This window comes from Euleptes europaea, chromosome 4, assembly GCF_029931775.1.
Source record: "Euleptes europaea isolate rEulEur1 chromosome 4, rEulEur1.hap1, whole genome shotgun sequence".
Classification (NCBI taxonomy): Eukaryota; Metazoa; Chordata; class Lepidosauria; order Squamata; family Sphaerodactylidae; genus Euleptes; species Euleptes europaea.
In genome coordinates this window covers 94,785,160-94,911,901 of record NC_079315.1, presented here as the reverse complement: position 1 = coordinate 94,911,901, position 126,742 = coordinate 94,785,160, and the positions used below count along the sequence as shown (strand labels likewise).

General features: G+C 42.5%; 2 protein-coding genes across 2 annotated transcripts; both read left to right on the top strand.

The window, feature by feature from the left end:
- The first annotated feature begins 13,856 nt into the window (after positions 1–13,856).
- IPO11 (importin 11) lies at positions 13,857–118,855 on the top strand. The gene is made up of 29 exons (XM_056848663.1): positions 13,857–13,994; positions 18,590–18,690; positions 20,524–20,596; positions 21,276–21,479; positions 27,176–27,308; positions 32,397–32,455; positions 34,074–34,122; positions 36,904–36,974; positions 39,796–39,988; positions 40,084–40,236; positions 40,493–40,536; positions 42,931–43,021; positions 46,784–46,831; positions 47,519–47,624; positions 48,731–48,857; positions 58,156–58,189; positions 58,323–58,363; positions 59,377–59,493; positions 60,858–60,971; positions 63,801–63,916; positions 65,513–65,589; positions 73,377–73,456; positions 75,152–75,232; positions 80,710–80,805; positions 87,171–87,284; positions 89,230–89,351; positions 101,758–101,853; positions 104,815–104,899; positions 118,689–118,855. Exons 1-29 carry the CDS (start codon positions 13,857–13,859, stop codon positions 118,851–118,853), a joined length of 2,928 nt encoding a protein of 975 aa, XP_056704641.1. The 3' UTR covers positions 118,854–118,855.
- On the top strand, positions 91,599–93,993 carry LRRC70 (leucine rich repeat containing 70). The gene is made up of 2 exons (XM_056848662.1): positions 91,599–91,645; positions 92,108–93,993. Exon 2 carries the CDS (start codon positions 92,119–92,121, stop codon positions 93,991–93,993), a length of 1,875 nt encoding a protein of 624 aa, XP_056704640.1. The 5' UTR covers positions 91,599–91,645; positions 92,108–92,118.
- Positions 118,856–126,742: the final 7,887 nt, after the last annotated feature.

The window sequence follows — 126,742 nt, the reverse complement described above, 5'->3', positions numbered from 1 at the left end:
TTTTTTTCTTGATATAATATAGTGACAATATGTGAAGCAATATCTCATATAACAGTAACATCAATAATAATAAAAAAATTCTATTAATATTGCTAATATCACAATAATATGACTTCCCCCCTCGCCCACTAATAATAAACTATCATCTTTCGCTAGCGGAACTAATCCCAGGCCTTTTGAATCTGTATTGTGAAAACGCCATGCTTTGCGCTGAACCACAGCAGTTACATTTTAGACCTTTAAAGTGCTGAAAGCCCTGACCTGGATGGCCCAGGCCAGCCTGATCTTGCCAGATCTCAGAAGCTAAGCAGGGTCAGTCTGGTTAGTATTTGGATGGGAGACCACCAAGGAATACCAGGGTTGCTGTGCAGAGGAAGGCACTGGCAAACCACCTCTGTTAGTCTCTTGCCATGAAAACCCCAAAAAGGGGTCGCCATAAGACGGCTGTGACTTGACGGCACTTAACCCACACAAAGTGCTGAAAGGCGACCACGTGGTACCTCCCACCTAGCCAATGCTCCTTGTGCATTGGGTGGAGAGGCTGATGCCTTCTGTCTGGCAGTAATCCTAATGTTAAAAACATTTACCTCCGAGTAAGCTCCCACTGTAAAGGCTAGGTATAAGACCAGCTAAAGATGCCAAGCAACCTCGAGTTCTCCAGAACTCCTGGTCGTCTTTATGTTAGCAACGTTAGAGATAGTGTTAAGTGGTGCAGTAGGTATCTAATTACAAATGTAAGAATATGCGTGTGAGCTATGCCTTACATATGCTAGACTTTCTTGTTTCTTTCTATCACATAAAGTAGACTTAAAAGGCAAGCTGAAAGTCAGCTTAGCTGTTAGTAATATAATGGTACTTTGTGTGGTGTGTTACGTGCCATCCAGTCGCTTCCGACTCATGGTGACCCTATGAATCAATGTCCTCCAAAACGTCCTGTCATTAAACAGCCTTGCTCAGGTCTTGCAAAATGAGGATCTTTGCTTTCTTGATTGAGTCAATCCACCTCATGTTGGAATATAATGGTTTGGCTCCATACAAAGCATGTCCAGTGCTGGTAGATTGCTTTTTCTCTTTCAGAGAGGTAGCTGTGTTAGTGTACAGCAGCAAAAGGAATTTAGTGATACTTTGGAGACTAACAGGATTTATGTCAATGCAGGCTTTTGTGAGCCACAGCTTACCCTTCATCAGATGCATGGCATCTGGATTCTTGTTTTGTCTTCTTCACATTTTCCTTCATATACAGTGTTTCTCATCTTGACCAAAAATTCCCAGACTTGTAGTATGATTTTATGCACAAAAGAAAAACAAAAGTGCAACATTTCCCACGCATCCCCTCACAACAAGACAGTACCTTTCCTTTGCGCATATATTTTGGAGTGAGAAATAAGGATCTCGAAACTGGCAAAACTCGGCTGTTCCCGGGAAACAAAATAAGGGAACTTTGCTTCTTCTCTATTCCTCTTGATGTAGGAGCGCCAGTTCCATTGAAGTGCTTGGTGTCAGAAGTAGAAGCAAGCAGTCTCACCTGGAGGCTAGGAGGGGAGCATGTGGAGGCAGAATGAGGCTTTTAGGGAAAGAGAAAATAAAAAGCCAGCGGTATCTTAAAGACTAACATTTATTTCAATAGATCATGATGGGTAGCCGTGTTAAGTCTGTCACTAGCAGTAGTAGAAAAGAGCAAGAGTCTAGTATAGGGTTGCCAGCTCCAGGTTGGGAAATACCTGGAGATTTTTGGGGAGGGGTTTGGGGAGGGTTTTCAATGCCATAGAATCCAATTGCCAAAGCTGCCATTTTTCTCCAGGGGAACTGATCTCTATTGGCTGGAGATCAGTTGTAATAGCAGAAGATCTCCAGCTAGTACCTGGAGTTATTAGAAAGTACGACATGAGAACAAGCCACTGAGCTGTCCATGTTGTTCCTGAGGAAGATTATTAATATCGAAACAGGTGGAATTACCGGATCCCTGTCAAGAAAATATTCTGGATATCACAGGAACCACGGCATAATATTTGCAATACGAAAGATACAAAGCTTCTTTCCATGCTAAATGCAGAAGTTCAACAGCCACAAGCTCAATGTCTCCTTAAAAACAAAGCGACTAAAAACAAGACAATTCAGTTGAAACTAGTGCACTTTACATCAGTTATAACAAATATCTTTTTTGTATTGTCATTCTATGCATTATTGTTATATTTATACAACTGCTATTTTGTTTCAAATCGTTGTCAGCTAAGAGATGCTGTATGGTGAATGAAACTGACACGTTTGCAAAGCAATTGTTTTCTACTGCTGTTTTTTTTTTATTTCCCAGTACCTGGAGGTTGGCAAGCCTAGCCCAGTAGCACCTTAAAGACTAACAACATTTCTGGCATGGTATGAGCTTTCGGGAGCCACGCTTCAGAAAGTTTATCCCCTGCCATTTATTTCAAAGTGAGCGTTCCTGAGTCTTCGTGCCACGAATGAAATGTATGCTTCGACAAATCCAATCAGCGGTTAAAATCCCTTTTTTTAAATATAATTTTTATTAATTTTAACCAAAAAAGAAAACATAACAAATTATAAATCACATAAACTAATAACTAAAAAAACAAAAATACAAAGAATACAAAAAATACAAAAATTACACAAAGAGCACTTAAACTACAGTTTTTCATCTTCTACTATAATATTGTAAGATAAACAGTGCCCATATACCCACCACCCACCTTAAATGTGTATCCCACCACCACTGGACTTCCGGAGAAGTGTTCTGACAGTATTTAAAATTTCCTTATACTATTTCTATATAAACTACATACTTTATCTATAATTCATTAACTATACTTGTAAAATTCATTTTTGCCAGTTCATCCCAAAATGCGATGGCCCTTAACCAAGTTTTTTTAAACTCTTGCATATCTTTACCATGTAAAGAATCTGTAAGTTTGGTTAAAATCCCTTGAACCCAGTGGGCCTTGCAGAGACTCGTATTTCACTGAAGGCATTCTCCACCTCCCGTTTCTTCAGCCTACGCTTGAGACTGCCAAAAAAACAAATCAGTGGGTTATAGATCAAATCAAGCCTGAACTGACCCTAGAAGCTAAAATGACTAAACTGAGGCTGTCGTATTTTGGTCACGTCATGAGAAAACAAGAATCACTGGAGAAGACAATAAGGATAGGAAAAGTGGAGGGCAGCAGGAAAAGAGGAAGGCCCAACAAGAGGTGGATTGACTCAATAAAGGAAGCCACAGCCTTCAGTTTGCAAGATCTGAGCAAGGCTGTCAAAGATAGGACATTTTGGAGGACTTTCATTCATAGGGTCGCCATAAGTCGGAAGCGACTTGACGGCACTTAACACACACACACGTCTACATCTGAGTGTGCACACATATATAATACGGGGAACAGAGTGGTAATCTGTATAATAGCAACATTTAGTAAGCAGAGTTTAAGCATCTTCTCTGCAGAAAATCAACCTTTAGAAGCCTTCTCAAAAATCAGTTTCTGATTACGCTTGAGATGGCCGGAGGAGGAAAGCAGGCCGCCTTCCCCGTCCCCGTTGCCAAGGCGACCAGAAACATCCCGCTGTATCGCGGCCGGGTAGGCTAGGAGGGCGAGAAAGGCGAGTCGCGCTGACGTCACTCGGCCGCGCCGCCCCGCCGGGGAGTGCTCGGTCCCGACTAGTGGCGCGAGCTTCGGAAGAAGCGCGACTCGCGTGCGCGAGGGCCGAGGGCCGCGCGGGGAAAGGCTCCCACCCCCCTCAACAGTGAGTGCCAGGGAGAGCGAGCGGACCCGGGCAAAGAGCGGGGGGATGCCCGAGGGAGGCGGCGGCGGCGGCGGCCACAGCCGAGAGGGCCGCTCCTAGAACAGGCGAGGAGCCCGGAACACTCCAAGCTGGGAATAAGCTGTAGGTCCCTTCGCCTCCCGGCGGGCTGGGATGCGATTACTTTGGGGGGGGGGGGCGGTCACCAAGGTTCAACGACCGCCTGAAGGTCTGGGTCTGTGGGGAGGGGCCGTGGCTCAGTGGTGGAGCATCTGCTTGGCATGCAGGAGGTCCCAGGTTCAATCCCGCCTTCTCCAGTTAAAGGGACTAGGCATTGTAGCAGCAAACCGGGGTCGGGGGAGGAGGGGGAGAGAAAGAGACCTGAGATTGTTATCAAGAAAAAACAGTTTTATTCCAGCTGGTCACCTGAGATTGTTATCAAGAAAAAAGTTTTATTCCAGCTGGTCACTGGGGCGTGCACTTTTAACCAAAATCGATGCCTTGAGAAGAGGCCTGAGACCGTTATCAAGAAAAAAAAAACAGTTTTATTCCAGCTGGTCACCCAGTGGCTTTAGCAAGCAAAATTAACTGGGCCCCGATTATACTGGGGCGCACACTTTTAACCAAAATCGATTCCTTGAGAGGACGTGTCCACCTTCCACGCCTATCAGGTTGTTTAACATTGTCGGGAGCCCCTAAAGCTCTGGCAGTTTATTCCAGTTTTTGATATCATACATCGTTCGCCATGACTTTCCCTGACATTTCACCTAGTAGCATACGCACAGAGCTAGCTAGCTTGTACCCAGGCAGACTTCTCCCCCTGCTGTCTTAATACATTTCAATACATCTACTGAAAGGAAAAGAGGTTATTACACACTATTAAATCAGACTGCTTAAGTGGATCTTCCATATCCAGGGGAAATCTATCTTGCTGTCTCAGCATGTAGGTGATGTGAAAGACCCCTGCCTGAGACCCTGGAAAACCATATCTCTGCCACTGCCAGTCTGAGTAGACAATACTGACTTCGATGGACCAGGGGTCCGATTCAGTACAGGGCAGCTTCATGTGTGCGGTTTATGAAGTGTGGCTGGTGGGACTGGAGGGGTTTGTGTGACTTGGAGCTGGGCTGGATGTGAGGGGTGGCGTGGCTGTGTCAGGCACAGTCTTGTGGCTTATCCACCTGCCAGCTCTTAAGAGAGAGCCCGCCCCCCCCAACCCTGGTTTCTTTCCTTCATCACATACACAGAGGTCTTCCATTAGTTGCCTCTGGTTCCTGTGTGTTTCTAAACAACTGAATGTGTGGATTTAAGCACTAAATGTTAAAAATAACAGCGCCACAAGCATTCATGTGGGATGTTCTTCTCTAGTGTTTCCACATGGCATGAGGGAAAAGTAGTAATGGAGCCAGCTTTTTCTTGTCGTTTGTGTATAGTCACACTGACCTACTCTCTCCCACTTGCAGTTTTGTCTATCCCTGCCAACAACCACAACAAACAAATCACATGTTCTTGAAACACTGCAGTTCTTATGCATCTCCTATGACAAACCACACCATCCTAAGCCTTATCTGTTTTCTCCTCATCTGTATCCTGACAGATGTTCCATGTACAATCCTGCAAAGACCTTCTCACTCTAGATCTTTTGTTCTACATTCCTCTTTCCCAGCTACTGTTCTCAAAACAGGGACAAAGCCAGCGTGGTATAATGGTTAAGAGCGGTAGACTCTGATCTGGAGAACTGGGTTTGATTCTCAACGCCTCCACATGAGTGGCAGAGGCTAATCTGGTGAACTGGATTCCCCACTCCTTCACATGAAGCCAGCTGGGTGACCTTGGGCTAGTCACACTCTCTCAGCCCCACCTACCTCACAGGATGTCTGTTGTGGGGAGGGGAAGGGAAGGTGATTATAAGCCAGTTTGATTCTTCCTTAAGTGGTAGAGAAAGTCGGCATATAAAAACCTACTCTCCTCCTCTTCCTCCTCCTCTGTTCTTTGCAATTCATACTGCATTCTTCCTCCTGATAAATTGAAAGGCCCAGAGGCTGGATTTGAGCCATTTACTGCCACACAGAAGATACTGTTAGTACAGCAAAGGAGTCAGATATATCTTCTATGTATGAATATTCCAATAAATTATGCTTAAAGCATTTTGAGATGTTCCTGTTTAGAGATTTGGGCTGCATGTGAGCTACGTTACCCAAGCACATGAGATGATGCATCTCCCTTTCATTCAATCTAAAGAAGCATGTAGGAGGAGCAGGATTGCCACTTGCTATGTGGTGCCTGCACTGCTACCCATTAGTTCCTAAATTTGTATCAGGACCATGTGGTGTGGGAAGAGCAAAACTCCCTCTGTGCCATTTTCCTGATCTGAAACAGCCTGCAGAGCTGCTGTTTGCCCTGTTGGGGAAACTTTCTCCAACAAGGCAAATAGTGGCTATCCTGTGGCCATTTGAGGTTGGGAAGCCAGTACGAGGGGAAGGCTTTAGCACCCTCTCCTCATACACCTTTGGTCTTTATCAGACCCTCATATGCCTGAGAGCCCTGACCTGCATGGCCCAGGCTAGCCAAATCTTGGAAGCTAAGCAAGGTTAGCCCTGGTTGAAGACTGCCAAGAAAGTCCAGGGTTGCTATGGAATGGCAAACCATCTCTGAATGCCTTTTGCCTTGAAAACTTTACGGGGTCGCCATAAGTCAGCTGAGGCTTGATGGCATTTTATACACATATGCCTGAGAATTAAATTTTAGCGCAGTCATCTCCCCATGCCACATTAGGGCTTTCTTAAAAATCGGCAATTGTTTATTGTTACAATGTTATAACAATCTATCAGGTTCTCTGAATTTCTAGCTGTCTTTTTTTTTAAGTAATTCTTTAGCCCAGGAGTGTCAAACTAATTTGTTCCAAGGCCCAGATATGACATAAATGTCACTTGGTCGGGTCGGGCCGGGCCATGCCTCGCCAGCCCAAATCAAGGCTGGAGGGGGTGGCTCCTTTGCAGGCCGGGCTCTCAAGGGGCCAGATCCAGCCCACGGGCCTTATGTTTGACACCACTGCTCTAGCCTTTTCATGGCAGAGATATGGTTTTCCGGGTTTGATTCCCCACTCCTCCACATGAGCGGTGAATGCTAATCTGGTGAACTGGATTTGTTTCCCCACTCCTACACATGAAGACAGCTGCAAACCTTGGGCTAGTCACACCTTCTCAGCTCCGCCTACCTCACAGGGCATCTGTTGTGGGGAAGGTGATTGTAAGCTGGTTTAAGTCTCCCTTAAGTGGTAGAGAAAGTCATCATATAAAAACCAACTGTTCTTATGAAAGGGGCTGGAGACTCTCAGCTTTCATTTTTTAAAAAAAGTAAACGTAGAGAGCTGGGTAGATCATTGAAATATTATAATTATACCCCACTGATGATTAAAAACAAAACAGAACTGGAAAAGCTCCTGGTGGCAGGGGGAGTGGTTGCTGCCGGGGGGGGGGGACTGGGACGGGAAATGTGGGTAAGCTTACAGAGCTCCCCCCCTTGACACTGTACTGTGTCTGCAGCATTGGCAGCAGGAGGGACACCACAAAAGCCCATTCCCATGTGGAGAACACCGCTGTAACATTTCATTAGCTCTGACAATGGAAAAATTGCATGTACTGTGGTTGGTCTCCTTTTCCACATCCAGCTGTATCTCTTTGCCCACACTAGCATATATGTGAGTGGGACTAGTTATGCCAGGCCTAGCACATGGCAGCTGTGGAGAATAGTAACTGTCTGTTGCTGCAGCAGAGAGATTATTTGGGTTTGTTTGTTTTGTGCTGAATAGTGTTGTTAGGGATAAGGCAATAGTATTGTATTACAACCTTATATGAACGTGCAGTATTGGGTTTTCCTCCTTTGACTTCAGTTGAGCATGGTTGTGCAGTTCAAAGGCCTCTTCCTCTTGACTAGGGATATTCCCCATTCAGCTTCTTGAAGATTTTCATTCCCTGACACAATTAAGTTCAGTTCAAAATTTATGTTGTTAGGAAACTTTCCTATAGTAATGATTTCTATTGTAATTGTTCCAGTGCTATATTTTTCTTTCTTTATAAGCAAAAAAAAAAATGTCTTCGCTTTTGAACCGATCAGTTCCTTATTAAACCTCTTAGGGCCTTATAACTCTGGATATTTTATTTCTTTGTACGTGCATGCAAGTCATGTTAAATTTGTTTAGACTTGAAGAAGTATGAAGGGGTGATCAGAGCACTGCAGTTGAAAACTGCAGGCACTCTGGTATGTGCATGGAGTTCTCGACTAGGGTAGACATTTTTATTCATATTCACAGCATTTTAGGAAGAATAGCATATGTGCACTTCCCTTTGGAGTACAGACATGATATTCTCCCCAGCACTGCAAAGAATATTGAGCCCTTGCATCAGAAGGAGCTTGGGGATATGCTTTGGAGGAGTTTCTGTGTAGATAAATTGTCTGTTGATTGAGACACCTTTGCTTGAAAAGAGGGGTCTGATTCTCCTAGTACCGGTAAGTAGGATTTATTTATTTTTTGGTTAAAACTTTGTTTTCCATTTTCTACAACTTGATACTCCATGTCTTTTCAACTTCAGTGAGATCAGTTACCCTGTGGTCTTTTATGAGCCCCTTCATACTTTTTTTAGGAGCCCCGTGGTGCAGAGTGGTAAGCTGCAGTACTGCAGTCAAAAGCACTGCTCACAACCTGAGTTCGATCCCGACGGAAGTTGGTTTCAGGTAGCTGGCTCAAGGTTGACTCAGCCTTCCATCCTTCCGATGTAAAATGAGTACCCAGCTTGCTGGGTGTATAGTGTAGATGACTGGGGAAGGCAATGGCAAACCACCCCATAAACAAAGTCTGCCTAGTAAACGTCAGGATGTGATGTCACCCCATGGGTCAGCAATGACCCCGAACTTGCACAGGGGATTACCTTTACCTTTTCCCATACTTTTTAAAATCAGTTGCAATGTATATGCTGCTGGGTGTGTGTGTCATTTTTACCTCCAACTGCATTGAAGGGGAAACTGTGAAATTAGCACATAAGGTGAAATTAACACAATTATATTTTCTTACGTTTTTCTTTGCCGTTTTTCTGTTTCTTTACTGCTAAAGGAAAATACTTAATAATGGCTGGTTTAATGCAAGCCCCAAAGATTTTTTTAAATTTCAGTAGCTGACTTTGTGGTGCATCTCCATGTACTTTACATAAAAGTAAATTTGTTGTTTGGGCAAGTGTTTAAAGGTATAGATGCAAAATGATCCTGTAGCCTGGTTATGTTGGTACTTTTGCATTTTCAAATATGGTGTAACATTCCATGAAGTTCAGTATAGTGAGTTTTATTAATTATTAATACAAAATAAACCTGGATCCTGTTCTACCTATGAGTAATCCAGCAATTCAATTTAAAGCATTTATTTCATAAAGAATAGTGTTTGTCCATGCAGTAATAATTCCCAGTTAACTGTAAAAAAAACTTAAGCAATTTTAAATTATAAATTTTTATCTAAATTTATTATTAGCCTCTTTAAACAAAATTGGAAAAGGGGAGACTGCATTTTAAAACAAACAAAAACTTAATGTAGTAGAATATTTCACTTTCTCAAACAGGGCTATTGTCAACTGTCTTTCAGGATGTGAAATATAGGCCTTTAGAAGAAGAGTTGGTTTTTATATGCTGACTTTCTCTACCACTTAAGGAAGAATCAATCCGGCTTATAATCACCTTCCTTTCCCCTCCCCACAACAGACCCTGTGAGGTAGGTGGGGCTGAGAGAGCTGTAAGAGAGCTGTGACTAGCCCAAGGTCACCAAGGTTCATGTGTAGAAGTGGGGAAACAAACCCAGTTCACCAGATTAGAGTCCACCACTCATGTGGAGGAGTGGGGAATCAGATTAGAGTCCACCACTCCAAACCACCACTCTTAACCACTATGCCACGCTGCCCCTTATTTCCTCAGAGCAACAAAAAAGCCCCCAAATCAAATGGTGCCTCTCCATTAGAATTACAAAGTCCAGCTGTTTTCCTTGTATCTTTCTGACACCAAACAAGATTCACAGATCCCTTTTAGGCTGAGAGTAAAGGAATTACTTGATAGTTATTGTGTGAACAGTTATGGAGATAAATGTAAGATCATGCTCAAGGTGTAAAGTCAGATAAAGCCAAATTGGGTAGTTTTGTGTGTGGGTCAGTTCCCATAGGCACATTTTTTGCTTCCAGTCCTAACCATCATTCAGAATCATCTAAAGAGAGTAAAAATAGATAATAAAATATAAATTTATATGATGAATAAAACCAGATTATTTTATTAATGTTTTAATTGATTTAGAAGCTGAATGTTTACAGAAAGAAACCTCTAGATGTTTGGGAGAACTTGTAAGATTTTTTTTCTGTTATTGAAATGTTTTCCTATTATGTACATTGCAAGGTTGATAGGGCAGTTTTGTTTACTGCCTAATGTTATTTTTCATTATACTAAAATTACTTTCTTTAAATTGACAAAGTTGTATTTCAGCAATCATGCTAATGAAACATTGGGCTTCTGTTGTATCTATTTTCTTTACTTAATCAGATACAGTCATTATAATTCACACTTAAAAGGGAAAGAGTTTTTAGAACAAATTTATGTTTTGTGGAAAATAGCTAATTAGAACTCTCTGTTCTGCCGAACTACTTCTTGTACGCTGGAACAGATGCCTAATGAATACAAATACGCCTGGAAAATTCTGTCCATGTCTAATGGTAAAGTTGCACAGTCCAGGTTTTAAACATTTATAAAATTTGCGAAGAAATTGTGTATGTAAAAGGAATCTATTCCTTAAAAAAACACCAGGATAGGAAAACAAATACAAATATGATGTATATAAAATTCCTTACATTAGCTATGTTGCTTGTGGTTGAAATAGCAGCCATTCATTAATGTTTGGCTCCGTGTATCATGCCTTGTAAAGGTAAAGGTCCCCTGGGCAAGCACTGGGTCTTTCCTGACCCATGGGGGGACATCACATCCCGACGTTTACAAGGCAGACTTTGTTTATGGGGTGGTTTGCCAGTGCCTTCCCCAGTCATCTTCCCTTTACCCTCAGCAAGCTGGGTACTCATTTTACCAACCTCGGAAGGATGGAAGGCTGAGTCAACCTTGAGCCGGCTACCTGAAACCGACTTCCGTGGGGATCGAACGCAGGTCGTGAGCAGAGCTTGGACTGCAGTACTGCAGCTTACCACTCTGCGCTGCCAGGCCTTAGAGAAGGGACAATGCACCATCTCCTGTAACACAATGTTGCAGGAGATGGTGCATTCTTAAAAGGCTGGTTGTATGAAAAGCTCTAGCAGTGTGTTGTTGTCACGTAATTTTATTCTTTAAATTCTTATTGTATTTTAAACTCTTGTGTGCTGTAGATCCTTGTTGTTAGCCACCTGGAGAGTTTCTGATGAGACATGGGAAGGAGGAGGTGAAGATGAGAGTTTTAGAGCTACCAGTCTTGGAGGTCCAGATGTTCAAGCAGCAAGTAAATCCAGATGGGGAAGGAGCTATAGATATTGCGTGCCAAAAGACCTCTACAGCTGCACAAACACAAGTTGTTTGGAGCCAGCTGAAACCGTACTTTGGGGAAGAATTCTGTCACCACTTATAGGGCAAGCAACAGAGACACAAAATATTTATTTACTTTATGTGCATGGGAAAAGGGGGAGGACTAGAGGTAGGGGCTTGGTTTCTCTCCTAACTGCACCGAAGGGAGAGAAGATTGTCTCGAGTCCTTGGAATAGTTCCAAATAAGGTAAAAGAGGGAAGGGTTTCAGGCAGGGAGCCAGTGTTTCCTAGGGCAGATTGAGCCTGAGCAAAGTAAAGGGTTTGGTTGGCAATTCTGGACAACTTATCAAAAGACGAGAAACAAAACTAATGAATCTAACCCAAATACAGGCCTAGATTCGATGACGAGGTAATGGAAAAAGATAATTTCAAAAGGGTCTACTAGTGGCTGAAGGCATACCGATTATAAAAGAGCTTGATTAATGACCTGAATGCCATAGATGAGAAGCAAGACAGTTTTTCTGGCAACTTCCTATTCCATTCTAGGTAGCTTGATTGAATCAGCTGTGGTTCTGCTTCCTCTGCCAGTGCTTCGCCTTTTGTGCTGTGCCGGTCGGAGGTTTGTTTGTTCTAATGCATGTCTCAGCACTAAAATGGAAGCATCATGAACAGCATGGTGTAGTGGTTAAGAGCTGTGGTTTGGAGTGGTGGACTCTGATCTGGAGAACCGGGTTTGATTCCCCACTCTTCCACATGAGCGGCCGAGGCTAATCTGTTTCCCCACTCCTACATAAGAAACCAGCTGGGTGACCTTGGGCTAGTCACAGCCCCACCTACCTCACAGGGAGTCTGTTGTGGAGAGGGGAAGGGAAGGTGATTGTAAGCCAGTTCAATTCTTCCTTAAGTGGTAGAGAAATTCGGCATATAAAAACCAACTCTTCTTCTTCTTCATAATGGGGTCTGTTGGGTAACAGACCTGTAATGTAAGAGCTGTTCCCTCTTTTTGCCTTTGCTTGTGGACATCATACGTTACAGGGTAAAATTGGACTTCTAGTGGTTTTATTTTGCACCCCTTTGTACTATAAAGTGTGAAGCAGCCCTCACTTTGCGTATATTTTCATTATTGTGGTCTCAAAATATTTAAATGGTATAGAGTTGTGCTTTTAAACCATCACAACCAGTTAGTATTAACAATAGGATGTTTTGGGGGGAAATTGATTCATAGGGCTGCCATGAGTCGGAACCGACTTGGTGTCACTTAACACACACACACACTCACCAGTGTGTTTTTACCCACATGTACCAGTTTTAGTTATTTTTGCACTAATGATTGGAAGGAAGCAGAGCCTACTCTTTTTCAAAACTTTTTTGCCTGATTTGCCAGGAAGTGATTTTAATTGCTATAGTGACTGGACGCATAGCTGTTTGTCTAATATTTATAAATAGGTAGATTTCATTTTGGCTATTCAAAACAGGGCTATCAATTCCTGCTTGGGAAATTCCTGGAGATTTAGGCGTGGCGCCTGGGCAGGGTAGAGTTTGAGGCAGGGAGGGAGCTATATGGGGATGCGATGCCGTAGATCAGGGGTGTCGAACTCGTTTGTTAAGAGGACCGGATATGACATAAATGTTACTTGGTCAGGCTGGGCCATGCCTCTCCAGCCCATATCGGAAGTAGGTGGTGGTGGTTGCCTCATCTGGCGAGCCAGCAGCAGGCTTGCCAGCCTAGATCCAGGGTGGGGGTGGCTGCCTCGCCTGGCGAGACAGCAGCAGACTACCCAGCCCAGATCAGGATTGGGGGAGGAGGCTCCCTTGGCTGGCGATCCCGCAGCAGGATCGCCAGCCCAGATCGAGAGTGGGGTGGTGGTGGCTGCCTCAGCTGGTGAGCCTGCATTTGGCTTGCAAGCCCAGATGTGGACTGGAGGGGGTGGCTGCCTCAACTGACTAGCCCACAGTGGGCTTGCGAGCCCAGATCGAGGGAGGGGGTTTTGGCTGTCAAAGCTGGCTCACGGGCCCGATATGAGCTCTCAAGGGGCCGGATCCAGCCCCCGGGCCTTATGTTTGACACCCTACCGTAGGTGTCTATTTCTGTAATCTAGACATCAGTTGTAATTCTGGGAGAACTGCAGGCCCAGCCTTGCGGTTGGTAACCCTAGTCAAAAAACACATTCTTGCTATAACGTTATGGTTATTTTGGTATTGATGTCTCCTGTGCACTTGTCAGTGACAGCTGGGGGGCGATATACAGAGTGGCTTGTATTTTTTGTATGATGTCAGTTCTGGCAGCAGGATCCTCTGTCTAGTGAAGTTTAGTTTTTGGAGACTTCTTGCACGACCTTTTGTTCATCAGTCTTTCTGAACCACTTTTTCATATTGGTCAAACAGAGGCAACAATAACTGTTGTTTATTACAACGAGTAAGGTATTTTCCCCTTGCTGTGTTCTGCAGTAGAAATCACCTTAAAGTCTGAAGTTCAGTAAATGGTGAAGTTGCCAAATAACAAGCAATAGTGTCTTGTAGGCTAGCTACATAATGTATATTTTTACGCTAATACTTTTCTCTGCAAATATCTTTGTCAGATTTTCATGGATCTCAACAGTGCCAGTAGCATTGTACTTCAGGTCTTGACTCAAGCCACCAGTCAAGATACTGCTGTGCTGAAACCAGCTGAGGAACAACTGAAGCAGTGGGAGACACAACCAGGTTTCTATTCAGTATTGTTGGTAAGCTACTCCCATTGAATGCGATTGTTTCCCCCCCCAGTCTTTTCAGTATTTTTCATATCCACAATCTTGCTAGAATGAACAACAATGTACTTATTGCTTAGCTCTCTGAATGTATGTTCTAAAAAGATTATCTTCACTGATGTTGAAAATATGATTTTGTGATCCGTTGTAGCAATTTTCAACAATGCTTGAGCAGACCTTATTATTATTGCTAAAATATAGAACTGATAATAAATCATCGTTTCTTGAGAAGATGCATTATTAGAGAGGAACATGTTTTCTATTGCTGTGGTTCTCTTATTCATAGTGATTTAGCAGTGTAAATGTTATGTTTGCTTGCATTTTATTTTTGTGACCAGTAGATTTGGAAGTGTGTGTTAACTGCCTCATTAAATGCCTTATTCCTGTAATAGGGCAAATTCCCTTCCAACCTCAACAAAAGCAGCTTTCTCTAAAGGAATAAATGATGTATTTTGCCAAACTGGCTTTCAGTCTTAGGTCCCTGGAATCACTAGAGATTGGTGGTATGGGTGTGACTTGTCTTACCTAGAACTGAGACTGAATCCTTAATTGTGTAGGATTTTAGGAAGGATACCCTCCTTTTTTTGGACCCCACTAACTGATGTTGAGTTGCAGCCTCTGTTTTGAGCTAGATAACACTAATGCCTGTCAGTGTGGAATGGGTAGGGTGTGAGTGAGAAAAGCTTCCTCCGTTCTTGAAAGGTCTGAGAATACTGTTGGGATTAACAGGGTGGGTTGGTGCTTGCCCATCCTCTTTTCCACCCTATGGCACCATTTCCCTTCCTTGTCTGCATAGACTGGTTCTTATCCGATTAAGCTCTTACATAGGCTTTGAGTCTGTGAAGGGTGGGGATGTGACCAAGAGGTAGTGGTGTTTATAGCTATGTCAGATACTTCTGCCTCATTAATTCACTGATGGGGATTTCAAAATTGCTAATGTTTAGTCTGAAACTAGTATATACTGTACTTTGAACTGTATTTTAAATTGTATAGTCCACTGCCCTTTGAAACTCAGAACATGCTTGTTTCATCATAGTGGCCAGCAGTGAGCAAGTCAGTACAGACACGGGTGGAATGCACTTTATGAGTTCTGTCTTTTCACACTTGAAACAGGCTCTGTACCAGTTCAGAAGTACCGACGCAGTGTGCTGCATCATCTTCCCTGCGTGTTTGAATGGTTACTTTATGTTTCAAACGTCCTGCAGAAGGCTAGCAGATCAGGGGATGTGCTTTTCTTTTTCTTTTTTATCCTTACTGTAGTAATTTAAAGGAAGGAAATGAATTTTAATTGGAACTAAATAACAAAGTTCTTAGGAATTGGAAATGTTTTTCTAGCCATTCCAATTAAGAAGAATGGCCCCAAGGGCCGTTTATGCTAATTCTTTTAATTGAATGAGAATCTGACATGGACCACAATTTATCATGAGAAGGAGTTTCAGTAGATGTTTTATTGATGTGGCTAGACTGATGACTGATTTATTCTTATATAAAGGATAAAAATTAGAACTATACATGCCATCGCCTGTATAGCATATAAGAATACTAATGCCAAAACCTTTGCTGTTCTTAACTGTGTTAACTTTCTGTAGGCAGGTTGATGGAATGGGTGACGGTGATTTCACCAGGCTTGCTTCTTCTAATTGCTGAGCGTTGTGAGAACTAAAAGATGTAAAGGGAGGGGAGAAAGAACTATCTCAGAGATAGTGTAAATCAGATATAATATGGTTTATGATTTCTTACATAGAAGCAGACCTTTGATTTTGCAGTTTTTGAAAAGAAGGTATTTTCTTTTGACAGATCACCCTAGGACAATGCTCAAATACCTTTGCCTCAGTCTTACCAAGCACTGCCGCTTGTGCATCGCTCTGTATTTGTTTAATAGAGCTTATTCGTTTATTTGTATAATGCAGTGGTTCTCAACCTTTTTCGAGTCGCGACCCCCTTTTACAATTGCCAAGTAACCTGCGACCCTCGTCACATTTGCATAAATTTGCATAAATGACATTTTCAATAGGATAAAGAAAACACATTTGTTTTTTTGGCAGTCCAGGGTATCCATATATATAATTACTTTAAATTTTAAAGTTTAAAACAAACAAGCAAACGGTACTACCACCTGTTGTGCAGTGGCTGTGACTGTGTGGCGCGGCAACCTTTCCTGGCACGGAGGAAAGAGTGCCTCTGAGAATGCACTGCGTTCCTTGTCCTCCCCTCTCTCCCCAAAAACTCTTCCAAGCAGGACGGGGCTCTCGCGAGGAAACCCCCTCTCTTGTGACTGGGACACTGCTTGTGCACAGAACTGCAGTTATCCCTCAAAGTGGAGCTCCATTTAATCACCTCACGAGAGCGAAGGGCCAGGAAAGAGCCGAGGGCCACTTATCCCGCTCGGACTTTTCGTGCCTTTTTCTCCCCTCCGCCAGTCACCGCTCCTTCTGCGCCTCACCGAACCTGCGCGCTCGAGGGGGAAATCCCGAACTGTGCATGCACCTCGACTCTCTCCCCCTTGGCCTTGCCAGAGCGGAACTGATGACTCAGGGCAGAAAAGCGAAGCCACACTACAGACATGTGCTCTTGGATTCCAGGCTGAAGCTCCCGCCCCACCCGAGCGCGGCTAAAAGTAAAAACGTGGCTGTAGCGGCCTCAAGGGGGACCGCCCTCTTCTCCTCCAAGACCTGAACTGGCCGAGCCAGAGGAGCTTCCTCGGCCTCCCACACATCCTGCCGCATCATCAGCCCGGCACAGGTGCGACCGCGCCCAGGGCTGGCCTGCCCACCTCTCAGCTGGGCAGCGGGGCTACAGCTGGTGTGCGGCGGCACGCCGCACCGTCTCTGCAGCCCAGGCTCCTTCTGGCTGTAGGTCGGCCAGTTCCTCACCTCTCTGCTTGGGGTCTTCCCTGCCCTCGCGGACGGATCAGGGTTACAGGGCATCTGGGTTAGTCCTGGACAGCCCGGGATGGGGGCTGTCCCAGGACAGTGGCGGTGACCCCCCAGAAAACACTTTGCGATCCCCTTGGGGGTCCCGACCCCCAGGTTGAGAACCACTGGTATAATGCCTTGTTTCACTGCTTTCAATATGCAGGCCATTTACATTTTGTCTTTTACTTAGAAGGTATGCTTGTTTCTGACTACTCATCATGAAATTGCTCATGTTTGTCCTGCGTCTGCCATGTTTGGTAGAAATTTATTTGTGGCTTATTGTTATACACGCTATAGGGAGAGCCACAATCAGATCTACTGGCATATTTTTAAATGCTTAAAAGTTGACCAGAGGGGGGAATTGGATCAGAGCCATGGTGCCTGAGTGGAGTTAACCCTTTCCCCTGCCACACTGTTTCCCCAGTAGAAACGTGTGCATGAACACGCATGCATGCCCCATCACAAGTTGCTGTTAACTACACTAGGGGAAAAGTCATGCATGGTTTATCCAGATAACCTAGCTTTAGAACAGATATATTTGTAGTTATTGTATTATGTTTTTATCTTACCTCTCTGGAACTCAGGATGCTGCATGGTTTCCCCACTCCCTTTTTATCCTTGCAACGGTCCTATGATGTGGAAAGCACCAATGTGGGGGAGGGAAGAAAAAAAGTTATTTCAGGCCAACACCAACTCCAGGTCTTCTTGGACAGCTCATCTGTTCTAGACCCTATTCTGTCTGACTTGAGGCTGGGCTATGGGACAGAGACAGGTCTGCTAGCTTTAGTTGATGACCTCTGTCTGAGTGTTGCTCTTATTGGACTTATCTGCACCTTCAATACAGTAGATCATACCCTCTTGTTGAGATACTTGGAGGCAGAAGTAGGTATCGGGATGTGCACTGAACTGGTTCAAATCATTTTTCACAGATCAGACTCAAAGGGTTGCTATTGGGGACCAGTTATTAGCAGCGTGGGACCTAACCTGTGGTGTTCCACATGGTGCAGTTCTATCCCCCATGCTTTTCAATCTCTAGGTAAAGCCCTTAGGACCAATCATTCATAGCTTTAGGGTTGGTTGCAGACATGATGATGGGCGAAAGATAGATTCCAGGATGCCCCAAAGGCTCCTGGGATGAAGAAGCAAAAAAGTGGAGTCTCCCCCATTGAAAATATAGAAGTTAGTAGTTCATCAGAATATTCTCCAACACTTTCCAGAATACACCGATCTCTGTAAGGCTGAGGACAACAGAAAAATAAGGTACTTTTTATATTCACTGTGGTGAATATTGGTGGGCCTACATGACCAGTGGAGCAGCAGCTTTCCCCACAACTGTCCCACCCCTGCATCTTTGTGAGCCCCCCCCCCCCCGAAACTCGGGATATATTCCAGCAGATAAAAAATCCTGTACATACAGTCTTTTTGGTTGTCAAGGGACGATGAATAGGAGTGTGGTGGAGTTTCTTATGACACAAAAGACACAACAGCTGCATATATTGTTTTTCTTAAAGCTGGATTAGTGTACATTAAACCCAACTAGAATTATATAGATTTTTATCTTCCGTGTGCCAGTTTTCACTGTTAACACATGATATAAAGAAGTGCTGTGATATATATACATATAGAAGTGTTTTGAATTCTATACTTTCCTTACAGAATATTTTCACAAATCACACCTTGGATGTGAATGTGCGGTGGTTAGCTGTGCTTTACTTCAAAAATGGAATTGACCGGTACTGGAGGCGAGTGGCACCACAGTAAGGAAGGAATTTCCTGTCTGTCTGTCTGTGTCTGTCTCTCTCCCTCCCTCCCTCCCTCCCTCCCTCTCTCCCTCCCTCCCTCCCTCTCTCCCTCTCTCTCTCTCTCTCTCTCTCTCTCTCTCTCTCTCCCTCTCTCTCTCTCTCTCTCTCTCTCTCTCCCTCTCTCTCTCTCTCTCTCTCTCCCTCTCTCTCTCTCTCTCTCTCTCTCTCTCTCCCCCTCTCTCTCTCTCTCTCTCTCTCTCTCCCTCTCTCTCTCTCTCTCTCTTTTTTGCAGTAGAGTGTTTTACAGGCTTGTGGCTATCTGCAAAATATTAAATTCCTGACAAGTGGTGGAGAAAAAGTGTAGCATTCAGTGCTACAGAGAAATTTCTAAATCACGAACAGTTTCCTGAAAGTGTGATTGTGGGGGAGGAAAACCATCCAGTAGGTGTCAGTATTGCACAACAGGAACAGCTTCCAAAGGCCTTTTTCATTTGCTATATTCTTCCTTTCTAAAGTGTTTTTAAAATCAGTGTACTCTGATTGTACCTTTAATATGTGTTCATCTTTTTTTTCAATTCTTCATCATGTTATGCATATTCTCAGGTAGCAAAATGTTCCAAATGCCTAACAAGGGCCCATGTCCCTGTAGTTCTTCAACAAATATACTTACACATTTTGGAGGGGTTTTTTGTTTTTGTTTTTGCTAATACTAATTTTTAAGATTACCTTGACTAATACTTAAATTGATAAATTTGGCACCTTCCAGAGAGCATGAGGGGAGGGCCAAATTGAGTAGAACTTCCTCTTTTTCTAATATCACCTGTTTGCTTGCTTCCACATTGCTAGCTTTTAAAACTCCCATACAGGGTTAACCGGACACAGCTGTTGCCTGGGAGAGAAGCATATAGGGTCATGCTCTGACCTGTACCCCTTGAAAAAATCAGCTTTTTATCAGCTTCGCTGCTCTTATGGTTTACTGTAAAACTTCTCTGCCAGCTTTTCTTTGCTGTCATAAATGTGTAATGCAAGCCAAACCTCAGGCATTCTTTCATTAGTGCGTAGCCTCCATGCATGTCACACACCTTTTTCTGGCGTTTCAGTCTGTACTTAATTTCCAACGTTTGTGCTGTTAACCTTACTTCTGAGTCGAGTTTGACATTTGCTCTTGTATTGGCATTTTGCTTGGCAGCAAAATTGTTGAGTCTTCATGTAGTAGCTAAATAAAGCAGGAATGCTTTTTATTGGTCATGTTTCCAGCCTGCCATTTTCCCAGATAACTTAGGGTTGTATACATGGTGCTTACCCCAGTTTATCATCCCATGAACCAATGAAACTGGGTAGGCTGAGAGAAAATAACTGGTCCAAAGTCACACAGTCCACTTTCTTGCTGAATGGAGATTTGAGCTCAGGTACTGTTAGGCCAAGTTCAGTATAATCCATTATATCAAACTGGTGTCATAACTTGGTGTAATGGGTTTCAGTCATTTCCTGAAATGGCTGAGTTCACAAAATGGTGGTAATAAGTACAAGTTAAAAAACATTCAGTGATTTTTTTTATTGCCCTACCATTGTTGGTCTGACATTTTGGCTCCAATCCTAAGAACACTTTCCTGAGAGTAAGCCCCAGTGATTAAAATGGGAGTTATTTCTGAGTAGACCTGCATAGCGGTGCTCCTGTGGTATGTCTTCATTTCACTGTTTTGCCCTGTTGTTGAATGTTTCCAGGAATTAGTCTTGCCAAGCTCAGAAAACTGTCAGTAAATTTGCTTTTAGGAAATGAAAAGTTCATACTCATGCATATTTCTAATGATCACCTTTATTCATTAATATATGTCTGTGTTTAACCAGCGCTCTTTCTGATGAGGAGAAATCTACATTGCGTGCAGGGCTTATTGCAAACTTCAATGAACCAATAAATCAGGTTAGTAATGATATAAAAGGTTAGTAGTCCTCTTCCAGAACGTACTTTTACATTTCCTTAAATTCAGAATGGAATGGATTTGATTTTTTTGGGGAAAAACATTATATATTTGGAGAAATATTTTATGTTTGCTCACATGAGCAAAATATCAATGATGATCGTTCACTTGTACCAAAAGTAACTGCATATCTGGAGATTCTTAAAGTAAATTCCTTTTCACTTTTCTTTTCTTAAATTTTTAATAGAATTTCTTGCAAGGGAAACCCTTAGAAATTCACTAGGAAAACCCAGCCTACTTTATCAAATTTATGACAATATCTGAGAAGATGGTTGTTACAAGGTGCATACATAGGAGGATAAACTGATAGCACTACCATTTTTAAGCAGAGTTACAACATTCTAAACCCATTGACTTGAGTGAATTTAGGAGGGTGCAATTGTTTATGATTACAGTGTAAATTCCAGGGGAAGTTCTTTGCTCTTACTGCATGATTTTTAAAATAAATTCACCTGCTCTATAAAACTTTGTTGAGATGTTAGTTGATATTTCAACAGACAAGTAAGGCTGTTAAAACTGAAATCAGTGGTTTAATAATCCTTAGCTTTGTTTTAGATTATGGGCACGACCATATACGCCTGCTGTCTTAACTCTGGGTGTTTCCTGTGGTTGTCTTTATAGATTGCTACACAGATTTCGGTCCTGATAGCAAAAGTTGCTCGGCTGGATTGCCCTCGGCAGTGGCCAGAACTCATCCCCACCCTCGTAGAATCTGTTAAAATTCAGGATGATCTTCGCCAGCACAGAGCTTTGCTTACCTTCTATCACGTCACAAAGACTTTGGCATCAAAACGGCTTGCTGCAGATAGGAAACTTTTCTACGATGTAAGTATCGCTTGCAGTAGAACACCATTTAAGTCGATTTAATTTCTTGCGTCAAGCATGCAGTTTTGGTATTTCTGGTCTCCACAGTTTAGAGCAGATAGTTAACAACAGCACCGGAAACATGGAATCTCAGTGATGTTTTTTTTATATAATTTTTTAAATTATTTTTATAACAAAACAAACATAAAACACAACAAAAAAGAAAAAATACAAATCGATACCTTCAATATACATATTATAACTACATTATATGATAAAAAAATGCCCTGACCTGGATGGCCCAGGCTAGCCTGATCTCCTCAGATCTCAGAAGCTAAGCAGGGTCAGCCCTGGTTAGTATTTGGATGGGAGACCACCAAGGAATACCAGGGCTGCTGTGCAGAGGAAGGCACTGGCAAACCACCTCTGTTAGTCTCTTGCCATGAAAACCCCAAAAAGGGGTCGCCATAAGTCGGCTGCGACTTGACGGCACTTTACACACACACACATATGATAAAATACAAATTATCAAGGTATCAAAACAAACAACCACCCACCTTATTAAGTGTCCCATCACCAGTGTAAGAGACTTCCGGAGAAGTGTCTAAGCAGTTTAAAGTTAAACATATAATCAACAATTCAATTGTTCTATTGTATCTATAACTCGTTCACTATATTAGTAAAATTCATTTTTGCCATTTTTTTCCCAATATGCAAAGGCCTTTGACCAAGTAGTTTTAAATTCTTCCAGATCCTTCCCATGAAGGGAATCAGTTAGTTTAGTGATGTTTCTTTTTGACAGAATTTTTTTTAGCCGTTCCTTTGAAAATGCTTGGTGGACAAAATGTTTGGCGATGCACTCCTTTGCAACACAAACAACCCATTCCTGAGCCTAAAGGACGAAAGTCCTTTGGAGGCCAGGAAAGGGGTTCCCCCGGCGTTCATGTCCCCTGTGCCCCATTTAAAATTTAAAAACCTGGCAAAAGGCTTTTTAAAGCCTTTCAGTGGCCGGAAACGGGTTTGGAGGTGCTGCGGCGGCACCTCAGCCACACCGTCCCCAGCCTCCAAAAGGTAAGGAATGGGCTGTAAATCAGTAAACAGTGATTGTGACCAAATACTGTTGTAATGTTTCCTGATCTCTTAACCATGAGAAAAGTCTGAACGTGCACCATAGCCTTGCATATATATCCCCTTCCCATTCCCAGAAAATTCTCCCATCCCTTTCCCATTCAGTATTATACATAATGTAGCATTATGTCTGCAAGGAGATTGATGCTAACCATGGTTAGCTTTAAACCACTGTTTAAAACCAGCTTCAGAACCTTGTTCCAGACTTTAGTTTAAAGGGAACTATGATTAACTTTAAAGTCTCCTGTTAGCACCATTGTTAATGCTGAACACAGCATGGGAGAGAAATCTCTTGAGCGCTCCGAAATTCTACCCATGGCAAGATAAATATTGTAGGAAGATACATTTCTCTTTCAGTGTCAGGCCAGATGCGCTTAGATTTTATTTATTTCGTGTAGTGGAACTCACTTTTTATTTGACGTTTTCTGGGTTGAGAATGGTAAATTATAGTTTGTGCTTTCCCTACATACTAGGTTCCAAAGAATTCTCTATTCCCCGTTTGGAATTTTGGTTTGTAGGATAAGAGCAAAACAGAGCTTGCATTTCAGATGCCATAAACCTGAAAATAATTCTGTCTCCATACTTAGGTGCAGGAGGGCAGGTGTCACAGGTAACATGTGAGCAAGTCCTCTTGCACTTGGTAAACCATTGAGTTTTTTCCTGTTGGGAACATGGACTAAAGTTTGTTCTCTGCTCTCAGAACCACATTGCCATCTGTTTCGGAGAGCAAAGAACAAACCATGGTGAAGAAAGGAAGGATAAGGAAGTCCTTGAACCCAAAGTATAGTTTATGACCCATAGTTTCATATCTTAGTTTGCAAGCTGTTCTCAACTGTGGTTTAGGAATTTATGTGAAACATCAGAAGTAATCTGCCTTGAGTCTGACTAAAGTAAGTGATTTATTTTTAATCTTCTCTATTTTAACTCAATTTCCAGAGCACATATTTTATTACATATTGTGAGTTAAAATGCAGATATCACTGCTATTTTGGAACAGCTTTTTTTCATTTTGAAAATTTCTCTAAAAATCTTAAAACACCATGGAAGAGTTTTTGTTTTGATGAACATAATGTAAGAAACCCCTTTCCCCACAGTAAGTTTTTCAGTACAAAGAAATTGGTAAGTCTGGAGCATGATGTATAAGTCAGCAGATGGGTTTTTGCTCACGTGGTCATGGTGCTGGGTGGGAGGGAGGGAGGGCTTTGATATATAGCACACAAGCTATTTTTTTTTTTTGTAGAATGGATAAAATGAATTTATTTTCTGGAGAAAGTAATACCGTATATACTCATGTATAAGCCGACCCGCATATAAGCCGAGGTGCCTAATTTTACCCCAAAAATGGGGGAAAATTAGGCACCCGTGTATAAGCCGAGGGTCGGCCCTGCAGGCAGGCCCTGCAGGCCTCTCCCAGGCCGCAGAGAAGGCGCGGGGGGGGGTGGCGGGGGGGGGGGCGGCGGGGCCTGCTTGCACTCAGGCAGGCCCTGCAGGCCTCTCCCAGGCCGCAGAGAAGGTGCGAGGGGGGGGGCGGCGGGGGGTGGTGGCGGGGCCTGCTTGCACTCAGGCAGGCCCTGCAGGCCTCTCCCAGGCCGCAGAGAAGACGCGGGGGGGGGGGGGGCGGGGGCGGCGGCGGGGGGGGGCGGGGCCTGCCTGCAGGCCTCTCCCAGGCCGCAGAGAAGGCGCGGGGGGGCGGCGGGGGGGGGCGGTGGGGCCTGCCTGCACTCAGGCAGGCCCTGCAGGCCTCTCCCAGGCCGCAGAGAAGGCGCGGGGGGGGGGGCGGCGGGGGGGCGGCAGGGCCTGCCTGCACTCAGGCAGGCCCTGCAGGCCTCTCCCAGGCCGCAGAGAAGGCGTGCGGGATGGCGGCGGCAGCGGCGGTAAGTTCCCCCTCCCTCTATCCCTCCTCCCCCCTCCCCCCTCCCCTCGCCTACCGTATTGACCCGCGTATAAGCCGAGTTGGCTTTTTTCAGCCCTTTTTTTGGGCTGAAAAACTCGGCTTATACGCGAGTATATACGGTAGTGTGTTAAGACATAAATGGGATTATGTTTGAGAAATACTTGCATAATACTTGTAAATTAACAGCCATCTGCCTCCATCCTGCCATGCTTTATGGTAATTTAAATAACTTTTTGGAAGGGGGAAAGTTTAATTAGCTTACATTTTGCTTAGCTTTGTATCCATCATCAAAATAGTTTTAACACACAGTCTGGTATGATTTTCAAACCTGGAATGATGTTCAGAGTGTCATTTGTGTCATTTTATTAGTCACTGCTGTGCTGAGGTCTAAGCTGTTTACTCATTTATACCCCACCTTTCTCCTCAATGGTGACTCAAAGTGGCTTGCATCATTCTTCTCTCTTCCCTTATATCCTCACAACAACCTTACAAGGTAGGTTAGGCTGAGTGTCCATGACTGGCCCAGGGTGTGACCCAGCAAGCTTCCATGGCAGAGTGGGTTTAAAACCTGGGTCTCCTAGATCCTAATTCAGCACTCTTACCCACTACACCACACTGACCCCTACACGATACTTCTACCATCTGATCATTATGGGGACTTCCAACAGGAAGCCAGTTGTGGGTTCCCTGTGGGAACCGAATTCACAAGCTCTGCAGGGGCTTTTTTTCGATTGGGACCGTGGTGTGGGGGTGTGAAGTGGATCCACGGGCAAGCAGGAGCCTCTCCTCCAACGCTGTGGTCTCAATCTGAATTAAGTTTGCACATGGAACTTGCAGCCGGTGTCCTGTTGCAGTTCCCCGTGGTGATTATTGGTAGATGTAACTTGTAGTTTGGCCCTGACTGTACAGCATTCGACTTCAGTCCTGTGCATGTTACAGTGTGAGTTGGGCACTTGATAACACAGTGGTGTAATCCTATGCAGACTTAAGCCTGTTGATTTGAGTGGGATCATAGTGGAGTAACTGCAGAAGATTGCACTGAAAATCATTTTGCTCAGCAAAACATTCAGTTCAAAATTCACGTCTGTTAATGTTTTATATAATTATGTTGTAGAGAAGGCAAGTTTCTTTTCAGTGTCAGGCTGGATGTGCTCGAATCATTTGTGTTTTAAAATTCAATTTTGATTTGAGAACCAAATAAAAATTTCCAGATGACTGTAAAATGGTTCTTTGTAATGGTCCACTGTCCCATATGGCTTTGTTTGAAATATCGGAAGAGAGCCTGCACGATACCAGATTTGCAGTCTGCTATCAAACCCTGATGATGACGAGAGCCTGGTTAGTTTTAACCATGGTTAATGCTGGTGTAAATCTGGTCCTTAAATGGAGGCTTTTGGGGGGAAGGATGCACAAGCAGGAAAGACTTGAGAGAAGGATCCTGAATCTAATGACCTAATCTTTTTTAGGGATAAGGAGTGTTCATTCTGCAGTGGCTCAATATCACATTAATGTTGTGTGACAGCTTTGTGCAGTGTGCATATATAATTAGGGATGACATTTTAAAATACTCTTTTTTCTTTTCTTTTTTGCATGGTAGTGTTCTTTATTTGGGAAGACGTGTTCCTTTTTACATCTGATGGTTGCATTGTACTTTGTATCTTAAATGATTTTTGAATCGGCTATAAGAAGCTTTCCACTGGTGCTGTGTACAGAGAACACTATTACAATGTTAGGTTTTAACTGACAGATCATGACAGCAAATAGTGACCACCACCACCCCATTTTCTCCTAAATGTGTGTTGAATTCCATGAAAAAATATTAAAGGAACTAACGATGAATTGGGAGTTTTGTAGCAAAGCTGTAAATATGATTCAGTCAAATCTGCAGTCTAGTCAATGCAAACCATGAATATGAAAGTGCATCCTTCCAAGAACATGAAATAAAGCAAAAGCCTTACCTGTTATTTAGTAAATTGAATGCCTTTTTTCCATTTGAATAGCAGGTCCCCTTTGCCAACCTTAAACACGATTTGAAATTCAGTTTCAAAAGCAGCCACGTGGCATAAGGAACCATTATTCATTCTCTGAGTCTGCTTGGAGTAAAGACAAAAAACAAGTCATATGTTAGCCTTCGGAGCCAGCATGGTGTAGTGGTTAACAGCAGTGGTTTGGAGCGGTGGACTCTAATCTGGAGAACCGGGTTTGATTCCCCACTCCTCCACATGAGCGGCGGACTCTAATCTGGTGAACCGGGTTGGTCTCCCCACTCCTATACATAAGGCCAGCTGGGTGACCTTGGGCTAGTCACACTCTCTCAGCACCACCTACCTCACAGGGTGTCTGTTGTGGGGAGGGGAAGGTGAATGTAAGTCAGTTTGCTTCTTCCTTAAGTGGTAGAGAAAGTCGGCATATAAAAACCAATTCTTCTTCTTCTTTGGATCCTATCCTCTGATTTTGGGTGGGTAGTGCCTCCTGTCCCCCAGAGTAACCTCATATTTAATTGTAAAAATATATAATTAGACTTCACCAAAAAACATGAAGCAAATTTTGTGACTCAGGAGGCAGGTTTGAAGAAAAACTCCCCCTTCTCGGTGCTGCTTTCAAACTTCTTTTGAAGCTTAAGAGACTTTCAGAATTTGTGTTATCTTTACCAAGATCTGAGTAAATTATTTGTGTTTTTTTTCTTCCATTGCAGCTGGCCTCTGGAATTTATAGCTTCACCTGTTCCTTGTGGAATCACCATACAGATACCTTCCTCCAACAGATTTGTACTGCAGATGAAACTGCTATCAGTAATTCATTAGAGAGAAATCTGTTATCATTGAAAGGTAATTAATAAACCGTGTTAAGCTGGTGTACAACTAAATATGTATAGTAAAGTGGCTTTCAGATATTGTTGCTCAGAATTAAAGCCGCCTAACTCCTTAGAGAGTTTGGTGACCAATCCTGAGATTCCACAAGAGCATCTTTAGTTTTTTATATACAGTTTGCTCACTGATGAACAAGGGATGCAAAATAGCAATGTGCTTCTTTTTGTCAGTTAGAGCTTTTCTTTAGTATATAGTCTCAAAATATAAATTTACGTTGATTTTACATTGATTTACCCAGTGATTTTAAAATAGCATTGTGTAAACGGTTTTCTTAAGTACTGACACAGTGGCCTTCAAAATTCATCCATTCGTGTTTGGCTCTGGAAGTATGCTACATGCACAGTGTAGCAGCCTGAGCTGCTTATCTGTTTTTTGGTATATCATCCTATTGGATATCTATAAATATCCAAGACTTTTTGTGGGTGGAATTTCTCCTTGAGTTGTTAAATGGGATGGGCTTTCCAATTTTTTCATTAGTGACTGGCCCAAGGCTACCCAGTGAGCCCGATCGTCAAACATCAGTAATCTCCTTTGGCCAATTCTGACACTATTCACTGCACTCTGCCGTACTTCTCTTCTATTATTTGCCACATGAATTTGGCAGAGAAACAAACAAGTCATAGTGCCCCGGCTTCCTGACTCACCAGCATCAAGTGCAAACTGCAGCTTCGTCAGCTAATGTATTCTTCATGTTATGCGGCAGAATAGTCTGACAATTCATTCTTTATCAAGAATACGTTGTGCCAAACTAGGCCGCTGGGCTGGTGTGGTCGGATTATTGTAGGCACTTGTTTCAAATTAAATGATGAGCAGGACAGGTCTGTGTCTGGTATCTGCAAAACTAACCTTGTTAAAGGCAAAAATTAAAAATGCTTTTACATGTTACGTACACCTATGTATGCTGAATTTCTTAGAAGAATTCTCTCCTGCATTGTTTTAGGGAGCTCATGCAGTATTCAAAACGTTGTTTTAGGGAGCTCATGCAGTATTCAAAACGTAAGGTCTTTCAAAACGTTGGGTCTTTTTCAGAGATAACGTACAAAATGACGACTAAAATTCTAATACTGTCACTTCTGCAAACATTTGGAGCACTCTTGGCTCTAAATTGTTTATTCGTTTTGTTTGAGACTGCAGCCTGTGGTAAAAAATAATACAAAGGGCATATTGTATTCCTGCTTTGTGAATATATAAAATAGTAGGTAAAAATCCCTTGTTGTCTTTTGAAAATATTAATGGCCTTCTGTAAGATTTCTGTTGTTATTTTTTTGTTTTCCCAGTAGCCTTATTTCTTATGACTGGAATTCTAAAACCATCTCAATATAGCGAGGAGTCAAATATTTAAAACTTCAAGTGTATCCAGCGTGGTGTAGTGGTTAAGAGCGGTGGTTTGGAGCGGTGGACTCTGATCTGGAGAACTGGGTTTGATTCCCCACTTCTCCACATGAGGGAAGGGAAGGTGATTATAAGCCTGTTTGATTCTTCCTTAAGTGGTAGAGAAAGTCAGCATACAAAAACCAAGTCTTCTTCTTCTTAAGGAGCAGAAGTGTATTATTATGTTGGATAATAAACAATGAGTACCTTTTTATATAAGAGCTGAATAGTCTTTTTCTTCATGGTCTTGTGCATCATGCTGATGGATTTTGCACATGCGAAAAGCTTTAATTTTGACGTCTCTAAGCTAGGTTTTGTTCACAAAAATCCTCTTCCCGCAGAGGTACAATGTCAGCAGTGCATGCCCGAGAAGGAGGAGTCACGTCCTTCCCACTCAGGTTTCTTTTCTCCACCACTGCAGTATTTGGGAACATTCTCCAGAGACAACCCTTCTCTTTTGATCTAGTTCTCTGTGGTGCCCTGGCACATGTACCGCAAAGGACAACTTAAAAGTGTTGACAGTGCGGAGGAAAGTTGCTATGGCCACAGTCATTGTCTCCTGTGTTTCACAGCAGTGCACAGTACAGACTTGTACCAACTGGCTGAAGTTTACAGCTGATTTTTCCAGGTCACTCCCTTGGAAAGTGTGATCTCAGCTTCTGAGACAATTGTCAGTGAATTGGCATCAACTACACAGAAACCCATCTACTGTCACATCTTTCTGTGCCAGAAGCATTGATGCCAAGTCCCTCGTTACTGAGTGAGCAGCAGATCAGACCACTAAGTGTCAAGTCCAATCACAGTTGGAACTGAGGAACAAAAAACACAAGAAGAAATATCAGCCTAAGATAGATTAACAGAGATCCGCTCCCCCAGCCTCATCCCCAGCCTCTTGGGAGGATGTTCCTCAGTGTGCTTCAGCAGATGTGGTCTCAGTACCGCTGGAACCTTTCTTGGAGGGGATTCAAGATCACCCCAATCCCGAGAACACAGTCAGCTGCTAAGAGTCAATTTAACTTGTAGGATCCTTCTCCGAATGCACTTTGGAAGACTCCAGACACAATATCCTCCAATCTCCGCACTCTGATGCACCTCCACTGATGTGTCCTAGTATAGTTCCTCATACTGCTATTGATAACCTTTCTCTTCCAGGCATTCACCATCTGGTTCCTGGAGTCAATGTTGTCAGCCTCAATATCATGAGTACAGTCCAGATCCATGGGATCATTTTGAGCCAATCTCTCCGAATTGCCTTCCCTATTACTGGGAGTAAGAAAAGCAGTACTACAGAAATTAGGACTACAGAAATTAGGACCAGGACTTGACTGCCTCGTAAAGCTATCATTCACCATGTGCTTCTGTAAGCTTTAGGACCAGCATTTGCCTTGGGTTTCATTATGTGACAGTCAACACTGATTCTTGATCCTATTAGCTGTGGGCTTCTGCCTGCCACATCTGATGCTTGTTTCCTTTAGGACCAATAAAATGATCCTTAGTACCAATGGAGGTACATGCATCTCTATTTATATTGGTGTCTGTTTTTGTCTGTGTTGGACCAAGCTCCTCCTGTAAGTAGACAGAGGCACCTTTTCTTCTTCCTGTATTCCAAGGAGGAAATTCATGATGCTTCAGACTCTTCGTGGCCTGTCAGTGACTGATGCAAGGTGTTCTTCCCCAAATGAAGATGTGAGAATGTATACAGAGCAGCTGGTGCAAATGGGATTGGTAATAAAGTAATCTCGAACTTCAGGATCCATGTTTGGGATCATGGATGCTGGATGCCCAAACGCCAGTGCTTCTTGCATTGCTTTGCATTGCTTCTTGCATTGCATTGCTTCAGACGAGGAAAGATTCCTGGGAAACATCAGCTTCTATACCTTCTGCATCAAAATGACTTGAAAGCCTGTAGAAGAGCCAATAAGAACAGCATAACTTTTTATTTTGGCCATCCACTCCCCAAATTCCTTTGTGGTGGAAGCCTCCAAAGACAAAGGGAAGCAAAATTCCACTCTGTGCTTGCAGATGAGGAGCTAAGAAAATTGGGCAGCATTCAGAGAAACTGACTGATGACATGCTGGAAGAGGGTACAGAAATTAAACTCTACTGCTCTCTCCATTTAACTTACGTCCACCACCTACAAGACCCCAAAGATCCTCTTGCCAGAAGAGGCCGTTCCCCAACTTGGATTGCTCTTCACCTCATAGGTCCTCTACTAACATCAGCAAATCCTCCTCCTTTCCTGTGTGTGTGTGTGTGTGTGGTGTGTTAAGTGCAGTCAAGTTGCTTCTGACTCATGGCGACCCTATGAATGAAAGTCCTCCAAAATGTACTATCTTTGATAGCCTTGCTCAGATCTTGCAAATTGAAGGCTGTGGCTTCCTTTATTGAGTCAATCCATCTCTTGTTGGGTCTTCCTCTTTTCCTGCTGCCCTCAACTTTTCCTAGCATGACTGTCTTTTCCAGGGACTCTTGTCGTCTCATGACATGACCCAAACACGACGGCCTCAGTTTAATCATTTTAGCTTCTAGGGTCAGTTCAGGCTTAATTTGATCTATAACCCACTGATTTGTTTTTTTGGCAGTCCACGGAATCCGTAACACTCGCCTCCAACACCACATTTCAAAGGAATCTATTTTCTTCCTCTCAGCTTTCTTCACTTCCAGCTTTCACACCCATACATAGTAATAGGGAATACGATGGCATGAATTAATCTAGTCTTGGTGGCCAGTGACACATCCTTAAACTTCAAAATCTTTTCTAGCTTCTTCATGGCTGCCCTTCCCAGTCTCAATCTCTTTCTGTTTTCTTGGCTGCAGTCTCCCTTTTGATTGATGGTGGAGCCAAGAAATAGAAAGTCTTGAACAATTTCAATTTCCTCATTGTCAACCTTAAAGTTGTGTAATTCTCCTGTAGTCATTACTTTTGTTTTCTTGATGTTCAGCTGTAGTCCTGCTTTGGCACTTTCTCTTTTAACTTTCAGCAGGAGTCGTTTCAAATCTTCACTATTTTCTGCCAATAATGTAGTGTCATCAGCATATCTCAAATTATTAATGTTCCTCCCCCCAATTTTCACTCCACCTTCATCTAAATCTAATCCAGCTTTCCTAATTATATGTTCTGCATATAGATTGAAGAGATAGGGAGATAAAATACATCCTTGTCTGACACCTTTGCCAATTGGAAACCATTCCGTTTCTCCATATTCTGTCTAACTGTGGCCTCCTTTCCTACGCCTCAGTTTATCCCTCAGTGTCGTAAGTCACTGGGAGCCTTCAGTCAGGATGTTTGCTTTTTTCCTCCTTGCCAGCTGTTCCACACTTCCATTACCATCTGTCAACATTGGAAGCTATCACCAACAACAGCTGGGTCTTTACCACCGAGCTGGGATATACAGTACCACTTGTCCCCCCGCATCCACCATGTTCAACCCTACCCTCCTCCTTTACGTCTTCCTGCTGAAGAAAGGGGATAGAAATTATGCCAAGCTCAGGCATGCACTATCAAAGCTTTTTTTAACCTAAAAGTTAGCTAGATCTGGAAGTTGGCTTTGAGATTGATGCTCTGTGCAGCTGCAAAGCCCATCAGTGTGAATACACAGATGGTCACCCAATGAACATCAGTTGCAGGTAAATGACCTATTTATTTTGAGGCAGTAATGTTGTTTCATTTTTCAGTGCTTCGCAAATTGACCGTTCATGGCTTTGTGGAGCCTCATCGGAACGTAGAGGTCATGGTAAGCAACACACATGCTTAATTTTTGTAAATACGTTTTTTTAAATAATGTCGTTAAATATCTTTGGAATTGGGACTGTGACAATTCTCACTGCTAATATGAATGTCTGTAAGAATTTCCTCTGATGAAAGGGGAAATGCTGAGGCTGCCTAGAGCGCAAATGTTTGGAAGAGCTATGCTTGGAAGACTGATCGAGTATGTTTAGAACCAAGGTAGGATATTTGCTATAGGTACAGGTTGAGTATCCCTTAACCGGACATCCAAAAACTGGCATGACCTGAAAACCAGAAGTTTTGAGCCAACATGCAGGTATTACTCACAGGCCCTCAGGAGCACACCAAAGTCTTTTTCACCTTTGCTTTCTGATGAGTCAATGCACACAAAATTATTTAAAATCATTGTTTAAAATTACATTCAGGCTAAGTGTATAAAGTGTATATAAAACATAAATGAATTTTGTGTTTAGATATCATCCCCAAGATATCTCATTATGTATATGCAAATATTCCAAAATATGGAAAGATCCGAAATATGGAACACTTCTGGTCCCAAGCATTCCGGATAAGGGATACTCAACCTGTATACAGTAAATCCATCAGCCGTAGGGTTGCCAGGTCCCTCTTTGCCACCGGCCGGAGGTTTTGGGGCGGAGCCTGAGGAGGGCGGGATTTGGGGAGGGGAGGGGACTTCAATGCCATAGAGTCCAATTGCCAAAGCGGCCATTTTCTCCAGGTGAACTGATTTATATCGGCTGGAGATCAGTTGTAATAGCAGGAGATCTCCAGCTACTACCTGGAGGCTGGCAACCCTAGTCAGCTGTCCTTGACCTTGTGCACCTCCCCCACACACCCCATACACTATTATGCGTTGTTTGATCATCTGGTCTTTTGGCCTATACCATACCAGCTTGGTTAGCTAGTTGTGTGTTGCTCCCAGTGTCTGAGTCTGTAGCTGTAATTAGGCCGGGAGTACTATTGGAGCTTGTGCATGACTTCCACTTTAGTGCCACCAGTGTAATTCTGTTTTAAATGTAAGTTTTTAGCTATGAGCCCTGCTGTGCAGGGGGAGGGGCGAGCTATAAATACAAGTAAAAAAACATAATAAAATAAACTAATGATAGTCAGCATCCAGAAGGGGATGTGAACAGGGGGCTCACTATATAGGCTTGTTTAAATTTGAAGGCAACTTTATATGAACTTGTTGAGATTTGAATTATTATGCCTGTTTAAATGTTTCCTTATTGTTGTCTTAATGTAAGTAGCTTAAAAATTAGGAAAGTTGACGGTGGGTTTTCATTAGCATAGTAAACTATATAAAGTCTTTAAATATTTTAAATTGAAATAACAGTTGAGCCTGCTTCCATATTGAACTGCCCACTTTTGTCCTGTTCTACAGATGCTTCCTACTTGTCCTGTACTACTCTTTCACCTACCTGTCTGGTACCTTTTCACTCTGCTGCTTCTGCAGTGGCACATGCTCCCCTTTCCTCCTTTGCTTGCTTTCTGCCCTTAATGAACTGATGAAATGAGTTTCACTTTTTTGGGGGGGAAAATATAGCTCCTTGTGATATAGTTAACTGTGCCTGCTATCCTTTAAATGTTGTTTTCACATCTTGTAGGGATTTCTACATGCAGTATTTGAGCGGTTAAAACAGTTTTTGGAATGTAGTAAGTATTTTAAGGCTTATTTTCACCTTTTAGCGTTATGTTTTGAATCCTAACAAAAGTCTTAACAGCTGAGCTGCATCTTCAGTAGTAAAATATATCTTGGTTTCTGTTGCCAGATGACAAAATGCTTCTTAACAAAATAACTTTCCTTTTATCCCATAGAAGCTCCTTGATCAATTGATCTTGAGCAGCATATATCTAGTGTTGGAGGGATATAAGGACTGAAACAAATCTTGCCACTGACAATGTAGCCTTAGGGTCTCTATCGCTTAGTAAAAAAGGCATTATGTCAGTCACAGAGGCATTGGATTTGTATATTAAAAGGGGGGAAATATAGTGCGATCGAAGTTCCTCGTAAAAGCGGCATTCCAAAAGGGCATGGGCTAATGAGTCAATAGAGCCAGAAGAGCAAGGGCATATCCTGTCTGAGTATGGTATATTCAGAATTCTGCCCTGCATTACCATAGAAGGGTTAGCATTCAATCTAGCCAAGCAAAAAGCTCTGGAGAGACGAGGAGTTGTCAGATAATATGTATAGGCAGGCAGACCACGTGGAGGGGGTATTCTGAAGAACTGGGATGAACAGACGCGACGAGCATGAAAAGTAGTGCTGTTATAACCAAGCTCTTTAATGCGCTTTTTAATTTTGGTAAAAGCTTCAGTTTTCCCAAGATCTAATAACATATCCTGCAAGAAGCCCAACAACGACAGTTTCTCATCTAAGTTTTTTTGCCATGAGGATTTAAAAGAGTCATGCTTCAGAGAAGCTAGGAACCTCTCAGTGCTAAAGCACAGTTTAAGGTGTAGTTTAAAGGCGGCCAACCACGCCCTAGCTTCAAGTGACATTTGGCCAAACTTGGAACGAAGAGTAATGCCAGCAACACATCGAGGGGCATTTAGGAGTTTTCGTAAGAACTGAAGCAGTGGGCGATCTAAAGATTCATTGATGACTGTTATCCAGATGGCAACACCAAAGAGGTTAATTGGGGTAATTTTCAGATTAAAAACCTGAATAGCCCCTGGAATATATTTGCCACCTTTGGTGTAAAAAAGATGACAATAGCACCAACCCCAGATTTAGTTTTGTTGGACACTGCTTTTTGATGGGCATTCCAGTTTAGGTTATGGGAAAACAGAATGCCAAGGTAAACAAACTCCTTGACTTGGTCAACCTCAAAGCCATCTAATACCCAGCGAAAAAGAGGCATTTTTCTCCTATTAATTATTGCCACTGACATACATCATTTGTTCACAAACTTTCTATCTGCCTATACTGCAAGAAAAATAATGCATATCTCTTAGAGCATTTCTCTGAAAGATAACCGATGAGTTTTGAAATCATCATTTAAATCTCATATAATCTCTTGGTGACTTTCCCTACTTGGACACAACTGCATTGTGTTGTTATTTTCTGTTTAATGTGAACAGATTCCCGTTTCTTCATTTATGTTACAGAATTAGTTTCTGTGCCTTGAATAGTTTGCCATGGCTTGCTATTGTTGCTTGAACAGTTTGCTATAATGATTGTTAAAATGACCTTTTCTGTCATTTATATGAGGAGTAGAACATAAGCTACTCCCAGTTTCACAAAATACTTCCATATCTGTAACAGAATCTTTGGGGTGGGCCCAGGAATCTCTGAGCATTGACTTCTGTGCATTATTTGGGATCTTTGAATCCTGGCTGCTATTTTCTATACTTCTTTTTTTTAAAAGAAACTGAGACCTAGGTTTGCACATGCAGTAGGATAAGGTGGAAATAAGGTGATATACTCATGGTAGAAGGGACTGTGTGACTTCCAAATGAAGGTGGTGAACAGATTTTTAAATGTTTCCCTGTGTAAAAAAACTTACTGGGTATGGGAAAGCAGCACACCAGTGACTTCTAGGACTTTTAATCATGCTATTGTAGTTTTTTACTTAAGTGAAGGGTTTTTTAATAGGAGGCATTAAAAATTCTTACAACAAAACTGTATTTCTTTATTCCCTTTGTAGTCCCCTTTTCTCTGTGAGACTTGAGGCAAATTACAACTAAAATTAATGCAGTAAGAACAGGACAGTACATAGAACCAACTAAATTAGAGAACATACTAATGCAGACAATGAAGCTATATTAAAAGACTGTAGTACAATGCAGTAAAGCATCATATTACATATTAGCAGTGTAATGTGTAATGGATGGCCTGACCTGGATGGTCCAGGCTAGCCTGATCTCGTCAGATCTCAGAAGCTAAGCAGGGTCAGCCCTGGTTAGTATTTGGATGGGAGACCACCAAGGAAGTCCAGGGTTGCTATACAGAGGAAGGCAATGGCAAACCACCTCTGTTAGTCTCTTGCCATGAAAACCCCAAAAAGGGGTCGCCATAAGTCGGCTGCGACTTGATGGCACTTTACACACACAATGTGTAATGGTAGATATTATCATCCCCATACTGTAGATGGGGCATGAGATTGAAAGAGAGCAGCTTGCCTAAGGTGAGCTAGTGAATTCAAGGCAGAGGTGAGATTCCGACTGAGAATTTCCTGATTGTTAGATAAGGCTCTTAGCCACTAGGCCTCAGTAACTACGTGGGATATTTAAATTGCAGTCTATTAGTTTTGTGTCCGTCATGCTCCTCCTGTGTTTTTTTTAATTTGTTATGATGCAGCATCTGTGCATCTATTAAGGTGTGCATTAGGAGGCTAATATGGAATAATTTTAATTGACTTTACAAACTGAATACTTTTAAGTGAAACTTAATGCAGTCGGAATTAACGTATTAATATATTTTGTATTGACTAGGCAGAAATATAGAAGTGGTTAATGTGTTCAGAGATCGTCTGGAAAAGACTATAATTCTTTTTACTAAAGTGGTAAGTTACTAAAGTTATTGAAACTTTACTGAAACTAATATGTTGCTTGGGCTAGTCATTTGTAGTACAAAATGATGCCATAACTTTACATCACTTGGTTCGGGCATATGAGCTGAGCAAAGAAAAAGGCCTAAGAAGAAAGCATTTACATTCTCCATTGGCACTGCAGGAGAGGAGGAAAATCTGCCCTCCTCTTTTCTTGCCTTGCTTAACTATTCACCTTCACAGCATTTGCTATTATTATTCAGCTCCATTGACCAGTTCACTTACTGCATAACCTTGTGTTACCCAAACTGGACCCAGAGAAAGAAAGAAAGAGAAAGAAGGGAATTAGCTGGTTACTGGGGTTCCAGATGGATAAACAAGGGTTTTTTTACCTATGTATACCAGGTTTTTATTCCAGAGCAGCATCCAAGAGAGAGACAACACATGCCAAATGTTCCAAAGTTTAATCACTAATAACCTGAGCTGAGCTACAAATAAACCACACAAAACTACACAACACCCATCCTAAACCACCCTCACATTCCCAAACACACACTGTAGATGGTCTAAGATTGGGGAAAGGACCAAAAGGAGGGAAGGAAGTTCAGGTGGGTGATACTACCTGATCCGTGGTATACAAAGGAGATTGCGCAGGGAGTGAAGAGTGTTCAGTGGAATTCCGAGGGGCAGAATATGAAGGAGAAAAGGAGAGGTATCTTGCAAGGCAGTTGCCGGGGTATCCAGGTGGTGAGAGAACCTGACATACTCTTTACCGGACCAGGCTGGTCCTTATTTTGACAAGAACCCATAGATGGGCCTGGGACCCCACACTCCCAGGATTGGGATCGGTCCAAGGAATGACGTTTGAACGTGACTGGGCAGTTTGAAGGTAACTACTGCGTAGATCTGGTGGGCAGATTAGGAGGGGACCTCTGGCATTCCAGGGTGGAGTAATAACAGAGAACCCAGTGAGAAACAATGATAAAACTAGCCTCTTGATAAATCACCCCAAGTGTATTGAATATTGGTCCTCTTTGATCAATGGTCAAATCAGAGGTGATTGACCATTAAACATGGATGGTTCCTATTCCTTCGATGGAACATCCTTTGAAGTAAGGGATATGTTTGTATTTGGTGTATCTTGGAGTTGGGGGCATAGATATTACTGTCAACCTGCCTCCATGATAGAATGTGCCTTGGACAAGGCAGACCAGGGTGAACTTTCTGAGTTCATCCTTGATATCCCTCCCTCACTTAGGCTTATAAGGGGATGTGCCACAAAACTACTAAGAGGGGATTAAGGATCAAATCGAGGGGTCTTATCAGGCGGGAGGACAGGGGTCCTTACCCTTGTTCTGATAGCTTCAGGGAGGTCTGAGTGCTTGTTGATCTTCCTGGCCCATCTATCACCTCTTGTTCCTGTTCCTCAGATGAATTTGAGAGATGGACGAGAGGGTTGCTATATCCAAGACCCCCAAATCGGGGGATGCCTAATTGTGTATGTATTTGATTTTTTTGAATGCATTTTTGTGGCTGTAAGCTCTTCTGAGGATCCTTTGAGCCTGAAAAGCAAGATAACGTTCTTTTAGTAATTACCACTGGAAACATTTAGAAATTAAACACAGAACAAAAAAGAAGGGATATACGAAAAAAATTACAAGCAAGTTGCTTTGATTTTTAATGATCCCCAGTCTGTCTCTCTCCCCCCTCTCCAGCAAGTCCTATCCCTTCCAGAAATAAATTTCAGACCTGGAATATGTGCATTAAGAATAAAAGAAATAAATCCTTTGAATGTGCAAAACGTACATTTTATCATTCCTAAATTAGTAATGCTTTTGTGGATTTCCTTTGGTTTGTGGTAGTTGGGAAGAAAGCTTAGGGTGCATACTCAATTGAGCACGAGTTTCCCTCTGAATAATTAACAAGGCACAAATCCTGATTGTCTCCTTTTTCATTGTTCAGTACAATGCAGGGAAACGTGAAACAGGATCTCACTACTTGCTTTTTGACAGTCATTATAGTGAATTGTAATCAGTTGCTAGAATGCTGGAACGTAGAAGGTGGCTGACTTTATTGAACAATTAGGCAGAGTGCTGCCTGTAAATTTTCTCTGAGAGCATGAGGATTTAAAAAAAAAGAGAGCTAGGCACTTGAGCCAGCAAATTCACTAAATCTGCCTTGAGTGGCCTGCCTAATTCAGATGTGACAACTCTTCCATCAAGCTATCTGTCTTGAAAAGCTGTTCACCTTACTCTAATAAGCCTAATTCCAGAACAGCCTGTTAATACAAAGTGGAGCCGTCTCACTAGGAAGGTGAAACTCCAAATGCCTGATGCCTGTTTCAAGTGATGAGAAAATTTTAGCCGCTCGCATGATCTGTAAACAAAATGCGCTGTTTATTTTTTTGTAATTATAGTAATAACTGGTTATTGATAATAACTGTTTAGAATCTGAGTTTATTGTGAATGTGAGTGATTAATATGACATGGGATAAATCCCTAAATGTTAGGTAAAACTGGTCACAGATTTTTTTTCTTTTAAAAAACATGATTTTATTATGGTTGAAAAATATAAACCAACAAAGAGAAATTATAGAGTAAATTCAGAAATTGACTACTTTGTTTAGAGGAAAAAATAACAAGAGCTTGTCATATGGTACTAAAATGGTTGATATTATCAAACAAAAGAACAAATATGCAGAAGAAGTTAATAGATCAAGGGTCACTATAAATGACTATTTCTGTAAGATTTCAAGTCACCCGATCACTGAGATTGGGCTTCGGATGTGTATTGCTGTTATAATTACCCTCTTGTGCTCCTCTCGCTTGACTTTTAGCTTTTAGACTTCTTGGACCAACATCCTTTTTCATTCACCTCTCTGATTCAGAGATCACTGGAATTTGCTGTAAGCTATGTTTTCACAGAGGCTGGTGAAGGAGTCGTGTTTGAGCGATTTATTGTCCAGTGCATGAATTTGATTAAGATGATTGTCAAAAACTATGCTTACAAGCCATCCAAAAACGTGGAAGGTAATGCGGCTCTTTCCCCAATTATAAGTCACTTCTGGAATACTTTTTAAAAATATTGGCCGCTGTGTATTTATTTGTTGAAATATTTGTTGCAGACAGCAGCCCTGAAACGCTTGAAGCTCATAAGATAAAGGCATCTTTCTTCACATATCCAACATTAATGGAGATTTGCAGGCGATTGGTTACTCACTATTTTCTGTTAACTGAGGAAGAACTGACAATGTGGGAAGAGGATCCAGAAGGCTTCAGTAAGAAACTATGCATTATCAAAGTATTTATTCTTATGCAGTATGTGCTCCTTTTCTGGAATATCTACAAATAATGTACAAGTTAACAACTGGCATAATTATTAATAGCTACTACATCATTTTTATGTACCAGAATCACAAGTTTTCAGTTTAACTGTGAGCTTCTGCACTCAAGTTTGTGAATCACTAGTTACAACCGTCTTAAAATATTGGATACTTATGATGTAAAACTTGTCATCTTGTATGTATGTTGCAGCTGTGGAAGAGACAGGAGGAGATTCTTGGAAATACAGTCTGAGGGTAAGCAACCATACATAATTTAAGTAGATATATGGGGGAGGGGGGGCAGGGAAATGAACCTTACTGCTGTCTTTTAAACACATTTTAGGATGAGATCCAGAGACGTACTTTCCTGTGCTATTATAACACTCCCTTACACTGGCAAAAGCATTCAACTCCTGGTAAACTCTAGGCATACCAGGAAGCTGTATAGGGGATCTCCAAGTTTAATCAAGCTGGATGTAAGAATGCTCTCAGAGATATTTTGAAATCAAGATAGATAGTTTAATATGAAAACAGTATTCATAAATAAACAACAGCATCTGTGCAAATGGGAGAGAGGCTGTGTCAACCCAGAGGTCGTCACTAAAATCTCTCTCAGCTCATTAGTAGGCAACCTAGCATTATATAGGCATATGTAAACAACATTCCATTGTTACAAAACCTCAGAGCTAAACCAAAGCTATTCATATTTTTCCCAGTGGCACAGTTCCGGTTGACCGAAGGCAGAAATGTCAAGTTGACCTCTTGACAGTACTATTATTGTTAAGAGGAAAAGTTCAGTTCCCCACAATTGTATCCAGCTGTTGTTTATTCATACAAGGATGTTACAGAACTAATAGGTGTTATAAGGTTCATGAGCATATTGATGCTCATTAATGCTTCTAACTGCTTTGGTTCATGCAGAGCATTCTGGGTATGGCTAGGCCTTAATGTCATAATTTCCCTTCACCTGGACACTATGCAGCCCAAAGGATGTGCCCCTGCCATCTCGAATGATCTCTCTCTAGTTGGGAAGTTTTGCACCTGTTTTTCAGCAATTACAAAATCTTCAAAACAGAAGGAGGAATGGCCTGTAATAGTTATCCACACCATAAAACATTCCATCTTCCCAGTATTCTTGGGATTTGGCACAGAAGAAGGGAAGGAGAGGGTAGTGTTGTCAGCACAGCAGAATTATGTTTTTTAAAAAACTGTACGCTCTGTGTTAAATTGACATGGCATGATACTTGTGTAGAATCATGATGAGAAATAGCATAGTGTGTTTAGTATCGGAGAGAAATCCTGAATCAGGTACTTGTTCATGTCAGAAAGACAAAGCACGTGTTTTAGGACTAGAGCCAAACACATCTGTGAGGGCAGCCACATGCTTCTGTGCATGTTATGTACGCATGACAACACTCAGGTTTCCTCTGTTTCCCTTTCCAGTTTCAGTTCTACTGTATGTTTTTAACCGTGTATAACTGTATGTTTTTAACCCTTTGCACTGTCTGCTACTATAAGTATGGCATGAAACAGTGCTAATGCAAGAAGAAAGTTGCTTACAGAAAGCTTGGAATTTTTGTTGGACCACAATAGTAGAGACAATTGGGAACCCCCGCAATACTTGCACTGGGAACTGCTCCCCACACCATCGCTGCTGTCACCCAGATCCTTCATTGCCAGCTTGGGGGGGCGGGCAGCAAGCAGTGCTGTGCCTCCCCATCCAATTCCCTGGGTGCCAGCTTGGGGGGGGGGGACAGCAAGGACTCACACGCCCCCCAGTTCCCTTGATTGAAGGTTCAGCAGGCGGTTCAGTGGGCGGGCGGGCTTGCTAGCTCAATGGAGGTGGTGGAAAGGTCTCCTTCCTTCCCGGCTCAGTGTGTGTGTGGGGGGTGAGACTTGGAAGAGGGGGAATCCCATCTCCCCCTGTCCATCACTGAGTCCGCACAGCTCCAGGCTCCACCACCTACCTCTTAGCTCGGGCCCAGTGGCGGTAGTGTCTGGGAGCTGCAATTAGCCCAGAGTGGCTCCCAGTGTCCCGCAGCAGCTCACAGTGGCTGCTGCCACTGCAACCAGACCCAGAATAGCTCCCAGCAACTGCCACAGATGCACCCAAAGCAGTTCCCAGCGCCCACTGCAGCAGCTGGAGCAGCTCTGAATGGCTGCTGCCATTGCAGAATCATAGTAATTTATTTATTTTTGTTAAGATTTCAGATTTTTCTGCAAACTTGGGGATCCTCCAGATTTGCAGGAAAACCTTTTTAGGGCTGGTGTGGCCCCAATCCATGGATTTGGATATCCACAGCTAGAGGTCACACGTCACTATTAGATATATAGACTAGAGAGATTCGAAAAGGGTTTTGCTCAGTGGCAGACCATCTGCTTTGTATGCAGAAAGTCCCAGGTTCGATCCCTTGCATCTCCAGCTAAAAAGATCAAGGAATAGGTGATATGGTAGACCTCCTCCTGAGACCTTGAAGCAGCTGCCAGTCAGAGTAGGCAATACTGACCTTGAGACACCAAATGGCAGCTTCGTGCCCCTAGGCATGCTGAGGTTTTTATTTAGTAGATTTATCAGGATTTTATCTTTAAAACTGACTTGCTAAATCTGTTTTTGACTTCTATCGTGAACCAGTTCAATCTTTTTTTCAGCCTTGCACAGAAGTGCTCTTCATTGATATTTTCCATGAATATAATCAGACCCTTACACCAGTTCTTCTAGACATGGTTCACAGTCTACAAGGTACATTTAATTTTAAAATTATATATGTAGAGTGTTGACTTAATCCTCCCTTGCCATGTCTCACATTCTCTAGGCTGCAGAGATGTCTAGGGAGAGATACCCAGATACTGAAGCCCTTATAGCTTTTCACCACCTTTCACTCACTGCAGCTTCCCTGTACTGTCTCTCATCCTCTTCTTAAAGGTGAGGGAATCTGTCATGCTCCATTCTTATGTGCAGCAATCAAAGGAAGCTTTGCTTGTTTCACCATGTCAAGCTATTGCTGAGATGCAAGGCTGGCTCTTTTTGGTTTATGATAGAGCAGGACACACAGCCCATTCCTGAAAGCTGCAGCGCCCGGGGACAGCACCTCCAATGAGGATTCGCAGCCGCAGCGAGGGAAAAAAGGGTTTTTTATTTCAAAAAACCTGAAAATGGGGGGAAAGTCCCCATAGCAAACAGTGGTGCTGCGCCACCAAACATCGATGCTGCGCCACCAAAAAGGTGATGCGGCAACATCACTGCATTAGGGGGTGTTCCCCTGGCTGAAAGGGGTTAAGAAGCTGCCTAATGGCAGCTCCACCCCCAGGAATGCTTCCCGGGACGCCAGTGTGAGGACTTGGGCCAGGAGAATGCCGGCGGGAGGCTGTGCCAGCGTCCGAGGGCCGAGCTGCCACCCTGGTCCAGAGAGGCAGGTGTAAGTGGCACTGTGGCGGCAGCTGTGCCAGTTTGCACAGCACAAGTTGCACAGATGCCGGTGTAGGGGTCACACCAGCTCCTAAGAGCATTCAGCCCCTCCTTCAGGAATGGACTGTGAGAGACCTACATCTCTGTTCCATCGCTGTTGGCTGATCCAAGGCTGCAAGCTCCAGATTCAACAGGAGCAGTGCTTGCCCAGGTCCATTTCTCCTCCCTGTCACATGTGCCACTGCCAACAGGATCTGTACCGTGCCATTGCTGCACACCCTCGTCTTGCTGCCACCCACGTGCAAGTCAAGGTCTAATAGCAGAATAAGTGAAATACGGTTGCTGATTGTGGAGAAGACAGTCATGCTAGGAAAAGTTGAGGGCAGCAGGAAAAGAGGAAGACCCAACAAGAGATGGATTAACTCAATAAAGGAAGCCACAGCCTTCAGTTTGCAAGATCTGAGCAAGGTTGTCAAAGATAGGACATTTTGGAGGACTTTCATACATAGGGTCACCATGAGTCGGAAGCGACTTGACGGCACAACACACACACAATTGTGGGATAAAAGTTGAACTTTGTTTTTTCTCTTTGACTCATAGAGGTTTGTGTGTGTGTGTGTATGGTTCAGAGGATTAGAAGACAGAGAAACAGCTCTGAAAGTAGGATTTGCCAAACTAGGGTTGTATGTGAGCCAAATTTTGGTTTCACACAGTAGAATAAGGTATGGCTTCACATTGTGTCTGAAGTGAGCCAGAATCCTGTTCTGAGATCTGCTGAGATGTCTCACCCTGGAAATGGGCTTTTCAGTAAAAACCAACAAGCCCCCCCTGGATTCCCATAGTCTTTTAGTGATGATTATCTTTTGGCCAAGCTGTAGATGACATTGTATACTGGTGGCATAAAATGGGTTGATTCATACAAAATACAAGGGTTGGTTGCATATCCAGCACCTTCCCTCATCAGCCTCTAAAACTTCTGAAAAATCGATGGTAAGGAGGTTGAGGCGAACCTTTTAGGCAAGATACCCTGAGGCATGGGAATAGGCTGCAATAAGGAGGGGGGATTTGGAAAAGTTGCTTTCCCTAGCTCTTCTGTTGGTGAGTTTGTCAAGGTCTCTCGCCTTTTTAATAAAATAGAAACAGAGGGAAAAAGCAAAACTTTGGCAAGGGGCTTGTTTTACTCCGCCTCCTCGCACAAGTGTAGGCAAAAGCCGTGGGTTAAAATGCTCGGGGGCTGAGACCCACTCAGCCTCCCCTAGGTAGTACTGCCACCAGTCCCTGTTTTAGGGACACCTCAGACCAGGGGCCAAGAGCACCCCTTTTCCCTGTTGCCTCGGCAACCAGCCCTGCAGAGTAACACCCTTGCAGGCTGGGTGACAACAAACGTATAGTTTTTGGTAGTGTGTAGCCTGGTCAAGCCAACTAGAATCAGCTTAGAGCTTAGTAGAGTTCAAGGAGCCTTTATACTTTAAGGAGTTTTATTGTAACTTAGCACATAGTTCCAAATAAAACATACGAAAGTTGGAGCATTTAAAATAACAAAACTAAAAAAAGGTTTTAGCTCACACCAAAGGTTTAGATTAAAGCAAGGGCTTCTGAATATGCACAGAATTTACCCGTTCCTGGGTTCTATCACACGGGTCCACCCAACGCTGACTTCAGGATTGCTTCCAGCAAGGCAAGAGAGTATATCTCCTCCTAGAAGGGTTGAGGCAGCACAGTGAAGTCCTTCGAGCATGCAAGCCCACAAGGGTCACACACCCCTTCTCTCTCTTTGGCCGACCCATTTGGGTAGTCTTATTTCCCTGCGAGCTAGGGATGGGTGGGCCCTTACTCCAATCCCTGTACGGCATGGATTAATGCCAGCTGATCTTATTTACAAGGTAGAAATTACCTCTGCCTTTACCAAGTGGATAATGATGGCTGACGGCTGTTCGCCCATCACCCTCCCTTTCAACCAGGTGATTTTATTGAAGCAACACATTGTGACAGTACCCCAGAGATCTCCCGGTAATAATTGGCTTCCAGACTGCCAGGGAAGGAATTTCTGCCTAGCTACAAGCCTGCTCTGTGCACTGGGTAACTGGGCTAAGAGTCATGGAGTGTCAGAGTGAACGATAAACAATGATAGGAGAAACTGGATGAAACCGCAACTGTACTGAGTCGCCTTTCAGTCTGTAATACAATCAAATATGTATAACTTGTTGATGTATCGTCATAACTTGAATTTGGATAAATATCTCTTCCCCAGTATAATCGGGACTCAGAGATTTTGGCCCGTTAGGGCATCTGGGTCCAGCTGCAAATAAATAAACTGTTTTCTTGATAACGATCTTGGGTCTCCTTCTCCCCCGCTAACCCCTGTTTTACTGGGTTATTCTCCTAGCACTGCAGCCTTGAGGCCTGAAGGGAGCAGTAAAATTGTTTCCAGCTGTGCTTCTCTCAAGGAGGGGAAGGATACTCCTTAACAATTCCCACACTCCTTGCATACCAGTTTTACAACTCTAATTCAGGCCTGGTCAAAGGCCAAGCTTGAACCAAGAATAATTCCTACAAGAAATTGTAAGAGACCCTTACAGTTTCTTGACAGAGTTTCCACTGGTGTAAGAGAGAAGTTGGAGTGAATTTTCCACCCCCCACCCCCACCCCCAGCCTACCAGTCTGACTACAAGGCTCTGGTAATCCCTAGCACCAGTTTTTCAATCTCATGAAGGAGGAGAGCAATGCTCTCTAGATACTTGATTTTAGGTGTTTTATTTGTAATCAAGCATACATTCATAAGAAGAGATACTAGAACATGTTCCAAATAAGCTTGGTGTTCCTGGTTTCTTTCTGGATGGAGGATGGAATAAGATGGGTTGTGCCCTTAGATGGGGAGAGAAGGCAGTCTTAAAATGAATGAAATAGTCCCTCTCCATTTTAGTGTCTTATCTTTTACTTATAGGTAACTTCACTCTACTACCAATAATAGTAGGAACTGCCAGTGCAGAGTTAGACCTTCTCCATAATCCATTTCCTAGCACCTGGTCTGTAAAAAAAATTTTTTTCCTGAATTATACCTTTGCATTCCAATTTTTTCCTTATTCTTTATTTCAGGTCCCACCAATGTAGATCATACCCAAACACTGCTGATTAAAGATGCTGGTAAAATTCAGTTTCTTTTATTTTTTTTATGAACAGGCTGTAATTGCATGTTTTCTGATACATTCCAATAATTGCCATTATTTGATAGTATGGGATTCTGAGAAACAATATCCAAATAATTCTGCCAGAATAATTCATTAAAGTCGTTTAGCCACAAAAACTAGAACAAGAGAGTAGTCTGTGTGTCATTTTTCATCTTTGTTTCCTAAAACCTGTTTCTGAGAGAGAGATATACGAGGTTATTCAGGGGAAATGGAGATAAAATATCTTTTTAAAAAGGAGTAATTGGAGAAATGTTCACAGCTTGGTCAGATGAGTTAAAAAGCAATTGATATAAATGGCGATTAGCCATGATTGTTAAATAGACCCTGCATATTCAGAGACCGTGTATTGCTTGACTGCAAGATGCTGGGAATAAACAAGAAAGAATAGCTAACTCCACTATTCCTTTTTTTCTGAGTCAACAGGCAGACCAACTTTGGTAATCTAAAGCTGCACTAGATAGACCATGATTGTATTCAGTGTCAGTTCTTACATTTTCTTTCGCATACTTAGGATTACTTAGTGTTCAATTCATACATAATATAGTAAATAAAATTTCTATTGAATAGAGGCATTTTGCAGAATTTTGAATTAAGTAGTTTTTTTTAAAAAGGAAATAAAAATTCACATCTTTCCCCCCTGCAGTGTATAATGCAGTTGGACTGGCAGCATATGAGCTTTTTGACAGTGTGGATTTTGATCAGTGGTTTAAAAGTCAGCTACTAGCAGAATTGCAAGTGACTCATAACAGGTAAATCAACTAACATCTCTTACTTCTTGGCTTTTGAAATAAATTCAGTAATGTTTGGTAATAAGATTCAGAACAGGTTGGGTCTTAACCCCCCCCCCCCCATAAAATCTTCATTTTTTAATTACACTTCTGAATTCAAGAAATACGGGTTTAATGTTGATGTTAACTGTGGCTTTCTTTTTTTCTCAGAAGAAAGATTGCAGAGAGAAATATAAAATACTTTTTACTAGTACAACTTTTTATATAAGAGTGTGCATGTTTGGAGTTGAATAGAACTCTTCAGCCTGCTGGTCCCCTGTCTCTGGAGTCTGGATGTGACATTAAGTATTGCCACAATATCTTCCTTGACTGCTCTTGCCTCCCTTGATTTTCCTCCCATAATTTGCAGTGGACTGTATGCAGTTCTGCTGCGTCAGGGGAAGGAACAGGCTGTGTTCAGGGCCACAGAAGTCATCCAATATTTGCTATACTCTTGCAAATATAAGCAGCATTTTCCCCCCACTGCAGCTTAAGTCTGTATGGTGGAAGTAGATTCTCATGCCATAAAGGCTGAGATTCTGATATCTGGAAGTGTTTTGCGCATTATTCAGATTCCATAGTACCTTGCATAGCGGATGATACACTGTTATAATTGGGAAAACAAACTTGATATCTCAGAAAATACTTGACCAGTTGTTAAATTTGTCTGAGGACTTAGTTCTTGAGCTTTTGAAAATATTTAAATATTTCTTTTGAATTTAAACCTTTCTTTTGAATCTGTGGCTATCACAGATTTATCCACCAGACCTCACTCTTGGAATATTTTAAATGAGCTAAACTTAAGTAAGCAGGATTTTTCTCTCTTAAATAATTATGGAGGCTTTTTGTATGTTTTGTATGTAGAAATGGGTATGTGGAATTTATGTTCTGCTGTATTTTCAGCTGTTGCTGGGAGAGTAGACATGGGGTATGGAGATGAGTAGCTAGTATTGCAGCAAAAGATGTTTGCATTTATGGCTAGAAACTAAATCCATTAAGATGTGTTTAGGATATTGGCGTTTAAACTGTTGAATTCGATTCAATTTTAATAGTTCTGTCCTCAAACAATAATTGTCTTCCTTTTAAAGGTATAAACCAATACGTCGACGAGTAATTTGGCTAATCGGACAATGGATTTCTGTGAAATTCAAGTCCGATTTAAGGCCTATGTTATATGAAGCAATCCGTAATTTGCTTCAAGACCAAGACCTGGTGGTATGTATATGTATCACTCTCTTTGACAAATATTTTTTGCTTGATTATAATGACTTCACCATTCCTCTCTAAATTGCAGACAGTGTGGGCTTTTGACCAAATTGTAATGTTATATAGGGTGTTATGTTATCTTTGATAGTCTGGAGTCAATTAAAGCTTAGCCTATGGAAATTTTTGTAGGACCATGTTAGTCATTCCTTAAAGTTGTAGCTGGACACATTTAAACTCTTTTGGAATTTGTGGGAGGGACCATGGCTCAACTTCTGTTTTGCGTCCAGAAAGTTCCAGAGTAGAAAAAGACTGGGAAGTGTTCAGGGTAGAAAATCCCTGATTTGGATATTTGGAAAAGGAGTGCCCAAAATAATCTGTGGGTAAGGACAATTTAAAATACAGCCCTACATCTTGGTGTACCTTTGCCTCCCAATCTTTATTTGGGTAGCTGTGCTGGATTCCACTGAGAATCTGGCTAAATATAGCATTATTATATGATTAGGACTGAGGACACAGGATTCAGTTCTGTTTTAATACTTATTTTATCCACTCGTTCCACTATTCAGAAGCTTAGCTATGTTTTTTTCTGCCGCGCTCCTGCTGGTGCCACTGCACCTTCGAGCGAGACTTCCCCCATCGAGGCACCACCTGGCTGAGCCCAACCCCTTGTAAGTAGGGTTTCCTCGGCCTCAGACCACTCAGAGGAGGAGGACGAACCTTCCTCCCCTGAGCTGGCCAGCTTGCTAGCTCTCTAGAAGCAGGGAGTGTAATTCACCAGCCATCCTCATTGGCCTCCACCCATGCTGCTTTAGACTCCACCACCTGTGCTCCGCCCCGTTTGCCTCGACCCGAGGCTACAAATGACCCCTCCCTCCTTCCTCTTCCTTCCCCTGCCCGGAGAGTCCTTCCAGATGGTGCGGCCCCCGTCTCTTCCCGGCCTTGGCTCTTCCACTCGCCCTGAGCCGGTCGTGCTCTGGGCGGTTCTTCCCTTCAGGCACCTTTCCTCCACGCCTGATCCATCCCCCGTCCCATCCATTGCCTCCCCTTGGCCGCTGGGACGGGAGCCGCGTTGGCCCGGTTGCCGCCCTGGGGCCTTCTTCCCCTGTTGCGCTCCCCCCCGCCTGCCAGCTGATGGGCGGGGTTTCAGGAGCCTTCCCGGGGCCCCGGCTCGCCGACCGGCCCTGGGGGCCTCGCAGCACTGTGGCTGTTGCTGCGCCCCAATTGCTGGGCGGGGTCCGCCCACGCCTCTTCCCCCGCTCGCCAACTGACGAGCGGGGCCGTCAGCGGTCGCGGGGGCTTCCGGCATGTTCACCGGGGCATGGGGAGGAGGCTCGGGCCTGCCTCTGCTTGCCGCCACTCCCGACTCCTTCCCCGGTGAGTGGGGCTTCATGGGCCCTTCCCCCCCCTCGGGGGCTGTTGCTGGGGTCTGGGGTGGTCGGGACAGCCCGGGAGCCCGAGCGGGAGGGCGACCCGGGACACCCCCCCCTCTTTCTGTGAGCTTGTCGGGGACGTCCTCCTCATGGATCCCGGACATGTAGTTGGCCAGCACATTCAACCTCCCTGGGCGGTGTAGGATCTTGAAACTGAAGGGAAGCAGAGAGAGATACCACCATAAGACCCTGGCATTATGATCCTTCATCCGTGACATCCACAATAAGGGAGCATGGTCAGTGATTAACGTAAACGGGTTATTTTCCAGATAATATCGGAGGGAACCCACGGGCCACTTAACAGCCAGGGCCTCTTTTTCGACCGTTGCGTAGTTCCATTCAGCCGGGGTTAACTTGCGGCTGAGGAACAGTATGGGGTGTTCTCTCCCCCCGTGCTCCTGCGTCAGGACCGCTCCTAGTCCGGTTTCGGACGCATCGGTGGACACAGAGAACGGTTGAGAAAAATCTGGATTTTGGAGGACGGGGTTGCCGGTCAAAGCGCGCTGCAGGTCTCGGAAGGCCTCGGCCTGTTGAGGAGACCATGGTATCCGATTCGGTTGGGACTTCTTGAGACAATCTGTCAGGGGGCCGGCCCTGGTGGCGTAATGAGGAATAAACTTCACGTAGTAGCCGACGAGGCCTAAGAACCGTCTGAGTTGTTTCTTGGTCTGAGGGGGAGGAACAGCTTCCAAGGATGTCACCTTTTCAGGCAAGGGTCATAGTTCTCCCCTTCCAACCAGATACCCCAGATATTTTAACTCACGGAACCCTAGATGGCTTTTCTTAGGGTTGGCCTTGAGTCCGGCCTTATGCAGGGCCTGAATTACATTGGTCAGATGCTGGAGGTGGGACTCCCAATCTGGGCTGTAGATGATTATGTCGTCAATGTACGCCATCGCGTTGTTCTGGCACTGTGCTAAGGTTCGGTCGACCAATCGTTGAAAGGTGGCTGCGGCCCTGGCAGCCCAAAGGGCTGAACTGAAACAAACCCGTAGGGGTGGCGAAGGCTGTGTTCTCTTTGTCTTCCTCCCTCATCGGGATCTGCCAATAGCCCTTCGTAAGATCCAACGCGGAAATATACTGGGCCACCACGAGCTGGTCGATGAATATGTCAGCTCGGGGCATAGGGTAGGCATCAAAGAGGGCAATGTCGTTAACCGCCCGGTAATCTACACACAAGTGCACACTCCTGTCCGGCTTCGGTACCAGCACAATGGGACTCCTCCAAGCACTCTTGGAGGGTTCAATTACGCCCATGGCCAACATCTTCTCTACCTCTTGGTTGACAGCCGTCCACCGTTTGCGGGGTAGCGGTCGCCAGGGGCTACGAGCTACTTGCCCCGGGGGAGGGTCTTGATGGCATGCAATACCCAGTGGGTCTTGCCAGGCGTCTGGGAGAAGACCAGAGGTAAGTGGCAAATCAGCTCTTTCAGTTGGGCCTGTTGGTCGGGCCGAAGGGCCTCATCGATCTGTGGATCTTCTCTCTTGTCTTTGTCCAACTCCCAGGGAAGCTCCCCCTCGGGTAGCTCCAGAGGGTCTTGCCCCAACTGGCATTCCTCTGGGGTCTCTTCTCCACGAGCGTGCCACTCTTTCAAGTCGTTTATGTGGAGGCATTTACGATGTCTCCTGGTAGGCCCACACTGTACTTGGTACCACCCTGGCTCTAACACCCGGACCACTTTATAGGGGCCCCTCCATGGGTCTCCCCCCATGCCGGGCCCAAACACTCGTGCCCTCACTACCACCTGGGTTCCTTCAGCAAGGGTCCGTTCTTATGTTGCATGGTCGTACCTGGTCTTCTGATTTCGCTGAGCGTTTGCTAAGTTGCGGCCAGCCATTTCCCTAGCGGTCTCCAGCCTTTCCCTCAGTTGCCTCACATATTCAGAGGCTACCTACCCTTCTGTTTCTTCCGCCCCTCCCCATTGATCCTCCATCACTCCTAGGATCCCCCTGGGTATCCTCCCATAGAGGAGCTCGAAGGGGGCAAACCCTGTGGACGCCTGTGGAGTCTCCCATACCGCAAACAAAATGCGGTCAAGGTATAGGTCCCACTGTTGAGGTTTCTCCCCTGCTAACTTCCTCAACATGGTCTTTAGCGCTTGGTTCATCCGCTCTACCAACCCATCTGTTTGCAGATGGGCTACGGTCGTGAAGATTTGGCGGATCCCCAAAGTTTGGCACAATTGTCGGGTTACTGTAGCTGTAAAGCAGGGCTGGGGAACCTCCGGTCCCCGGGCCGGATGCGGCCCGCGAGATCATTTTATCCGGCCCCCGTGCTGATTCCAGGAGCTCCAGGGCCATGCCACTCCAGCTCTCGCTAGCTAGGCTCTCTCCTTGGCAGTTCGGGCTTTGCCAATTGAGTGACTGTGGGGTCCTTTTTCCCAACTCTCCTCTCTTCCTGGAGAGACTCACAACGTCTGCCCAAAAAGTGCGCTTGGCCGGAAGCCCCCCTCCCCTTTGTCTCACTGGCTGTTTCTAGGTTAGTGGGTGGCGTGCCCTGCTCCTCCAGCTCAGTGGGCCCCTACGCGGCCCTCCCTTCACTCTCCGACTTAAAGCTGCTTGGGCTCCCGGAGCTTATGCCACCATCTCCCCCCTCGCCTGCCTGCCACTGGCCGCTCCCTCCGCCGGCTCGGTGGGCCCCTACACGGCTTTCCCCTCGCTTTCCCCCAGGCTGAGGACAAAAGGTAAAGCTGGCTCTCCAGCCATGCCAGCCTCAAACTTTCCTCCCCACCCCCCTAGCTTGCCTCTGACCCGTGCAGCGGGGCAATCTGGTGAGTGCGTGTGTGCGCGCGCAAGAGAGATCCCCTGGCCGTTGTGCAGCCCAGTAAGTGCATGTGTGTGTGCACGAGAGATCCCCGGGCAGTTGTGCAGCCCAGTGAGTGTGTGCGTGTGTGTGTGCGAGAAAGAGAGAGAAAGAGAGATCCCTGGGCCATTGTGCAGCCCGGTGAGTGCATGTGTGTTTGCGTGAGAGACCCCCGGGCCGCTGTGCAGCCTGGTGAGTGAGTGCGTGTGTGTGTGAGAGAGAGAGATCCCAGTGCGGGTGTGTGTGGGTGTGTGTGTGTGTGTGGGGAAGCCTGCCTCCCTCCCTCTCTTTCCTTCCTTCGCTATCCGATTGAATTGCAAGTTATCTCGGGATAAGCAGGTTTTTTTCCCTGCCTGAGAAGCCACATAAGCAGTTTGGCTTGGTCCACGTACTGCCGGTCCAGCAGGCTTACTTCGCCCCAAACCGTCAGGTTTTCTAGGCTCCACTCGCCTGCAATTCTCCCGACTGCACTTCAGGCTCCGGAACCCTTTTTCCGGGTCTTTTGTATACCCGCTTCGTCAGTGCTGGGAGTGTGTGTTCTTCGGCAAGACGAGTGCTCACCGGGATGATTCTTTACCCGGCTTGGATTTCACTCACTGAAGCAAGTTCGCCCAGAGTTTATTTTGTTCAATTGAGACTTTTTATTTAGCTTAAGCATATTGTGTATATATTGTGTAACATTTGGCTTAGACCTATAGTGATTTGTTTCAATATGATCAGATTGTGTGCCATCAGTGCTTACTTTGTTGCTTAATTCCAATTATTTAAGCACGAGGTTTTCTTTTGAATACTAAACCTCCCGGTGGTGGCTGGAGACCTGGCAACCCTAGCCTCTCCCCCGCGCACCAGGACATCTACACCTGATATGGCCCCCGAACGAAGTTATAAGTGTGCAAATGGCCCTTGGCAGGAAAAAGGTTCCCCACCCCTGCTGTAAAGGAAGTGCCACCATCCGTCAAGATCTCTCGGGAAAGCCCAACTTGTGCAAAGAAGTGGATTAGGGCTTGACATACCCCGGACGCCTGCATGGTACGGAGGGGAATGGCCTCGGGGTACCGCGTGGCATAATCCATCAGGACAAGGATGAAGCGGAATCATCGGGCAGTCCGAGGGAGGGGTCCCACGAAATCCATGGCCACCCTCTCAAATGGGGTTCAGATAATGGGTAAGGGTTGCAACGGGACCCGGGGTGGGGCCAGGTTTCCTCCCTTCTGGCATCGGGGACAGGACCTACAGAAAGCTTTCACATCCTGAGAAACCGCGGGCCAGAAAAAGCGGGCTAGGATATGGGCTAGGATATGGGCTAGGATATGGGCCAGGGTAATCTTTACTCCCTGATGCCCTGCCCAGGAGTGATCGTGGCTTAATTCTAACACGCGTCCCCGATAGGGTTGGGGAACCCACAGTTGGCGTACGGGCCCTCTCCGCTCCGAAACCACCCTATACCAGTAACCCTTTTCAAAGGATATTTGTGGTACCCGATCTGCTCGGTGGGCATCGGGGATTATCCCGTCTTTCACGGCTACCATCCGCCTTAGGGCGTCCAGTGTCGGGTCCTGGTCCTGTCGTTCCTTGAAGGCCGGATCCCCTTCCCACTGTAAGTCCTTCATACCTGCCGCCGTTTGCCTGGTCCCGGGGCCTTGTGGGTCAGCCAATGTACCCGGTTGAGGTTCACCCTCAGTTGCCAAAGTTCAGGCCGCGACCTCCTCTATGCTTGTCTGGCTCAGGTGTTGCATCATCTTGCGGAAACAGGGGGCATCCCGGCCAATTAAGGCAGGATATAGGAGTTGTGGCACTCAGGCTACTTCCATCTCATACTCATGGTTATTCCACCGGGCCCTTATCTTGACCACCGGGTACCTCTCCGTGTGCTGGTGGAAGCAGGCCACTACGGCTTCCCGTACCACCTTCAACTTGGCGGGGAGGAGCTGGGACCTCACCATAGAGATCGAGGAGCCGCTGTTGACCAGGGCATGCATCTGTTGCCCTTGGATCTGGTGGAGCACCAGGGCCCCCTCTCCTCATCTCGTGGGGTAACTGGCTTGTAAGGCTTCTTCCCACCCCAGGTCGCACTCCATGAGTGGACAATCACGGCGGTAGTGGCCCCACTGCCCACACATGAAACAGTGTCCTATCCCCTTGCTGTCTTTCGGGGTGCCATCTTCTCGCCCGGCCAGCCTTCGGCCTTCTTCTGGGGTGGGTCTAGGCACTAGACCGGGAGGTGGAGCCCGAAGCCGGGAGCCACTGGCAAGAGGAAATCGAGGTGCCAGTCTTGCGACCCCCCCTCACTGGTTCCATACCCATCTGGATTCGAGGTTCTCCTTGCACACCCTCTTTGGACATGTCACGAGGTTCTACTGGGGTTATGTTCTCGAGTAGTGTCATGGCCTCTTCCAAGGTGGCTGGTTTGCTGCACTGGATCCAGTCCCTGGCCTTAGGGGGTATCACCAGCAAGAGTTGTTCCAAGATTATCCGGTCAACGATGGTCTTACTTTTGGGTAAAGTGGGGTGATTCCACCGGTAAGCATCCCGGAGAGCTGACCTCACAGTCAACGTAGGAGGGCAGAGGGCAGGTTTCCACCCTGGGGGAGCAGGGATATGGGGCGCTGCTTTCATCACCACGCCCCCAGTGCCCGCATTCTCCACCACGTGTTGCGCCCCTGCTGGTGCCACTGCACCTTCGAGCGAGACTTCCCCCATCGAGGCACCACCTGGCTGAGCCCAACCCCTTGCAGGTAGGGTTTCCTCGGCCTCAAACCACTCAGAGGAGGAGGACGAACCTTCCTCCCCTGAGCTGGCCAGCTTGCTAGCTCTCTAGAAGCAGGGAGCGTAATTCACCAGCCATCCTCATTGGCCTCCACCCATGCTGCTCTATACTCCGCCACCTGTGCTCCGCCCCATTTGCCTCGACCCAAGGCTACAAATGACCCCTCCCTCCTTCCTCTTCCTTCCCCTGCTCGGAGAGTCCTTCCAGAGGGCACGGCCCTCGTCTCTGCCCAGCCCTGGCTCTTCCCCCGCCCTGAGCCGGTCGTGCTCTGGGTGGGTCTTCCCTTCAGGCGCCTTTCCTCTGCGCCTGATCCATCCCCAACCCCATCCATTGCCTCCCCTTGGCTGCTGGGGCGGGAGCCGCATTGGCCCGGTTGCCACCCTGGGGCCTTCTTCCCCTGTTGTGCTCCCCCCGCCTGCCAGCTGATGGGTGGGGTTTCTGGAGCCTTCCCAGGGCCCCGGCTCGCTGACCAGCCCAGGTGCCTTGCAGCACTGCGGCTGTTGCTGCACCCCGATTGCTAGGCAGGGTCTGCCCACGCCTCTTCCCTCGCTCGCCAGCTGACGAGCGGGGCCATCGGTGGTTGTGGGGGCTTTCGGCCCATTTGCCGGGGCATGGGGAGGAGACTCGGGCCTGCCTCTGCTTGCCGCCCCTCCCGACTCCTTCCCCAGTGAGTGGGGTTTCACGGGCCCTTCCCCCCCCCCCTCGGGGGCTGTTGCTGAGGTCTGGGGTGGTCGGGACAGCCTGGGCGGGAGGGCGACCTGGGACATTTTCCCTACCACTCACCTCTTCTTCGATACTCATCGTGCTCTTTGAAGAAGTCTGTGACCTTTTTTGCTCTGGAGATTCTGTTTCTCCTCCTTTCAGTTCTTGAAGATTTTTCCTTTTGTTGGCATTTGTTGCCCAGTGTGTACAGTGTTTTTTCTGCTTCACCAGTATACAGATTGCCTGCCTGCCTGTCCAAACTAGTGTCTGCAAGAGAGGAAAAGTTACTAGTACTTGTAAGTGAGTTTGGGAGAGAGAAGGATTTTCCATCCAGACCTGGGCTTGATCAGTTGAGTCTCATCTGAAGTGTCCACTCTGGTTGTACAGAATTCAAATGAGATTGCAATGATCTTTCTAAGGAGATTCAGTTGGGAATGATCACAGTGTTCCGGTTCACTATAGTAAGGTGAGGGAGTGTTCCATGACCAATAGAGCTTCTGGAATCAACCATCTATGTGTTATAGAATGAAAAATTAAATATCATATTATAACGTTATACATCAAAACATGAAAATAATGAAACTCAGTATACAAAACCTCAAGTACATTACACACACAAGAATCTATAAATCAGTCAACATTTGATGGGTGCATTGTATGCATGCAATGTATCTCATTAGATAAGGTGTGTTAAAAATAAGAGACCTTTCAGAAGAGTGCTTGTCCATTATTAAAATGCATTAGTAGACTTTATTTGGACAGCTGTTTCCTTCTGCATGGTTTTGCAGTGATAAGAGGTCTCTATATCAGTTTTCATATATCATATTTTATTTAATGCTTAGTATACCTTAGAACCTTGGTCCATCTGCGAGGACAATAGTTAATTGTTCTTTGTTTTTAAGAACTGAGTAAACTATCACCATTTCATGATCTGGTATGAAATAACATTTATAAATTTAGTGATAACGCAATCAAAGCTGCTGAGTCGGTAGTTCTGACTGGCAGATAGTTCAAAGAAAAGGGGGGAATGTCTTGAAAAAGGCTAAAATTTTAATAAGGGAGATAAGATGCACAACTGCAGGGCATATTAGTCTGAAGCAAAACCATATTGCATTGAATAATTTCAGTCATAGGCTTATTGTACAATATTAAATTTTTCTGCCTTTTCTTAGCCATGGTATAATTAAATACCAAGTAAAATAATAAACTTCCGCTTTATCCTCAGCTTCAAAAGTTGAATGCATGTTTCAGGTTCACTTATGCATAGCTCTTCAATATTATTAATTTTGGGTTAATTAAAATATGATACATGAGTTAAATTTATATGCCAAGCTGAAGTAAGAGTGGAAAGATGCTGAAAGGTATCTAGGAAGATATTTAAGGAGTTATATAGCAAAAAGAAAGTCTAAACAAGTTTTTAACATGATAGATGAAATTCTGATTAAAATTTCTGCATTATTGAAAATGGTTCTTTTGTGTGACTGTGCTAGGTAAAAGTAAACCCAAAGAGAAATATAAATTTTGCATATTGGAAGGCATATTAATTTTTTTGGGGGGGAATATACTAAACAACATGGCACTTCAAGGTTTTTTTTTCCCTTTCAGGTCCGTATTGAGACAGCTACTACTCTGAAACTGAATATCCTTTTTTTCTTATTGAAAGTATTCTGATTTTATTCATCACTGAAAATATTTTGATTTGTCTGCTTCAAAATACCCATTATTGTACTCTGGAACAGCAGAGATCTCAATTTTTCTTAACTTCATGTTACCCGTGGATGATTTTGAGTTTCGAACTGACCAGTTTTTACCAGTAAGTATTTTTCTTTGTAAGTGCAGATGAATAATTCAGCTGAAGGAACGGTAAAGGGGAGGAGGGTGTGGTGGTATTTTAACTTCAAAAGCTGCCACGTCGTTTGTTTAATGTTCCTTTTTTGGGATTTTCTGATGCTCATAATGCTGGTGCTACAGCATTACTTTCTGAAAAGCACTTAATTCAGAAGCAAGGCATATGGTTAAAATTAAAGTAGCCCCTCCTCTTGGATTTACCAGTGATTTCTTACCGAGGAGTGAAATTTGAAGTTCCTTAAATCTTCACATGCTGAGAACCTTTGACTTAAACATTAATTTAATGCATTTATTGAAGGAGTAGAGATAAAAATAAAATATTGGAAGTCAGTTGTAAAATCTCTTAAATGTGTTCTGCTGCTTCTGCAGACCACATTATGATTACATAACAGGATTGTAATGGTGAGTTCTCAGCAGGGCTGTGACTTGGGCTGTGGAGACATTTCCTTGCATTCTGAAGCCGTTCTTCTCTTGCAAGTTTTGATTTATAACATGCTACTCAGAAGCAAAGAGGAATTTTGTAGCTGTGGGCGACTGATAAATATTATCAAGACTGTAAAACAAGGACCATAAAAGCTTCTTCAGTGAATCGAGCCATTTCCAGTTCTGTTGTATTTCAGATATTTTAAAACTGATGGGCAGTAAATTAAGAAGGGTGGGGGGCACAGAAAGGAAGGGTAGAGAAAAGGGAGTTCAGGGGGAGAAAGAGGACAGGAAGTTGAGGATGAAGAAGGAAAAGAGAGCTGCAACAAAACCTCACGTAGAGCCTAGGAACAGGAAGAAATTATGTGCAGTTAGAATTAGAGGAGCAGACATGTAAGGAAGCTTTGGATGTTGTGGGACTTTGAATCATGGTGTCATAGAATACAGAACAGAAGAGCTACCGGGGCCTGTATTTCACAAGGTCTCAAGAAAGATCATTGAACATCTCTACTGGTGGCCTCATTAACACAAGTTACTGTTGTGTTTTTCTTGCAGTATCTGGAATCCATGTTTACTCTGCTCTTTCAGCTACTTCAAGAAGTTAGAGAATGCGACACAAAGATGCACGTTCTTCATGTTCTCTCTTGTGTAATTGAAAGAGTCAATATGCAGGTAACTTGAAAAATTCTCCCATTATGCTTTTAAATTTACAGGACCACAGAACCTTGAATAAATTGGTGAGATGATCTGTATAACTGCAATAGATACACTCCTTTTCTTTGTGCTACATACATTTATTACTTTGTCAGTTTTTATGATGTTTTCAATCTTGTACAAGCCAATTAGCAGATTTCCCCCCCCCCCTCAAGCATTGTTTGTGTGATTTTTCCTGAACACCCCAAGAGGAAAAACTGGCTTTCTACATACAATATTGCAAACATTGATTTCACACATCGAGAAGCATGGTATCTCCATCTCTGCCTATGTGCAGTCGCTAGCTTATGAGCAGGGAGCCTAGGAAGCATACGTGCTTAAGCTCTGTCACTGTGATAGGGAACACTGTCTTTTCAACATTTCTGATTACAGGGCCAAGTATGGATCCTATATGCACACAGTCCATTCTCACAAGCTGGCACTTGCACATTGGCTGGGGGTTGGGGTTGGGGAAACAGCATGCTTGTGCCAGATCCCTCGGTGCACATGCTGATTTCTGTGCACATGATACCATCTGTCTTGTGTGTATAGCAATCTTGCACTTACCGCACACACGCACATTAAGATGGTTCTAGACTAACCTGGCAGTTTCCACCAATTCCCCCTTCCTGCTTTAGACCTGTGAAGCCCCCAGGACAGGAACCTCATTCCTTTGGGGAGCGAGAGGATGCCATCTTCTTTCCACAATCCCAAAGAACAGCAAGCATACTGGAAATTTATAGGTTGCCCTTTAATTGCTTAGTTTTTTATTTATAGTTCCAGAGGTTAACCACCACCTTGTACCCTGGCCAGTTCACCTCTCATCACTTCCACCTGCTCCTGCCTAGGTGCTGGGCTTCCTTTCCAGCCTGAGTTATTCTGCCAGCTCCTTGAGCTCCTGTCCTTACCTCTGCACCCTTTCTGCAGGGTTAAGTTCTGGTTGGGCCAATTTGCCTAGGCCAGCGTGGTGTAGTGGTTAAGAGTGGTGGTTTGGGGTGGTGGACTCTGATCTGGAGAACTGGGTTCGATTCCTCACTCCACGACATGAGCGGTGGATGCTAATCTGGTGAACTGGACTTGTTTCCCCACTCCTGCACATGAAGCCAGCTGGGTGACCTTAGGCTCATCACACTTTCTCAGCCCCACCTACCTCACAGGGTGTCTGTTGTGGGGAGGGGAAGGGAAGGTGATTGTAAGCCAGTTTCATTCTCCCTTAAGTGGTGGAGAAAGTCGGCATATAAAAACCAACTCTTCTTCTTCTTCTTTATCGTTATAAAAGCTGATATTTTGTTTCATTTTAGAAGCAATGTTTTTTAAAAATATCACTTTTATATTCCTTACAGATACGACCATATGTTGGATGCTTGGTTCAATATTTACCTCTACTTTGGAAACAAAGTGAAGAACACAATATGCTGAGATGCGCTATCCTTACTACCCTAATTCACCTTGTCCAGGTACAATATCTGCATCTTTTATTTTAGTGTTAGCTTGCGTACTAGGAGCTGTGGCTCAGTGGTAGAGCATCTGCTTGGCATGCAGAAGGTCCCAGGTTCAATCCCCGGCATCTCCGGTTAAAGGGGCCAGATGAGTAGGTGATGTGAAAGACCTGAGACCCTGGAGAGCCGCTGGCGGTCTGAGTAGACAATATTGACTTTGATGGACGAAGGGTCTGATTCAGTATAAGGCAGCTTCATATGTCCATATATGTTCAGTATGCTGGTAAAAATTAGAAATGTCCAAATAGGTAAGAGAAGCTAGAAAGCAAGTTTACTGGTTCCGTGATAGGAAGGGGACTAAAGGCTCTGATTCTTACATGGAGCTCATAAATGCTTACATTTCCTCAATGACTGTAATCTGATCATAAAGAAAAGTTAACAAGGATTCTTGCTGGTGTAGGACCTCCGAGTCATGGAACTGTAGACTTGAAGGGTTCATCCCTGCTTCACATTACAGCAAGACAACAGACTTCACAGCTACAGCAGCAGTGGCTGAAATACCCAAACCTGAGGAAAGGACTGATTCATTAAGGCAATAATAGTAACTAATGATCTGATTGACTATAAAGGCAGCTTTATATCTCCTGCCCAGCATCTCTGAAGCCACTGATGTGAAGGAACAGTTTGAAAATATATTAGCTCCCCTAATCTGGGTGAGGAGCTGCACCCAAGGGGTAGCCATTCTTGGATGCTGGGCTGTTGCTCAGTAGCCATTTCTGGGGCAGATTTCCCCTCACAATACCCATCTCTGATAAAGTACCACTGTGGAGTGGCACCAAAGGGTAGCCCTTCAGAGGGTGAGTTCTAGAAAATATAGTGGGTGGCAGCATCAGACTCTGGTGGCAGCATCCTGAAAGCCACAGTTCTTGTAGTGCCTCAGGCAGAGAGGAGGCAGGGCTGAGCAGCTGCTTTCCCTCAGCTCTGGCTGAAACTCTCCTCTCTGGTGGCAGCATCAGACTCCTGAAAGCCACAGTTCTTGTAGTGCCTCAGGCAGAGAGGAGGGCAGGGCTGAGCAGCTGCTCTCCCTCAGCTCTGGCTGGAACTCACTTGCCTCTGATAGAATCATATTCATTATAGCAAATTAAATGTACAATTAGTCACATTTAAACAGTAACCTTGAGGCCATGTCTCAGTGGTGGAGCATCGGCTTTCAGAAGGTCCTTGGTTCAATCTGCAGTATCAACAGTTAAGAGGATCAGTTAGTACATAATGTGAATGACCTTTGTTTGAAACCTTGGAGTGCCACTGCCAGTCAAAGTAAACAGTACTGACTTTGGTTCTTGTAGGTTATCCGGGCTGTGTAATTGTGGTCTTGGTATTTTCTTTCCTGACGTTTCACCGCAGCTGTGGCAGGCATCTTCAGAGGAGTACTCTGAAGTAGGAGTACTTCAGAGGAGTACTCCTCTGAAGATGCCTGCCACAGCTGCGGGCGAAACGTCAGGAAAGAAAATACCAAGACCACAATTACACAGCCCGGATAACCTACAAGAACCAATGAACTCTGACCGTGAAAGCCTTCGACAGTACTGACTTTGATAGGCTAATCTTCTGATGCACTGTAAGGCAGCTTCATACGATCCATGATCATATGATAAGATCCAACAAATCCTTGAAAATATATCAGTGTATACAATATCTACAGGAATGCTGTTAATTGTTTTACATTTCCTGGGTCCTCACTTTATTTGTCCTCTAAGACCTGAGTTTGATCCCAACGGAAGTTGGTTTCAGGTAGCCGGCTCAAGGCTGACTCAGCCTTCCATCCTTCCGAGGTCAGTAAAATGAGTACTCAGCTTGCTGTGGGGGTAAAGTGTAGATGACTGGGGAAGGCACTGGCAAACCAACCCATAAACATAGCCTGCCTAGTAAACATCGGGATGCGACGTCACCCCTTGGGTCAGGAATGACCCAGTGCTTGCACAGGTGACCTTTACCTTTACCATTTAAGAACTCAGCCATGAAATTATCCAGCAATAGGTGTGAGACCTGGAATATGTAATATATCATAAAGGATGGGGGGACGTGCCTTGAGCACGCATAGCATACTTCCCTTATGGCTCATTCCCATTATTCTGTTTTCAAGAATTGAGGTTTACATGGGAGGGCTTTCTTAGCAGATTGTGTGGTTTCCTGGCAAGCATATGCCCTTGCAGCTCAGGGAAAGCTGAACACCACAGTTTTTCACCTTGTAAGAGGAAGAATCCTGCATGTGCTCAAAGGCATTTCTTTTCTCTTTATACTTTACCTTAATTTTTCCAGGCTTCCATCAGTGAATCAGAAGAGGGTATTTTAAGAAGAAAGCAAACTCGATGCATTGTAGTAACTTCTGTTCTTGGAGATAATATTCTCTTGCCTCTCATAATATACCATCCTTCCTTATTTCAGTGTCCAGTCTCCTACATTGGAAGAAATGAGGGCTGCTGAGTATAGATTTATACATTTTTGGCCACTTGCTAATTAGACCCCTTTAGGTTTGATGTAGAATCACAGTATGGAGTCTTTGGTGTTCCCTTGCAAAGAGTGAAAGTCATTTAACCAGTCTTTTCCATATCTAGACTTGGATCTTGACAGTATCATAACTTGGCCCTGAGATTCCGGGTTCAAATCCCTATGCAACAGGATCTTAGGAAAAACCCACCTATTTTATTTATTCAGAGTTGCCTGTTTTCTTTTTATAGTGCTTAGTTGCACCATTCTGTTCTGAAACCTTTCAAATTGCAATAACGTATTACTTCCATTCGTAAAAGAAGCAGCAACAAATGTTTATGTGTTTTATTATTTCTTTAGGGCTTAGGAGCAGATAGCAAGAACCTTTATTCTTTCCTACTCCCAGTTATTCAGCTAAGCACTGATGTTTCGCAGCCCCCACATGTATATCTTCTAGAAGATGGATTAGAATTGTGGTAAGCGTGCTTCCTTTTGTGTCACTATCCAGAGGAAAACTAGTTTTTTTAAATTTGGGTTATAAAATACATATGATGAGTTAACCGTGTTCAATTACTCTACTAGCATTACTACTTTTTCCAGTGAACGGGGTGCTAGTTTTTAGATTCAAAGCAGAAGACAAATTAGTTTATGTACATGTCTTTAAAAATAAGTCTTTGATGTATTGCTGGCACATTGAAATAAGTAAAGGTGTCAGACTAGTGGGGTTACTGCACTTTGTAGTCCCAGTGATGTATTAAGAGTTTGAAAATGTTATAAAAAACATCGCTTTAAAAGGGTTTTTGGATACCACGGCTTATAAATGGTTGGAAGACGTCTTCACAGCTAAAGGAGCCAAACAAAGTGCGAACGGTATTTTTTATAACGTTTTCAAACTCTTAATACATCGGTGGGAATACATAGAAAGTGCAAACAGTATTTTTTATAACATTTTAAAACTCTTAATACATCACTGGGAATACAAGTGCTGAAACAGCCTAAGTTTAGTATCCCTGAAAAGAATCGTGAACAAATGTTGTGGCTCTAGTTTTTGCTCCAGAATGATACACTGGTGTTAGTCCTGGGCTTTATACATTTTCCACTGCCCTTAAGAGGTAGGAAGTTTTGTGTTGTTCCTGCCATCCAACATATTGATTTGATATAATCGTTCTTATGGAATTACCAGATCTCATATGTGCATCTATTAATTTTTTTTAGAATAATGTAATGCATAATTTTAGCTTTGTACCCCATCTTTCCACTAAATAAATAGTGTCAGGAGCATGACTGTTTTATGGACCAGTAACTCCTGAACTATATCTTTAAAAAGACAGCTTTGCCTTCAATTTCCTGAGGATAAGCATTGCTGTATCAGTCCAGGAATAGTTTAAGATGAATGCCAGAGACCTTATTAAGAATTTCTTGAACCAGTGGTCTGTGAACCACACCTGGGAAAGCTGTATCCATTCTAGTTGTCATTTGTGCAATAGCGTATATGCCGGCAAAAGTGACATTTTTCAGAGAAAAGGTGAGAAATCTATCACTTCAGTTGAACATTACATATCCATAGTTTCTAGCTGTTGTACAGAGCAAAGGGATTAATGTTTTAGTTAAGAGGCAGAACTATGGTGAACAGAGAGAACAGTGCCTTAAAAAAAAGAAGAGTGAATATGAGGAAGGAACAAAACAGTATAGGAAAGGTTTATGGGATATATTTAAAGCACATTAATTATAGAACAGCATCAGGTATATTGCTTGGTAATATGGTAGTACTTCACCATTGTGCTACCCTTTTACCAGTTTTCTGCCTACCACTTCAGATTTTGTCACTGATTAAAAAAAAAAACCCACTATGAACATCTGAACATTTTAACCTGTTTAAAATATTGTGATAATAAATATGAATGGCAAATTTGGAAACAACTGACTTTGAAAGATGACCAGAGTGGAATGCTCTGATTTATTTGCTTCTGTTGATTTTAGGAAACTTCACCAATGTTAGGCAAAATTGGCCTTAATATTTAGATTAAAGATAAAGGAGTGTGGACTGATGATACTATATTTTTTCCCACTAGGCTAGTAACATTAGAGAATAGTCCCTGCCTTACTCCAGAGCTGCTGCGAATTTTTCAGAACATGTCTGCTCTTCTTGGTGAGTGTCAGTATTATAACCTATGTATGAATTGAAAGCTGACAGGAAGAAAGTAGACTCCTTTGAAATGTGGTGTTGGAGGAGAGTGTTACGGATACCGTGGACTGCCAAAAAAACAAATCAGTGGGTTATAGATCAAATCAAGCCTGAATTGACCCTAGAAGCTAAAATGACTAAACTGAGGCTATTGTATTTTGGTCACATTATGAGAAGGCAAGAGTCACTAGAAAAGTCAGACATGCTAGGAAAAGTTGAGGGCAGCAGGAAAAGAGGAAGACCCAACAAGAGATGGATTGACTCAATAAAGGAAGCCACAGCCCTCAATTTGCAAGATCTGAGCAAGGCTGTCAAAGATAGGACATTTTGGAGGACTTTGATTCATAGGGTCGCCATGAGTCGAAAGCGACTTGACGGCACTTAACACACACACATGAATTGAAAAGCTATGCTTCAGGTTTATGATTTACTTCTTAATAAGAAAAGTGGCTTACTAGTCTTGTTCATCTATGCAGCTCAGGAAGAACCTTGTGATAAAATCAGTCAGAACTAAAAAAAGCTGGTGTGTTTTCAGTAACTTACAGCGACTTGACGGCACCTAACACACACACACAGCTCTTTGTCTTTCACATGTATGTTGATTATTCCTCCTAGTACTTCAATCCAGGGAAAAGTTAGAAGAGCTTAAGTTTCATTTGGATTAAGTGGTTTAAATGTATTGATAAATGTAAAGTGCTTAGTTATGTAACAATATTGTTTGAATTACAGGTTAACTAAAGGATCCCACTATTTTGAATTTTAAAAAGAGAGACCAATCAAGGCACTTTAGGATTTTTATTTTTCAGTTCTAAGATAAAAGTTGGCAAATATTTGTTTTTCATTGACCACATATAATCTTCAGGAAAATTTTGTATTTTGTAGAAGATTTGTGAAGTGCGTATGCCTTTTGCCTTTTGAAAATGTAATTTTCAGTTTTACTTATTTACTGCATTTATATCCTGCCCTTATGGCAGATGCAGCCCAGTCCCCTGTTTGCTCAGCTTCAACAAGGTTGCTATATCATGTGAACATATGAATCTGCATTATACCAAGTCCGACCATTGGTTCATCTACCTTGGTATTGCCCACTGTAACAGGCAATTGCTGTAAGGCAAGGGGAGGAACCATGGCTCAGTGGCAGAGCATCTGTTTGGCATTCAGAAGGTCCCAGTTTCAACCCCTGGCATCTCCAATTAAAAGGACCGGGTCGCAGGTGGTATGAAAGACCTCTGCCTGAGATCCTGGAGAGCCAGGCTGCCAGTCTGAGTAAACAATACTGACCTTGATGGATTGATGGTTTGATTTAATATAAGGCAAGCTTCATGTCTTCAAGGAAAGGTCTTTCTCAGCACCTGCTACTGAGAACCTTTAACTGAAGATATCAGAGATTGAATCTGGAGCTTTCTGCAAGCAAGGTATGTGCTCTGTCCCTGAACCATGGCCATTCCCCGAAAATACAGAGAACCTTCCTTTCAGCCATACCTTGGGATCTAGGACACTGTAAGCCTGCCTCGTCTGCTTTATCCCATCTCTGTTTCTGCAGGTGCAACTGGTGGCCTCTTGGTAATGCTCTCCATATAACAATGGGGAGGGCATGCAGGTAGATACTTTCGGTAACTTTGGAAACTCTGGCCTCCAGAAATATGACAGAGTCTAGGCTTGACAGTAAAGATGTTTTTATTTAGAGTAACATACAGTGGCAGGGAATATGCAGGAAGTTAATAACTGCATCCAGAGACAGCCCTGTTTCTGGCCTGGTTGGGCTCCCAGTGCCGGGTCTGGACTCAACCTGTCCAGGTGTGAATGAGATGAGCCCCCCTCCCCCCAAGAGTCAAAGAGGCCGCAAGATGGGTGGAGCAGGGCTGGGATCCACCTGGCCAGAGCAACACCGTTGGGAAGAAAGGCCAGAATGCCAGCAGCAGCAACAGGAGGGGGGCAGCCCCAGAGCTCCTCACAGAGACGTCCCAGCCAAGAGAAGGCAGTGACATCATCACCTGGTGTCACAGGAGCAGCGCCAGCCAGGAATAGGCCCCAGTTGGCTCCGCCACCTAGGAGCAGGAGGTAGTGCCAGCCCAATCCCTTCTTACAGGAACAAGCGGGGTGACTGGCTTAGGTAGGGATAGGGTGTGGGTGGGACAAGAATGGGGCAGAGGGGTGGACATCCCCCAAGCCCAGGAAGGGACAGCCAACGGGGGCAGTCGGGCAGATGGACGAATAGGTGCCAATAGCCGGGGAAGCCATGCCTCATCCAGGAAGGTTGGAGGGGAAGAACTGGGGAATGATTGGATGGGGTAACTGCCCTTAAAATGGTGGTGCCGGGAACAAGCTGAGGAGGAAGTTGTTGGGCAGTTCAGGGTGTATGCTAGGAATTGAGCACAACATGGAGGGGGAGGAACCAAGTGAAGCAACCCCCTGGCGGTAGCCTCCCTCAAACCAGGGACAGGATGGTGGAGCCCCAGCACATGCCAGTGGCGTGGAAGGAGCCTTGCAAACTGCCTGTTTAAATCTTTTTTTATTTCTTTCATAATTGCACTGTTGTGGATTTTTAGAAATGTTGTTACTCCAGATATGTCAAGGAGATAAAGTCATTTAAATTTTTTTTTCCTTTTTTTTTTTTTTTTTTGAGGTCCTGGATTAACAGAAATTGTGCTTAGCATTTACTGCTGTTTAACATCAGGTTTAACATCAGTGGACTGGTCAACCACAGTTAAGGAGGTGGTGGGAATTTGCTCCCAGGAAGGCAAGGGCCGCGAGGAGGGAACATGAATCTCTGAGACATGGTCCCAGTTTGTTAGCTGTGGTTAACGGAGAGGCAGTGTGTAGTGGTTAAGAGCAGTGGTTTGGAGCAGTGGACTCTGGTCTGGAGAACTGGGTTTGATTCCCCACTCCTCCACATGAAGCCAGCTGGGTGACCTTGGGCTAGTCACACTCTCTCAGCTCCACCTACCTCACAGGGTGTCTGTTGTGGGGAGGGGAAGGTGATTGTAAGCCAGTTTGATTTTTCCATAAGTGGTAAAGAAAGTCGGCATATAAAAACCAACTCTTCTCCTGGCAAGTCAAAGATTTAAGATTTCTCTACTTGAGAAAACTGATTTTTGAAGACTGGGACTTTTGTTGTGAGACTATTGCTATCTGGGAAGGTTTGATTATTTAAGTGTCACTTCTTGTGACTGCATGTTGTAGTGATTGTAGGTTGATTTAAAATGCTCTGCTAACCGATGCCTATAGTACTCCAGCTTGATTTGGCCACTTGTTAGGTGGTACCTGAGAAATTCTATAATGGCAACTGCTCTTTGACTCACTGTTCTAAACAATTTATTTCCATTGGATTCTCCACATAAACCTGTGGTGAGAGAGCCCACTTTAATCCTTGAAATCCTGTCATCTCTCAATAATAATAATGAGAGGAAGAAAAGTTGGAAGCAGGCATCAAAAACATAGGAGCCCAACAGCTAGGGTGGGAATCTGGTCACGTGCTTGTGGAGCACAGCAATTGTGACGTTTGTGGGCACATGTTAGATTAGATTGGATACCTGTTATAGCACACTGCCTTTGTAGGATTTGCAAAAAATAGCACATCTGGAAAGGTTTTTCAGTGAGTAGCTGGTTTTGTGTTAAAATTGGCACAAAAGCTTGAGGTGCTTTCAGCCATTGGGTATGGAATCCAATTAATAGTTTGCTGCAGTTTCTTAATGACCAAACTTAATCATTTGGCTTTCTTAGTAATATGCTACATACTTGTAATTTCATGATTTGTTCTTGTTCTGTTTTAATTTACTCTAATTGTAGGGTTTTGTTTTGCAATAAGCTGTTGTATGATTCTGTCAGCTAGAACCATGTGGCTCTTCAGATGCACCTTGTGATAGCAAATTACATTAATGCACTGAATCTTTGGGAAACCAGATCACGTTAGGTCTGAAATGGAAGGAAATACTTGCTGTCAACATATTGTTTCTAAGTTATTTGGTCAGTTTGTGTTTAATGGATGGTTTGAAGTATACTTGCTGTATGCAATAATTAAGTTTGTTTTACTGACAAGAGCTTCGTTTAAATTGATTGTGTGCTGTCACCGCATCATCTCATTCTGTTGTTTCTGTGCTGTAATTTAAACTCAACACTGTAGTCATTGTTATGCCTCTAGTCAAGTGCTCAAGAACAATGTGTTTGATCATCAACAAACTGACTTTCTTCTGAATATCTGAGTTACAAATTTATGTTAGCATTACTTCTCATTTTAGCTAGATCATATACAAGTTAAAAATTAATAACAAATTCATTCTTAGCTGTCTGGGTTGAGTAAGATGACAGTTCCTTAACTAAAGGAGCAACATATTACCCGAGATGTTTTAACCGTTGTGTGAACAAATTAAATATATTGAGAACTTTGGCAGAAGAGTTCTTAATAGCATTCTGAGGATTAGGGTGTTGTAGGGGTGGGGGTAGGGTACTAATAGCAGTTAGTTCAAGTAACAGGCATTTATTGTTCCTCAGCTCTCCACAGCAGAGGTAGCTGAAGCCAAACAAGTGCCTGAGAAGCTGATAATGCGGTTCCTTCAGTCACCTGGCAAGAGGGATGTGACAGAAAACAGATTGCTAAGGCTCCCTTTTCACATTTCATGAGTGCTTGAAGTTTTTTGTGTCGTTGTAAAAAAAAAAAACACGCTGTCATGACAAAAGAGGACCAGTTTTCTTTTTATATCACTTCCTTCATAGTTCCAAGTGATGGCCTGTGCTGATTTTATAGGTGACAATCCAGAGCTTGCTAAGTGGGGTCACATGGTGGTGGCAGCATCATTTCTGATTTCCTTACCTGTCTGATGCAGGCAATGTTGAGATGAAGGTGATGTCTTGGCTGATTTTTGCCATGCAACATAAAATCCATTTAAAAACAAAATATATATCTATATAAATACAATATAAAATAGTTTATTATTTATTGGGTACATTTTTATCCCTCTGTACTTTTAATAAACCTTAACCAACACAGGTTTATTCTGGGACAGGCGGTCCTCCAGGTATGTGGATCCTAGACTATGAAGGGCTGTACAGGTGATGTCCTTGACCTGAATTCAGAAACTAATAGGCAGCCAGTAAAGCACTTTCAAAATAGGTGTAATGTGCAAATTGCAAGCACTGAAGTTTTCAAATTGGCTTCAAGGACAGTCCTGTTTAACATTAATTGTAGTAGTTCACCTTCAAGGTAATTATGGCAGGGATTAGCATGGCTGTATGGGCAGTGCTGGTTTTTCAGAATCCCAGTGCTACATGGAACAAGACATTCTTAGCAGCTCCATTAGTCTGTTTCTCCAGCAATAATGCTGGATCTAACATTATTCTTACCAAGTCAGAAATATCTACTTCAGTTCTTTATGAATAAGATTGAGTACTGTGGTTCATTGTTTGAAGCTATGAGATCCCTTTCCTTCCAAAGCATTAATACTGGGTAGTAACAGTGTAGCCCTTGGACCAGGTTCAATACTTTGGGTTTATCCTGTGTTCAATTTACTAGGCCATTGACTTCAGTGGAAGGTTCCACTCTTTGTTGTCCAGTTTGACCTTGCACATTTAATCAAAATGTAGTCCTTTAACTCCGTTCTTCTTTCCCACACACCCAGGCGGATCAGTAACTTGGCATCTAGTGTGGTTGGCAGTTGAACAATAGAGCCAATGCCCCAGCCAATAGTAGAAAGGACTAATTATTGGCGTAGTTCAAGTTCCCGAAAGCCAGTATTGCCATTTCCCCCCCAGAATCCCTGTAATTTGACGTTCAAAACCCACTGAACCAATGGGTGGGATCTTGTCAAGTATTTTGCAAGTAAATCCAAAAGGGTGTTTGTTTGTTTGGTCTTTCAATTTTTGATGTACAATTACTTAACATGTGTGTGTGTTAAGTGCCATCAAGTCGTTTCCGACTCATGGTGACCCTATGAATCAGTGTTTTCCAAAGTGTCCTATCCTTAACAGCCTTTCTCAGATCTTGCAAGTTGAGGGCCGTAGCTTCCTTTGTAGAATCAATCCATCTCTTGTTGGGTCTTCCTCTTTTCCTGCTGCCTTCAACTTTTCCTAGCATGATTATCTTTTCCAGTGACTCTTCTCTTCTCATAATTACTTAACATACTGCCATATTAAATTTTTATGTCAAATATAGATGTCGTTGGAAAGGTCATAAGCATTTTTTTTCCAAATGAAGAAACATTATATGGACATAGGATACAGTGAGAAGGAAGGGATACCTCAAATGTACGGTCAACCCCAGGGCCCCTTAATCTTACAAAGGTCCTGGATAAACATATAGATATGAAATACTTCCATTCTTTGCTCCAAGCAAAAGAGTGGAATCAGCTGTGAATTAACTGTAGAGGTGGATTTGCTGCTTTGTCTGCTCAGTGTACTCCAGGGTAGTATACTTTACACTCCAGTTGAGCACATTCTGTGCTTTAAAAGAAAGCTACATTTTGTGTTAGGGTGAGTGGAATTATCTGGCATATACATATAACAAAATATATAGATATTGCTGACTTTGTGTGATTTAACTGACAAGCCTTTCCTCTCTGATGCTAGTTTCTGGGTTTCATACTTCCTGTTTTTTCAGAGATCAACGCTAGAAGCAAACTAAAAATACAAAACAGAACAGCAGTCACAGGTTCTCAGCATGCCAAATGTCCCAGCATCAAAACCTCCTTTTCCCATAGAATTGCTGAATGCACACAGTACTTGTTTTGAAGTTGTACTAGCTGTATTTATCAGCTTGTCAGTTCCAGTCGACCACTTTCTTTAGGTTATTAATGAGGCTTTTAGACGTATTACGTAAAACGGTCTCCAGTAAACATGCCGACCTTGTTGAAATTTCTTTTAAAGGTCTATTTGGATGCGTGGCAAATATAGTTTTGAGAATATTTCTAGTGTCGTTGGTCTTGTATCGGAGGGGCTGTCTATGAAAAGTCATGTGGCCCTGGTTTCAACACCCACACTGTGTTCTAAAGATTGACGTTAGGTGCTTATAATAACATTTGCAAATTAACTGTTATCTGGATGAACTTGCCTTGCCCTATAATGGTGTGTTAATTGGGTCACTTGGATCAGTAGCTCACAACCACCAGGAAAGAGCTGAGTTAAGCAGCCACCGGCTGCTAGATTTGGCAGTATAGGGTTGTTTTGTTAGGATTAACACATGCAAACAGTAGTGCAACTTCATGTCTACTTTCCAGCGGTGGCTGATGAAAGGAGCAATTTTGCAGTGATGCTGCTTGTACATTATAATTGCATACTAGTACTAAAAAAAATTAAGACAGTACCCATGGGATAAATTTAGCATAAGGATATTGGGCTATGCTAGTAAGAGCACGAAGAGGAAACAGTCTTCTGAACTGTAGCTGTAAAGAGTAGCATTATGGCACTTCTTTTATAACATAATTTATACTGTGAATGGATAGAAGTATTTATGTGCTCTTATATCTAGTACCTCAGAGCCTTAGTACTAGAGTGGGTGTGTGCATGTACACATAATGTTTGAGATTCCTGATGAATTTTGGAACGTATCACTCAAGTGTTCAGAGTACAAGCACCCGGATCTGTAAAAAATTTTTTTGGTATGAACATAAATCATGCATAAGTAAGGGATTCTAGAATAATTATAAGACAAAAAACAATACGTAAAAATGGTGTGTAAAATGTCTTCCATTGCCATGTTTATTAATAGTGTTTTAGATTGTGACAAAGTCCTTGAAATTATCTGATATTTCTTTTCATAGAGTTAAGTTCAGAAAACCTCAGAACCTGCTTTAAGATCATCAATGGCTATATCTTTTTGTCTCCTTTGGAATTTCTTCAGGTATGTGTTAGGTTCATTATGATAACATTCTGTGAAACCTTGTAAGCACTTCTTGCAGCTGCCAACTCTTTATTGAGGCAGGGGTGGGAACCTGAGCCCTGCTCTTAGAGGCAGTCTTCAGAGTGAGAAGAACTGGGAATTGGGCTTACCTTGCATTCGGAGAGTGTGTGATTATGATGTGATGTGAGATCGGTTGCCTGAGGGTGTCAACATTAACCCAGCATGCATACTGCTAACTTTAGTCATATTTAGCTGTCATCGGCTGAGAACTAATTTCATATATATACTCTTTAACAGTGATAGGGCAGAGATTTCCAATCATACCTTCTTCCTAGGCAGCAGGTCCTGCTTTATGCTACTCTTTAATAAGGTATTGATCATCACGTGATCTCCAAACAAAAAAATAAAAATTGCCAGCAGGGGGGCTATCTACAGACACTACCCCAACATTTGTCTTTCTTGCCCATCTCAGAGTTAAGATAGTTACATTGTGTATTTATAACTACCTCCATGGCATGTTATATACAAGCTATGTATTTAGTGGGTTTAGTTGATATGCTGGTAGCAGTTATTATAATACTTTTAAAAAAATGTATTGTGTGCTTGAGACCGTGAGATTGAAAGCAAGTAAATCTGTATTTTAAAGGCAGTCTTCCCAAGCCCAATTCTGTTCATTGCATCAAAGTGGTTTCTTACTGAATATTAGAATAGTGGAAAGTGATAGTACTACTATTGTGTACAAATTTAGAATAGCTCCTCACCTAGAATAGTGAGAACGGTTGCTGTTAACTCCATATCATAACTGTACAAGATACCACTGTTGATGTTTCTTAAATATATTGGAAATAACTGTAAACATCATCTGCTTTCTCAGTAATTATTCATATAACATTCAAGTGATTTAACTGATTTGTCTTTTTTCACCCTAATGTGTACTTCATGAAAAAGTGAGGAAAAATAATCAGGTGTCTAATTTTTCTCTTGGAAGAGATCTCATGGAAGGGAGAGGAAAAGACAATAATCGTGTCACTTGGTCCAAGTATTTCAGGCCCAGCTGCATAGGAGCAGTTAATTCTTAGCACAGAATTTTTTGGCACAGATATATCAGGCCAATATAAGAAGAAAAAACATAAGTCCATTCTCTTAAAGAATAACCAACATTTATTTGCCACCGTTAAATGTAAGAACTACAGTAGTAGGGTTCTCCTTCTTCAAGGGGGCTCATATTCTGTCCCACACATCCAGTTTCTCCCAACTCTTGGAGAACAGCAGTATGTGATCAATACTATTTATAGTATTGCTTTTAAAATGGATTTTAATGCTTATGTCAGTTCAATAAATGCATAATTCTGATTGTGCCGTATACTAAAGAAAATGGCAGACTGGAAAAGGCACAGGAAAAGACAACAAAAATGTCTCTTCAGGCTCCTGCTGTACTATACAAAAGAAATTAGAGATTGCTCATAAAACTAAGTTTGATGTCTCCTTAAAATTGAAAAGGACCACATACAGCTGATTGAGACAAGTATGGGGTGCATTTCTGTTGACAGGGTTATGTTTTAGTTATTAATTTATATGTCAGACTTGTTAAACATTATTAGTTACTTGTACTTCAGTAAGAACTAAAGCGTAAACTGAGTTGATTTCAAAAATATATATTTTGTATGTTTTGATCTGAGCTAATTTTAACTTTAGGTCAATGCCACTGACCTCTGCAAATCGTTTTGTGAGATCTTGAAAGACATAACCACGGAGGGTCAAGTTCAAGTACTGAAGGTATTGTATGTTTATAGATGGTTAATGTTGTTTGTACTTTGCATCCAGCAAGAAGCTGATTTGGCTTGTAAGAGTTAGATTTTAATTGTGTTTATTGTCATGCGTTCTATTGTCCGGATGGTGTTTTAGATTTTCTTCCTTTATTTAGGAATTTCCATCCTAATTGATTATTTTTTTAAACCTCGCAAAATAAAGTCGGCGGCAAAACATTCCAATAAAATTAAACGTAAAAAGCCCAGTCACAAAGATCATAAGTCATATTTTAATATCCTTAATAATAAAGGCAGAAAAATAAATGCTGAAATAATAAGCAGTTTTAAAACAAAACAAACAAGCAAACCAGAATAAAATGCTGCAGTGTATAAATAGGGTGAATGATACACAGCGAGCCATCGGTGAAGGCCTGGAACGAGAAAAATGTCTTCCCTTGTTGACGGAAAAACAGTTTCGATGACAAATACATGTGAGGAGGACGTTCCAGAGCCCTGTTTCTGATGGCTTCACACCTCACTTCTGAAAACGAGGGCAGTTTCATATGGGTGAGTTTGTTGAAAAGAAATATATAGGTAGGGCTTGCACGCTATTGAATGTCTGTCAGATAGAGTGTTCTCTGCTAAGTACACAGTTGTGTGCCTTCTCTCTCCATCTTTCTAAATGTCACCTGGGGGCCGCTTAGGGAAGATCGTATTCAATAATACAGCTACAAACAATCTCCAAATCTGCACTTGAATTTGAAAAACCAGAGCAAGAAGAAAACAGACTTTTGATGTCTGTTTGTGCTAAGGGAGAGAGGAAAGAATGGAATGGGGGGTCATGGGGTATCACAGACAAAAGTAGAAATTAAATTAATTGATAATAAAAACTTGCTTGCAAAGAAGGGATAGAAGGGAAGAAGGGAAGAGAAATTATAGAAACAGGGAATAGGGTTGAGTGTGTAGATGGGTGAGGGATATTCATTGTGATATGAGTTTTGTTTATCAGGGTACAAAATTTTGTTGAAAGGCAGATTCCATGTATTTGTAGTAAGCAGAAGTGTTTGATCCAGACAACTCTACAGATGCTACCTAACTATAAATACAGAATTCTTTTCACAAAATATGTAAATATGCTGATTGTATCCTAGAAACAGTTGCCACTTCAGCCTACTTGAGACAAAACAACTATTGCTGAAAGCTGTTTTCTGTTGCTGTGGGATCTAAATTTGAAAGCCTTTTTAGTGTATGTGTTTTCTGGAAAACCAGAAGAAGATGATGTACAAATTAATGTAGATATTGGACTAAACAAAGCATTGTTTGCAAGATTGATAGTTTTACTGTGGTCTCTTACCATGATAATTATTAAGTCTTTGTTGTGACATGCATTATTAATAATAAATGGAATATAGCATAATTATTCAGGTTAAAGTCTGCAAGCAACTAATTTTTTTTCAAAAAGCAGTGACAGCAGTCATTACATTTATGGCTTTTTTGTCTGTGGAAAGACGAAGATATAATTCCGTTTTTGTGTCATTCACTATGAAACTGGAAGGAAAGCATAATTTCTTGTTTGTATTTAATTGTAACTTGTATTGGAGGTTATCCTTCATATTACTCCAGTTACTCCCATTTTCTCTCACTTTGGGGAAATGAACATCTGTATTAGGTTACAGTAGTCCCTTGTGCAAGCACCGGGTCATTACTGACCCATGGGGTGACGTCACATCCTGACGTTTACTAGGCAGACTATGTACACCATTGCCTTCCCCAGTCATCTACACTTTACCCCCAGCAAGCTGGGTACTCATTTTACCTACCTAGAAGGATGGAAGGCTGAGTCAACCTTGAACCAGGATGGAAGGATGGAAGGCTGAGTCAACCTGAAACCGATTTTAGCTAAACCGAAATAACAGTTTCTGGTCCTACTCAGACATGTCTCAAAATGCCTTGGTTCCATCTGGTCATTTAATAGATGCTGTAGCTTAGATTGTATGAAACATGCAAGTGGAGTGGAGATTGTAAGGTGTGGCTTTCCTGCCTCCTGCTGCAGCCCCCCGATCCCCCCATTTTGTTCCTGGGTGTCAGCTAATGCTCATGAACAGAGGATGGGGCAAAGTGGGAATTGCAGTGGGAGGGGAAATCAGAAGAAATCCCACCCACCCAACAATAGAAAGGCCCTTCCATTGTTGGAAAGAACTGGTTTTCTGCAAGGCCTCCTCAATAGTCACTTTCCACAGTTTTCCTTGGCAATAGTTAATGTTAGATTTGCCCCCTCCTAATTTCATGTGAAGAATGCCTTCACAGTTTTCCTTCCCACTTTAACTGCTGTCCTTATCCATTTAGAGGATTTATATGCAAAATTCTGGAACCTACTGAACAACCATATATCAAGTAATCTATAAACTAATACAAAACACTTTATTAAAAACATCCCCTCAATCCCTGCAGATTATGCATATCTAAAAAGAAAAACTTAGAACCACTCTGGAGAGAGTGGAGAGGTTGTCTTCCTCACTGCTATAGAGAGTCAATTCCTAAAACTAAGTTAAACCAAACAAAAAAAATATTTTGTTAGATATCAGCAGGTATGTGAAGCTTTTATCTTTCAAGTATATAGATCCCAGGCCATGAAGGGCATTAAATATTAACACTAGCACCTTGAATTGAACCTGGTATCAAACTGCATTGCAATTACTATAGCTACACAAACTGAGTATGCTCTTGGTTCCCGGTTAGTCAAAGGTATGCAGTAGTCAAGTTTGGAGGCTACTGTTATGTGGATCGGCATGGTAAGATAAATTATGTTTACAAGACTTAAGAGACTTGGAACAAGATGGCAATAGCAACAAACTGTTTAACAAAATGTAGGTCTTGATACAGTAAAATCTCAAAATTCTTTCCCTATGTTGAAAGACATCATAATATCATTGGTCTTAAAGGTGTCCTCTGATATCACCTGACTTCCTTATCATTATCTTCTCCAACTTGTCTGGATTCAACTTCAGTTTTTCCATCGTCATCCTCTTAACACAGCTTGAAAAAAGTGATTAAACACACAGATAGCAGCTCCTTGTTGCTTTGTTAAAGAAATACAGGGCTGGGTATCATCACCATATTGCTAGTTACAGATTTATCCAGTGGATGCACATCGATGACCAAAATTGGAGAAAAGTTTGAGAAAACTTGTATTTGTTTGTTTTAAACATTTGTAACTGGGGTAGGAAGGTAACATTCTTAGCTAAAAGTGTGGGAGAATAAATAAATCTTAAATAAAGAAATCACCTGGTGCCAGAATGACAGCAGATCTAGTGCTAGGTAAGCATCCCAGAGGAGGGCATTCAGAAGCTCCTAGTTCCCAGCCACATAAACTTGAAAGAAGAAGAAAGGCACAGCAGGGCTTCAGATAGTGATATCAGTGAACTCCAGAGGAATTATTTCCAATTACCACCTTCTGCAATATTCTACAAAGGAAGACTCAAAACCACTGAAGGGCTAGCCCTGTCATTTCCATATAGTGTAATAGTATATAATTATCCACCATGTTGAAAGCGACAGCTTTAATAAAATTAATATGGAGACATTGCCTCTGTCCATCTCCAGACGTAGAACCTGGGCTGTGGAGGCTGTCTCTGTTCCATAACCCAGACTGAAGTCAGATTGAAAAGGGTCAACGGAAAAGTCATGAAAGCCTGGAGTTGCTGTGCTACCTTGTCCCAAAATAGAAGCTTTGAAATGGGCCTAAAATTGTCCAGATCCTCCTCATTTTCCTCAATTGACTTCTTCAGTAAGGGGTGGATTGAAATGGGCCTAAAATTGGCCACATCCTCCTTTTTATCCTCGGTTGACTTCTTCACAAGTGGTGGATTGCAGCCTCTTTGAGAGCTGAAGGAAATTCATTCTCTTCTAGAGAGGTTTTAATTATTTTATCTAGCAGCTTCCCTCATGCATGATGACAGGATTTAACAAGTCACAATCCAATTTGCGAGTGGTGGCCTTCATAGTACAACGTAACCTGTCTTCCTCTGAGCCACCAACCCAATCAACTCTCTCTAGCGAGACCAGTTCCACCAGGCCTGTGGTTGAGTGCAGCAACGGTGTGTAGAATACCTGGCCTCCCTGCCTCTCTGCGTTTTTTCCTGTTCCGACTTATGGAGTTTAAGTGGGGTCCTGACTGCTTTTCCTCAGCCTCACTGCGAACCTGTGTGTGCTAATAATAGGCGCCAATTGGTTTTATTGTCAGAATTTTATTGTTTTTAATCTATTTTATATTATGTGTTTTGGGTTGTATTTAAAGGGATGTTAGCCGCTCTGAGCCCAGCCTTGGTCAGGAGAGAGAGTGGGATACAAATTTAATAAAATAAAATAAAAACGATCCATACCATTGGGACATATGTGCATCACACACCCCTCACATAGCTTCTGAATTTACAATTAGACTCATTTGTAAGTACTGAAAATCCATCAGAGTTTGTCTGTGTGCACACTGGAATGTGGCAGCACTGCTTTTCTGGAGCTGAAGGGCTAGGTTCGTTTGCAGTTCGCATATAAAGCACCGAACGGGGGCGGGGGGGGGGAAGACTAATAATTTCTTCAAGGAAGTCTGTCATGTTTATCAAACAGAATTATACCAAGAAGTGTGCGAGCTAGTAGATGACTAAATTCGCCATTAGTTAGATACATATTACAAGAAGTATGTGGAAGTATCTTTAGAGGAGGAGGAAGAAGAGTTGGTTTTTATAAGCTGACTTTCCCTACCTTTTAAGGAGAATCAAACCAGCTTACAATCTCCTTCCCTTCCTCTCCCAACACCTTGTGAGGTAGGTGGGGCTGAGAGAGTTCTGAGAGAACTGTGACTGGCCCAAGGTCACTCAGCTGGCTTCATGTGTAGGAGTGGGGAAATCAACCTGATTAACCAGGTTAGAGTCCACCGCTCTTAACCACTACACCACGCTGAAGAAAAAACAGCAGGCTTGCTTTATTTCCCCCCCTAAAGTAGTATAGACTTATGGAACTATAAAGGATAAATTGGTTGGTGGTTTAATTGTGTTAATTAATTGTGTTAATGGTGTGGTAATTATTACATCTGATGAACTCCATTGGTGTTCATTTCTTTGCCAGTTACAAAACAATACAGCCGGCTCAAGGTTGACTCAGCCTTCCATCCTTCCGAGGTCGGTCAAATGAGTACCCAGCTTGCTGGGGGTAAAGGGAAGATGACTGGGGAAGGCACTGGCAAACCACCCCGTAAACAAAGTCTGCCTTGGAAATGTCGGGATGTGACTTCACCCCATGGGTCAGGAATGACCCGGTTCTTGCACAGGGGACCTTTACCTTTACATGTACAGTGTAGCTTTCTAAGCACAGTCACAGGGAAACATGACCATGTGCACATGTACAAGAGCGTTATGTAATGTTTTAAAAGTTCTTTTAAAAAATCAGGAATATTAAATAAAGACGTTACCTTAAGTGCTTTTCAGATAAAACCTGTCCCCTTGTTTTCAGGTTGTAGAAAACGTTCTCAAAGTGAATCCAATATTGGGCCCTGACCTATTTCAGCCTCTCCTGCCATCTGTGTTTCGGGGAATTATAAGTGGAGAAGTAAGAATTCTTTAACCTTATTATATTCCTTTGTTGCGTATTTTTATCTGCATTTTTAAAAAATATATTCACGTATAGAACAGTAGGATGTCATCAAATATATTTCTGGTAAAAATTACATCCATCCATTTGTCTTCTATTATATGTAACCATTTGCCAAAATCCTTTTCACTGAATACCACAAATTGAGTTTGGGTGTTTAGGACAGGCTGTAATGTGATTTAAGCGCTTTGCAGATTAAAGTCATACCAGTACAAGTGACCCTTCCAGAGTTAAATAAAGAACAGAATGCACATTAAATGTGATCAGTCATATTATTTTATGTTTTCTGTAGTACTTATAATAACAGTTCTTTTTATTTAATTCTCAGAATAATATTGTGAGAAAGGTTATGGTAAGAAATAGATTTTTTTCCTCACTCTGATCTTTAAGTGTCAGTTTCTAACCTGATACTTCAGCTACTCTGGACAGCAGTGAAATGTTCCTGACACTAGAGATATAAATATATTTTATGTTTGATATAATGGACATAAGTAGCATAGTGTTCATTTGGGGTTGGATCCTGTGATCTGTTAGTGCAGGAATCAGGGATTCTTCTGCTTCTACTTGCTGCCCCTGTCTTAATAAATCACTACCCTGCCCGCTCTGTATGCACCCAAGAGGCAGTGGGAATCAGTGTGTGTGTGTGTGTGTGAGAGAGAGAGAGAGAGTTTCTGCCATCACTCAAACATGTCTGCTCTTCAGCCTTCCTCTGAGTGTTTTGAGTCACTGAAAGGGGGCTGCCTTTGTGTGTGGGTAAGTGATTACTCCCTTCCCTTTCCCTGGCCTGCTAACTCTGTAGGCCAGTCAGGTGATTGGTCCATGGGTAGATGAACAATTAGGGTTTTGGGTAAGAACTTTGGTCACAGTATGAGATCTTTAAAAAAGAAAAAAACCTCTGTTCAACTAACATACATCTCTATTAACTAGGAGCACAAAAGCACAGAAATAAAAAATATAGCACAGGGGTTGCAGAAAACTAGGGGGGAAACCAAAACAGACTAGCTAAGTTCCGCAAGTTACTGGCTTTACCTTGACGTTGCTTTTAGAGCAACGGGCACAAGAAAAACTGGAATGTTGAAACGGAGCATGACCGATGCAGACTTCCCTCAGTTTCTCTCAGTTCTTGGGTCTTGCCTTGTGCACCATGCACACAGCATGCTGAACTTTTTAATTCTTTGCCTCCTAGCTGGGAGGGGCACTGTTTGACCAATCCTGTAATGGGCTGAGACGTGAGATATAGAGCTGCTGCCGCCAGACCAGGCCCTTCAGTTTGAGCAGTTATGCATGGTTTAAAGATTGTCTTAACTCTGGCAATCCTATTTCTTGACCCAAATATCTACTTATTTGGCAATGGGTCTTACCTTTACCCTGGATTGCCTTGTGAGTCTCATTTCTGGCCCAGTCTCAACCTCGCTTCTTCCTCCATGTATCTTAACTTCTGGTCTGATCCCAATTTTGGTTCTACTGTGCCTTATAGACCTGTTGCTTAATTATAATCAGGAACACATGAAGCTGCCTTATACTGAAACAGAGCCTTGGTCCATCAAAGTCAGTATTGTTTACTCAGACTGACCTTGGGTCTCCAGGGTGTCAGGTAGAAGTCTTTCACGTCACCTACTGCCATATCCTTTAACTGAAGATGAAGGATTGAAATGGAACCTTCTGCATGCCAAGCAGATGCTCTACCACTGAGCCACAGCCCCTCCCCGATACAGCTGCCCTACAGCTGCCTGATTTCTGTGGCCTGGCCAGAGGATCCCCTTCTGATTACCCCTTCTTTAGAATTCTTGCAGCTGGCCAAAGAACATGAGGTGGAAGTAATTATGCAAAGAATACCCGAGCTTCCATAATTTCTCCATACAAAGTTGGTCTTCAGTTAGATTAGGTACCAGATTTAACAGGAATATCTCGGGTTTACATGGGATATCTATCTCCATTCCAGCAGCTAAGCATTTCACTATTTCAGACCAAAATGATATAGCTCTCACTTTCCACCACATGTGTATAAAATCTGCTTGTTTTCTATCACAGTACCGATAGCTGTCAGAGCTTCCATAATTTCTGTGACTCTCCCCAGAAGCACTAGAAACGGCTAGTAAAGATAAATGTGCTATTACAAGACAAATGTTCTGTTACAGTTTTCTACCCTAAACCAGTGTTATTTGTTAGCAGCGTAGAGATTGAACAGCAAGGCCTGCAAGCAGGGTGTCTTGCCCACACTCCTCCTTATCTCCATTCTGTGTGATGTTAGTTGGAAAATGTTTGCAAATTAGTATGTAAAATATTCTACAGATAGCTTTGGTTAAAGTTCTGCGCTTCAGGTCTGAAAAGACTGTTTACTCAGGCCTGTGTTCGTAAGTCTCATGGTACTAAAGAATACCCCCTCAACACAGCAGCTCCCAACTTGTGATCTGAATTAGATACTGGCAACTTATGATGAAGCACTTCTTTGAGCCTCTGGCTGAAATTCCTTTTAAGAAATTCATCTTCAAAAATGTTTTTTGTTTCACTTGTGTATACATTAAGAGGTGTGAGTACTGACATCTTATCCACTGATAAAGATTTATGAATTTTCCACCAGGCCTGCTTAGCATCTCCATGCCCAAGTGTTAATTCAATGTTTCATAGGACATTGGAAGTGGTTCTGCAAACCCGCCCAAAAACTGGACGTCCAAAGCGTTCTCAAATTTTACATGGGTAGAATGCTGTGACTAAGGCAAAACATTACCCAAGTTGTGCCATTTAAGCAGTGGCCCACTGGGGGAAAATATCAAAGCTTACATTGTCCGAATGATTGCCTTCTTGTTTTTTAGTGAGCATTAGATAAGATCCCACTTTCAGTGTTGCTGAAGTCAGTGACTTTAGCAGCTTTTGGGAGGTCGGTTCTTGCATGAGACATCTGAAGGTACAGGTGGCATCTACATGCACATTCTGTAGGCAATACAAGGGGAACTTTTCCTCTTCCTTTATGCAGCATTTGGCAAAAGAAGATTCTTATATGCAGCTATAAACTGAATGGAATCCCTCATGTATGACTCTGCTTTTGTACATCTTAGACATTTTGTACATTTTAGAAAACTGCCCTCTGGAGAGACATTTTGTCTTGACGTCATTCTCAGAAAGAAGCCCCACATAGCTTAATATCTTTGCTTTGACCACACTAGGAGGAGGTAAACAGAACGTAAGAGGGGTGGCATGGTTTGTTCTCCATTGCATTTCTCTGTTGCTTCTTTCTCTTTGTGTTATAGCACTTGCCATGTTCTTCTTACCAGTTTTGAACCAGGGGTTGAAGGGCATGGTTCAGTCTGGTGAATGCATGCACGAATCTTTGAAACATGTCTGCTGATAAACTCTCAGCCAACCTTATGTATGTATATGCTGTCAAGTCGCAGCCAACTTATGGCGACCCCAGCCAGGAGGCTTTCAAGACAAACAAGAAGCAGAGGCTGTTTGCCATTGTCTTCTTCTGCATAGTCTTCTTTGGTGATCTATCTAAGCACTGACTCAGCTTAGCTTCTGAGATCTAACAAGATAGGGCTATACCATACCATTCCACATCCCCCCCAGCCAACCTTATAAAGTGGTTATTCAAAGTTCACCCTACTGTTCTACTCTCCTTCTATCCCCCCATGATCCACACGGCCTCGCCTCTGTAGTGTTTTTTACCAGTCTGAAAAGTTGCATCATGGTGCTGTCGGTTGTCTCTTGCAACCCTTGAAGCTCAGGAAAGACGACCATAGTAGTATCATGGCACTCCTCCTAATCAGTTTCCTTATTTCTGGTCTCAAGAGTTGCACAGAAAAGATGTTGTTCAGTGTTGCTTTGTACCATTTATACCCTTACGCAGAAAGGGTATCGCCTTGTCGGATAGAAAGCGCTATTGTGTGAGTTGGCCTAAGCAATTGTTTCTTGCCCAGGCAGGCAGTTATCTATTTTTCTTGAATTCTCTGTATGCTACATCTTCATAATTCATCTTAATATCAATTTTGAAATCTCTTATGAAAAGAAGAATACTTTTTGTTGCCCCAGAAGTTCAGACCAGAACCAACAGGTTGAAATTAAATCAAAAGAGTTTCGGTCTAGATGTTAGGAAGAATTTTCTAACAGTTAGAGCGGTTCCTCAGTGGAACAGGCTTCCTTCCTTGGAGGTTTTTAAGCAGAGGCTGGATGGCCATCTGTCAGCAATGCTGATTCTATGACCTTAGGCAGATCATGAGAAGGAGGGCATCTTGGCCATCTTCTGGGCATGGAGTAGAGGTCACTGGGTGTGTGTGGGGGAGGTAGTTGTGAATTTCCTGCATTGTGCAGGGGGTTGGACTAGATGACCCTGGTGGTCCCTTCCATCTCTATGATTCAGGGGGTGTGGGGGGGAGGTAGTTGTGAATTTCTTGCATTGTGCAGGGGGTTGGACTAGATGACCCTTGTGGTCCCTTCCAACTCTATGATTCTATGTTCTTGCATAATAATTTAACCAAATAATCTTCTTTTTGAAGTTACATTTTTTGGGGGGGCAGGAGTCTAAGTACTCAATAGAAGGTATGTTCTCTGGATCCCTACTTTGACACACATACTATACTGTAAATTATATATTATCTCATGCTTGGTGGAAAGGCGTTCTTCATCCTCCAGGAAGCATATACCCTTGGGAATGATTGCCTTAGAGTCAGCAGAGATTTTAGCCCTTCCTAGAATGCTAAGGGAAGAACTTTGTGGAGGATGACAAATGACCTTTTCATCTTCCTCACCCACCCCCAGCTGTGAAGTATGAAAAACAGGAAATCACAATTCTCATTGAGTGGTGTTTATTTTTTTAAGTCCTAGAACCAAGATGATGTCTTCACAGAAAATTCACTAGATTACTTGTCTGAAACTTCATGTCAAATAATGTAATATATTTGTTTCACTGTCCACCCAGGTTTTCAAGTGGAGCAGCACCATCCTTTTCTTGTTTTGGAGCATGAAAGGGCCTTTTTTCTGGCCTCTTGAATTATTTCATAGCCCTTTTTTGTTTTAGGTTTTCTTGCTTCAAAGTCTGCAGATAGCCAGTAGTTGACAATGGGAAGTGTTAAAATAACATAATTTAACACATGGATCCATCTTTTTTTACCACCCTGTTATGACACTTTACTATACTGTTCCATAAAATCTTTGCACTGAAGAGTGTTACCGCTGAGAATAGCAACAATGACCTGTTTGGTACAGGATTAATAGCACTTTTTTAAACGAAACAAAAAGTCTTGTAAATTAGATAGGAATAGTTGTGCTGAAGCTTTCTGTTAGATCATCTAGATCTCCAAAAAGGAGACACAAGAGAATAATGCGCATTTAGGCGGTAACTGTTGTTTACTCACACATATCAGTGGTGAAAGTTATTTCCTTATGCAAACCCATTCGTTTTTCGTAGCTTATGATTTTGACTTCTTCCAGTCAGTGGTGCTGTTGTATAAATATTGTACTCTGGAAGTGAATTGAGTACTTGCTTTTGCATGGAATTTGAAAATTCGGAATGCGCTTTTCAAACTCTGTATGAGATGCAAATTTACTAGCTTATTATGATTTGCCTCCCAATCAAATGACATGTTTCCGTGAAAGCCAATGAAATAGTATATTGAATAATAACCAAAAGTTCCAGGTGTTGCTGCTGACTTTTGTCAGCCAATCTTTAAACTGTTTATAGAGCCAAAGCTAATGGAACTCTCTTTTATGTGATTTTTCCCATTCATAGATCTGTTTAAACACATAACAATAAATCAGACACAGTATGTAGGCAAAATGATTAGGTATATTTAGGACTTAGCTCAGCTGTATTAAACTAACCTTGAATATTCTGTAAGCTTAAGTCTGAATGTTTTTTGTGTATTGTGGATAACTGTGGAACAGCCATGTTCGATCAAGTCAATTGTAGTACCTTTGTGGTGTGATGGTTTTCTCTGCCCCAAATTTTCAACACTGTCTGAGCTTTCACATGCTATAGCAGGGGATGGAGTTTCCCTGCCGAGATGAATGGAACAGGCTGGCTGCCTAGCATCACAGGGCATAGTTTGTATTGTTACATTTACTTTACATTCCTTTATGTTGTAGCTTACAATTATTCTGAAGGATTCCTATAGCTGAAAACTGATTGGCTGAAAATTGGTGCACTATTTGTTTAAAATAGGAATTAATGTGACTATAACCAATGCTGATGTTTGTGTGTTTATAGAGAGTGATTAATTTTCTTATTTTCTTGAATGTATAGAATCATGCTCAATGTTGTATTATTTTACCATGCTTATATTTTCCACCTGATAGGAAAAACTGAGTTGAATTGCTTTCATTTTCAGAGGTACCCGGTTGTAATGTCGTCTTACCTGGGAATCATTGGTAGAGTCTTGTTGCAAAATAAAAGTTTTTTCTTGTTGCTTCTGAACCAGATGGCGTGTGAATTTGGGCAAGAGGTAAGATTTCATGTTTAGTTATTTATATTTATAGTACCTTTTGTTTATTTTAAATAATTATGCCTCGTACTCTCAGCAGACAGTATGTTAGGAACAAAGATTCTCTGTTGCTAATGGTACTAATTTTGTGAGCAGAATATTTCGTGTGTACTTTGTTTGGAAAACTAGAAGTGCTGGTTAATTAGCCATGTTACAATTCAAGTTTACATTTGGAGGTAGTTTCTGTTCAAATTATCTTGTTTCCTGGAATGTATCTCTTCCCCCTCACCCCATTTTATATCAGTCTTTGTAATAGTTATGTACATGAAGGTGCTAGCTCGTTATCACTTTAGATGTACAATGAGGGGTTCAAAATATGAATACATGAACACATGAAACTGCCTTATACTGAATCAGACCCTTGGCCCATCAAAATCAATATTGTCTACTCAGACTGGCAGAGGCTCTCCAGGGTCTCAAGCAGGGGTCTTTCACATCACCTCCCTGCCTAGTCCCTTTTAACTGGAGATACCGGGGATTGAACCTAGGACCCTTCTGTATGCCAAGCAGATGCTCTACCACTGAGCCACAGTCCCTCCCAAAATATGTACATGGAACACACAACTTTGAGGTTAAATGCCTTATCTCATAAAAATGAAAATGTTGTGCTTCTTATCGATACCAGTTTTAATGTTTGAGGGGCAAATAATCAGGCTACTTCTGATTTAAGCAGCCTTGCTCAGTGTATGGGCTGGTATTCACAGAGCCCCTGTGTACATACAGAGGTATGTTGTCCCCCCCCCTTTTCTGGTGGCACTTTCTTACACTTCATGGAGTCTTGTTTCAGAGAATCCCTAGCTTCCAAAGGGAAAGCTTTTCAGGGACATAAGTGGCTGTGCAGCAAGGGGAAGCTGAGAAGCCCCTGTGTGCATGAGGGATGGCAAGCAGAATCTATCACTTGTTGCAGTAGTTTATTACTTATTCCACAGAAACTCCAGTGAAAGAAAAAAATCTCCTGCAGTCAATAATTTATTTTGTTTATCTTGTCCTCCAGCTGCAAATAAGCAGCTTACATCACTATGCACTACGTTTTACAGATCACAGTTCTGTCAAACTGTTGGATTCTTCTGTCTCCCAGCTGACTTTAATACATGTAAATAAATATATTTTGCTGAAGAAACCGTTTTTCACATGGTGCTCAGACATTGAACAATAGCTGGCTTGTTAATCCCCCCCCCCCCCCAATGTTTCTGTCCAGGGAAACCAACTGCATTCATCTAAGGATGCGCTTAAAGATAAAGGCTTGGTAGTTCATAGCAACTCCAATATAAATAAAGCAGTGCCTCACTCAGGGAGGTGTTTTTAGTGGCTTTGTGTTTACTAAATATATGGCAACATACAATAATAATGTAAATTTCTGGGAAAAACATATCATAAAGTCTGTGAATTGGAGCTGATAAACTGTAAGCTCTATTTGTGAAATAGATCTTTTCTTCCTCTCCCTTCTTGCTGTAGTCCTCTAATCCCACTGAAAAGCCACTCTTGAAAGCTCCTCTGAAATTGCATATTGAGTGGAAAGGAGGAATCCTTAGAAAGAGGGAAAGTATTCCTCTCACAGGAAGAGGGAGTTTGGGTCGCATCCTACATCGGCACATCCTCTCTCGTAGCAGCATTGAGCTGAGTTTATAGAGATATTAGAATAATGGTAATGTTTATTGCCATGGAACACACCCCAGTAGAATTCTGCATATGTATACATATACATCCTTTGTAATTATATGTAATTAGTAATTATATGCTTGTCCTAGTTGTGAATGTTAGAATGTTCTGTAGAATTTGGTGCAATAACAGGAACTTCCATCTGAAAAGTTTTACTTTTTTATCTCATCACAAAACTGTAAAATAGTTATCCAGTCCAATTACATTGCTTATAAATGTGACATTCAATCACATTATCTTTTTCCAGCCAGACCTGCTCCTTGGTCATGTGATTGAAATGTGGGTTGACCGCATGGATAATATAACTCAGCCAGAAAGAAGAAAACTTTCGGCTTTGGCGTTGCTTTCCCTTCTGCCATCAGATAACAGGTGAGAAAAAGTAAGCAGGGATCCAGAGAATCATGTCACAAACTACTTTCATTTAAGTTTCCCTTCAGTTTCAGTCCAAGTAGTAGAAGTCCAAAGATTACATGACAAGTTAAATTATGTGGTTCTTTGGATCCTCGGTCTTGATTTTTACCTGAGACTTTCTTCAGAATATTGACTTAATTTTATTCTATTCAATACTGGGTGACATTTTAGTTGATCCTAATAAAAGTTATATTACACAGTTGCTGCAAAGGTTTGCCAAAGTCAGTGAGGTTTAATTACTTAATTGTGCAAGTATTTTACATATTAGGAAGATTTTGACCATGCATATGAGAAGTTAATATTTATTTATTTACTTATTTTAAATCTTTGAAACTAAAAAAATTATGAATAGGTTAAAATCCCCCAGTTAACTGTTAAGGAATAATCATTTCTTCAGTTTTAAGTACGCCTTCCTTCACCCATTTTATCCCATCAATCATTTAGGTTCTTCTGTCTGAAACTTGTTTATACTTCCAAGAAATATAGATGAAAATGCTTTATTGAGACTGAAATGTTTAATTTATCTTTCTTTCAGTCATATATTCTATATGAACCATGGTACTAATTAAAATAACAGTTTGGATTTGGGGGTATCACTATTTCTAAATGCTAAGATGAATGAATATTCTTTTTCCCTCCTGGGTGTAATTGTTTTTACCAGTTATAACCCATTATGTATATCCTGTTTGTTTATTCGTTTGATCCATTTATACCTCGCCTTTCTCTCCAGTGGGGACACAAAGTGGCTTACATCACTCCCCTCTTCTCCATTTTATTCCGACAATAACCCTGTGAGGTAGGTTAGGCTGAGAGAGTATGACTGGCCCAAGGTCATATAGCGAGCTTCTATGACACAAGTTGGGATTTGAACCTGGGTCTTCCAGATACTAGTCCCATATTCTTAACCACTACACCACACTGGCTCTCCATTATATTATATTCTGCTTAACACAAAAATTTCGAGCAATGCCTTGGTTCGTTTTTTTTTTTTTTAATTCTAGAGGTGGGAATTATATACCTGGAGCAATTAAAGCTTTTAATGCCAAGGTGACTCCCCAATTACTGTATGGTATGGGAGTCTTGATTGATGATGTTGATGAAGGCATAGATCAGTCACTAACACAGTTTCTCCGTTCCGGGGATGCCAAACTGTGTTTCTGGGGTAGCCCTTAGAGTGGAATTGGGCCAGAAATCCCTGGAGGCTCTTGTGTGGCAAAGAGCCTTTCTATTATACCGTAAGACACTTGTGTGTAAAGGGGGGTTTGTAAGCCTTATTGGAAAAGATCAATCAGCATTCTCTTGGAAAAAAGTTATTGCGAATAGATTGCAGCCCCAATGAGGTGTTTGAGATGAATCTAGGGTGACATCTCTTGATTTTTAGTAGTATGCAGGAGAGTGCACGGCAAGTTTGCTCTGTGGCTACTTATGGTTTAATCCCTTCTAAGTCCATTCCACAATATGTTTTTTATTTAATGGTATATCAATATAGAAGAGTGTTTATGTTGGCTAGGCTGAATGCTTTCCGATCTAAGGTTACTGAAGGATGCTTTGCAGGCATTCCCTATTCAGATGGAAGCTGCGTATTTGGGGATGGCCATATAGAGACCCTGAAACATATTTTGCTGTACTGTTGTCGTTGGGATGATCTGAGGCTAAAATATTTAGGGCAACTCCTACTTTATAATTTTTATCTCTCCCTGCAAAGTTTAATTCAGTGGTTGTTATTTGGTACTGATAAAAGAATCACATTATTTTTCCGGGCGGTAATTAAATGTAAAAAGGGTTAATTTGGGGGATTATATTAGTGTGATGTGGCTTGTGGCCTTTTGGGTGTTTAAGCAATATCATTTAAGTAAGTATTCTGCTTAGCGTATACATTCTTTATTATACACAATTTAAACTGAATGCATACTATATCAGTACCATGTGAAGACAAACACATTTAGATGAACTTTCGAGCTATGAATTGCAGAGATTTTCCTTCTAGCAGTACTTCAGAACTGCAGATAAAATGACTTCCTGTCTCTGTTTCCTGTATCCATGGTAACTTTATTTTAACCAGCCATTGTGGAAGAGCCAATGGGAAGAGTAGTGTTTCCTGTAGGAACAGTTGCAGAACCTGTGACAAAATGTGGGAAACTGGATTGTTGTCTCGAAAGTTCTTAAAATAATGTACTATAGAACTACACTAGCAATTCCAGTGAGCTGCAGAACTACAATTTTTAACTGACAACATGAACATCACATTCTAGGTGAGAGAAAATTGTAATATATTTTTAAATTGTGGAACAGTTAAAAGATATTAAAAGAACAAGAAGCTATTAATTGAGGGAAATGTAGGTTGCTGAATATAAGCAGCACTGTTTCTTTTTGAGTTTAAGTAGGATGAACCATCAAAAAGTAGTTAAATAGTTTCTATTACGGAAAGCTGTTATTTTGATTTGAATTTTCACTCTTGAACGAATTTTTAGCCATGTTAGAAGATACTGTAATTTTACCATTACTTATAAGTTACTAAATTTTAGATACTGGATATGAAGTAATTAGTGTGATAAAATAAATTAGGTTGTGTGAAGCAGGGGTATTAATAGTCCATAAATAGTAGTTTTAATAGTCAATAAGTAGCAGAAATGACATTAAAAGATTGCATGCTTTTAAAACAAAGGAAACCTGAGAATTTTGAGTAAACAATTTTTTAACTTTTTTTCTGATAGCACAATTAGAGATGATTGGGAGAATCACAGTCCAGGATATGTGTCGACTTCGCCACCTTGGATTGTTTCAGCATATTCTTAACTGTCTTCTTTTGTTGCTGATCCAGGAGGAAATACGTTGTTGTCCGTCTGTTTGCCTGCATTGTACAGGCAGACAAGCTGACTGCCGAAATTCAGGTCTTTCATCTATTCAGAAGGATTTTCCCCAAAGTACTATATTCATATACCTAAGCGGAAATAATATATCTTGCATAAATACTAATGAATTGGTAGGGCTTCCGCATCTTGCTGTTCTACACTTGGATAATTCTGGAATTTTAAATGTTTACCCAAAAGCATTTTCTGAATTAAAGAAACTGTGGTACCTACATCTGAATAATAATCAAATTAAGCGTTTGGATCCTGGAACATTTGAAGGACTCTCAAATCTCCGTTCTTTATATCTGCAAAATAATGAAATTGCTTTTGTTCCTAGAGGATTGTTTAATGATCTCACTTCAGTACAATACCTAATGCTTCAAAGCAATCGCCTCAGCATTCTTGGTAGTGGCACTTTCTTTGGAATGATTAGCCTTCGGATTCTTAACCTAGCCAACAATAAAATTTCACAGATATCAAATGCAGCATTTCATCACCTTGACAACCTTACGTGTTTGTACCTTGAAGGTAACAATTTAACGCGCGTGCCATCAAATGCTTTTGTCACACTGAGTAGTCTTGAAAAACTTTCATTGTCACATAACCCTATTGGATCAATTCCTCCCTTTACATTTAGGGGACTTGACAATCTCAAATACCTCTCTTTAAAAAGAGCCAGCATAAACATTGTTGACGTGAATGGATTTGGGGGGTTAAATCATCTTAAAAGGTTAGTTTTGAGCAATAATAATTTACAAAATGTCAGTTCCGATACCTTTGCATTGTTGAATAATTTGATGTTTTTGCATCTTGACAGAAACAAAATAATCAATATTGCAGATAATGCATTTGCAAAAATGGGGCCATCTTTGAAGATGCTGAATCTGGCATTTAATAATCTTACAGATATGCAACCTGGCATGCTCAGGCCTTTGGTTTCATTAACTCACTTACAAGCAGAGTACAATCATTGGAATTGTAGTTGCAGATTACTTGGGCTAATTACTTGGCTAGCATCATCTTCAGTCTCTGTAAATATTCATTGCCAATACCCTTCAAGGTTGCGTGGAATACATTTGAATTATGCTAAATGGGATTGGTTTCCAAACTGTTTCAACAGTTCCACATCATCTGAAACAATCAAGAATATCAAGCCAGCAGGTATCCATCACAGTACCACTACTTTATTGATGATATGGGATAAAAACTCCTCAAGCAATTCAGTTTACAAACATTTAAGGAACTCAGTCACAGATACAGTGACTTTATGGACGGAAATACCTACCACATCTGCTAGTCAACATCTTCATGAAGAGCATTCGGTTGGGAAGCTCAGACCAGCAACTACAGTGTTTTCATTGTTAACTGTGGAGATGCCAGCACAGATTATACCTGAAGCCGCTTCTGTATCATTTAAAACCTCTCTAATCTGTACACAGCAGGTAGAGAAACTAACTCGGGCTTTTGACATTTTGTTAACCTTTTTTATTTTAGCTTGTGCTGTTATCTTCTTTCTGATCTGCAAAATGATTCAGTTTAGACAGAAACTCAAAATGCAAAAGAGCTCTGACAATGGCATAGAATACTATGGTTTTTATCAGGCTGGTAGATACCGTGTAACTGCTCCACTTCAGTCTGTGCCACAAAATCCACTGGGAAGTTCAGAACTGGACAACATTCAGCTCCCTAAAACATCTGTACTGGAAAGTCAAGCGCAGGTCATCTTATTTGAACACTCGGCTTTATAGTGTGTTTATAGTGTAGGATTTATGAAGCTGCTTGTGTAAAAGCAAAGACAGCAACTTTATACAACGTTTTATAAATAATACTTAGATTGGTCAATTGACCGTAATTATTGTTATTGTTAATAACAACAACAATATCCCGCTTATAATTAAGACTTTTTTCAAATAATATCATCATTTGCTGTCATTTTTATTCACATTCCTGTATGAATCCTTAGCTTTTGTTATGTAATCCTATTTTGTTCTACTTGACAGTGGAAAATCCTTTGTTCATAACTCTTGAATTTCATCAATATGTGTTCAGCATTCTACCTATATCAGATGTTAAACCGTTGCCTCCAAAGATTTCATCCTTTTCAAATATTAATTAGTATTAATAATTCATAGAAACTGTATCAGACAACTTGCAAATGAGTTAGTAATACTGATTATAGTGTCATGAAACACAATTACATGCAGAAAAAAATAGCTGTACTGGGGGAGAGATTGTGAGCTAATATCAGCATTGTAATGCTGTTTTCAGCAGAGCTCAAGACTCTCAGTTCCAAAGGGTGTAATATGATGTGATGGACAGGGCCAAGTCTGTTCTCTTTTCCAGTGCCAGTCTCCTTTGTACCCTGGTGGTCTGGAGATCTTCAAAGGTTGAGCTACAAACTATACAATATAACAAAATAATTTCATTTATTGCATATTGTTAAAAACACGGGGCCTGGAATACAGGCTATGTATAAAAACCAGTTATAAAATTCTTGAACACATAAACTGCTTTATACTGAATCAGACTCTTGGTCCATTAAAGTCAGTATTGTCTACTCAGACCAGCAGTGGCTCTCCAGGGTCTCAGGCAGAGGTCTTTGATATCACCTACTTGCCTAGTCCCTTTAACTGGAGATGTCGGGGATTGAACCTGGGACCTTCTACATGCCAAGCAGAGGCTCTACCACTGAGCCACAGCCCCTCCCTCTTGTGCACAGTTGATATATACGAACAGTGTAAATGACCAATGCTTGACCAAATGCGTTTCGGCCTGCGTAGGCCTTTCTTAGTGGTCATAAATACATTAAAAAATACACATCCAGAAATAAATCTAATGAAACATTTTTATCTAATATTTTGTGTGGCTTGATGTGAATTCTTAACCCAAATTGTGGGTCTTGCCTCTTGGACAATTGCTCGCACAGTCTGATGCAAAATGAACAGTGGTTCCTGATGTGTGTTGAATCTGAATTGGTCTGGAGAGAAAGCCAGAAACAGCCAGTCAGGGCTGTCAAAACACTTGGGGGGGGGAGCAGAGGGGGAAAGAGCCATTGGTGGGGTGGTGGTGGTGGTTTTGAGCCAGATAGGGTTTAGAGGGGCCTTAATCAAGGTAGGGTTTTGCTCTGTCTCCAGTCACTTGAGGTGAAAGTGGACTGTTTCGTGTGGCGGCCTGTTGTGGCATGCACTGGTAAGAACATAAGAACATAAGAAAGGCTCTGCTGGATCAGACCAAGGCCCATCAAGTCCAGCAGTCTGTTCACACAGTGGCAAACCAGGTGCCTCTAGGAAGCCACAAACAAGACGAGTGCAGCAGCACCATCCTGCCTGTGTTCCACCGCACCCAAAATAATAGGCATGGTCCTCTGAGAGAGAATAGGTATGCAGCATGACTAGTATCCATTCTAACTAACAGCCATGAATACCCCTCTCCTCCATGAATATGTCCACTCCCCTCTTAAAGCCCTCCAAGCTGGCAGCCAGTATATGGATCCCATATGTAGTCTTTCTGGGTGATTGGAAAGCTATTGGAGGTCTGCATTTCAAAAGGCTCTGCTGGTCCATCTGAAAGGTTAAGGAACCTGAGGGGAACTTGGCAGCTGCTGGCTAACTCCATATTTCATTCTTTTAATTATATATGTATATATATGAATAAACACACACATTTCAGTGGTATAAAGTTGTTTCTGAAAGTTTCCAGTTTACTTCCCCCCGCTGTAAATAAACCTTTTTCTTGTGTTCAATCTCTGTTCTCTTCCTTGGTATTAAGGGTAGAAAAGGTTTTAATCAGGTTTTACCAAGGCAGGGAGGAGGGTACATCAGGAACACCATCACAATCTACTAGTAGTGACTAGGGGTAACTAAGCAGTAAATAGTGCCAAGCACTGTCAGGACAGTAAATAAACATTGTTTAGGCCTCTTTCACAGGTGTGCTTGGTGCTGAGATGGGGAAGTGTGATTTGAGCAGATAGTCCTCATTTACCTACTACCATCATGAGGCAGTGGCACGGGGCTGTGCGGAGTTTTTTCTGCCAAAACCTTTTGAGTACTTGCTCCTGCCATCACACATGCCAATTAGAATTAATTGTAGCAGTTAAAAATCCCTGGGTGGGAAATGACCATATGTATATTTAGAGTTTGTTTCCAGTGTACAAAGTGTGTATTCTGTATCATTTATTTAGTCATATATGATACTAATTAAAGTAAGAATTTGTAAGAAAACTTTACCCTCTATTTTTAAAACATCAGTTTTCTCTATCTAATATCAAACAATTTTAATGTATTTTTTAAAACTGTTGGACACCACCTTCTTGATACTGTAATTTGTATTCAGTCTATTTAAAATGGGCTTTGCCCCTAAAGGGGTATTTCACTACTAAGAGGGGAGAAGCTTATCTGCAGTAGTTGAATGGATGTCATCCCTCCACAACCTCTCCCCACCCCCCAAAAAAAGGATCAGGTCACAACTGGGTGCTGCGAGGCTGACTTCAGTTTATGACTGTGTAGTGATAAAATTCCATCGTTCTAAAATACCTGGATGTGTAGGTGACATGAATGTTTGCAGTGTGCTTGGCAAAAACTTATGAATGTTGATTTAAAATCTGCGAATAGTCAGGTTGGTGGATAGATTAGGTAATAACAACCATTCACTACTTACCCTGACATCTTGAAGACTTGGACAAAAATACCACAGCCCCAGACTTTTTGGGTTTTAGTTCTGAATCAAGTAATAACATACTGCGCACTGAGTTCAGCACGCTGCATGTATGATGTATGTGCATGTGTGATTCTTATGATATTTCCATTCTGTCTGAGGTACAAGAACTGCAGCAATGAGATATATAGGACTTGATGTTCATATATAACATGTTCAGAAGTGGGGTTGAGTTGTTTATTTACAAGCTGAGTTGGGGGATCAAATATAACAACAGCAGAAGTTGCACAGTTAGTAATAACTATGTACAATTAATTACACATTTGAATATAAGCCAGTAACCTATAAACAGAAAATTTTGTCTCAGAAGTATTTCAGAGGTATATCATAGATGTTTCTAGGGTTTCTTAAATAGTTTAAACCAGGATTAAAAGAAGAGCTCTTGTATTGCTTACTGCAACTCTTTTTCTTCAGAGCCTTGTACTACTTTATAGTAGCAGATATCACTCTTATGGGATTTCAATGTGACTATAGAGGCTTGATTAGTTGGTGATTACTGTGGCCAGTAACAGGCCACAGTATTTTGAGATGGGAGCAGGGGAAATAATCTGTTTGAAATACCATGTCTTTTGCAAAGTCTTTCGTTATTTGATCAGTAGGCTCATACTTACAGGTTATTATGCAGAAGTCTGAGGGCACAAAATAATTACATTTTCTACCTGAAAATCTCCATATTGTTCAAAAGGCTACTACCCCAATCTACCAGCTTCTTTGGTTCCTAATAAGAATAATTTAAATCATAGAATTGGATAGAAGAAGCATATCAAAATGTAATGGTCTGCTATAAGACAGAACCCTCTACATATCAATAAACCATCAGGCCAGTTAATGAGCCTACAGAGCAGAAGGGGTGAGTGACACTCATTACAATCACAGATATAATGATCTATCAGACCTTAAATAGGAGCAAAATTCACCCATCAAATATTAACAAAAGGAATTTTACTGGCACATACCAAGCTTCCTCTTTCTAGAGAGAGCAGTCTTGAATTTTGAAGAAGGGGAATCCTATAAAGTGCATTTGTACTGTACATAAAATAATTAATATAAGCCGATTTATTCCTTCTTTACCAGGCATATTTAAAATATTTAAACTATTTCCTTCTCTTACAGACCTGTGTGTGTGTGTGTGTTAAGTGCCGTCAAGTCGTTTCCAACTCATGGCGACCCTATGAATCAATGTCCTCCAAAGTGTCCTATCCTTAACAGCCTTGCTCAGATCTTGCAAACTGAGGGCCGTGGCTTCCTTTATAGAGTCAATCCATCTCTTGTTGGGTCTTCCTCTTTTCTTACAGATCTAGTGAGCCACAACTGAAACATCACTATAACTAGTCAAGAGTTTGGTCAAAGAGCCGTTGGTAGTCTCCAAATTTCTTTGGTTCCTAATAAGAATAATTTAAATCATAGAATTGGATAGAAGAAGCATATCATGGTAAAATCAAATGGTAATGTGTTTCTTACAATAGTTGCAGTTATCAGAATAGCCTGTGAGGTTGTCCTTCGCATGGAACTTCTTTTTTGCACAGTCTTTTTTTTTTTTTTATAATAATTTTATTGGTTTTTACAATACAAATTTTCCATAATAGTAAACAACAGTAAAAGCAATATGAAATTCAAAATTCTAACTCTATGTTGTTATGGTTTCTTGAATTCATAGCAAAAAAACAAATTAAAGGAAAATTTATGACTTCCCCATCACCTCTCCGCCTCTTAATAAAGTATTCATCCCGTCGTAATTGGTCTGATCTTAACTATCATAAATTCATTTAACTTTCATAAAACATCTTCTATTAATATAAATGATTATAACTCTTAATATTAATTGTGTCCTCTAGATCAGATTAATAGGTATTCTTCCATTTTCCCCAGTTTTAATTCATATTCACAATATTTCATCCAATCCTCCCATTCCCCTAAAAATCGAACATTGTCTTTTTCATTTAAAATGGCTGTAAGTTTTGCCATTTCCACCAATTCAAACATTTTCCCAATCCAGTCTTTTTTCTCAGGAATTTCTGCCCCTTTCCATTTTGCTGCATAAAGCAGTCTCGCAGCTGTTGTGGCATAGATCAAAAAAGTTCTTTGTATTAGCAAATCGTCAGGTATCATACTTAATAGCATCATTTCTGGTGTTTTGGGTATATTTTTTTGTACTATTAATCTCAATTCGTTGTATATCATATCCCAAAAATCTTTAGCTTTATCACAAGTCCACCACATATGATAGAAGGAACCAATTTCCTTATTACATTTCCAACACTTAGGGGATGTCACTTTATATATCTTTGCAATCTTCTTAGGTGTTAAATGCCATCTATACATCATTTTATAAATATTTTCTCGAATTGATTGTGCATTTATTCCTTTCAAATCTTTTGACCATAGTCTTTCCCATTTATTTAAGGCAATATCATGTCCCATGTTTTGAGCCCAGTCGATCATAGTTGGTTTAATTGTCTCCTGCTCACAATATATTGTTAAAAGTAGATTATACATTTTCGAGATCAGTTTCAAATTGTTATCTAATAACATCTTGTGGAAAGGGGACTTTTCTTTAGAAAATCCATTTTTCATATCTTGTACAAAAACTGATTTAATCTGACAGTATTGCAACCATTGTAGATCCTCTTTAAAAAATTGAAATTCCTTTAATGAGCATTTTTTCCCCTCCCATTTAATTAATTCCTGCTAGATTATAAATTTGTCCGGTCTAAGTGGACGTAGTGTTAGCATTTCTTGCGGTGAAATCCACATCGGTGTTGCTGGTTCCAAAATATGTTTATATTTCATCCAAATACGCAATAAAGAGGACCTGATTATATGATTCCTAAATGATGCTTGTATCTTGATTTTATCATACCATAAAAATCCACTAATATTATTAAAGCCTTCAAGCTCCAGTAAACATGTATTTGATAAGGTTATCCAGTCTTTTTTTGCACAGTCTTAACTCTGTCGGAACGCTCCCACAGTGTGGGATCCATCTTTAAATTAAGGTGTAAGGACTTTTTAAAAAAAATAAAATAGACTTGAAACATTTCTATTTTACTAGTAATTTTGGCATACTTAGCAAATATTATATATTTAACTTTTTCCAATTGAGGGCTGCCTTTCATACAAGAATAAGACCTGGTGTAGATGTACATTTTACAGCTGCCATCTGACAGTGCATGTGCACACTGTTTTCTCTAGTTATGTAGTAAGCTGTACTAGATTGTGAAACCATGCTTGTGTATACACATGTAGAAAGATTCTACACCAAGTATCCTGCCAGTGTGTTGGCCAAGAAACTCTCCATGCAGTAGAGAAAATCATATGACAACTGGCGCTTGACATCCCACTAGGTGTAGGTAGCAATCTTGATGAAGCTGAAGAGGAGCAGAATAACCATGCATACCTCATTTATCCAAAGCGAGTTGTGGAATGGTGGCTGAGATCTAGAACACCTGACCACTCCTGGCATTTAGATTTGACTTCTTTTGCACCACATTTTAAACATGTTTAAGTTACGGTAATTGAAAATAATGGGGTAGCCACCCTAAAAAGTTAATCGAGGCATGCGGTTCATAGCTGCTGCTTGTAAGCCAAGCCTCCTTTAAAATACTGCTCGAGTTTTACTTTGGATTGTATTTTATGTTTATACTGCATGACTTTGGTTAACATAGCAGCCACTGTAAGCTGGGAAGGCCCATATTTCATGCCATTCTGGTTGGGGTGGGGGATGCTGATCTATATTAGGAACTTAGTTTAACTGCCAGATATAACAATTGTGTATCAGTTTCAAATGCAAGAATGCATAGGTGAATTTAAGCGTAAACGACGCAGAAATTAATATTGGTGCTATCACTGTATAGTGTAAGTACATTAATTTTAAAATTGTCATCCAACAAGAGGGATAAGGTCTTAGAAGACTTTCCTGGGTGCATCTTCTCCTGGATTCAGCTTGCAGGTGTGTGGTTCGCAATGCTTGATATCTCATCTGATACCCTGGGCTGTTTGCTCATTCCTTTAATTAGGTACACATGTACAATTTATGACAGCAAGTCTGCTGTCAAGTCTGACAACACATCTGGAGGGAGAAGATTAAATCTAGCTCCCTTCCTATGTGTGATTGATGGTGTGAAAGTTGACTACACCAAATACGGTTTGCAGATAGGTGCTCACAGCCTATTACTATGAATATGTGTCTGTGTCAACATCTTTCATTTGGGTGCGTGCATTTTCATTTTTCCATTTTGCTAGTTTTATAGTTGTGTTTTTGGTAGAAAACAACAAATGTGAGTTTGTTTTCAGGGGCTATTAATCTACGTTAGTCTTCAACCCACAGGTTGGAAATCTCAAGTGGGTTTCATGATCCCCTACAAAGCTGCCACTTTTTGTTGTTGTTTTGCTGCATTTTGGAAGGATTTACTGCTATGGCACATATAGAGAGAGCAAGAGTACCTCTCATTTGAACAGCATTCTGAGAGGACCACTATGGTGGTAGTAAGGCAAGCCATGGAGAGGATTGCTTTCTAGCACAGGCAGGTTTGGAACTCTGGTTTCTCATCTTCTGGTCACACCACTGTGATGTGATTTCCTGCATTGTCCTTGCAGCTCAGTGGATCCCATACTGCTACCTGGGGTTAAAGGTGGGTCCTGGATCTGACAAAGTTGAAGATTCCTGATTGAGGTCATTCTCTGCTTTTGGGAAGACAGCTTGTCAACGTGCTTAGTTATATACTAAGTTCTCTCCTAAACTGCTAAGCGGGCTTCCAGTTTACCTACTCGAGCAAAACTATTCTTCTGCTCTTTTTCAGTATTATCCAAGATAAATTTTGTGGTATCATAAACATTTCAGTAGAAGGACTGCATGACGTCATGACTGAAGATACTGAAACAAGGACATTCAAGGAGTAAGTGAAAGACTAAATTACTCTGTGATTACTGCATGTGCTGTGATGCCAAAGCTATTTGCTCAGCACTACTATATTTATAAATCCCAGTTCCATAGTAAAGCGATAAGTATGTCTGATATTTTTCTATACAGTCAATGATGAGTAACTTGTGGCAGTTTAAAGCCCTTGTGGAGGTTGGCTCATAGAGGCAAGTAAGACATTGTACCTTCAGGTACTTGGAATTATATAAACAGACACACACACACTCCAAACAGATGCTCTTCTTTACATGAGCGTTCACAGATATGAAAGAAATAAGGCTATGCATTGGTGTCAGTGTTTGTAAAACTTGCTCAGCATGTGGATCAAATGAAATTGATCTTGTATATAGCTGTTGAAATATGCTAAGAATGGCAAACCAAAAAAATGCAGTTTGAAGTATCGATTTAAGTATTCATTTTACCTAGACAAGTTACCTTCTTTCTGCTCTGCACATGTGCACACAGACACACATGCAAAATAACCTGAAGTAACCTTGCACCATGAAAACTAGCCTTGAGGCTGCTTTTTAGTGTCACGGTATCTGTGTGTAGCATCAGAAATAAATGGAAATCACTGCCCTTCACATGGTAGGGTATAACACACCTGGGGGGGAAATAACTAATTGGTCTGACTCTGGCATGTTATATAGACATGTAAGTCTGCCCTGTATTGACCCTTAAAATGTATTTATTTGTTTACAACATGTTTAATCCATCTTTCTCCAAAAAGGACTTAACAGCGGGCAAGAATATTGTCATGTTTATATTTTTCGCTACCCTGCTTCTGTAGGTTTCTCATTACAGCATATAATGGACTCCAGAACTGAGAGATTAGGGGTTTCAATGTGTGGATGAAAAAGTGGTGCAGGGAGTTTAGATTGTAGGTACTGGCAGTGTGTTTGTGTGTGTGTGTGCGTGCTTTCTGGGATAAGTCAAAAGAGACAGACTTCACTTGAATTGAAATGGAACCAGGCTGCTGGTGCTTAACCTCAGAAAAATCTCAGAGAAGCTTTTAAACTAACTCCTGGGGGAAAGTTACCAGCCTCTTGTTTTGGATGTCTGTTCCTTAAGGGATGTTGTAGTAAATTCTTGGGGTAATATTTGTTGGCCCAGAAGAGAACTTGAAGATAAGAGGGCAGTAAAAGAACACCATGTGAAGAAGACAAAGGGCCGAGAACAGTGAGTCTTATTGGCTAGGGAAATAAGGTGCAAGTGTCTATATGTCAACACTAGAAGCTTCTGAGCTAAAACAGGAGCTGCAGCGCTTGGTGTCAAATGAATTGAAAACAAAACGGTCAATTTTGTAGTTCCTACGTATAGATCTATGGCGCAGTTCCATTCACTGTTCAAGGCTGAATTGGCTACATGAGCAGTATCATTAAAGTAAAGGAGCAGTATCATTAAAGTAAAGTGTACCGTTCTTCATCACCATATCACAAAAAACATATTGCAGAACTAGAAAAAGTACAGATGAAAGCAGTCAGGATGATTGAGTGATTGGAGCCTCTTTCGTATTTGGAAAAGCCAAAGTCTTTAAGCTTTAAATTTAAAAATCGCAAAGTTTAGAAAAAAAGGCAACTGAAGGGGAAATGATAGAGGCTTATAAAATTCTGCACAAGATGGAGAAAGCCTCAACTGGCATATGGCAACCCCAGCAAGGGGCTTCTGAGGCAAAGATGTTCAGAGGTGGTTTGCCATTGCATGCCACTGCGAGGCTTTAAAAGGGTTATACAGTTTAATGGAGGGTAAGTTCATCAGTGGCTACTGGCTGTGGTGACCAAAGGAAAGCTCTGCATCCAGAGGTAACAAACTTCTGAATACCAGTGCTAGGAGGCAACATCAGGGGTTTCTGTATTCTATTTGTTGACCCTCCAAGGCAAATTGTTGGCTACTATATGAAACAGGATGCTGTACTAGATGGTACACTTGTCCGATCCAGAAGGGCTCTTATTTTCTTATGCTACTGGAGAAGTAATCTGTCTTGCATGTCTGGTTCATTAATTTATCATGTGATTGCAACCTAACACAGAGAAAGTCAGAGCAGTAGGGAGTGAAATTTGTAGCAGCATACTCATTGTCTTCTGCTGAATTAGTTACCTAGGTGTGTGATGTATCCGTCATGTTTGCAAAAGAATTTAAGATGAAATTAAAAATAGGAATAAGAAGAGAGCAGGACAAGAAATAACTCTTTTTTCCCCCTCCCCCTTCAGATTCCAACTTGTACTTCATTTGCCAGCAACATTTGACTGCTTTGTTTGAAGCCCAGTTAAAATTGTTGTACCATGGGAAACCCCAAAATCTGAAAAACAAATCTGACCCAGAACTTAATGCCTTTTATGCATGGCTGTTTCCCTCCAAGGACTTCGGGTCTTTGTTTGGATTATGCATGCTGTTTCCGACCGTCAGAGGTCATAAGAACATAAAGGCCATGCTGGATCAGACCAAGGTCCATCAAGTCCAGCAATCCGTTCACACAATGGCCAACCAGGTGCCTCTAGGAAGCCCACAAACGACAACTGCAGCAGGATTGTCTTGCCTGAGTTCCACAGCACCTAATATATTCGGCATGCTCATCTGATCCTGGAGATCATGGTCTCCCCCTGCATTTTCACGCATTTTGCCCACGTTTTCAAATTCGAGATAAAACAGGTCCCTGAAAACGTGGGCAAAATGCGGGGAAACATGGGGGGAGAGCAAGGCGACCTCTGATGTTTGGAAACAGCATGCATAATCAGAACAAAGATACGAAGCCATTGGAGGGGTGACCACGAGGGAAACAGCCATGATTAAAAGACCTATAATTCCATTTGTGACATGCTGCGAGTATGTTTCTGTCAAATTACATGTAATGGCATGTATTAAATATATTTTCATAGTATTTTTTGTTAGGCTTTCAACTCCTAGTTGAAAGCTGAAATATTTGTGTTTGTGTTCTTAGTTGCATGCTGATGTCCATTTCTGAAGAGCCCAAAGTGACAGAAGAGGAGGAGCCTCCCACAGAACAGGATAAAAGGAAAAAGATGGTATGTTTGGGGCCAGCTCTTAAATTTTAAAAGTTATAATTTAACCAATAGTAGAATAGCTATTTATTTCTCGGTTCAGTTACCTCACTGCTGCTATAGTCATCATTCCTGAAACATTCAACTCCAAAGGAAAAAAAAGGAAGAAAAACCTTAGAATGGTGCTAGATGTGTTTTTTTAGATTTTAAACAAAACAACCAAAAAGCATAATAAATCTATAACTACATGAAAGAAAAAAGCAAGAAAATCAATGTTGGGAAATAATAGCACTTACAACTTTAAATGCACCCCAGCTATACCATAGAATTTAGGCTGGGATCCGTATATTCCCCCCCCCCCTTTGAATCCTTATCCTCATTTCACAGTCTACTTCTGAAAGTATTTTGTGTTTCAAAAGCAGTTTGCTGCCTGACATAGAATGATGCTGCTCAATAAAGGTAAGTTGAAAGGCACTTTGGACATCAGCAGGTCTTTGGAGTCCAGACTTGAACCCCACAACTCTAGAATACCATCTGCCTGGTGTTACAATTCCTATCAACTTATCTTCTTTTGTACAGTTCCATTTCTACATAGAAGACCTATTACCCCTGTGCATATCACACCTAATCCAATCACTTGTCAATTAAACAATAGCAATTTTCCATTTCTTCTTTAAAAAAAAATTGTTTGGCCATCATGACCTTTGGTGGTGTTGCCAAATAATTCCAAACCTCTGCTCCTAATATTGTAGTCTTATATTTGTCTAGTGGCTTATGTTTCCTAGTGGCTTAATAAAATGTTATTGCTTATTGATTTCTTTGGATGCAGTAATTGATAACAGGTATGATGAACTATTTTAGGAGTCTGTATTTAAAGACTGCCACGCTTCACTGAAGTACATACAGTTCTAGATTCTGTAATCATCCACTGAGTCACAGATGTCAATATTATAATTAAACAAGATACAGGGATTAAAAGTGTAAATTAAATCTAGAGAGGTTTCTGATTTGTTTTTACAGAAGAAGGTGAGTCAGAGGATAGAAATAAATCTTGCACTTGATCTGTTGTTCAGAGAGAATGGGAAATGTTTTAATTTCAAGCCTTACAAATGGCATGTGTTAAGCACTAGATATCACTGGATACTCAATTTGATGGAATACAGGCAAAGTGGAAGCAATTGAGACAAAAACTGAGAATATAGCGGGATATGTAGGATAGAATTGACAGGATAGAATAAACAGTATGTTTCCCTTGCATGAAAGAAATAATAAGTGCAAACTAATATCCAAGCTTAATAATAGAAATAAACTAGTTTTCTGCTTATGAAGGACCCTTAAGGAAATAGTGAAGTGAGCTTAGCTCATTATTTGTGAACATTTTAAATTTTCGTATAATAAGAGCTTTTAAGCACTGGTAGTCTTAAAACATCAATACCTGGGATGTATATTTGTATTTGTGCATGCATGCACAACTGGAGCTCATAAATGTGTAAGGTCCTCCTCATTTACTCTTATACTAAGACCTCCATGTGTTTATTATTCGGACACCTTCAGAGCTTAAAATGGAATCCACATGGCTGTGGGCCTTGATATATGCTTAAAACACTACTGTTATCAAGATTATGTATCAGAAAACTGAACTGCAACCTTAAGTGATAAATGAAAGGGTATCAGAGTCTGAGAGAAAGGTGGGATTAAAATTGTAGTCCCAGTGGGAGGACCTTACTGATAATATAAACAACCCTTTAGGAATGGAATTATTGATTGCTGTGACCTCCTTTTCCTTTCTTTCTTTAGTTCTCCTTTTCTTTGCTTTCAAGTTCAAATTCAGCTTTCATGTCAAAATGTACTACTAGGCTTCAGCAAAAAATGTTTATTTTTTTAAAATCCTGCTTCAGATTTTATAGTGAAGTTAAAACAAAGGATTCTTGATCAAAGAGGATCTAGTCACAGTAGATAATGCAGCTGTTCCCACAGGTGGATTTTTGAAGGGTACTCCTGAGTGCTAGTGTCAAATAAAAGTGGAGGAAAGCTTGGAATGAGTCCCACCAAACGCGAAGACACTTTCATGCTGATTTTGTGACAGAGGGGTTTTACTACTTTGCTGCCATGGTGCCTGTGCAGATTCTATCCAACTGAGCTATTCTGAATTTTGCAGTGGTTTTACATCAGGCCTTGATGTCAAGATTTGGAAAATACAGAGGCTTACAGTAATGTGTTTGCTAAGCCATTCACAGATAAAACTGTTGACATTGTATCACTTACTTTAACACCATTGTTTTGTTTAGCTTTTTGGTGCCGTTTGAGAACATTATAGGAACACAGTTTAGTAATGTCACTTTTCCTTTTCTTTAAAAGCGATGGCTGGCAACAGGTATCCATGCACCGATCATATCCTGGTTAAATTACTGCGGTGTATTCCTCTTAAGGCTGTTTATTATGTTTTATTTTGTAAGTTGACTCAGGCAGGTAGCCTAGAGAGGCAGGGTAGAAATTTTCCAAAGAAAATAATAAATAAAACACTGCACAGCACTTTTTCAAAACACTTGTGCCTTTTTTCTTCAATAGCTGCCAGCACTTCTGCAGGATGGTCATGGATTAGCAAAGATGTCTATTTATATGATTCATTACTGTATTTTTGTTGCATATATTCCAAAATAGCATTTAAAAATTAAGTAGTGTATTTAAAAAATTGCAAGCTGCAAGGGCAGCTTCAAGGCAACCCTGGGTTTAACATGAGGAGGAAGAGGAGTTGGTTTTTATATGCTGATTTTCTCTACCACTTAAGGATGTATCAAACCAGCTTACAATCACCTTCCCTTCCCCTCCCCACAACAGGCACCTTGTGAGGTAGGTAGGGCTGAGAGAGTTCAGAGCGAACTGTGACTAGCCCAAGGTCACCCAGCTGGCTTCATGTGTAGGAGTGGGGAAACCATCCCAGTTCACCAGATTAGAGTCTGCCGCTCATGTGGAAGAGTGGGGAATCAAACCCGGTTCTCCAGATTAGAGTCCATCGCTCTTAACCACCGCTCTTAACCACTACACCACACTGAGCACACACCCATGCTTTCAGTGTTGTATCCTGCCATCCATGTAAGCAAATGCATGCAGTCTGAAGTTGGTGATTTACAGCTCCTCCAAATTATAAAGAACATTACTTGCTTGTTTGTTTTTTAATTGCAAGTTGAAGGGCAACCTACTTTGTTGACTCCAAGGTAAACGTTGGTGTAACATGAGCTTATTTGGATGCTAATGTCTGAAGGGACAACAGTTGAGATAAGGGGGAAGTTTGTGTAAGTAATGTGTTATGCTTGCATCATTGAATGCAAGGGAGCATGTCTGGATAAGAGATTTTTTAATAGATGACACCTGAGAAACTGCTTGATTGTGTGTGCAGTGTGAGAGATAGGCATTCACCTTTCTGGAGAAATTGCAGGTCAAACTGCGATGGACTTTTTAGAAGGGAAAAAATAAATGCACGGCTTTGAAGGTACAGCAGGTGTCTCAATAGATATATAATCACTTGCTTCAGAATTGCTTGAACACGTTTTTATTTTTAAAAAGGTAAAGGTCCGTTGGGATCGAACTCAGGTCGTGAGCAGAGCTTGAACTGCAATACTGCAGCTTACCACTCTGTGCCACGGGGCTCTTGTTTTTATTTGGTTTTTATTCATATCCTCCATCTCCTCCTTTTTTATAATTGCTCAATTCTTGAACTCAGAAGATGGAAGCAAAGAAAGCTCCATTAGAACTGATTGTGAAAGTATCTGATGTCACTCTATGCCTTTTCCTTGAAGTTGTAGTGGAACTGACTGGAGTGCACCTTCATCTTGCTACTGAATCCTGATGCCATCAAGCAGGAAGCTGAGCATTTGCACCAGCCTTACGTTTTCCCTTATAAAATGCCTAAGTTGCTCTCCATTCACTGCCCTTGGGCAACTAAGTCTAACTTAGACATAAGGCATACATGAGGGCCGTCTAGCAAAGTCACAACAATTTGCTAAATGGGCAGGCAGTTTCCTGAGTAATCAGACTACTTTGCCTCCCTGTACTTCAAGAAAGTCTACCTTGATGTGTGCACCCAAGTTCTGGAAATTGCTTTATAAGATGAGATAGCTGACCATGTCATACTCTTTATGATGATAAATATACACTTGATCCATTTCATACTCTTTATGATGATAAATATACACTTGATCCATTTAGCAAAAGCTGCTTTTGACTGGAGTTTCATGCCGTCCCCTTCTGTTACAGTGTCTGGATTTCTTTCTTGTGTTTACTAAAACATCTGCACACCTAGTTGCAGATGTATTCAAGGCACTGCTTGAATACAAATATGAATATTTCCATGGCAGGTACATTATAAAATGTTGATGGTGTTGCCACTTGATCACTACCTTAATCCAAACCAGCAGCTTGAATTTTACAAAGGTTTATTTATTCACAGTATTCCATCTTTCAACAGGAATACTTGAAGGTGGTTCACATGAAAAGAGTGTGTAACCCCTGAAAAGATGATGCTAGGTGGTCAGGGAAACCTCGTAGACCAAACGCCACAGGGAGTGCAGTGAGGAGGGAGAACTAGGTTGAAATGATCTCACCAGCATGGTGTAGTGGTTAAGAGTGGTGGTTTGGAGCGGTGGAGTCTAATCTGGAGAACCGGGTTTGATTCCCCACTCCTCTACATGAAGGCAGCTGGGCAACCTTGGGCTAGTCACAGCTCTCTTCGAGCTCTCTCAGCACCCCCCCACACACACACACACCTCACATGATGTCTGTTGTGGGGAGGGGAAGGGAAGGTGATTGTAAGCCAGTTTGATTCTTTCCTAAGTGGTAGAGAAAGTCAGCATATAAAAAACCAACTCCTCCTCTTCTTCCTTCTATCAATTTTTTTTCTGTTGATTTCCTCTTCTGGTAGAAGGTGTGTATGTGATTTTGTTTGAGTTCCCCCTCCTCACTGCAGTGCCCCATGTGGGTTTCCTTAACCCCCCCCCCATAGTATTACATTTTCAAGCATTGTTGGTTATGCTGAAAAAGGCAGAGTCCTGTCTCCATGGGCATGTTGCACACACGGTTTGTAGAATCCATCCCCAACATCTAAGAATGAGATCTTTAAAAAAAAGTTACATGAAAAAGCCAACAGCAACCAAAACAACAGAGCAGTATCAGCATTCAGGTAAAAATTTCAGTTTCCAAAAGATTGACAGAATAGCCAGGTTTTCTTCTATGTTCAAAAAGAAGCAAGAGACAGTCCCTGTTCTGGCCTCATAAGAAAGTGACTTCCATAGTTCAGGGCCCCCTACAGAAAAAGTTCTACTCCTTGTTGTCAGCCAGTTACTTCTGGAGTAGTGACTTCTGGAACAGGGCATGGTTGGCTGATGTTGTAAGTATAAGGGAGCTGGGAAGTGGTTCCATGTATCAGATGACAGTATTGTACATTTCAATGTTTATGTATTTTTCTGTTGGTGCTTAACTATGAAGTTCCATGTACCAAATTATAGTATTGTACATTTCAGCATTTATGCACTTTTCTTTTGGTACATAACTATGAAGTACAGACATACTGACTTGAAGTAATGGTCTACCCTGATTATAGAGTCGTAATTTTTTAAAAAGAAAATCTAACCATAAATGCATTAGTTGAAAAAAATATTAATTATTAATGCAGTCTACAAATTACTTTTCTCTGTATTGCTTAAGCTCTTGAGACTGTTTGAACTCAGTGAGTAAATACTCCTGCCTTTAAGGCATTTTTAAATCAGTCTAAATTCCTAAATTAGTTAGTCTCTTGGTAGTGACTTTAATTCCACAAAGCCAAATGCGTATCATTACTCAAACTGAACACTAATAGCAATTCTTGCCATTAAGCCAGTTCTTGTTTTCAGAAAGATGTCTCAAATGATGTCTTCAGGCATGAGTATAGTAGCAACTTTTCCCACAGAATATGTAACAACTCAAGTAATTTAACATGTAGATGGTGGTGCTGATTGTCTGGTGTCTCTAGTCTATACCAACCTCAGCAGTTGTCCCAGAATTGGATGCAGGCCTTTACTTGGGGCTGGATCCAGCCAGCTTTTTCTGTGGTGAAAAAGGGAGGGGGCCCTATTTGACCACCTAAAAGGCTGTGCTGGGGATCAGGGGACCTATATGCCTGAAACCCATGTGGGACCAAGACTGTAGAGAAAAAAGGAATTGAGCAAGATTGAGTGGGAAAGATAGCTGGATCCAGCTCATGATCAGCCACAACCATGTGGCGAGTTTGGCACAGCCTCTATTTAAAGATAGCTCGTTCTTTTTTTACTCCAGCACATCCAGCTGTAATTTTTTAAAAAATGGAAACCCATTGAAATTTATCTATTTCCACAGGGTAGCCTTCCACAGACTGTCACACACACAAACTAATTGGATGGATAGCCTCATCAAGATACCTGGGAATGTCAGATTACCAAAGTCTTTTATGTACTAAGTGACTAGAAAGTACTAAATAGTAAGTGAAGGGACATGCTTTATTGCCAATAGCCTTTTCTGGGCTAACTATCCCTTTTCCTCCAAGACTTATTTTACTGGAGTAATGTAGTTTGGAACTGATCTTTAGGCACAAGAGTCTAGATTGCCCAGGCACAGCAAGTGTTTTTCTTAAACATAAAAGACAGACTGAAAGTAAAATTAAAATTTCATAGTTCTCTCTTCCATTTCATCTTCACAACAGTGCTGTGAGGCAATTTAGGCTGAGAGGGCATTACTGGTTGTCTGGGGCCGGCAGCCAGCACAAACCCCGACCCGGGCCTTTCCCCCCCAAAAAAAACTTACCTCGAGGCTGAAGCTCGCCAGGCTGCCGCAGCCAGGGCCGAGTAGAGCCAGGGTGGGACGCCAACAGCCCGTGAAGCGGGGCATGGCCCCGCGACTTCTCCCCAGGGGCGGCATCGCCGGAGCAGGGCCCCCCGCCGGGGCAGCCCAGTGGAGTCGCAGGGAACCCCGGCGGATGCCCAGAGGAGGGCAGGGGGAACGGCCAGGCCAGAGAGCACCCGCCGCTCCCCAGCATGCGGGCGGGGTGCCCGCCGCCAGCTGGGACCGGCTGGCGGGCAGAGGGAAGAGGCGGCGAGGCCGAACCAAGCCGAGACGGTGGCTGCGAGGCGGGGCCACGCCACCACAGGACGCCCAGACACCTCCCAGCTGACAGGCGGCCGGGCGAGAGCAGGGCAGAGGCGGGCCCCGAGGCCGGAGGTTGGGGAAGGGAGGAAGACCAAGGGGCCCTATATGGGTTTGGGGGGAGGAGCCCAGGGGGGGCAGACTAACCATGCGGGTGGAGGCAGAAAGGAGAGAGGGAGATAAAAGCGGGAGAAGCGGAGGTCGAGGAGGAGAGTTTTGGGCAGGAGCTGACCAGACTCTGTGAGGCAACAGGGTCACGCTGGCTAGTACCGACGGGGAGGACAGCTCAGACTCTCTGTCAGACTGGTCTGAGACTGAGGAAGCTCTCCTCGACCACCCCAAAGTGGAGCACGTGTGCCCAGGATCGTCAGCCGCCAAGGCCACGCTCCACACTGGTACAAGGTTACCCAGCTCGCCCGATGGCCAAGAAGGTCCAAGCAATATTTGGGGGGGCTACTATAAACCTGTAATACAACTTCCCTTCCACACTTATACTACCATCCCATCTCATGTATACGGCCTTATGAGTTATGAAAGAGAAGCTTCCATTTTAATTCTGAAATTACATATTGGCTCAAATTGCGACTCCTCTTCCATGCCCCACCCCCAACGCACAACCTTACCTATTTGTTATTTTTGTTTTAACATAAAGTCCAGTCTGAAGAAGAGTCCCACAGAGTAGCTGGCTATTTTGTAATATTTTGGTAGCCCCTGAGGCTAGCCTGTCGATGTTTAGATTTTTCTGTTCTGGTGGACCAATACATCCACAAACGCCTTGTATGTAGACCAGTTCACTTTAAAACTTTATTTTTCTGACCATATCAGTTCCAGAATCATGTATTATCTGCCCAAAGTCAGCTTTTCTGGCTAGTTCACACTCAATAGACAACGTAGCTAGGTAACTTAATTTCTTGTCCCTTAGTACTCCTTCAGTTTTTGATGAGTGCTGGCTTGCGGAAACTTCTTTCAGCCTCGGCTGTGGTTACTGGCTGCATGCAAAAAGTCTGCAAGACTATGCTTACTTGATTGAAAATTATTTGTGGTTGGTTTTCATAGTTTTCATTTACCGTATATACTCGCGTATAAGCCGAGTTTTTCAGCCCCAAAAAAGGGCTGAAAAAGCCGAACTTGGCTTATACGCGGGTCAATACAGTAGGGTAGGGTAGGAGGGAGGGGGGAACTTACTGCCGCCGCCGCCGGGCCCACGCCGCTTCCTACTGCCAAGAGCGGCCTGGGGCGGCCTCCTGCAGCTGCAGGGAGGCTGCCCCGGCCGCGCCGCCGCTTCTGGCGGCCGAGAGCGGCCTGGGGCGGCTGCCCCGGCCCTCGCCCGGCCGCGCCGCCGCTTCTGGCGGCCGAGGGCGGCCTGGGGCGACTGCCCCGGCCCTCGCCCGGCCGCGCCGCCGCTTCTCGCAGCCGTGAGTGGCCTGGGGCGGCTGCCCCGGCCCTCGCCCGGCCGCGCCGCCGCTTCTGGGGGCCGAGAGCGGCCTGGGGCGGCTGCCCCGGCCCTCGCCCGGCCGCACCGCCGCTTCTCGCGGCCGTGAGTGGCCTGGGGCGTCTGCCCCGGCCCTCGCCCGGCCGCGCCGCCGCTTCTGGGGGCCGAGAGCGGCCTGGGGCGGCCTGGGGCGGCTGCCACGGCCCTCGCCCGGCCGCGCCGCCGCTTCTCGCGGCCGAGAGCGGCCTGGGGCGGCCTTCTGCAGCTGCAGGGAGGCTGCCCCGGCCCTTGCCTGGTCGTGCCGCCGCCGCCGCCAGGCCCGCGCCGCTTGCTCCCACGCCGGGAGCCCAGGTAAGCCTGCGGGGGGGGGGAGGGGTTATAAGCCGACCCTCGGCTTATACGCGGGTGCCTAATTTTTCCCCATTTTTTGGGAGAAATTAGGCACCTCGGCTTATATGCGGGTCGGCTTATACACGGGTATATACGGTATAAGATAAGTGGGGTTAATGCATACTCTGTACCAAAAGTAGACTTGGAAGAGTGCAGCGACACAGCTTTGCCTGGCAGAGTTCTGGGTCGGGCAACAAAGAGGTATTTGGGGAATACGAAAGCATGGCTGCACAGGAAATTGCATTTTTGTAACAGCTCCTGTCAGAGATGCTTACCAGCACTGTTTTTGTTTGGAGCACCAACAAGTGGAAATATTTTTCAGTAGGTTGTGTGTAGTAACCATAACAATTTGTAAGCCTTAAGTTGTTATTTTAAGGATTCTGGTGTTTAATGGTTGAGCCTGTGGTATAGTCCTTTTTCAGTAACAAGCAACCATGGTATTTTCTCTGTGCCTAAGGAAAATCTCCCTCTACCTAAGGCTCATGCAGGTACCTTTAGGGAAACTATTCACCATATCAGGGACAAGGAACGAACACGATCTTTCAACTGGAGTAAATGATAACAACTGCAAGATTCTGGACACATATCCTTGTAATGCCAGCTTATTAATTTTACATTTTGAATTTGGCACGTGTGATGGTTTTTATGACGTTTAGTGTTTAGATTGCATTGGGATATAATGCATCTAGCTAAGCTGTTCCGTACGAAAGCTACTACCACCCATAATCTTTCAGTGAGACTTTTATAATTAGAAAACTGCTAAGGGTGGTTAACCTAATCTAAATGAATAAGTGATTTTTTTTATTGTTGCCTAGGGAGATGAGATACTATTAATAAGTTGACAGTTACTGTACAAGCTGAAGCGTGAATACTGTGTTATCCCTTTATAGGCCTTTGTTCAGGCTACAATACTGTGACAGGCACTCAATGTTAATTTGCTAAAGTAATACATCCTGTTTTGCAGAACAAAATTCAGAATTTAGCTAGTTGTATTTTCTCATTTCCTTTCTTTTTTCTTCTAGGATTATTTTTAATCATACCTATTTTTTTAAAAGCAGCTTAGTGGGGTGATTTCCATCAAACAGCGTAGGTGAGAGGGAAGGCTGAGTTCTCCACTCCTCTGCAGTTCTGCAACAATGTATCTTTCACCCTTAGTTGAATAGAAAATAGTAAAAACAGCAATAGAGAGAAGGTCTGATATTTGATTGTTCTATTTACTACAGTGCATCTTTCTAGCCTTGCGCAAGCGGTTTGTGTATCTTTATTTGTAAATTTGGATTGTCAGTAATTAGTAGCAGTTATTGCAAAAGGTATGGAGGCTGGAGAAGAGAAATTGTGATTTTGTTGTCAATCAATGAGGACAGGAATTGTCTGGGAGCATACCTATACCAATATTGCTCTCTTCCTTGATTAAAGTTGCCAGCCTGTGGCTGGGGGGAGGGGGGGCTTGCCAATAACATTGCTGATGATGCACCAGCATAACGTCTGGGTTGCACCAGAAATGATGCTATCGTGTCAGGGCAACACTAGCATTCGCCCAAAGCTCTGGGGTTTAACCATAGAGTTTGGGACAAATGCTAGAGCATCACCCCAACATGACAACGTCACTTCCAGGTCATGCTGGAAGTGTTGTCAGCACATTGTCAGTGCTACTGATTCTCCCCCTCCCCCCCCCCGCCCCATGTACCCTTCCAACAGCCTAGCAGGTATCGGCAAGGGAAGAGCGCTGCCAGCAAGGCGTCTCCCACCAAAACAGGTAATCTGTCAGCCCTTTCCTTGATGGAGTAGAAGGATGCTGACTTGACAGATGGGGAGACAGCTGTCCCCCATGGCAAGCAGACTTCAGGCTTGTTGAGTCACCCCATCCCACTTGCTGCAAAAATGAAAGCGAACACCTCCTTCTGTCCTAGGCTACTTTCCAGGAGAAATAGGATTTACTGCTGTCTTCACCACAACAGAAACAATTGTGCAGCTTCGCATCAGGCTCCGCTCTGGCTGTTTCAGAAAAAGTTGGTATTAGAGGAAAAGTGGAAATAAAAGGGATCGCTTATTTCAAGCAATGGAGTGGATTCAATTGTCCTCCGAGGAGCCTTCGTTCAGCCAAAGGAGACTTCCTCCCAATTTGTGGCTCTCTCTCTAATGGAGGGAGGAAGGCTTCAGACTTTGCTCAGTGGAATGGTAGGCTAAGGGTAGGATACATCCCAATTTTTCCAAATTAGCTAAATTTTGATCGATATATTTCATGCCATTAATATAATAATCTAAATATAATTTAAAATTACCTACAATAAACATTTAATAATTCATTAGTTTATTTTTAAAATTCTTGATTTCAGCAAAGCTATTTTTCCCCTTTTACAATATAAAAATATTTTAAACAAGTAAATTGTAGGTTTACATGAGTAAAAATAGTAATTATAAATTGTCTTCAGCAATATATTATTGTTATTAATGGGCTCAGTTTGGCTTTTAATACCAAATCTAAAATTAATTATTGGAAATCATCTTTGGTCAGCTTTCTTTCTTGTGCCAGAGAACAGCATATGAAGGGCTAAGTGTCCTGAATTTAACTAGGAGTATCACTATATCTAATTCTCAATAGATCTTTTTACAATATTGAAAAAAGCCCCAAGTATGCTGAAAAATCTGAAATCTTAAAAAAATGCTGTGAGTTAACACCCCCTCCAAGTACCGTATATACTCGCGTATAAGCCGAGTTTTTCAGCCCAAAAAAAGGGCTGAAAAAGCCGGCCTCGGCTTATATGTGGGTCAATACGGTAGAGGGGGGAGGGAGGGGGGAACTTACCACCACCACCGCCATCGCCGCTGGGCCTGCGTTGCTTCCCCCGGCCAGGAGCGCCCTGGGGGGGGCCTCCTGCGGCTGCGGGAAGGCCGCGCCGCCGCCCCCGCCGGCCGCGCGCAGCTCCCCCAGGCCAGGACCGGCCTGTGAGGGCCTCCTGCGGCCGCGGGAAGGCTGCCCCGCCCCTGGGGGGGCCTTCTGGGCCACGGGGGGGGGGGGGGCGCTGCCGCCTTCGCCGGCCTGGAGTGGCCTAGGAGTGGCCTGCGGGGCCTCCTGGGCCGCGGGGGGGGGGGCGCCGCCGCCGCCTGCCTGCGCACCTGGATGTAAGGTAAGCCTGCTGGGGAGGGGTTATAAGCCGACCCTCGGCTTATATGCGGGTGCCTAATTTTTCCCCATTTTTGGGGAGAAATTAGGCACCTCGGCTTATACGCGGGTATATACGGTAATAGAACCAACACGTGTAGCTTTAAGATACTAATTCCCCTCTGTGGCTGTTACTTGGCAACCACAACAGTATTACCAGTTAAAGCCTTGGTTTATGTCAGTAAAAGGCTTGGGGAGGTGGCAGGACCCTTTCCAGGGCTGTTTTGGCCTTTGAAGGAGGATTCATTGGGCCAGGCCTGGCAGCAACCACCATCCAACTTGTTACCATGCGACTTGCATGATGTATCCAGACCCATCTGCTTGCTACTGTTCAATAGCAGCCACCCCACGAAAGCCACGGTGGTGTAGTAGTGTTTCAGACTAGGATCTGGAGATCCAGGTACAAATCCCCACTCTACCATGGGATCTTGCTGGGTGACCTTGCACCAGTCACACATTCTCAGCCTAACCTTCCTCATAGGGTTGTTGCGAAGATGAAACAAAAGAGAATGGTGTAAACTGCCTTGGGTCCATATTGTGGAGAAAGGCAAGGTATAAATGTAATAATAAACATAGCTGAAGGTGGGGGCAGATAAAATGTAGATGGGTGGATTGGAAGGAGCGGAAGGAAAGCTGAGGGTATGGGGGCTACCAGGAGGGAATGAGTGTGGGGAAAGGGATGCAGGGGGAAATGAGGTGGGCTACCCACTGTGCAACTAGGCCTGGCCCAACAGCCGGCACTGTGCAGTTCAGCCAGACTTTTCGCAAAGGGAGGCTGCCAGGAGTAGGGAAGGAGGGGAAACTGAAGATAGGAGGGGGAATAAAGGGAGGTTGGCAGGTGGGTAGGAAGGAGAAAAGGAAGGAAAAGGCAAAAGGCTATGGGGGCTTTCAGGGAAGGGAAACTTGGAAGGCTTTAAGAGGGGAGTGGACATGTTCATGGAGGAGAGGGGTATTCATAGTGCTGAGGGAGAATGCCCTGCTCTTAAGGGGAAAAAATATTATAAATACATACCTTAAATAAACACATGAACACACATGAAGCTGCCTTATACTGAATCAGACCCGTGGTCCATCAAGTCAGTATTGTCCACTCAGACTGGCAGCAGCTCTCCAGGACCTCAGGCAGAGGTCTTTCCCATCACCTACTTGCCTAGTCCCTTTAAGCCAGGGATTGAACCTGGGACCTTCTGCATGCCAAGCCATAGTGAAGAAGTAGACTCCGATCAACTAAACTCAAAAGCAAAAATGGACCGTGGTTTGACTGGCTGACTGTGGCAGAAGGTCTTTTGGTGTGGAAGCCTTTGCCATCACCTTTTCCCACCAGTTCTTGCCTTAACATCTGCCTCACATGACCACTGAGAAACTGAATGGAGTCTTTTTTTCCTGATTTTGAAAAATTAGTACAGAATTTAAAGTATCTTCTCAGTTTGCTTTTTTTTTTTTTTAATGAGCTAGCGTTGACGCTAAAGGTTACTTTTAATTGATGAAGTAGCAGGATTCCTCTTTGAAAGAGTTCAACTGCTGAATGGTGTTCTTGGGGTAAGAACTATAGAAAACAAAAGCTTCTCTTTTTTTACAGCAGCTTAAGATTATAAAATAGATGAATGAGTCACCGTTGAGCTGGGTTTGCCTACTGTTTTCATTGTTATTTATTTATTGTTCTTATCTGTCTTTTACAGCTTGCACTAAAGGATCCAGTACACTCCGTGTCACTGCAGCAGTTTGTATACGAGAAGCTGAAGGCACAGCAGGAGCTGTCGGGAGAGCCAGGCTTTCAGGCACTCATGGAAACGGTGGACGCAGAAATAGTCACCCAACTGCAAGACTTCTTACAGGGCTTCTGAGGAAACAGAAGCGAGGTTTTCCGTGCCTCTTCCTCAACTTCCGATCTTTCAATCTGTCTCCGAAAACCAGCTTTAAACAAAAACAAAGATAATTTCAGTTGAAATTTAAGAACAGAGGCTGTGGGACTGGATTTCCACCCCCCCCCCCGGGGGAAGACAAGATTGAAATAATAACTGTAAATTATCTAATTAGTTTTACCTTCCTGTTTCAACCAGGTTGTAATTTATATATGGAGTAAAGTTTTGTATAAGAGAGATTCTATGAAAGCAACTGTTTCGTTTACTGTTAGTAAAATGTCACAGCTTTGACTTTGACAGTCATGCGCTCTTAATACTTGCAGAATGGTGCCATGGGTTTTTTCCCCACCATGACATGAAGTCGTTTGGGCTGCCTGGCATTGCTATTTACTCTTAAAACTGTATTAAAATGTAAGACATTTAAAAGAGCAGGGAACATTACAATAGGAAAGTATGTAAGGATGTAAGTGTCCTCAGTCAAGCAAATTACATAGTATAAACATAGTGATACAAATAGGCAAAAGTATTCTTAGCATTTTCTCTACGGGGAGCTGAATGCCAGTCTTTTTCATGAAAAAGTAACTGATGAAGACATCCAAATTTTAAAATTACTATGTTGATCCCTATAGGAAGAAAGATTTTAGTAAGTTCTCTCTTTTATTTCTCTGAAAATATTTTTGATTTAAAATGTAGCACGTAGACCCAGTGATGGATTTAGGTCTATGTGAGATGCAAATTGATACTTTATTTCCTTCTATCCTGGTAGTATGCACCCAAAAAGAAAAGGGATGAAGTGGTATGTATTTTCTGTTGTAGAAAAAAAAATGCCCTCTTCAGAGGCTTGAGGATGAGAAGTTAAGTTTACCGGAGTTATATACTTCTGAAAAATGGAAATGATGGTCTCCAAATTAAATATTCAACAAACTTCATCTGGGGAAATGATCACAAATCAGGGAAATGAGTTGGGAAGAATTCTGGGTTCCTGTGTTCATGACTCTTCCATTCCTTCACCCTGCCTGGCTGTCTTGGTCCTGTGCCTCCCATTTTAAGGTGAGGCTCTCTTCTTTTTGGACAAGGCTTCCTTTGTCCTCTATTGTAAGAAATCTATTTTTTTTAAAGGAAACAGTTGACAATATACTAACGAAATGTTAGTATAATATTTGTGCAGAAAACTGGCAATTGTATGTAACTATGGGGAACAAAGACCTCCTTGTAAACTGTAGATTGCAATATACTAGAAATTCTGATGCTTCCAAACAACAAAACAGTAAAAGTTCAATTAAATTTTCCAATTATATCTTACTTCTCTTATTCTGTATACTGTTCTCAGACTGCACAAAAGTGTTATCAGTAATTCTGAGGCAATATCTCTTTTAACATGCTTGTTGTCACTTCTAGGAACAGCAGCTCAGTGAATTTTAAGTAGTAATGTTGCAACTCCAGTGACCTTGGATTTCTCTGCATTCAGAGATTTAGGCTGCAAAAGGGATTAGCATGAAAGAACCACAATGTCTTACTAGTAACCAGTTTATAAATCAAATGCATTTAAATGGAGCATAATTAGGGAAAAAAATTATATAGTGTACAGCTTGATACCTACCTGAGTTTTGGCTACTAGCTGTGACTAAACTTTGGGGCACATGTAAAGAAATATGGGTTTGTATCCTACCGTTCCACTCTGCTAAATGTGGAGCTTTCCACTGTGGAAGCTTGCTCTGAGAAGAATGCTTAGGCTCCATACTTAGCTGAGCAGTGTGAAAGGGTACAACCCATATGAACATACGAAGCTGCCTTATCTCAGAACAGCAGTCTGTCAAGGTCAGTATTATGGGCTCTAACTATCAGTGGCTGTCTGGGGTCTCAGAGAGAAGTCTTTCACATCACCTACTACCTTCTCCTTTCAACTAGAAAGGAAAAGGATTAAACCTCAAACCTTCCACATGCCAAGCATGTGCTTTACCACCGAGCCACAGCCCCTCACCCTAGTATCATAAGACCATTGAACACACATGAACACGTGAAGCTGCCTTATACTGACTCCGACCCTTGGTCCATCAAAGTCAGTATTGTCTACTCAGACTGGCAGTGGCTCTCCAGGGTCTCAGGCAAAGGTGTTTCACATCACCTTACTTGCCTAGTCCCTTTAACGGGAGAAGCCGGGGATTGAACCTGGGACCATCTGCATGCCAACCAGATTCTCTGCCACTGAGCCACACTCAGCTTGCTCTCCTTTGCTTTAGTGGTCATGAACATGCCTCTTCGAACCTAAGAGAGACTGGTGTTTCAGGACTCCCATTAGAGTGTGAAATCAGTCCTTTGCCATCCTAAGCAGAGTTATGCCAATCTAAAACCAGTGACTTCAGTGGACTAAGAAGGGTGTGGCTCTACCATTGGCCCATCTAGCTCAATGTTGTCTACATTGACTTGCAGTGGCTCTCCGGGGTCTTAGGGTAGAAGTCTTTCAGAATCACCTACTACCTGATCCTCTTAACTGGAGAGGATGGGGATTGAACAAGGGACCTGCAGGCAAAGTGATGCTCTACCATGTAGTGTCTCTGAGGGGCTGGGATGTGTGTTGTTACAGTATTGAACAAGGGACCTGCAGGCAAAGTGATGCTCTACCATGTAGCGTCTCTGAGGGGCGGGGATGTGTGTGATTATAGTATTGGACTGGGACCTGAGATGAATCCCTGTTCTGCTATAGAGGTCTGGCGTATGAAGGCTTATTACAATCTCTCAGCCTAACCTACCTTCACAAGAAGAAGAAGAGCTGGTTTTTATATGCCAACTTTCTCTGCCACTTAAGGAAGAATCAAACCTGCTTACACTTACTTTCCCTTCCCCTCCCCACAACAGACATCCTATGAAGTAGGTGGGGCTGAAAGAGTTGGGACTAGCCCAACATCACCCAGCTGGCTTCATGTGTAGGAGCAGGGAAACCAACCTGGTTCACTGGAGTAGCATGCGCCGCTCATGTGGGGAGTGGTTATTGTGAGGTGGTTATTGTGAGGATTAAGTGGAAGAGGGGAGAACAATGTGAAAAGCCGTTTTGGGTCCCAATCAGGGAGAAAAGTGGGTATTTTTTATCCATTCATGAAAATAGCCTTTGATGCACAGTATTTGGAAAAGCTAAACTCAGTTATAAGTATGAATATGTTTTCTTGAATTTTTCTTGATTTTTCCTTAGGAGAAACTGTTTATCCAAGACCACGTTGAAGACAAAACCTCTACCCACTGTGACCCTCTTTTAAAATTAATGCATGTCTAAGAGCATAATCAGTGGCCGTGTGTCTCTCCCCGTGGAAATTAGCCAGTCCTGCACTCTTCCCTTTCAGTTGATTTACTTTTTAAAGCTAGGCTCAGCAGAACTCCTTGGAGGGTGCTGGTTGCTGGATTCTTAAATAAAATACAGCGCTCAAGAGTTTCTGTTTTCCTGATAATCTAATAAGATTAGAGGCAAACTTTTCTGTGTATCCTGCCATTCATCAAAGGTAGTTGGTTGATTTGTGCCTCTCCAAAGTCCATATAAATTGTCTGTCTAAATGTTTACTACAGTCTTCTCGTCCCTAAAAGGTAGAAGATAATGAGATTGCTGTTTGAAGTACTGGAACAGCGAATGATCCTTTACTCTTCCACATTATTGGGAGATGTAAAGACAGGATTCCAGTAGTGCATCACTACAGGTAGCACAAGTAAATAGTATTTGACTTAATGTTAAACAGAGAAATTATACAACCATACACATTTTCTCCAGAGGTTTTAAAAAAGAAAGAACCCTTGTTAGAGTTTAACAGGAGAAAATCCTCCGGGAAGGTGTTCCTGGAGCCCAAATAACAGTGTGATGGCCAAAGCGATTTCCAAGCATGCCTCATTTATCTATTTACTTATCCTAATGGTAGGTCTTGTGCTTGTAAAAGCAATGTTTCAAAACAATTATTTGCAGTCGGCTCACTGTGCCTCACATGTGAATCAATCTGCCGTCCCTGCGGGTCTCTCCCAAATAGCTAACCCAATTTAAGGAGAGAGCAGCTTGCATCTCTCTATATATATTTGTAACAGAGAGCTGCAAAAGCAGATAGCTCACCATTTGTTCCCTGGGCAGGAGGGGATTCTCTACTGGCATGTGTCTGAAGGCATATGATGCAGGGGTGTCTCTCCCTCTCTCTCCCTCTCTCTCTCTCTCTCTCTCTCTCTCTCTCTCTCTCTCTCTCTCTCTCTCTCTCTCTCTCTCTTTTGGCTTGAAGCTAACGAGATCTGGCTCCAGAAGCAGCTTGGAGCTACTTGAAGAAAGAATGGAGATTAGGAATAATGCATATACTGATTGAAAATATAGCTCCTGCCCCTCCCTTGAAAAAGATTCTTCCCCTGCACAAGGTAGCATAATAGCAGACGAGAAATGGGATATGAGTTTATTAGAAATTCTCTTGAAATGAGGCATTATTTAAATTCTGACAGCCCAACGTTCTGGATTCAACACATTACTTGACTGGCTGATTTGCTGTTATTTGCAGTATGTTCCTTATTCTTTAATCTTTCACTGAAGTCATTCTCATTAACAAGAAGACTTTCTTTTCCTCGTTTGTTTGGTTCCACGATTCATATAGAGAAAACGGAGTCCTAAAATTGATATCCCCAATAAATCTGTTTGAATTAATAAGCCACTTTGCTGCTGAATAAAAATGTGATTTCCCCCTTTTGCATTTCATTTCAGAATAAAATGAGACTCTTGTACGTGATGTTCCCTCAAATGATACATGAGGTTCCAGCCTAGTACCACCAGCAGCAGACCTTGCTGTAATGCCCTTTGTTTTGACCCATCTGTATTTTTTGTATTAATAGGCAACTTTTCTGGAAAACAAAATATGTCTACTTCTTACAAATTCTGTGTTGTTGTTGTGTTGTGTTGTTTTGGTTCTGCTACAGTTTATCATCTGCAAAAACCGTTCTGTAATCTCCCTGAGACAAAGGGACCATGGCTCAGTTACAGAGCACATTCTTTGCATGCAGGTCCTTACTGCAATCTGGCATGTCCAATCAAGGATTTATTGCGAAAGCTAAGGAAACAGACCCCAGAAGCAAGAGGGGAGAAAGGCCTTCTGCCTAAGCCCCTGGGAGCTGCTGCCAGCAATACTGAGTTTAGATGGGCCAGTCATCTAACGGCGTTAGGCCACTTCATATTAGGGACATTTCGAGATTTTCCGATAAATTATTTATTTACTTCATTTATACCCCACTTTCCTCCCCAACGTGGCTTAAAACATTCTTCCCTTTCCCGTTCTCACCACAACCTTCTAAGATAGGCTTAAGGCAGCAATCCTGAAGGGGGGGCAAAGCTCCTTTGGAACCAGCGTGACCCCGTGCCAGCGTAAGTGCCCCTTTAACTCAGGAGGGAAAGCCCACACTGGCATGGGGGGCATTCCTGGGGGTGGAGCTGCCTTTAGGCAGCTTCCTAATCCCATTTGCCCTGGGAACACTCCCACATGGTGCATTGCTGTAGTGCCACCTTTTTAGGTGGTGTAGCCTCACTGTTTTCCATGGGGGTGTTTTCCTTCTTTTACATTTTAAATTCCTTTTATTTTATTTTTGGTGGCTGGGAAGCCTCTGTGGAGTGGTTCCCAGCCACTACCACACTGCCCCCCTTCAGGAATGGGCTATAAGAGTGTGTAACAGGCCCAAGGCAGGTTTCCGTGGCAGAGGGAGGATTCGAACCTGATTGTCCCAAACAGTCAAACCACTGTTGCTGTCATGGGCCATTTATGCTTGGTAATTAGCAGCTCATTCCAGGCTGAACCGTCATTTAGTTTTTCATGCTGAACCGTCATTCAGGAAGTGACTGTGCAGCCAGCGCAAACCTGCTTCTCATTTCTTAAGATCCCCTTTAACACGACCTTTTGTGTTTGTTCCGTCCCCACCTTGAAGAATCCCCTCAAGGAAACATGCAAAACCACAGCCATGTGTTAGCTATGCAAACGGCAGTTGCTAATGGCTATGGAAACGAAGGAGTGGGGGGTGGAATTTCTTCTTTTGCATTGGGACCATGAATAGGCATTTTAAAGGTCGCATTTACAAAGAGCTTTGAGCTAGCATCAAAACTGACCCTGCATAAATGGCCATGCTGTTTTGATTCAAAAACCCCAGTTTCAGATGTGGGTTCTCCCTGCTCAGGATAACACTGGAGGGAGTTTACTATTACTAATGTTTGATAGGATTGTTGTACCTAAAACTGATACCTGGTTTGACATCAGTGGCATAACATGGCATATAACCTCTAAATGGCACAAGCAAACACCCACATTGGGAGCAAACAAAAATGGGAAAAATGAAAACATTTGCAATGATAAGTGAAAACAAAAAAGGGGGCATATTTGCACCGTCCTATTATATGCAGGTCTTTAGAGAGGTTGGGAATTGGCTCAGCCAGAAATGAAGAAACTGCTGTTGGGGTGGAAGCCTGCAGAAACTTGCATATAAGGAATTTAAAAGTTCTACTGGAAAACACTCTGGCAGCAAAGTTCTGGATTTCAGAACTGCAGCTCAATTAGGAACTGGCCTACTGGGAGCTCTGGTTTCAAAAACAGAGAAGAGGAAAAAAGAAGGACACACCTGGAGCCACCAGCAGTACAAGGTTTCAAGTCAGGAGGACTATACATTCTTCTAGCTGTATATTCAGCAGTGGGACTTCAGCATGCTTCCTTTGCTATTTTGGGGCTCTGTTAAAGGCTGAGCTAAATGCAACCTCATCAAGTAAATAGTCCCAATTTCACTTTTGCTAAGACAGAAGGGTGCAGGAATGGGAGGCAATTTAAGAGAGAGGATCTTCAAGTGCAGATCCATGCAGAGTGCATTACAATAGTCTGGTTTTGAGATTACCATGTAATGGATTCATGCGGCCAGATCGCTGAGTCAACATACTGCGCCGTCTTCCAGTGTTGTCTCTGTCTTGTTGTGATTCAGTTTCAATGTGTTCATTCTTTGCCACTTAACCACAGCAGTCAGGCAGTGGCTCAGGATCTCTACTGCATTGACCCATGGTTTGGATAGAAAAATGAGCTGGGTAGACAGCATAGTGATGACATCCCACTCAAAAACCATACGGGCTTTACATAGAGATTGAATAGCACAGGGGATAGGGGACTGCTGATAAATCCAGTAGGAGCAGCAAAGAGGCATGGCCATTGTGTATGTTCAGATGGAGATTATCAACTCTAAAGACACCAGTGCAATTTCTGTCCCTTCGCTGAACTGCTTGAGGTCCAGAGTAGATGAGTCATCCAGGAAGACTGAAGGTATTCCTCCACTGTTCTCTCAATCACTTTAACCAGAAAGGACAGATTACAGACAGGGTGATAATTGGCCACATTATTTTTCTGGGTTTTTAAAAGTAGTGGATGAAGTTTGCAGAGATGGGAATTTAACGGAACGTTTATATGAAGGAAGAAAACAAGGCACGGCTGTATACACTTGAAATATAATTTAGGGGTTAATATGTATAAAAAAAATTCTTTGAGCTGAAAGTATCTTTAGTTGTCTGTAGAAATTACGGACCTCCTTACATTATGTGGCCTGAAGTGGGCTGGCAACAGGGATGTGTGTGTGTTTCAGAAAGAATCACACTACAGAACTAATCATCCTGCTTCAGAGCCATTCCAAAGGGACTTCTAAATGCAGCAATGCCCCTTTGAAGTGCTCTAAACCAAAGTAAAGCCATTTGAAGCACCTGGAACTACTATTGGCTATTAGTGTCTTTAGGCCTTTCCTTGCATTGGTCTAATCGCCTGCAGCCTTTTCTTCCATATAAGGATGGTGGTTTCCAAGTATTTAGGGAGAAATATATGGCAAGGGACAATATGTTTAGGGCTGTGCATATCGGT

Coding starts and splice junctions, on each gene's coding strand:
- IPO11 (XM_056848663.1), top strand. CDS start 13,857: ATGGATCTCAACAGTGCCAGTAGCATTGTACTTCAGGTCTTGACTCAA. Junction 36,975..39,795: donor TAATTCTTTTTACTAAAGTG/GTAAGTTACTAA, acceptor CTTGACTTTTAG/CTTTTAGACTTCTTGGACCA. Junction 65,590..73,376: donor GAACATGTCTGCTCTTCTTG/GTGAGTGTCAGT, acceptor TTCTTTTCATAG/AGTTAAGTTCAGAAAACCTC.
- LRRC70 (XM_056848662.1), top strand. CDS start 92,119: ATGATTGGGAGAATCACAGTCCAGGATATGTGTCGACTTCGCCACCTT.